This window comes from Cricetulus griseus, chromosome X (genome assembly GCF_003668045.3).
Source record: "Cricetulus griseus strain 17A/GY chromosome X, alternate assembly CriGri-PICRH-1.0, whole genome shotgun sequence".
In the NCBI taxonomy this organism is placed as follows: Eukaryota; Metazoa; Chordata; class Mammalia; order Rodentia; family Cricetidae; genus Cricetulus; species Cricetulus griseus.
Window position 1 is genome coordinate 55,550,831 of NC_048604.1, and position 144,179 is coordinate 55,695,009.

At 37.7% G+C, this 144,179-nt stretch overlaps 2 protein-coding genes and 1 pseudogene across 2 annotated transcripts; 1 reads left to right on the forward strand and 2 right to left on the reverse strand.

Annotated features, from left to right (window-relative positions):
* Positions 1–26,568: 26,568 nt before the first annotated feature.
* LOC113837701 (MLV-related proviral Env polyprotein-like) lies at positions 26,569–28,579 on the reverse strand. Its single transcript, XM_027432991.2, is given in 2 exon segments — positions 26,569–27,739; positions 27,741–28,579. Coding segments are annotated over 2 exon segments (1,980 nt in total). The 5' UTR covers positions 28,565–28,579; the 3' UTR covers positions 26,569–26,583.
* LOC113837702 lies at positions 28,264–33,717 on the reverse strand. The gene is made up of 2 exons (XM_027432992.2): positions 32,724–33,717; positions 28,264–29,296 (listed from the first exon to the last, which is right to left on the reverse strand). The coding sequence occupies exons 1-2, from the start codon at positions 33,715–33,717 to the stop codon at positions 28,638–28,640; spliced, it is 1,653 nt and encodes a 550-aa protein (XP_027288793.1). The 3' UTR covers positions 28,264–28,637.
* Positions 33,718–35,364: 1,647 nt separating this feature from the next.
* On the forward strand, positions 35,365–92,497 carry LOC113837693 (annotated as a pseudogene).
* The last annotated feature ends 51,682 nt before the right edge of the window (positions 92,498–144,179 follow it).

Sequence of the window (144,179 nt, forward strand, 5' to 3'; positions counted from 1 at the left end):
ACAAAGCAAGATGGCACTTTAATCCCAGCATTCTGCAGGCAGATCTGAGAGGGTATCTGTTGCTTTAAGACCAGGCTGATCTACAGAGCAAGCTTTAGGAGAGCCAGGGTTACATAGACAGATCATTGTTTGCAAACAAGCAAACAAACAAATTAGAGAAATGAATAGCAAGTAGCAGTTAGATACTATCAACAATTGAGGCTTTTATACCACCAATACAATGCATCTAGGGAGATCTTGGTAAGGCAATCTGTAGGATTGTCAAATTGAGAGCACTAGTTGAAAAAGACATCCCCTAAGGTGAGGCTTCCAAGTGGCAGATAGAAAGCAAAACATTATAAAATGAGAATATTTAACCTATTCAAGAGAAATCAGCTGGAGTGTACGTGCTAAAACAGCACACTAGGAGTTCCAGATTGGGAATTTGGGGCAGAGAATTTTCTCTCTGTTAATGACTTCCTGACTTTTTGTACCTAACATAAATGCTTTTCTAACATGGGAAATGCAACATCAACCTTGCTAGAAAATATTTCACCTTCTAGCAGTTCTCAAGGGCAAAATATTTTTAATAACATTATCCACTTACTTTTCCTCTTCCCCACTAACCAAACAGGGGTTACTATCTAAATCAGGACATGGAGATTTGGGGAAATTTGAAAAAAAAAGTGCTTGACTGAGTCTTGGAGCTAGAGGCCTCCTTGTTCCAGAGTGAGCTCTCAAAAAACACTAACATTACCTATTAATTTACCAAAAGAACCTTCTATTACATTTGTCTATTAAATTATTTATGTCTTGTTATAGGATATCCTTGGATTTATTAAGCTGTTTTGTAAAGAATAACAATGGAATGCAGTTTGTTTCAACACAAGAAGCGGACTGATTTAACTAAAATGTGGTAATAGTAAAAGCTTTATGGTTTTGTAGAGCTATGTCTTTTTTTCTTATTTGGTAACCTTGGTTAGCACATATCCTTCTGCAAAGTATTTTATTTGCCATTCTAATATTTTTGACCTCATGGTTTTAACGGACATTTTTGCATGTTTTCCCCCCATGGTCTACCAAATGTTTGAAAATTACCAGACATTACACTCCAGAAAGAGCTGGCCAAGATATAAATTTCCTTGAAGAGCAAATACTCTCTAAACAAGAAAAAAGCAGAAATGCAAAGATTCTTACATGCTAATTCCATAAATGTGTTTTGAATTCAAAATACACTTGTTCCCCTGTTGTTCTATGACCCATGAAAAGCTGGGTTTGGGGAGATTAGATTTGGTATTTTTTTCTGTTGTTATTGTTGTTGCTTATATGTTTTCATTGTCATATTCCATCCATCACTGGTTGTATTGTTATTTCTGTCTCCCTATCCAACATGTCAGAGACTCAATTGGTCATTCCGTGGAAATAGACAATATAGTATTTGTCTATTCATTCCCCATTTTTACTTTCAAAAAACTGTCATTTCTTTGAAATAGAAACAATTTCTCAGAGATCCTAATGACAATGCAAATTTTTCGATCTACATTAGACCCACTATTTCATTTAAAAATAAAATATTACAGGGCATGAGAGATTGAACAGTGGTTAAAAGAAATTTAGCCTCTTCCAATCTTCCAAAAGACACAAGTTATTTCCCAGCAGTCATGTTTGGAAAATCCACAGTGACCCAAAACTCATGTTCCAGATGTTTCATTGCCTTCTATGGGCACCCATATCTGTGTGGTATGACAAACACACACAGACACAAAGGCAGACACAAGAATGCATTATTAATTTAATTCATTTGATAGTAAAAAATCAAGTAATAAGAGACAATATTGTCAACTTGAGTGCTGACAAAATCCCACAAAAGAAATTGGGGAAGCACTGGTAAGGTTGATAGCTGGAGTTTCCAAAAGAGAACCCAGAGTGGATCAATTCTCCAGGACTCAATGGTTTTATTAACTTTAGCTTTCTGCTGTTATTCTTTCTTTCTGTTATAAGCCCAGTTGAAATTTAAAGGACACTGAAATAAACATACTTGAATCTGGGAAAAGTAGGCCATCCCTGGTCACAGACTCCACTCTCAACAAGCACAGAATCCAACAATTCCACTCTTAGGCATATACCCAAAAGATGCACATTCATACAACAAAGGCATCTTTTCAATGACATTCATAGCATCATTATTTGTAATATCCAGAATCTGGAAGCATCCTAGATGCCCCACAACTGAAGAATGGATATAGAAAATTTGGTACCTTTACACGATGGACTACTACTCAGCAGAAGAAAGCAATGGAATCTTGAAAATTGCAGGCTAATGCATGTAACTAGAAGAAACCATTCTGAGTGAGATAATCTAATCACAAAAAGACAAACAGGGTATGTACTCACTAATATATGGATCTTAGGCATAGAGCAAAGGGTTGCCAGCACAATCCACACCACCAGAGAATCTAGGAAACAAGGAGGACACTAAGAGAGACATAACATGGTCCCCTGCAGAAGGGGAAATGGCCAAGATCTCCTGAGCAAATTGGGAGCTCGGGGGTGGTGGAAGGGAGCTAGGAGAATGAGAAGGGGATAAGAGGGATGCAGAGGACATGAAGGAGCAGACAGGTTGAGTCAGGGGAAGAATAGAAGATAACAAGTATTGAGATACCATAATAGAGGGAGACATTTTAGGTTTACAGAGAAATCAGGCACTAGGGAAATATCTAGAGATCTAAAAAGATAACACCAGGTAATAATCTAAGCAACAGAGGAGAGGCTACCTTAAATGTCATCCCCTGATAATGAGATTGATGACTGACTTAATATGCCATCCCATAGCCTTCATCCAGCAGCTGGTGGAAGTTAAAGCAGACACCCAAACCAATCACTTAACTGACCTGGAATCCAGTTGCAAAGAGTGAGCATTGATGAGGGAAGGTGTCCAGACCAGGTTGATGAAACACACAGAAACAGGTTACCTGAATAATATGGTGCTCTTGGCCCCCTGACTGATCACTGGGAAACCAGCATGGGACTGATCCAGACCCCAGGAATGTGGATGTCAGTGAGGAGACCTTGGAAAACTATGGGGCCTTCTGTAGTAGATGAGTAGTTATCCCTAGCATAAGGTGGAGTTTGGGAGTCCATTCCACATGGAGGGATAGTCCCTGAGCCAAGACACATGGGGGTGGGCCTAGGCCCTATCCCAAAGGATATGATAGACTCTGATGACCCCCTATGGAAGCACTCACCCTGGGGAGCAGAAAAGGTATGGAAAGTGCTTTGTTTGGGGGGTGATAGGGGAGGAGGGGCTAGAGAGGGTTCTGGGATTGACATGTAAAACAATCTTGTTTCTAATTCAAATAAAAAAATAGAAGAGGCCAGGCGTTGGTGGCACATGCCTTTAATCCCAGCACTCAGGAGGCAGAGGCAGGCAGATCTCTGTGAGTTCAAGGCCAGCCTGGTTTCCAGAGTGAGTGACAGGATAGGCTGCAAAGCTACACAGAGAAACTCTGTCTCAAAAAACCAAAAAAAAAAAAAAAGAAAGAAAGTGAAACACTGTGTTAGGTCTCTATATGATTAAATTATATATTATTTAAAAATGAAACAATTAAATGAAGAGATTATCAAATTAACCAGTATTGACATACTGTTATCATTTTGATAAATTTTGTTGTTAGTTTGATAATATTTTTTTATCTCTAAAAGTGTTGGTTTATATGAGTGCCAAGATGAAGGCCTAAAAGTTATTAAACCAATTAATGGAGGTATTTAAACTAAGATGGAAGAATTTATAGGAGAGCCAAGTTTACCATTGCATTGTGAGTTTAGATAGGAATAGCCAAACTATTACAACAACAAACCTTAATGTATTAAGTAGCCTCACAAGAATTGCCATATGATAGATATTCCATAAGAGGTAATTTGACTCCTGTGCCAATGATATATTCAAAGAGATTCAACAAAGCAGTAGTCTCACATGCCATGCATTGCAAATATGGTTCATGTAGATCAATAGCTTAACTGTATTCTAGCCATATTATCATCTCAGGTTTCCTCTACAATAATTTTAATGTAGAGGGAAGATATGGTCTTAGAATGGAACTTGTTACCACATAAACAGAGCAAAATATTAAAAATTTATGTAGAAAATTTCTCTGAGTTAATTCTAGAAGGAAACTTGGCAGTGCATCAATTAGCAGGAATGGATCCAGCAGAAATTGTAGTTCCTTTTAATAAAGATGAAATTAACAAATTATGGCCAAAAAGTAAACCTTGGGAATGAGCTTGTAATAATTTTGGGGGAGATATTAACAAAAATAATCCCCCAAATAAGAGAATTCAACTTGTAAAGAGAACTAAGTAAATCCTTCCTCACATATTATTGTAATGACCAATATGTGGAGGCCCTACATTTTATACTGATGGAAATTAATCAGGAAAGGCAGCTTGCAAATCAGAAAATTTAAGTAAAGTGCATCAAAGTCCTAATGATTCTATCTAAAAGTCAGAAATACATACTACTTTTATTGTATTAATGCATTTTATAGAAACTCTTAATATAATTGCTGATTCACAATATGCATAAGGGTTGTTTTATGTATTAAAACTTCTGACTTTATACAAGATGACACATAATTGACTTTATTGTTTATTCAGTTGTAAGACATAATCAGGAATAGGTATCATCCTGTACATATAAAACACACATCTGATCCCATATGGGTCTGTCAGGCCCTCTAGAGCAGATTAATGATGAAATTGATCAACTATTTAAAGGAAATGTGCTATAGGCATCATAATTTCATAAAGAAAAATGCTCCAGGTTTGAAAAAAATACATTTCCATCATGTGGAAACAAGGCAAGGAACTTACAAGGGAATGTTACACTTGTTCTTAATACAGCCATACTCCACTACTTGCAGTAAGCAACCCAAAGTGTACTCAAAGAAATGAAATCTGCAGATGGATGTGTTACATTTTGTAGAATATGGAAAACTAAAATATGCAAATCACATTCATACCTTTTGGGTTTTCATTTTTGTATTATATTTTTTATTTAAATTAGAAACAAGCTTCTGTTACATGTCAATCTCAGTTCCCTCTCCCTCCCCTCCTCCTCTGTCCCTTACTCAATTCCATTAGTCTACCTGTCTGATTTTGTGCCAATACCAAGCTGTTTTCAGAACTATAGCTCTGTAATAGACCTTGAAGTCTGGGATGGTGATGCCTACAGAAGTTTCTTTTGTTGCACAGGTTGGTTTTAGCTATCCTACACCTTTTGTTTTTCCATATAAAATTGAAAATTGTTCTTTCAAGATCTGTGAAGACTTCTGCTGAGATTTTGGTGGGGATTTCATTGAATCTGTAGATTGCCTTTGGCAAGATTGCCATTTTTACTATTTTGATCCTACCTATCCCAAAACATGGGAGATCCTTCCATTTTAGGATATCTTCTTTAATTTCTTTCTTTAAAAACTCAAAATTTTTACAGTACAGGTCTTTCACTTTTTTGTTTAGCATTGCTCAAAGGTATTTTATGTTGTTTGTGGCAATTGTGAAGTGTGATGTTTCTATGCTTTCTCAGCACAATTATCATCTGTATATACTAGGGCTATTGATTTTTTGAGTTAATCTTGTATCTTGCCACTTCCCTGAAGGTGTTTAGCAGCTTTAAGAGCTCCCTGGTAGAGTTTCTCATGTCACTTATGTAGACTATCATATCATCTGCAAGTTTGACCTCTTTCTTTCTAGTTTATATCACCTTGATCTCCTTTTGGTTTCTTATTGCTCTAGCTAGAACTTCAATGACAATATTTAAGAAGTATGGAGAGAGTGGACAGCCTTCTCTTGTCCCAGATTTTAGGGGGATTGCATTGAGATTGTCTCCATTTAATTTGATGTTGGCTGTTGACTTGCTGTATATTGCTTTTATTATGTTAATGTATGTTCCTGTTATCCATGATCTCTTATAGACCTTTATCATGAAGCAGTGTTAGATTTTGCCAAAGGCTTTTTCACCATCTAGTGAGATGATCTTTTTTTTCTCAGTATGTTTATATGGTAGACTACATTGATAGATTTTTGTATGTTTAACCATCCTTGCATCCCTGGGATGAAGCCTAATTTATCATGGTGGATGATTTCTTTGATGTGACCCTTCTGCTTCTATTATCTGGAATACTTTGAGGAGAATTAGTAGTAGCTGTTCCTTGACTTTCTGGTAGAATTTCGCACTGAAGCCATCTGGTCCTGGGCTTTTTTGGTTGGGAGACTTTTGATGACTGATTCTATTTCCTTAGGGGTTGTAGATCTATTTATGTTGCTTATCTGTTCTGGATTTAATTTTGGTAAGTTAAATCTATCCAGAAAACTGCCTATTTACTTTAGATTTTTGAATTTTTATGAATAAAGATTTTCAAATATGACCTGATTATTCTCTGGATTTCCTCTGTGTTTGTTGCTATGTCCCCCTTTTCATTCCTGATTTAATTAATTTGCATGTTCACTCTCTGCCATTTGGTATGTTTGGATAAAGCTTTGTCTATCTTGTTGATCTTCTCCAAGAATCAATATAATGAAGATATAAAGAATCAACTCTTCGTTATATTGATTTTTTGTATTGCTCTCCTAGTTTCCACTTTATTGTTTTCAGCCCTCAAGTTGATTATTCCTTGCATCTACTCCTCTCTGTATTGGCTTCTTTGTGTTCTAAAGCTTTCAGTTGTGCTGTTAATTCTCTAGTGTGTTTATTCTCCTGTTTCTTCATGTGGGAACTTACCACCTAACACTGTTATCAAAGTGTCCCATAAGTTTGGGTATGTTGTGTCCATATTCTCATTGAATTCTAGGAAATTTTTAATTTATTTTTTTATTTCTTCCTTGACAAAGGAATTGTGCATTATTTAATTCCCCTGAGTTTGTTGGTTTTCTGCAATTTGTGATGTTTAATTCTATCTTTAAGCATGGTGGTCTGATAAGATACAGGGAGTTATTTTCACTTTTTATACCTGTTTAGGTTTGCTATGTTGCTAAGTTTGGGTTGATTTTAGACAAGGTTCCATGTGGGGCTGAGAAAAAGTTATATGTTTTTGTATTTGGATGGAATTTCTGTTAAACTCAATTTGGCCATAAATTCTATTAGTTCCTTTGTTTCTTTGTTAATTTTCAGTCAGGTGTTCCTGTATAGTGGTGAGAGTGGATGTGTTGAAGTCTCCTACCATAAGTGTGTGAGGTTTTATGTGTGATTTGAGTTTTAGTAATGTTTCCTTTATGAACATGGACGTCTTTGTATTTGGGGCATAAATGTTCAGAATTAAGACTTCATCCTAATGGATTTCTCCTGTGATAAGTATAAACATACTTCCTTCATCTCTTTTGATTGATTTTAGTTTAAAGTCCAATTTGTTGGATATTAGTATTGCTACCACCACTCGTTTCTTGGGTCCATTTTTTCTAATTTTTAATGTCAGAAAATCTTTTTCTTTCAACTAGTTTCTTCCTTTAAGAATTCCCAATTTTGTTACCAAATTCTGCTGTCATAGTCAGTGAACTTTGAAGCATAGCTGAGATGGCAGCCTGAGGGAAGCCTGTAGAGAAAGTGCCCATGGGGGAAGAAAAGATAGAAAGGAGAGGGAGGGATGACTATCTGAAAACTGAATGTGGCATTGTGTGTAAACAAACAAGTATGGTAGGTGTGGCCTGAATGCAAAGCCAGCTGTCATAGGCTGTATAAGTCCTACTGTGTTTGGAGCCAAGATGCTTTTGGAATTTGGGTGTAACCTGAAGACTGTTTAGAGAGGCTACGATAGGACAATCCAAAATTCACTCAAAGACTTAGGGACAAATCAAAAGAAATCTTAATGTCCAGCTTCAATCTAGGCTGGTGACTTCACAGACATGGACAAGCAGCTTTTTCATGAATTCTTGCCATTACAATGTACATTGATTTGTAGTGTGAATAATAAACACTCAGAGAAAGATATTATGGTTCAAGCTGAAGATCAGAAAAGCAAAGAAGCCCAGCCACCAGAGAGTTCTTACCTCTACCAAGGCTGGAGCAATTCTGTCCTCAATGTGGCTGGAGACTAATTGCCTCAAAATTGCTGAAGACAAATTGCCATGTCTGAATTCCTATTCCTGTCTTATATCCCTCTCTAGTGATGGGATTAAAGTCATGTACCACTGCTGCCCAGCTCCTATGGCTAACTAATATGGCTGTTGGAATTAAAGATGCATACCACCACTGCCTGGCCTCTAAGGCTGTGGCTAGCTTTGCATTCTGATCTCCAGTCAAGCTTTATTAGATCATAAAAAATATATCACCATATTATTTTTGTAACCCCCCCCCAAATATTAAGGTTTTCAACAATACCTGAGTGGAGTGCCTTCAATCCCAGGAATGTTGACACCATTTTATGTTATGTACCCAAATATAAGTGTGGGGGACATTACTTTGAAATTCATAGAGAAATACATCATCCATGAAATGAAATATAATAACAATGCATATTAGAGTGTATACCAGAAAAGAATGTTGGGGAAAGTAAATGAAAGTATTTATCCACACTTCTTTGAAGAATTACTGAATCCCTCAATAGTTATTTGAAATATACCATTATGATGCATATCTATGGTGCATATCTATAAGTCTATAACAAGCATGGCAGGCAATACAGGTGACTACAAGGCCACTTGTAACAACCTTGAAACTTTGTTTCCTTTTCTTTTTTATTTTAGAAATAGCATCAGTTATTTAATCCTAGTATTTGCATTTTACTAATTAAAACAGTACTATTTAACTACCTGTGAGAAAGTATGATCTTTAGCCTTCAAATTGTCAAAATTGTTCAGTAGTTGGAACCAACCATCATTTATTTTCTATATACACAATGCAATTATAATGTGAGTTTTTGCAGAAGAATCAATTAATGTTCCTTTGAGCAAAAGTGAACACTGGCACTTATTAATCCATATCTTTTGTATATTGAGTTAGCAATATTAAAATCATGTTTCAGTGCCATAATAATAATAATAACAAGGTTATAATTCTCATTTATTTAATATTTACTTGTTATTAGGTACTGTGATAAATTCATACTCAAAAATTCCTATGCATAGTAACCATATAGAGATTCATTTGTTGAAGTCAAATAACAAAATAAGGGAAGTGTTCTGTTTCTCCTGTTTGCCTTATTAATAAACATTGTGTTACAACACTTGCAATAGTGACTCTAATTTTCCACACCATCCTTGAGTCCATTCCTACAGCAATGTAACACAGACATAATATTAGTCAGGGTTTCCTAGAGGAAAAGAAACCAAAAAAATATATGTCAAAAGGGAACATATTAGATTGGATAAAACACTTTGGTCTGGGCAGTTCAAAAATAGCTAGAATACACACTAGAGAACATGACCTGGTAGTTCTTTAGGTCACAAAGCTGGAAGTTTCTGTGGTGTTAATCTGGCAATGGAAGAATAAAAGTTTCCTGGAAAGTCCCTGTCCTACAGCCATTGTTGGAAGCCTAAAGGTAGGAACTGATTAAATTGAAGAGATGAAGAATGAGAAATATGTGGATCCAGTTGCTAGTAAGACTGAAAAATTTTACTTCTTTCATGTTTTGTCTGTGCTGTCCCTGAAAGTTGAAGTTCTTTGTTGAGTCTTTCCATTTTATTAAAGCCACTCACAGGGGTTACCAGAAGCTTTGTTTATATTTTATTTAAGAACCAGTTAAGTTGATAATGCAGGTTAACCATCAGAGTCAGTAACATATATCTGATTCAAGCCATTTCCATATGACATGCTAGTAGGATATCTGTTTATATAAAATTTTGTCAGAGTTTTGAAAATATTTGTCCCATGGTTCTTGGTTACACTTTGCCTTAGAGTAATACTATGGGAACTTCCCAGTTTACTTTGATGAATAATTGCAGTCATTTAACTGAAAGATTTGTAATAAGTCATTTTTCTTCAGGTCATCCTTGATTCATGAACATATAGGTGATCCCCAGGCATGTGCACAACCTCAGTAACCATCAGCTGAATTTCAAACACTTACCGTACCTGGCATCATATCTTTGAGAAAGTACTGAGAATATTAACCAAACCCAGTTTCATATTACTAAAGCCTGTAAGGTTGTGAGTTAGATATTGCCTGTTTTCTATGCTTCTAAGAATTTGCAAACACAAAATATACAATAATATTGAAGCAATAGATAATTGATAGACACTTTAAAAATTACTATCAGTTAATGAGACATGACAATAAGCTGCAATAGCAAACCGATTCTGTCTATGTCCAAGAATGATCTATTACAGCAAAGGAAACAAAATGTAGTATTAATTTCATGGATATGGCTGTGCGGAATTGTTTATGGTAGTATGAAATTTTTGAATAATAAAACTAGCAACTATTTTTTCATATAAGTAGCTAAAGATATTATGCTGATCTTTTTCATCAGTATTAAGAAAATATCTCTAACAACGATCTGGAATGCTATGGAACACATATTTAGAATGATTTAAAGTTGAAATGGTAATATTAATACACTATTAAGATATATTTATTAAGTGCTGTAAAATATTTAAATTATTATTAAAGTTATATCAATAAAGTTTCATATACACAAAAAAAGTAAGTTGAGATTAGTGCAAATTACTATGTGAGGTATTCACAGTAGGTAATATAATGATATTTCTGTGTAATGAAAAGGAAACACTTTTCTTTTATAATTAAAATAGTTTACAGCTGATGACACTGATTATTACAAAGATAAAGTTCACCTGGATTTTAAAGTTAAACATGGACTCTTGGTTCCCCCTCTGCCCTCTGACCTCTGTTTGAGGTGAGTCTGGACTTTCTTCCAGCTCCAATTCCCCCTATCATCCCCTACTTGCTTCTTCCTGAGCCTGCCCCTCCAGTATAGTGAACCTCCCCAGACAGGACGGACCACCCTGAGTCTGGCCAAAACTCACACTTGGCCTCTCTCTGCCCTCTGTCTGCTGCTTGAAGTCAGTCTGGGCACTGCCCCGACCCACTCCTCTGATCTTTCTGGGCATGCCCCTTGACTAGAGTGGACCCTCCCAGGCAGGAAGGGCCACTCTGTGTCTGCATACCTCATTCTTGTTTCCCCCTCTGCCCTCTGCCTGCCACTCAACTTGAGGTGAGTCTGGGTGCTGCTCTGGCTCCAACTACCCCCATCACTGCCTACACAAGTCTTCCGGGACCTGCCCCTCCTGTAGAATGGACCGGCCCAGACAGAGAGGCCCACCCTGAGACTTGCCACACCTCACCCTTGGCCCCACTCTGCCCTCTGCCTGTTGCTTGAGGTGAGTCTGGCCCTACTCCACCAATCATCCCCTGATGGCTTCTTCCTGGACCTGCTCCTCCCACAGAGTGGACCCACCCAGGCATGGAGGACCACCCTGAGTCCTGAAACACCTCAATCTTGGTCCCCATCTGCCTTCTGCTTGAGGTGAGTCTAGGCTTTCCTCTGGCCCCAACTCCCCCCATCATCCCCTCCTTGCTTTTTCCTGAGCCTGCCCCTCCAGTAGAGTGGACCTGCATAGACAGGAAGGCACACCCTGAGTCTGGCCACACCTCACCCATGGCCCCCTCTGCCCTCTGCCGTCTTCCCTCCACCTGTTGCTTGAGGTAAGTCTGGGCACTGCCCTGACCCAAGTCCCACATCACCCACTCCTTGGATCTTTCTGGGCCTGCCCCTGGAGTACAGTGGACCCACCCAGGCAGGGAGGCCCACCCTGAGTCCCCACACATCACTCTTGGTTCCCCCTCTTCCCTATGCCTGCCACTCTACTTGAGTGGAGTCTGGATGCTGCTATGGCCATAATTCACCCCATCACCCCATCCTCGAAGCTTCCTGGGCCTGCCCCTTGTGCAGAGTGGACGTGCCCAAGCAGGGAGACAAACCCTGAGTTAGTACACACCTCTCTTGGTAACTCCTTCACTCACAGCCCTTTGCTTGAGGAGACTAGAGTAGAGGTAGGGACCCCACCTGCACCCACTGGAAGATAGGATGGGAAGGCTACAGTATAAGAACACACTCAACAACAGAAAGACCAATATGACACCAACAGAACCTAGGGGTGCCACACATGCAAGACCTGAAAAGTCCAACACAGAAGAAGAAGAAGAAATGGACTTAAAAACTATCTTATGAAGATGATAAAGACCCTTCAAGATGAATTGAGAAAATCCCATAAAGAAATAGAAGAAAAACCAATAAATGAAATGGAGGAAAAGACAAACCAAAAATTCAAGAAATAAACAAATATCTTTAAAGAATCTAAAGAAAGCCAAGAGAAAACAACCAAACAAGTGAAGGAAACAATTCAAACACTTCAATGCTTGAAAGCAGAAATAGAAAAAAAAATAGAAAACACAGAATGAGGGGATGCTGGAAATAGAAAAGCTGGGAAATCAATTAGGAACCACAAATGTAAGCATAACCAACAGAATACAAGAGAAGGAAGAGAGAATCTCAGGTGTTGAAGACTCACTAGAGGGTATACAGTCATCGACAAAAGAAAAATTCAAGTCCAACAAATCTCTAACACAAAATATCCAGGAAATATGGGATACTATAAAAAGACCAAATCTAAGAATAATAGGTATAGAAGAAGGTGCCACAACCTCAGAAGGATATGCCTATGAAAGTACAAGAGGCTTACAGAACACCAAATAAATTGGACCACAAAAGAAGTCCCCTCACTACATAATAATCAAAGCACCAAACTTACCAAATAAAGAAGAAATATTAAGAGCAACAAAAGAAAAAGGCCAAGTAACACATAAAGGCAGGCCTATTTGAATTACACCCGATTTCTCAATTGAAAATTGAAAGCCAGAAGGTCCTGGATAGGTGTTCTACAAACAATAAGGGACTATGGATGCCAGCCCAGACTACTGTACCCAACAAAGATTTCAATCACTATAGATGGAGAAAACAAGATATTCCATGACAACTCCAGATTTAAACGATACATGTACACAAACCCAGCACTGTAGAAAATGCTAGAAGGAAAACTTCAACCCAACAAAGATAACTACACTCAAAAAACAATAAGCAAAAGATAATTCCACTTTACCAAACACCAAAAGAAAAAAAGGGGAAAATCTACACATAACACAACCAAAGACAAATCCAAAACAAACAACAATCAGCAATCAATGGTCATTAATATCCCTCAATGTCAATGGTCTTAACATGCCTATAAAAAGATACATGCTAATATTATGGATACGAAGACAGATCAGATCCTGCTGCATAGAAGAAACACATGTCAATGTCCAAAACAGACATTTCCTCAGAATAAAGTGTGGGGAAAAAACATTCCAATCAAATGGACCCAAGGAAAAAGCTGGTGTAGCAATCCTAATATGTAACAAAATAGACTTCAAATTAAAATCAATCAGAAGAGATGAAGAAGGGCATTTCATACTCATCACAGGAAAGTCCATCAAGATGAAGTCTCAATCCTGAACATCTGTGCTCCAAATACAAAGGCATTCACGTTCATAAAAGAAACATTACTGAATCTCAAATCACACATAAAACCTCACACACTTATATTAGGAGACTTCGACACCTGCTGTCACCACGAGACAGGATCACAAGACAGAAACGTAATAAAGAAACAAAAGAACTAACAGAAATTATGACCCAATTTAGTTTAACAGACATCTATAGAACATTCCATCCAAACACAAAAGAATATACCTTCTTCTCAATACCACATGGAACATTCTCTAAAACTGGCCACATAACATGACAACCTAGGAAACCTACACAGATACAAAAAATGGAATAAACCCTGTATCTTATCAGAACACCATGCTGTAAAGTTAGTATTCAACAAGAATACAAATTACACAAACCCTACTAAGTCATGGAAATTGAGTAATGCACAATTGCATCATTCCTGAGTCAAGGAAGAAATAAAAAATGAAATTAAAGACTACCTAGAATTTAATGAGAATGAAGGTACAACATAAAAAAACTTATGGGATGCTTTGTAAGCTTTGATAAGAGGAAAGTTTATTGCACTAAGGGCCCACATGAAGAAGCTGGAGAATAGTCACACTGGAGAATTAACAGTGCAACTGAAACCTCTAGACAAAATGGAAGCAAAATCACCCCGGAGGAGTAGACTCCAGGAAATATTCAAACTGAGGGGTGAAGTCATTAAAGTAAAAAGTAGGAAAATATTAAAAGACTCAATGAAACAAAGAGTTGGTTCATCAAGAAAATCAACAAGATAAACAAACCTCCATTCAAACTAAGCAGAAGGCAGAGAGAGAGCATACTAATTAACAAAATCAGAACTGAAAAGGGGGATATAACAACAAACACTGAGGAAATCCAGGGAATCATCAGATAATACTTTGAAAACCTGTACTCCACAAAATTTGAATATCTAAAGGAAATGGACAATTTTCTGGATAGATATCACTTGCCAAAATTATATCAAGAACAGATAAGCAATTTAAATCGACCCATAACCCCCAATGAAATAGAAGCAGTCATCAAAGTCTCCCAACCAAAAGAAGCCCAGGGCCAGATGGTTTTAAAGCAGATTTCTATCAGAAATTCCAAAAACAGCTAATACCATTACTCCTCAAATGTTTACACACAATAGCAGCAGAAGGGACATTGCCAAACATTTTTTATGAGGCTACAATTACCTTGGTACCCAAGCCACACAAAGACACAACTAAAAACGAGAATGACAGACCAATACCCTGCATGATCATCTATGCAAAATTATTAAACAAAATACTGTCAAATTAAATCCAAAAAACACATCAGAGAAACTATCCATCATGATCAAGTAGGCTTCATCCCCAGGAAGCAGGGTTGGTTCAACATTCAAAAATCTATCAGTGCAATCCACCATATAAACAAACTGAAAAAGATAAAACACATCATCATCATCTCAGTATATGCTGACAAAGCCATTGACAAAATCCAACATCCCTTCAGAATAAAGGTCTTGGAGAGATCAGGAATATGAGGAACATACCTAAACATAATAAAAGCAATATACAGCAAAACGACAGCCAACATCAAAATAATTGGAGAGAAACTCAATGTGATTCCTCTAAAATCAGGAACAAGACAAGGCTGACAACTCTCTTCATATCCCTTAAATACTGTATTTGAAGTTCTAGCTAGAGCAATAAGAAAACAAACGGAGATCAAAGATATACAGATTGGAAAGGAAGAACTCATAGTCTCACTACTTGCAGATGATATGATAGTTTCCATAATGCACCAGAAAAACTCTACCAGAGAATGCCTACAGCTGATAAACACCTTCAGCAAAGTGGCAGGATACAAGATTAACTCAAAAGAAATCAGTAGCCCTACTATATACAGATGATAATTGTGCTGAGAAAGAAGTCAGAGAAACATCACCCTTTATAGTAGCAACAAAAAAAACATAAAACATCTTGGGGTAACACTAAACAAATACGTTAAAGACCTGTATGGTAAGAACTTGGTTGGGTATAAAAAAAGAAATTAAAGAAGATAACAGAAAATGGAAAGATCTCCCATGCTCTTTGATAGGTAGGATCAACATAGTAACAACGGCAAACTTGCCAAAAGCTATCTACAGATTAAAGGCAATTTCCATCAACATCCCAACACAATTCTTCACACAACATGAAAGAACAATACTCAATTTCTTTTGGAAAAACAAAAAAACCTAGGATACACAAAACACCCCTGTACAATAAAGGAATTTCCAGAGGCATCAGCATCCCTGACTTCAAGCTCTATAATATAACCATACTCCTGAAAACAGCCTGGTATTGGCACAAAAGTAGACAGATATGGTGCCAGGTACCACAAGAGTAACAGAACTGTGCTGTTTTCTGGGATTTTGTTTTTTACTTTTTTGTTGTTTTTTTTAATGGAGTGTGCTGGATGTCTCTACAATTTTGTTCAAATGACTGCAGAACCTGGAAAGGTTGTTGCTACTATTGAGGCATAACATACTGCTATTATTGGTCTTTTATATAATATATATATATATATATACATATATAATTTGAATTTTTGGAAACTTTAGCTGTGCTGTCAACTTTGGAAAAAATTATCCTAGTTTACCGTGTTGAGTTGGCTTTGTACAGAAATCAACAACCATATTGGTCTAGAAATGTTGAACTTAATTTTTTCCATTTGTACAGGGGTAACACACTGTATTATATATGTAAGGTCTTATCCACGTGGGTTTGATTACAAAAACTAATAATATATTCTCTAAATAAAATAAAAGAATGTGTTCTATCCCATGTTAAAAATCTCTCAGGATCTATGTCATGATATGGATTTCTTTTTCTTTTTTTTGCAGATTTTTTTTATTTGAATTAGAAACAAGATTGTTTACATGACAATCCCAGTTCCCTTCTCCCTCCTGTCCTCCCCTACCACCCCCCCAGCTAAAACCCTACCTATCACATATCCTTTCTGCTCCCCCTGGATGGTGAGGCCTTCCATAGAGTGCCATTAGAGTCTATCATATCATTTGGGATAGGAGCTAGGCCCACCCCCATGTGTCATGATATGGATTTCTTAAAGCATTATAAGTACTCTATATCACAAATTAAGCACAGAGCCATCTCTCTAATTCTAGCAAATGAGGGCTCTTTGCTTTGCTAATCATTTATGGAGTAGATATATATAATATATATATATATATATATATATATATCCTGTACTCTTCCATGTGGTTTGGTACAGATTTTTACTTTTGGTTTTATTTTCTGCCTTTGAATTCAAAATGAAATATGGGAAGTAGGTAGCCTAACTGGGGACCTTTGCCTCTCATTCTGCACCTTCATATTAAAATCCCATTCTCATTCAGTTCTCCATAAAAGACCATGTGCTGCAGCCTTGCTTATTTCTCCTACCTTGGTTTCCAGTGGGTGCAACAGATCTTCCCACCCAACCCCCTCCCAGAACTTCCTGCTTTATTCCAGTGCCACCTCAAGCAGGTACTCCTCCAGAACACACAGATTATATAGTCTATTAGCAGATATAACTTCTTCCTTCATTCCTCCAAATCCAACACCTCATTCTCATCCACAACTGTATTGCTAGTTTTCTGATTATGCCCCCTCTCATTCATTTCTTCTATTCTTAGGGGACTACCTAAGCTGATCCTAGTGGAGCATCCTGAATTTTACAAACTTGTAAAGCATTCACCAAGTTAGTTCACCCCCATGCCCAAGTCACAGGTCCTAACACCCAGAAATTCATTTTGCCATCAAACTACTGTCCACATCTACCATGACCACAGAAAAATTCCCTAACATTCAACACAGAAACACTAGATTTAGCTATGAACCCTAAAGGAAGCAGAAACAAAAGTGTAATAAAAGGCCTACCAAACAAAGACAAGACAGATATAAGAATATTGAATGAAAATTATCAAACACATTTGGAGGACACTGCAGAGCCCCCGTTGAGGGCCCTACCCTGCCTGAGGAGTGGTGGGTGGATGGGGTGGGGGGTAATTTGGGGATGGGAGAGGAGGAATGGGGTGAGGGGAGGGAGAGGGAGAAGGGACTTACATGTGAAACAAGCTAGTTCCCTAACTTGAACTAATAAATAAATTTTAAAAAATGTTTTGCTTTGGTATCTGGAAAAGAAAATAAAAAATTATCAAACACATTCAATAACAATCAGGACAATGTGTCTCCAATAAAGCCTAGAATCCTGCCATGATAGGCAACATATATACTAATATAGATGAAGAACTTGTTAAAGAACCTAAAAACAGTCTTTCTGAAAATGACTGATGTCCTTAAAGAAGAAATAAATACTTACTGTAAGGAAATGTTTAAAAACACAGAAGAAAATTAGTAAAACCATCCAAGACAGGGAAGCACAAATAGAACCAATACAGATAACTTACATTAAAAAAATCTGGAAGTGAAAATTTAGAAATGTGAACCAGAAACACAGAGATAAGCCACATGTGTCAGTTCCTGGTGCACTGGAGGCTCAATCATGCAGGCAGCTGCCAGGAGATATGTCTCTGTATTGTGGCCAGCAGGAAAAACACAAATATAAGAAACCACAATTGGCTCTGTTATAATTGTTTCTGTGTGATTATAACCCTCTTTGAAGTCTTCTCAGGTCTTAGGTGGATTTACATGGCTGGAATTTGGGTGCCATTTGAAGGTAGATTTTTCTGTCCCAACAGCCAGCTCCCAAATATACATATATAGAGAGAGACTTCTTATTAATAAGAAACACTTCACCAGTAGCTTATGCTTGTTACTAACTAGCACTTACATTTTAAATTAACCCATATTTCTTATATAATGTCTACCACATGGCTTGGTACCTTTTCTCAACACAATATATTCATGTTGTTTCCCTGAAGTTTCTTGGTGATTCCACCCTACATTTTTCAGGGGTTTCATCTTATACCATTCAGCATGACTAAGATCAACAACAAAATGATAGCTCATACTGATGAGAATGTGGAGCACAGGGAACTGTCATCCATTGGTGGGATTTAAAATGCATACAGTTTCTTATGAAAAACAGTGTGTTGGTTCATCAAGAAGATGGGTATCAATATACTCCAAGATTGAAATCTACCACTCTTGAGTATACACCCAAGGGGTTTTTCATCCTATCATTGGAAACATTTGTTCATCCATGATTATTCCTGCTCTATCATTCATAATAGACAGAAATTGGAAACCACCTATATGTCCCTAAATAGAAGAATGGATAAAGAACATTTCATACATTTACACAACTGAGTATTATTCCACTGTAAAATAAATGACATAATGAAATTTTTAGGTAAATTAATGGAACTAGAACAAAATCATTCTGAATAAAGCATCCTAGAGCCAAAAAGAAAATACTGTGTGCTGTTCCTCTTATGTGGGTATTACCTGTTCAGTAAATGATAACAAAGGAACAATGTATAGTACCATGGAGAGTAGGTATAGCATAAGTAACTAGAGGGAATAGACACATCTCATTAAGAATTGGTTATATAGAGAAAATGTTTTACATTTACACAATGGAGCACTACTGAGCATAAATTCACAGGAAATGGATGGAAGTAGAAGAAACAATTCTTAGCGAGGTAGCCCAGTCACAAAAAGACAAGTCACAAAAAGACAAACATGGCATGTACTCACACAAATATGGTTTTTAGACATAGAGCAAAGGATTACCAGCCTACAACCCACACTGCCAGAGAAACTAGAAAATGAGGTGGACTGTAAGAAAGACATATATGGTCTTGCAGAGAAGGGGAAAGGGACAAGATCTCCTGAGTAAATTGGGAACATGGAGGGAGGGGACAGGGGGCTAGAAGAATGAGAATGGGAGAAGCAGAGGGGAAAGGAAGACATGAGGGAGCAGGATGGTTGAATCAGTGGAAGAATAGAGGAGAGCAAGATAAGAAACACCATAATAGAGGGAGCCATTATACGTTTAAAGAAAAATCAGGCACCACGGAACTGTCCAGGAATCTACAAGGATGACACCAACTAACAATCTAAGCAACACAATAAAGGCTAATTTAAATGCTGATTCCTCCCCCCAGTGATAATGAGAATGAGACTGATGACTAACTTATATGCCACCATAGAGCCTTCATCAAGCAGCTGATGGAAGACACCCACAGCTAAACACTGAAATGAACTGGAATCCAGTTGCACAGAGGGAGGAGTGATGAGCAATGTGGTCAAGACCAGGTTGGTGAAACCCACAGAAACAGCTGACCTGAACAAGGGGGAGCTCATGGTCCCCAGAATAATAGCCTGGAATCCAGCATGGGACTGATCTAGACCCTAGGAATGTGGGTGTAAATGAGGAGGCCTCGAAATTCTATGGGGCCTCTTTTAGTAGATCAGTACTTATCCCTAGCATAGGAATGGACTTTGGGAACACATTCAACATAGAGGGATACTCCCTCAGCCTAGACACATGGGGAAGGTCCTAGGCCCTATCCCAAAGGATATGATAGACTCTGAAGACCCCCGATGAAAGGCCTCACTCTCCCTGGGCAGCAAAAAGTGTATGAAATAGGTAGGGTGTTAGTGGAGGGCCAGGGGAGGAAGGTAGGGAGAGGGAACTAGGATTGACATGTAAAACAATCTTGCTTCTAATTTTACATTGTTATATTTTAATTAATTAATGCCTAGCTACTAGGGGGAAAGTTAACAAATGAAATGTCAATTCTACTTCATATGAAAGGAAATCAGTTTTCTCCAATAGAGTGATATTGGGTATATCCACCACTCCAGGACAGACTTCATGATCCATAGAAATTAACTAGCATATAATAGATTACAGTTTTCTGTGTGCTTTGACTTGGTTCGAATTTAGTTATTTTGTTGTTGTTTGTATTTGTTCATGTTTTATTTTAGCATATTGTTTTATTGGTTTGGAGAGGTATTATTTTGTGTTTGTTAGTTTTGAAAGAGAACTTAAATTTGGGTGTCTAAGGAAGAGGAGAATATTTTGGAAGACTTGGTAGAGAGGAAGAATATGTTCAAATTATACTTAAATTTAAAATTGTTTTAAATATTATAGCATAAAATAAAAATTGAAATACGAAATATAGACATTCCTCAGATCTTGAAACTGAAATCTTTAATAGTGAACATTAACCATTGGCCCCTGGATTTTAAACAAAATTGCTAACTGTAGGACTAAGTTCTTGGGACTACTCAGCTTGCATTAGTGTGTAGGGAAATCAAAATAAACTTTTCCCTCAAATGTCTTCCTTCACCACTACCTCTCTCATCCTAATAGCATAAACCATTTCCCTCAAATGAATTTTCCTTCAACCCATGTATATCTATCTCTTTCTCTTATTCCTCTATTTATAAATTCACATAATATAAATGTGGGTTTTGCTTCTCTGGAGAACAGTGAGTACTCATTACTTTAAAATGCACTGATATTTTATGTGCTGCCAAGAACTACAAAAATTCTCACAACTAGTACTATGTGACATATGAGTTGATCATAATATTTTTCCATTGCTTTGAAATGAATTTCTTTCTTCCCATCACTCAAAAAATGTCCCCCATGTAACGTGTTTTACTTTGCTTATGATAGGTTGCAATGTCTTTGGAACCAAGAAAGAAAAATATGTTACTGGGGTCTTAAGAATCTGAGGAACCATTTTACATTTTGTTTCTTAATTTCTTAAAAAATCCATATGGTGTTTAGGACCAGCCAAGCCCAAATTCTCAATGGATCAAAACACTTTGATTTCCTACATGGTAAATGTTAGATAGCCTTAATTTCAACTTCTGTTATTTGTCTGACCATCCTTATACTCAGAGCATTAAATTACTAAAATGTAATAATGTGGACAAATCCTATCATTTCAAAATATGTAAAACCATGTGGCCAATCTCAGATATCAGGAAAGCATCTGGGCTGCAAATAGATAATCTTTTCTGGAGTGGTATTTATTTTAAGGTATTGGATGTGACATGACTTTGTATTTTATTGTCATTTCACACAGTATTATTTTTTGAAAACAACTAATTTTTCAGGTAGGGTGCAATTAATTTATGCAGCAATGTGAACAATAACATAAAATAATCAACTAAAATAATATTAGGAAATTCTAGAAGAGTGATTACTCTCCTACCTAAGTGAAACCATACTTCCAACATTGGAGTAATTCAGAGATCTACTGTCGGAATAATTTTCTATCACATTTGGGCTTCAGATACATTGTCTCTATCTCCTCCTTTCTCCTGTCATAAGGTTCAGAGTAGAAGAATTATGTTCAGAAAGGATAAAGGCGATAGCTTCTGCTGTCAGATTTTGTGACAGCACCTTGCCATTACCACAGACAGGTCTTGGACAAAGCATGCATTATCCCTCTAAGCAAGACTATGTTTATCTAGCTGAAAGTCATTAAATTATTTGATTTGTTTTGTCAACATGTCCTCTTTATTAATGTCTTCTTGTGTCATGGTAAATAAGATATACTCTGCTAGATCTGTTTTAATCCACCTAGGAGGAAGAGTGAAAGTCAGAAAGGATTATAGTCATCATTAAAATAGGTAAAATTCCAGATATACAATGACTGTTACCCAGTAAATGGAATAATAAAAGGATGGAAAATAAATTCAGCATTTTTGTATAAAATTCTAGATAGTGAACTTCATAACACTAGAAGAGGAAGTATCATTCATATTTACCAGAATACTCTTTTGAATAAGGTATGCATTTATAATACCCATAGACTTAGCATAGAAATTTTTTGAGAGAAATATTGAAAACCATCACTTATAGCTATTATAATTTATTGATGAGGTATAAAGAATAATTATTTTAAAAGGTATTAAACAGAAAATATTACCAAATGAGAATCATGTATGTGACATTTTTCAATAAAAGCAGATAAAGAAATTTCATGGAATAATGAGTAATAACAAACTTCCTAATTGTTGTGAGAGGATATGGAATTTTACAGGGACTATACATTAAAATTTTGAGCTCAACAATGTTCATAGCAGCATTATTCATAATAGCAAAAAATCTCGAAACAACTTAGATGACCCTAAACTGAAGAATGAATAAAGAAGAGGTGGTACATCTAAACAATGTAATACTACTCAGCTGTAAAGAAAATAAAATGATGACTTGGTGAAATTTGCAAACAAATGGATTGAAATAGAGTAAACCATCCTGAGTGTGGAAATCCAAACTCAAAAAGATGTATGTGTTCACTCATAAGTGGATGTTAGATGTAAAGCAAAGGATAACCAAGCTACAATCCACAGCTCCAGAAAAGCCAGGTAACAAGGAGGACCCTAAGAGGAACACATGGATTGCCATGAGAAGGAAAATTAGATGAGATATATAGAATAAACTGTGGGTGAGGAGGTGTTGAAAAGGGAGTGGAAGGGAATGATAGCAGGAGGGAAAGAGATGGCCAGATAGAGAGGGGTGCAGTGGAAGAGCAATGTAAGATATATCATAATAGATAGAGCCACTTTGTCCTTAGAGAGAAACCCAGTGCTAGGTAACTCCCAAGAATCAACAAGGATGACCCCACCTAGATCCTAGCAATAGTGGAGAGGATGTTCCACTGGCCTTACATGTAATCAGATTGGTGAATATCCCAACCTCCAGGCTCCATAAAAATGACTCTACTTCATCTTGGCTTGAGGTCAGAGAACTCAAAACTATACTAATGTTTCAAGGTTAAAATAATAAGACCTAAAAGTCTAAGGTGTTGCTACTATAGGAGTCTTGCAAGTCTCTTGTTTTTTAGATAAGACATCCATGACTAATACTTGCTCAGAGGTGTGGTTACTCTTAACTCTCAAGGCTAGATAATGAGTGACTTTGTCTAAGGTGTGGTTACTAAATGTTTGGAGAATTAAGGAAGAGCATCTGTTTCTTTCTTGTATCATGATAAAAAAGTCTTTTCCCATTTTCTCCTTTTTGGTTGAGGGATATAAGAATGTTGAAAAATAACCTTGGTATATTCAATATTCACTGTATTGCCCTTCTGTCTCTATTCTGCCTCTCTGTCTTTTCCTTAATATCTTTACCTCACATTTTTCAATCCTCAATCCCCCTCTTCAGCACGAACTGGGCAAGTCAGCTGGATCTACCTGAAGTACCACAAAGACTGGTTACTACAGCAAGTCATGAAAAGCAGGTCAGTAAGCAACACTTTCCCATGGTACTCTTTTATTTCCCGTCTCTGGGTTTCTGCCTCATCATCCTCCAATGACAAATTGTGGCCTCCAAGCCAAGTAAAACTTTTCCTCACCACATTGCATTTGGTCACTGGTTTACCACAGAAATAGAAAGCAAATGCAGTATGACAGTAAAAAAAAATCTGACAACTGAAAAGGAAATCAGGCAATTGACTTTAAAATTGAGACAGATTATCCCAAAACTAAGAGACTTAGACAAGAGGGGAAGGCATGCTTAATAAGAATATTTATGGCAAACAAAGAAAGAAACAAAAAGTAAAGAAGAAATGATAGATTAAATATAGAACACCAATTATTATATATACCAAAATATTTACTACTGAACAGAAAATCTTACTGTGAGTGTTATCACAGTATTTTGGTGCTTATTATTTAAAGTTATAAACAGGTAATCACATTGGGTTGCAAAAGAAATTAATCAATTCTTGTGGCAAAGAATAATTGAGTTTGAACATTTCATACTATCAAATCCCATAAATAACTATCTGGAATAAGAAAAAATTCAGAATATGAAGCTTTGTAAATAACTCATCAACTTAGTTGCAACAAAAACTACTCAATTCAATTGCATTCTATATTTTATAAAATACTGACTTTAGTGGGGAGGGAGCTAGGGGAATGAGAAGGGGAGAAGAAGAGGGATGCCGAGGACATGAGGGAGCAGAAAGTATGAGTCAAGAATGGAGATATCATAATAGAGTGGACATTTTTGGTTTACAGAGAAACCAGGCACTAGGGAAATGTCTGGAGATCTACAAAGATGACACCAGCTAACTATCTCAGTAACGGAGGAGAGGCTACATTAAATGCCCTCCCCTGATTATGAGATTAATGACTGACTTATATGCCTTCATCCAGCAGCTAGTGAAAGTAGAATCAGACATCCATAACTAATCACCAATCTGAACTGGTAACCAGAAGCAGAGAAGGACCAGAGAAGAGCACAGAGACATGATGGTGAAAGACAGAGAAACAGCTGACCTGAAAATCCAGGAAATCTTGCTCCCCAGTCTGATAGCTGGAATACCAGCATGGAACTGATCCTGACCCCAGGAAGATGGGTTTCTGTGAGGAAACCTCAGAAATATACGGGACCTCCTGTTGAAGCCCAGTATTTATCCCTAGCATAGGTGTGGACTTTGGGAGCCCATTCCATATAGAGGAATACTCCCTGATTCAAGACACATGGGGGTGGGCCTAGGCCCTATCCCAAAGGATACAATAGACTCTGATGACACACTATGGAAAGCCTCACCATCCAGGGGGAGCAGAAATGATATGTGACAGATAAGGTTTTAGTTGGGGGGTAGGGGAGGACAGATGGGAGAATGGAACTGAGATTGTCATGTAAAACAATCCTGTTTCTAATTCAAATAAAAAAGTTGGAAAAAATATACTGACTTTACAAAGTTAGTTTTGAATAGAGTTGTATGCAAATACTCTCAAAAGAAAATAATCAGCTAACAAAAGTCAATAATAAAGTCATTTGTGATATGTGAAATAAATCAAGAAAGTTGCTTGTGGAAGGAAGGTACATTATTACAGAAAATAATAATTTTACTGTACATCTGTTCAGCTATCACTTAGCCAAGAATAGGAGGAAACTGGATATCTACAACATTTCAAGAGGTAACAGGCTACATTTTCATCTGAAGAAAAATATAACATTTAGATAGAAATCAATTTTTCTCAAAGAAAACATGAATAAATTTCACCAAAGATGTATTCATAGAAACGGTAAATATTTACACATGATTTCAACAATTTTATTTAGATTATCCACAAAATTACTTAAGACATTCAATAAAGCTAAACGTTATGTGTTTCTCTGTTAACCAATTTTCTACCACATTCATTTTAGACAAGTTTTATGAAAATTATTAGAAAAAAACCTAAGAGCTAAGAAAGATGAAATACATTGGGACTTTAGTGTCATAAAAATGATATAACAACTGGAAGCAATTCATAATTGCCGTCTTTACATTTATTGTTTTATGAATTTATACTATTTTGCTGAATAATATGTATATATGGGATTGTGATGAAAGACCCCCGAAGAGGTACTTTCGTAGAAGGAGACCCGCACCCAGGAATCAGCGAGGCCACGAACTTGGATGCAAAAGCAAGAGGCTTTATTGGAGACGCGGGTACCCGGGGCGACTTAGCTTCTGTGTGGCTAAGCGCCCCGAGCCAAGGGAAAGGGGTCCTTATATAGGGAAAAAGGCGCAAGCTAGGAGCAGGGATTCTATTGGATAATTCTAATGAGGCATTGTACAGAGCTATTCCCATTGGTCAATGTATATGAGGCGCTATACAGGGTTATTCAAATGAGGCAAAGTACAGAGTTATTCAAATGAGGTGAAACATAGAGTCTCTCAAATGAGGCGAAATACAGAATCATTTCTATTGGATGGTTCAAATGAGACACAGAGCCATTCCAGATCAGCATATTCTCAAGGTCTGGTGTCTGGTACAACAGACTCAATTCCCCCTCCCTCCGCGTCCAGATGGCTGACCTTGGGGGCGGAGACCTTGGGACAGAGTGTTTCTCATCGGGCAGGGGCCCAGGGGCAGGGCTCCAGGCCGGCTCACTCGGTGTTTGTTCTCGTGCCGACCCACCTGGTGCTTGTTCTCGGGCCGGCCCACCTGGTGCTCGTTCTCGGGCCGGCCCACCTGGTGCTTGTTCTCGGGCCGGGCGTGCGGCGGGTGGCGGGGAAGGCCGCCGGGGGTGGGGATCGGGGAAGCCGCCGACAGGAGGAAGAGGAGACAAACTTGAGAAAGAAAGGGCTAAGGGGCAGGGGTCTTTCATTCCCCCATTTCTCTTGTAACTGAATGGAATCTTTCATTCAGAGGTCTCTGGATACTCTGGATCTATTTGCTTTAGCTGATGGTATTGTTGAGTTAAGACTAAGGCCTGTACAACAGATAGTCGTTCTCTGATGAATTGAGTCAGTTTGTTCAGAATGCAGGGACCAAATATGAGGATCAAAAATAGAATAACCAGAGGTCCCATGAGCGTGGATATAAGGGTAGTCAACCAGGGGGACTTAGCGAACCATCCTTCGAACCATCCTTGTTGAGACTCAAATAGCTGTTGCCTCTGTTTTAGCCTTTCCCTAAGTTTGGCCATGCTGTCCCTAACTATTCCTGTATGATCTGCATAAAAACAGCATTCTTCCTTGAGGGCAGCACATAGCCCCCCTTCCTGTAAAAATAATAAATCTAATCCTCATCTGTTCTGCAGGACCACCTCAGAGAGTGATGTTAAGGATTTCTCGAGTGCACTGACTGACTCTTCTAGGACCTGGATATCCGTGTGCATGGCTTGTTGTAGAAGCTTAAAATGATTAATTCCCTGTAGGGCAATGGTTCCGGTCCCTATGCCGGCTGCTATGCCCCCCACTGTTATCCCTCCTAATAATAGGGCCACGGTAAAGGATATTGGCTCCCTCTTATATCGGGTTGATTTCCCTAGTACGCTGTAAACATATTCAGGTTGGTGGTATGTGACTTTGGGCCAAAGTTCTATCAATATACAAAAGTCAATGGTGGTGTTGAGAACAGTGGTAGAGACACAGGGAGTCAACCCAGTACTGCAAGCCCAATAAGTTCCATAAGGGGCAACAAGGTATCGGCTGTCCTGAGATAATGGCTCTACTTGGTTACATAATTCTTGATGTGAGGGAGGAATCCTGCCTATGCATAGCCCCTTTCCTGAGACCTCAGATATTGTGAGCTTGTGCTGCATAGCAGCTCCACAACTGGTAGCTGCTGAGGTCTGGTTGGAGTAGTTGCCCAGTATTGCCACGCCTTCATAATATGGGGGCCGGGAAACTAGGCATAACCAGCATTCCTGAGTCTTGTTGGGGTCTGAAAAATTTAAGGCTTGGTAAACTCCTTGGATTAATTGTAATAATCTATCTCCGGTACCTGGAGGGTCTCTGGTTATCTCGATGTTTAGGGCGTCTGGGGTTGGGGAGAAGATGACAGCACCTGGGTGTAGGAGTGATAGCTTTAGGAACGGTAGGGGGTTCAGGGACTTGGAATTGGGTTGGGGCTCTCTGGTCTGCTATTACTGTGTTTGGCCCGACTGATTGTTGGCTTAGGGGAGTAATTTGTCTGTACAGGGAGAATAAGGTCACCGGATCTTTCCCTGCTCGGTACAGCCGGAGTCCCCAGACTTTAGGACTATCCCAAGTAGTCCTTTTTCCAGCATCTGTGAACCTTAGGATGAGAGGGTTGCATTTTCCTCCGGGGGTGGCGCCTTGAAAACCTCCCCCTCCGGCACTATCATAACAGGGTCCGCAGGCTCTTTGCCCACATCTCCATGGTCCTTTCCCTGCGTACCCTGGGATCTCCCTCCGTTTGAGAGTGATGAAATCCCAAGAGGAAGAGGGTTTCCAGTAAGCCTCCCCTGTGGTTTCACATCCCCATCTTGCACAGTACCCTTCCTGTGGCCCCCCGCAGCCATGAGTTGGTTTATGGCCGGGGCAAACATAAAAATCCTTGCTTCTTGTTCCTATCCTTCCCCCAGGGTGGTGGCATCCGTACCCTGGGAATGGTTCCTGGTCAGAGGGATCCCAATCAGACCCTACTAAGTCACATAGGTCGACATAGAGAGGAGGGAACCCATCATGTAGAGTCCCTATATAAGTGCTGAGGTTGGCTATTTCCCCGGTCCCTAGATTGGCTATTTTCCAGGTGATATTATAAACCCTGTGGGGGTTAGTTGCTACATGGGGGGTAAACAGACAACCAATCAACAGGAGGGTGTATGAGAGAGTCTTATCTTTAAAGGATTTTGAGTGCGGTGTGCAGTCCATTCTGATGCAGTGGCTGAATCGGTGGGTCGGGCTGGCTTTACATGTGAAGCATGTATCCAAGCTGCAATGCCGTCTACCTTGAGTGTGGTGGGAGTGGTAAGCAAAACGATGTAGGGTCCCTTCCAGCGGGGTTCAAGGTTCTTGGCTGGTGACGCCGGACCCAAACGGTGTCCCCGATCTGGTAGGAATGGGGGATGGTGGGATGGTCCCTCTGGTCTTTATAAGCTTGAGCAAGGGGTTTCCAGACCTCCCGTTGTACTAGTTGGAGGGCCTGTAAATGAGCTTGGAGAGAAGGGGAGTTAGCAAAATCTGAGACATCTTGATCAAGAAAGTTAATGATAGGAGTAGGTACTCCATGCAGGATCTCAAAGGGTGTGAGCCCATGTGGTCCAGGGGTATTACGAGCACGGTAGAGTGCTAGGGGGAGTAGGAGGACCCAGTCTCTAGTGCCAGTTGCAAGCGACAATTTTGTTAAAGTCTCCTTGATTGTTCTATTCATCCTTTCTACCTGTCCTGAACTTTGGGGTCTATAAGCACAATGTAATTTCCAATCAATCCCCAACAAGGTGGCCACTGACTGACTTACCTGGGAGACGAAGGCGGGCCCATTGTCTGTTCCCAGTACCTGAGGCATCCCATAATGGGGAAAGATTTCTTCAAGCAATTTCTTAGTAACGATCTTGGCTGTTTCATGTTTAGTAGGGAAGGCTTCAACCCATCCTGAAAAGGTGTCTACAAAAATTAATAGATACTTGTATCCATATTTACCTGGTTTAATCTCAGTGAAATCTATCTCCCAATGTGTTCCGGGCCGGTAGCCTCTGACCCGGTTCCCAGGAGGAAGCTTCAGTCTGGATGCGTTGACTCGGGCGCACGCATCACATTGCTCAGTTACCTGTTTTAGAATATCATTCTTCCCCAAAAGGAAATTGAATTCCTCTTCTCGTTCGAGGAGCTCCCGCATCTTCTTGGAGCTCAGATGTGTCATTTTATGTAAAAATGGTTACCCGGTAGGGGATGACAGTCTTTCCTTCATAAGTCCAATCCCCGTTTGGTTCCTTTGTGGCTCCCAATTTCTCTAGGGTTTGGATGTCTCTTTGTTCATAGTCCCATGAGGGGGAGGGATGGTTGTTGGTGGGCTCTAGAGCCAGGAGGTTAGTGGTGTCTGTGGTCAGGGCCGCCTCTCGGGCAGCCAAGTCTGCCCTTCGATTGCCCCTTGCTTCAAAAGAATCCCCTTTTTGGTGTCCAGGGCAATGTATGATACTTAAGGCGGCGGGCAGATGAAGAGCCCTTAAGAGAGCGAGGATTTCCTCCTTATTTTTAATGTCTTTCCCTTCGGAGGTAAGCAGCCCCCTCCGTCTGTAAATTTCTCCATGTATATGGGCAGTGGCGAAGGCATAACGACTGTCTGTATACACGGTGAGCCTCTTACCTTCTGCCAATTTTAGAGCCTGCGTGAGTGCTATGAGTTCTGCCCTCTGCGCGGAAGTTCCAGGGGGGAGTGCCTGGGCCCAGACTACCTGATTCTCTGTGGTGACTGCCGCGCCCGCCCTTCGTTCTCCTTGATGCAAAAAGCTGCTTCCATCCGTGAACCAGATGTGGTCCGGACTGGGTAGAGGCTGGTCAGTCAGGTCGGATCTCGCCCCATGGGCCTCGGCCAATACCTGTAAGCAATCATGAGCCTCGGGCTCCCCAGGGAGGGGGAGCAGGGTGGCTGGGTTCAGAGTCACCAAAGGCCCGAAGTGGACCCGGTCTTTGTCTAACAGCATAGTCTGGTAATGAGTCATTCGGGCATTAGTAAGCCATCTGTCTGGAGGCTGTCTGATGACTGCCTCAACTGCATGAGGGGCATGTATGGTCAAAGGCTGCCCCAAGGTTAGCTTGTGAGAATCTTTTACCAGCAGGGCTATAGCGGCAATCATTCGAAGGCAGGGTGGCCATCCCGATGCCACAGGATCCAATTTCTTGGAGAGGTATGCAGTGGGCCTTCTCCAAGGCCCCAGTTTTTGGGTGAGGACTCCTTAGCATAGCCCTCTTTCTCATCTATAAAATGTTCAAATGGCTTAACTAAGTCAGGTAGACCCAGGGCTGGTGATTCAAGGAGAGCCTTTTTGATGTCTGTGAAGGCTTTCTTTTGGGGCTCTTCCCATTTAAAAGCAACCCCTGGCCGAATGAGGGGGTAGAGGGGAGCCGCCATTTCGGCAAACCCGGGGAATCCATAGGCGGCAGAAGCCTGCCGTTCCCAAGAACTCTCTCAGTTGGCGGGGATTTTGTGGGGTGGGAATGTCTAAGATGGCTCCCATACAGGCTTCCGTTAGCCATCGCCATCCATCCTTTATCTTGTATCCTAAATAGGTCACCTGTTTCTGACATATCTGGGCCTTCTTGGCAGATGCCCGGTACCCTAGGCTCCCAAGAGTCTGGAGGAGGGCTTGAGTGCCTTCCTTGCATTCCCCTTTGGTTTTGGCTGCCAGGAGAATGTCATCTACATATTGTAAGAGGATTAGAGCAGGGTACCTAACCCGGAATTCTGCCAGGTCCTGATGTAACGCTTCATCAAAAAGGGTAGGGCTATTCTTAAACCCTTGAGGTAGCCTAGTCCAAGTCAGCTGCCCAGAGATTCCAAGGGCCGCGTCCTGCCATTCAAAGGCAAATATAGGCTGGCTGGTGGGATGCAGGCGGAGGCAGAAGAAAGCGTCTTTAAGATCTAAGACTGTGTACCAGGTATAGTTAGGTGGCAATCCACTCAGCAAATTGTAAGGGTTGGGGACAGTAGGGTGTATGTCCTCTATCCTTTTATTGACTTCTCTCAGATCCTGCACTGGCCTGTAGTCATTAGTTCCTGGCTTCCTAACGGGTAACAAGGGTGTATTCCAAGGAGATTTACAGGGCACCAGAATCCCTTGTTCAAGTAGCCTTTTAATATGTGGCCGAATTCCTTTGCAGGCTTCTTTAGGCATTGGATACTGTCTGACGGATGCAGGAAGGATGGCAGCTTTTAAGGTTACTATAATTGGGGCCTGGTTAATGGCAAGGCCCATTCCTCCTGTTTCAGCCCAGGCTTGGGGAAATTCTGCAAGCCAGTGGTCAAGGGTTTCCTGATTGTTCGAGTTAGTCCTCTTTTCATGGAGTCTATATTCATCTTCTATGGACATTGTCAAGATGGTAAGGGGAATTCCCTCTGGCCCTGTGACTTTGACTTCTGACCTCTCAAAGTGTATTTGAGCTTTTAATTTGGTCAATAGGTCCCGTCCTAGTAAGGGGTAGGGGCAATCTGGCACATGGAGGAAAGAATGCATAACCTTACCGGTCGCGAGCTGGAGCTGCCGATTTGTAGTCCAATGGTACTGCTTTCCGCCTGTAGCTCCCTCTACCCATGCAGTCCGGTGACTCAGGGGTCCGGGTGACCGATTCAGAACAGAATGTTGTGCCCCTGTATCGACTAAGAAGGTGACCGGATGCCCCCCGACTTGCAGTGTTATCCTGGGCTCAGGGGGGGGCTCCTGGCCCTGACTCCTCTAGTCTTCTAGGTTCAGGAGGTCAGAAGCCCTTGGCCGTGGAAGCTTGGCCCGGGGGTTCTTAGGGCATTCTCTTGCCCAATGTCCTTTTTCTTTACAGTAAGCACATTGGTCCCTGTCCAGGTGGGGCCCCCTTCTGTCATCCCTCTGTCTATTCTGTCTGTGGCCTGTCACTACTGTGGCCAATAGCCTGCTCATTTCTTTATTCCGCTTACGGTCTCTCGCAACCTCTTTTTCCTCTGCTTCCTGTCTTAGTCTTTCCTCTCTCTCCTGGGTTTCCTTCCTCCAACATTCTTCTCTTTCTGTCTGTGTTTCCCTCTTATTAAAAATACGTTCTGCTTCCTTCAACAAATCTTGGAGTGTATATCCCTGTAAATTTTCTAGCCTTTGAAGCTTGTTTCTTATGTCCGGGGCTGATTGCCAAATAAAGGACATAGAAACGTTGGTGGCCTGACCTGGATCTTCCGGATTATAGGGAGTATACATCCTGTACGCTTCTTTCAATCTCTCTAGAAAAGCGGCAGGTGATTCCTCCGCACCCTGTATTATCTGCTTCACCTGGGCCAAATTAGTGGGTCGGCGTCCTGCCCCCCGGAGACCCGCTACAAGCAACTGGTGATAGAGACGTAGATGGTTCCTACCTGCTTCGGTGGTAAAATCCCATTCAGGTCTTTCAAGAGGGCAAGCCGCATCAATTTCATTGGGCAGCTGGGTGGGCTGCCCGTTTGCTCCTGGGACATTCTTTCGTGCTTCTAGTAGCACGCGCTGTTTCTCCTCCGAGGTTAAGAGGACCTGCAACAGCTGCTGACAATCATCCCAGGTGGGTTGGTGAGTCGTGAGGACCGACTCTATGAGAGATGTCAGCCTCACGGGGTCTGCAGAAAAAGAAGGATTATTATTTTTCCAGTTATAGAGGTCCGATGCTGAGAATGGCCAATACTGAGGTTGGCCGTTCAGTCCAGTTCGGAGGGGCAAAGTGGTTGAATCTGGAACGGGCTGCTCCCTGCGACCTCTTAGTCGATAAGCCATTGGTGAAGGGTCAGGGGCCGCTTCCGCCAAGGCGGCGGAGTCCGCTTCTGCCTCTGGTGGGGGCGGCAGTGGCGGATATGGCGGGGGCTCCTCCGTTAATAGATCAACCAACAGGTCTTCTCCCGGGGGGAGTACCTTAGGTGTCTTCTTTTCTTTAGCCTTAGTGTCTTTCACCGCGGTAGGGTAAAGGTTGGAAAGGGAAGGGGGGTTGGGAGGAATCAAAGGAGTGGGAGGTGTAGGGGCCGAAGGAATGGGTCGGTCGGAGCGGTTAGAGGGGGGAAGGAGAGAGGGGCCCTTGGGATGTAAGAAAGGACGTACCCAGGGAGGGGGGTCCTGAACCAAAGCCTCCCAAGTGATGATATAAGCCACTTGATCGGGATGCCCGTGTGGTCCAGGATCCATAATCTTCTCTTTTACCTGGAATATAGTCTGGGGGTTAAAGGTACCATCTCGCGGCCAGCCTACGTCAAAGGTCGGCCATTCTGAAGAACAAAGAGTAATCCATTTGCGTTTACGCACATCAACAGATTGGTTATGAGCATATTCCTGTACATCTCTCCAGTGCGAGAGTGTTAGGGACAAAGGAGTGGTGACAGTTTGCCCCATAGTTTCTAGACTTAGGAGGACACAAATGATACCTACAAGACAAAGACCGAATAACACAGAACAGACTTTCGCAGCGCGGTTTCGACAGAGAGTCGACAGTAAGAATTGAGAGGGGGTCGAAAAAGGGGGCCCTCCTTCTTCGTCCCCAGTAAAGATTGCAAATCCCTCAAGCCGAGGGCCTTCTCCAAAGAGACTAGGAAAATGTCCAGTCATAGATCTAAGTTCAAAGTACAAATTCCTCACGCCGAGGGCTTCCCAAGTTCAAAGTACAAATCCTTCACGCCGAGGGCTTCAAACGCTACCAGGACGTCTCCTGGAGCCGCGGTCGGGAGTCCGAACTCGTCAGTTCCTCTCGGAGCCGCCAAATACAAATGTACACAGCTGTATACTACAAACGCAAGCGCAATTCACAAGACGGACTCAGACCAGACAAGACAAAACAGCGGATCCGCACAACACTTACCTCCCAAACGTGGGTCGGTGGTCCCTGAGTGGGGGTCTCTAATCCCGGACGAGCCCCCAAATGAAAGACCCCCGAAGAGGTACTTTCGTAGAAGGAGACCCGCACCCAGGAATCAGCGAGGCCACGAACTTGGATGCAAAAGCAAGAGGCTTTATTGGAGACGCGGGTACCCGGGGCGACTTAGCTTCTGTGTGGCTAAGCGCCCCGAGCCAAGGGAAAGGGGTCCTTATATAGGGAAAAAGGCGCAAGCTAGGAGCAGGGATTCTATTGGATAATTCTAATGAGGCATTGTACAGAGCTATTCCCATTGGTCAATGTATATGAGGCGCTATACAGGGTTATTCAAATGAGGCAAAGTACAGAGTTATTCAAATGAGGTGAAACATAGAGTCTCTCAAATGAGGCGAAATACAGAATCATTTCTATTGGATGGTTCAAATGAGACACAGAGCCATTCCAGATCAGCATATTCTCAAGGTCTGGTGTCTGGTACAACAGACTCAATTCCCCCTCCCTCCGCGTCCAGATGGCTGACCTTGGGGGCGGAGACCTTGGGACGGAGTGTTTCTCATCGGGCAGGGGCCCAGGGGCAGGGCTCCAGGCCGGCTCACTCGGTGTTTGTTCTCATGCCGACCCACCTGGTGCTCGCCCTTGTGCTGGCCCACCTGGTGCTCGTTCTCGGGCCGGCCCACCTGGTGCTTGTTCTCGTGCCGGGTGTGCGGCAGGTGGCGGGGGAAGGCCACTGGGGGTGGGGATCGGGGAAGCCGCCGACAGGAGGAAGAGGAGACAAACTTGAGAAAGAAAGGGCTAAGGGGCAGGGGTCTTTCAGTGAGAGTGTGCGCTCAGGGCAGGGGTGTGTGTAGTAGTGGTGAGGGTATGTGCACATGAATGCAGGTATGAGATGAAACCAAAGGATTTCAATTCCTATAGCTTGAGCTACAGGTGATTGTGAGCTTCATCCTGTGTTCTCAGAATTGACTCTGTGAGAACATGACTCACTGTTAGCCACCAACTTATCTCTCTATGTATACATTTCTACCAAAGTTGCTTAAAACCTGTAAATATAAGCTCTCATGAGTTATTCTCATGTGAATTTCTCTTCAATGCACTCTATGCTTGGCTTGTAAGACAATAGCAGTCTGACATTACCCCACTCTGCACTATTATTTGGCTTTCTTGTCAAGATGCATAAGGAAATGCACCATGTAGAGGAAGAGGCAGAAATCACTCAACATATAAAACTTAGCATCAATACCATCTATTCGAACCAATAAATTTTCCTTATGGAGTTAATCTGTAATGTTTCTGGTGCCTGGAATAAGATTCACTATGAAAGCCTGACAGAACATTCCAAGTGTGACAGCGTTAAAGGACTGAAAAAATGACATCATCCTGAGTCCTCAGGAGTGAACCCTGACATTGTTGGGCAAAGGCATTGTCCTGACCAAGGCTGATATCTGACATATAATGTGAGAACTATTTCTAATTCTGGAATAAAAGCATTCATAGAGGTTCTCCAGGCTGGTGCAGACATCTCTATGATTTGGCAGTTTGGTGTCTAATTGTACTTGGACAATCTAATGGCAGAGAATGTGGTTATGATCACAAAGCACAATCGTGATGAGTAGTATGCCTAGGAGTATTCTTCTTATGGAATCTTCAGTTGGGTCAGACCATTATGAGCCCATTGGCTGGGGTACCAAACTCATCCTTCACCTCAAACAAGAGAAGACAGAATACTTAGAGGACAGGCAGTTAAGGAATTAGGAAATAGTCACAGTTCATAGGCTATCCTTTCACCTTAAATTTGGATAACAAAGCCGAGAAGGAAATCAATGATGATGAGGCAGAATAAGAGAGAGGTGAAAATAGGAAGGATAAGAATGATGAAGAGAAGCCTACGATTGAAGATGGGGGAATCCAACGTAGAGGACAAAGAAGATTAATAAGAAGCACATTGATCAGGAAGAACTGAATAAGACTAAACCTCTTTGGACCATAAATCCTGATAACATCACTCAAGAAGAATATGCTGAATTCTAGAAGACCTTCACCAATAATTAGGAAGACCATCTGGCAGTTAAGCACTTCTCCACAGTTGGAATTCATGGCATTGTGTTTCCTTCCTTGATGAATTCTATTTGACCTTTTTGAGAACAAGAACAACATCAAATTGTTTGTCTGCCATGTGTTCATCATGGACAGCTATGATCAGATGATAACTAACTACCTCATTTTTTTGTAATTTTAAAGTTCTTAAATTCTATTTATCTGTTTAGTTTATATGGATATTTTGTATGCATATGTACCTATACACCATATAGTAAATTTTACTTACAGAAGCTAGAAGAGTGTATCATATGCCCAGAGACTGGGATTATGGACAGTTTTTATTTGCCTTTTGGATGTTGGGAATTGAACCTAGATCCTGTAGAAGAACAGCAAAAGTTCTTAATGACTTAGCCATCTCACCAGTCCAGAAGTTCTTTAATATTCAGCTATATTAATACTTGGCCTGTACCTTAGTATCTGACAACACTTAACTTAGTATTATAGTGTTTTGCAGACAACTTCTTAACAATGGTCAATTTATTGAAACTTTTTAAAATATAAAGTTTTTAAACAAGGGGTTTCTTTATTTGTGTATATGGATGTTTTGTCTGTATGTATGCACACCAGAAAGGGCATGGAATACCATGGGCTACAGTCTTCAACAGTTGTTAGCCCCCATGTTGGTATGGAGAATTTAACTCAGGACCTCTAGAACAGCCGCCAGATCTCTTAACTGCAGAGCCATGTATCCAACCCTCATTTAATATATTTTACACTATTTTACATAATTTTCTTTATTCCTAAAATGGGAATACAGTGATTGCTGATCCATATAGATTGTATTGAGGAAGATGTGGGTCACTAACCATCAAAATATCATATGTGGTTGACATTTTTCTTGTTAGAAATGTTATAGCTATGGTTAGTATAGTTTTATATAGATAAAATCATAATACAGGATATATTTCTTTTTTCCTCATAGAATATTTTAAAATTCATTTATTTTACATTCTGTCACCAGTTTTCCCTCCCTACTATCCTCCTTTTTCTTCCTCCTATGCTTCTCCCCAAACACAACTAATATTCTATTTCCAATCTGAAAGGTGCAGGACTCCCATAGGTATCAACAATGCATGCCATATCTAGTGTGGTAGGGCTAATCACCTTTCTTTGTATGTAGTCTGCTGAAGGAAAATTTTATAAATAGGTTTTCAAGAGCCAGCCAAACATTAGCAACAGCAAGACCTAGCAATTCCACTCTCAGACATATGCTAAAAGAATACTTAATCATACCACAAGGACACTTACTCAACAATGTTTCTAGAAGCCTTATTTGTAGCCAGAAACTGAAAACAACCTAGATGCCCCTCAAAGAATGGATAATGAAAGTGTGGTACCTTTATTCAATGGAGTATAACCAGCTGTTAAAACAATGACATCAAGAAATTTGAAATCAAATGGATGGAACTAGAAAAAATCATCCTGAGTAATCTGACCCAGACGCAGAAGACAAAAATTGTATGTACTTACTCATAAGTAGATATTAACTGTAAAGTAAAGGATATCCATGCTATAATCCACAGAAATCTTAGAGGCTCAATGAATTTGATGCAAATAGCCCAGTCTTGGTGAATTCAGAAGGCCTGGAGCTACCAGAAAATGAGGAAGAGGAGAAAATGGAGGAGACTAAGGAAAAGTTTGGCAATCGATACAAACTCATGGGGAAGATCTTGTTTAAGAAGGATGAGAAGGTGACAATCGATCATGGGCTTGTGTCTTCCTTCTGCTGCAGTGTGACACGCACCAGTAGCTGTACCGACATCAAGGAGCAGATCATGAAGGCCTGGAACTTGGACAAAATTCTACAAAGGGATAATTTATGGACAAAAGTAACCAAGAGATCAATACTAACCAACCCTTTGTGGAGACACTGTAGCAGAAGGCTGAGGCAGGCAAAAATGGCAAAAGTGTCAAGGACCTGGTGGTGCTGCTCTTTGAAACTGCTCTGATTTCCTCTGGTTTCTCAATTGAGGATGCCGCAGACCCACTTCAACCACATGTACAGCATAATCAAACTAGGCTTGGGCACTAAAGAAGAAGAGGTGACAGCACAGGAGCCGAGTGCTGTTGTTCCTGATGAGATCTCCCATTCTAGGGTGATTAGGATGCTTCTTGAATGGAATAAGTAGACCCCTGGGAAGACCCTGCCCTCTGTTATAGTTTCTCTGTGTACCCCCACTGACTTCACTGGCTATGACCCACCTAATTCTATATTCATATCCAGAGGGACTTTCCTTTTTTTCCAACTTTTTTTATTTGAATTAGAAACAGGATTGTTTTACATGAAAATCCCAGTTCCCTTCTCCCACCCGTCCTTCCCTACCAACCCCCCAACTAAAACCCTATCTATCACATATCATTTCTGCTCCCCCTGGATGGTGAGGTCTTCCATAGGGTGTCATCAGAGTCTATCATATCCTTTGGGATAGGGCCTAGGGCCACCATGTGTCTTGGCTCAGGGTGTATTCCTCTATATAGAATAGGCTCCCAAAGTCCACACCTATGATAGGGATAAATACTGAAATTCTGCATGAGGTCCCGTAGAATTCTGAGGTTTCGTCACAGAAACCCATGTTCCTGGGTTCTGGATCAGTCCCATGCTGGTGTTCCAGATATCAGTCTGGGGAGCAAGAATTCCCTGATGTTCAGGTCAGCTGTTTCTGTGTGTTTCACCAGCGTGGTCTGGACCCCTTTGCTCTTCACTTGTCCTTCTCTGCAGCTGGGTTCCAGTTCAGTTCGGTGATTAGTTGTGGGTGTCTGCTTCTACTTCCCCCAGCTGCTGGATGAAGGCTATAGGATGGCATATAAATCAGTCATCAATCTCATAATCAGGGGAGGGCATTTAAGGTAGCCTCTCCTATATTGATTAGATTGTTATCTGGTGTCATCTTTGTGGATCTCCAGACATTTCCCTAGTGCCTGATTTCTCTGTAAATGAAAAATGTCTCCCTCTATTATGATATCTCCATTCTTGTTATCATCTATTCTTCCCCTGACTCAAACTTTCTGCTCCCTCATTTCCTCTGCATCCCTCTTCTTCTCCCTTTCTCATTCTCCTAGCTCCCTCCCCCCCTTCCTGTGCTTCCAATTTGCTCATCAGATCTTGACCCTCGCCCCTTCTCTTAGGGTCCTCCTTTTACATTAACTTATTTGGCCGTGTGAATTGTAGGCTGCTAATCCTTACTCTATGTCTAAAATCCACCTATGTGTGAGTAAATGTTTGTCTTTTTGCGATTGGGTTACCTCTCTCAGAATGGTTTCTTCTAGATCCCTCCATTTTCCTGCAAATTTCAAGATTCCATTGTTTTTTTTCCACTAAGTAGTACTCCATTGTGTAAATGTACCACATTTTCTCTATCCAGTCATCAGTTGAGGGGCATCTACGCTGCTTTCAGCTTCTGGCTATTACAAATAGTGCTGCTATGAACATCATTGAACAGATGCCCTTGTATGGATGTGCTTCTTTTGGGTATATGCCTAAAAGTGGAATTGCTGGACCTTATGGTAGACTGATCCCCATTTTTTTAGGAGTTGCCATACAGATTTCCAAAGTGGCTGTACAAATTGGCACTCCCACCAAGAGTGGCGAAGTGTTCCCCTTTCTCCACATTCTCTCCAACATGAACTGTCATTGGTGTTTTTGATTTGGGCCATTCTGAGAGGAGTAAGATGGTATGTCAGAGCTGTTTTGATTTGCATTTCCCTGATGGTTAAGGATTTTGAACACTCTCTTGTGTGTCTTTCAGCCATTTTAGATTCCTCTATTGAGAATTGTCTATTTAGTTCTGTACCCCACTATTTAATTGGGTTGTTTGGTATTAGAGGGACTTTTCTAACCTGTCTTTGTGCCTCAAGGCAAAAAACTCCCACTGAATAGCAACTTTGCATATTATCTTTGTTGGATTTTTTTCTCAGAAATTAAAAGCATGCAAAATTAAAAATGTCAATATAAATAAGTGTAAACGATATAAACCCTACGTGATTTAACTAATCATGGAATGTGAACTATCCCTCCCCTTATCCAGAGGAAGCTGAGTAACTGGTTTACCAAAACGAATACTTACAGAGCTGTATTCAAAGTTAGAAACACTAAGATGTGCTAGTGTATAAAACCATGATTTTTGCCATGTGATATCTATGACATACAGTTTTGTAAGTGTTCTAAGCCTTCAGAGTACCCACTACTAGATCTGAGACTGAAAGCAGTTATCTCTTCTTGTTTCTAATCAAGACAAAACAGTATGTAGGCCAGATTTTTCCTTAGAAAAGGAAATAGATTTAACATCATTCCTGTAAAGTCATAAGGTACCACAAGTACTTTGCCAAACATAACCAACCTGCGGAAGAACTGAATATCCATCTTCAGGTGGCTGAAGTTTGAGCAAGTGAAAATGCTGAGGTCAGCATTGGCATCATGCACATGTGCAGGTTGGCTTTGTGATGTCACTGGGGATAGCTATTATTAGGCAAAAATTTTCAGAAGCTCTTGGAAAAACAACCCGTGTTTTGGCTCTCTTAAACTGGGTTGTGTTGTTCAATTACCAGTGGGCAAGAAGAAGATTCAAGACAAAGCAGTGTGCCTACGGGCAGTGGGAGTGCCAACCTCCACATAACCACAGCTGCATTGCATATGGATGATCTGTCACTCATGACTGCTACCCGTAGCTATGGTGGCTTTGGCCCCATACTGACCCGCTCAATGCTTCTGTTCTTCAGGCTGGCCTGGCAGCTGCACATCAACTTCCCTTCTCTCTACGTCATGGCTTCTGTGATGCTCAATATATGCATGCAAGTTCAGATTGAACTGCTCTGAAGGCAGACCCAGAACCGAAGGAATCACCCCAGGCTCACCACGTTAAAGACCTTAAAACTTGCCTGGTAAAAAGACCTTGAACCTCAGCCATGTAAGAGTAAAAAGGTCCGAAGGAGATGAACTTAACAAGCTATTATTCAGCCTTAAGGAAATAACACCGAAGAGAAGTCGTTGCCCAGCAGAATTGCCTCTCTGGATGAATCGGCCTTCACTTGAAGAAGGAAAATTAAGACTATCTGTATTTTCTGTTCTTTGGACGATCTTCATGCTGAGGAGTCCCTTGACTTTGGTGATATTTTAGAGAGAAACTATCCAGGGAAAGGCTGCACAAAGCTAGACAGATACAGCAGACAGAACCTCAAGGGTGAACCTGAGTGTCAGAATGACCAGACTAAACAAGATCTTAAGAAATGTGAAGATTTAAGTGTGAGCCTAAGTGCTTTTTTCTTGATGGGCCACATGCTGAATTAGAACCACCTTGCCTGCTTTCTGAGATGTTTACAATGTCCTATGATGATCTTAAAGTTCTAAAAGATGAGACAACATGTGATATTTTTATTTGTGATCATTTGATGTTCATGATTTGAAGGCAAGCAACAGAATATTATGAACTACGGATAGTACTAAGGTTTCTGAATGTTTTGACTTTTCATGTTAACAATCTCTTCTGTGTAATTGAGGGACCAGATAAAGAATAAAAATTGGGTTATTGTAAAACATTGTCTTAGTTTTTTTTTTCTTTCATGGACATTCAGTTCCCGAGTACATTTTTATGACTAGACAAACCTTAATCCTTGGTGAGTTAAGACATTTTGATTGTGCTGTATTTTATTTGGGAGAAAGGGTTTATATGGTTCTGTGAAAGCCAGTGTTTGATGTTGGGCATTTTTCTTCCACTTCTAGTTTTCAGTTTGAGACAAGATCTCTCGATGAACCTGGAGCTCACTAATTTGTCAAGGCTGTATATTTGATCAGTCAGATACAATTATCTACCAATCTCAGTCTCCACTTTCACTAGTATTAAACGCATTCACTACTGCATCCAACAATGTCCCTAGCTGCTGAGAATGCAGACAATTCCTCAAGCTATCATAGCAAGTACTTTACTGAATAAGCTGTAGCCACAGGCCCACTGAACATATTTTAAATTGTGCAGGAAAAAAACTCAGACTTGGGAAAATCTTTTAGGAATATAATAATTTTGAGAATATGATAGTTTATCACAATTTTTATGTATCTCATATATCCATTCTAAAGGTCTATTGTCCCAAATAGAGTTTGTTTCTGCTTCTCTGTGATCAGCCGATGGAAGGGCTAGTTCTATTTTTATTAAGCAATGCTAAGCTCTAACTCTATTTCATAGAATAGTTTTTAATTAGAAAGCTACATTTATCTTTCCTAATTAAAAAAATAAAACAGTGCAAGATAGAAAGACACCACACAACAGAGCTTGGGTGGAGGGGAAAGTAAATGTGAAACTGGATGGGAGATGAAATATCTTTTATAGCAACATTATTTTTTTAAAGTTAGTCTCTTTGCTGTTTGTTAGTAAATTTAATTAAAAAAGACATGCAGTAGTCTGTTTCCAGGGAAATTTAAAATAAAATCTATTTATTAGCATAAAATTCAGTATTCCATTATTGGCTACTTCAAGATGAAAACAGCTCCCTAATTTGAACAGATACTACTCATTTAATTGTTAAAAAACCTGGAAAATTTATCAAAACTCAAATAGAAATTTGTCATGTCTTAAAAACTGCATAAGGCAGCGTGTATGGCAAAGTTATAAAGTATGAAGTTTAGAATGAGATAAACAAAAGTTAAAAGTCTGTTACATTTCCCCTCCTATTGCCTCTACTCTGTCTCTTTGGGTGACTGATGTTCACAATGGCAAATTGTTTTTTCTTCAGTAATTCTATTATTCATGTGCTGTCTCTGTATGACTCTTAATTTAATGTCAAGTTCACAATTATGTGATCAAATACTGTTCTTTTTGAAAGAGAGAAGTGTTTCTCTAGGAATGTATGATATTTGCGGAGATGTAGTAGGTACACTAATTAAGATACATTATACCATTCATTTTCCACAGAGAGAAAATACATTGGGTACTATGGTCAACTCAAATACAGAAATTATCTATAGATAATGTGATACAGGAAATTAATAACTGCTGAGCATGAGTAAACCAGTTTTCTTCAGGAATCAGCCCATTATTAAGTTATTCAGTGTTGCTTGGAGTTAGTGCTCACAGAATCAAGTTAAATCTCCTTGACCTACATGGTGGAATGAGAGCAATTATTCCAGGATTCCAGAGCAAGTTATCCTCTGACTTCCGCATATATGCCATGGCAGATGTGTACACACACACACACACACACACACACACACACACACACACACACACACACATCAAACTACAAAATCTTTAAATCTCTGAAGCTTAATCCTAATGTCTTTGAAAAAAGGATTTTGCAGCACTTTCTCTACTGTATATATTTCCATACAACCCTGTAACTGAAATGAGCCAGCTTATTGTTAATATATGACAACTGTATTTTCACTCAAGCAGAAATATCTTTGTGATACCCTAATGACCTAGCAATCTAGACTATTTAAATTATATCTCTTAAGTGAATTATCCCAATTTTCTTATTTGAATTTAATTTCTCTTTTAGCTTATTTACTTTATAAGAAGGAACAGTCATTTCTATTTGTTATCACTTTTACATGAGTTTTTTCTCTATCATTGTGCTATGAAACCTGGTGGTAGTAGGCATTATGCGGAAACACCTCCACACAGCACTGTCAGGAACAGATGACTAAAGGGTTATTTCCAGACAACTCTACTCAGTAAGAGCTGAGATTAAAGGTTTAAATAAAAAAGAAAAGAATCTGAGATTGAGCCAGTGTGAGAAAGAATTTAGTTTAATGAAAGAAGAAAACACACCCAAAAGCATAGGTGTGGGCTTGTGATGTAATTCAAGGATAATGTGGACACTCACTAGAAATAAACAAAAGGTAATGAGACAACTTAGTTTGTTAAGAATGATTTGACACACTGGTTCTTATAAAAAAATCTATCCCTCTATGTTCTAGTTTTCTTGCTGTTGTTGTGATAAACATCATGATCAAAAGGCAGTTGGAAATAAGAGGTGTATTTGATACAATTCACCAAAGAAGGAAGTCAGAACATGGACCCAAGCAAAAACAGGGCAAGAACCATGGACGAATGCTACTTACTGGTTTTCCCATGCCCAGATTCTGTTAAGCTTTTCTTACAAAGACCGAACCCACTTTTCCAGGGATAGAATTGCTCACTCTGGGCCCTCCTAAAACAATATGCAAAGAAGAAAGTATTCCCTAGACATGCCAGTGGTGGCAATTTCTTAAAAGAGTTTTTCTATTCCTAGTTGATTCTAGTTTGATTCAATTTTATAATTAAAATTAACTAGTTCACTGTTAAATAACAATGAAGCAATCACAACAAAAACTACTGTCTTCTACAAATGTGTCTCTGACTTGATAGCTGCATATCAGTCATTTCTGTGATCTCAAGTCTTAAAGAGAATAAGGATGACATCAGTTGTTGTAAAAGAGTAGCATTCAAGAATTTCCAACAAATAAAGTACACTTTAAGAAGACAGTGATTCTTATACTATATAAAATAGCTGTTATTGCTTAAAACCTATATTTATTATAATATATCAACTTGATAACTTCCACAAATAGTATATTGAAAAGAAATATGTCCTATGTTATTCATTTGAATATCAATGTTTATCATATTAAATTCAACAGACAGTCTCTAATGCTCCTAAATTTGTCCAAACAATTATAACTTTCAACTTCTTTAACTATGGAGATAAGAAATAGCATGTAGGTACTGAACTTAATTTTACCAAGATTTTTTAAGTCAGAAATGTTATTTAAATATACCCAGACTGTGATAATTTAAATTCACAAAAATGTAGCATATTTGTATATTCTAAGCAGTAGTTGAAGAGATACATGCAAAAAATAAGTAATACCCAAAATGAGACCTAGCATGAATAAATCTTCTAGGCTTTGTCTGAAATGTCATTGCTTCTAAGAGAGTGTTTTTGATATTTTTAAATGGATTATTTGAAAATAGTTATGTAAAGCATGATTAAAATGACTGTAGTGATTTATATTAAATAGAGGATTAATACACATTTTCATGCAATTTCTAATAGAAATATGTTATCCATAAATTAGCAGAATGTTGAGTTTGTCACCTTTCTTTGTGCTCTGAACAAAGCTAAGAAAATGAAATATTCTCAGTAGACAAATTATTAATTCAGCCTAAAGAACTCAATTTTATTAAGGTATATAGCTATTTAATTTCTTACTTTACACATACTGTTGTCATTTCATGAAAGTGACACAAGGGGAAGACATATACATTGGTTAATATCATTTATCGTGAGTAGAGAATCTTTAATGCAAAGATAAAATTACAATTCCTTTACATTCTGAAAGATGTTGCACTAAAACATATCACAATTAAAACATTCTAAACTGACTTCATTTGATACTCGTACTTTAAGTATTCTTAAACTTCTATTATTTAAATGTATCTTCACCATATACTTTTATAATATGTACGAGAAACATGAAGAAACATTGTCATGAAACTTGGGTCCCATCTCCATGGTATCTCATGATAATGTCTAAAATTCAAAATACATTGGTCAAAAGCATTTCAGATCTCAGTTACTCAGCCTGTAAGTTCCTACATCATTTAAAGAAAGCTGATTTTCTTTAATTCTGAGTTAGTCTTTGGCATAGATCATATAACTTATCAAGATTGTTGTTCTCAAAAGATACAAATGCTGTGCAATTTATATGCCAATTAAGCAATTAGAGTTAAAAAATGTAAGTACCACCACAATTTTCCAAATTGATAAGAAGGGTCAGAATATATCCAACTATTTGTATGCAAAGCTCATGGTTTAAAATGGCTACTTTACCTCCTCTGCTTATGGATTCTAGGGACAGCTGAAACACTATTGAATCTTCTAATTTTCTTAGCATAATTAAAATTCAGCTCTGAACTTGCCATCTTCAATTATAGCACAAGAATACTATGAACAGTTGCCATGAAATCATTTATCCTCAAGTTTGATTGTCTTGGGCAGCTGCCCTGGGTTATTTGCCACAGGACTTATTTGCTTCTGGCAATGGCACAATTGCATGATTTAAGGACATGTTAAATTGCTTGCAAAGTAAATATAGGGAAAGACAGTGTTGGAACAAGTGCATATTTAGATTTAACAACTGAGAATTTTGATTCTAAATTTATGAAGCAAAATCATAACTTATAATTTGTAATATGGAGAGAGAGTTCACATTCTCCCATTTTCTGTTTATGCTGTATTCTAATCTCACCCTCAAAAACTGTAGAAGCACTGAAGTAAACTTTATTAAACAAATTGAACAACACATGGGGTCATTAAGCAAATACCCATGCTACGTAGTAGTCATTGAAAACTTTTTTTGTGGCCTTTTAGACAATTGTTACTACCTCATGTTTTAAACACAACCAAAAGCAATTTCATTAACAAAGTAAAGTAAAAACAAAACAAACAAAAAACTGAAGATTTAACACATGAGGAGCATCTCTGAGGATTTAACTTGACTTCCCCCCAAATTCTCCATTTTAAAATGCAAAATAATTCTTTTGTAAGAAACATAGTTGAATTCATTGCTGGAGTGGACTATTACCTCATTAGTTTGAAGTGAGATTGAGTACTTAGCATAAAATTCAAATTCACAAGCCATTCATATTAAAATGTGAACTGTATAAGCTATTAAATTAAATTGTTTAAATATGCTAATAATGAAGACAGAACTAAATAAACTTTCCACATGAGTAACAGTGGTAAGAAATTTGGAATGAAACCCTCCCACTTGAGTACTCCCATCTGGGCATTTATGATTTTAAATCAATCTGTCTTCTATATTATTTTCAGCAAATAAAATATTATTTACATATTATTTCCAAAGTTACTTTCTACTCTCTTCATGCAAGTATCCAAATATGTTGTCTCATATGTCTGAGACTGATTTGAGAAAAGACAAAATGCATTAACAAAGACTGAGAAGATATAAAATATTTTCTATACTTTAGGTAGTACAATTATCCCAATACATTTTCCCCTATAGCTAAAGAAGATAGACTGAAAGGGGATGATATACATTAACAAAGATACAGAAATGATATATACCAGTTTTCCTTACATTTTTATAAAGTAACAAATTTCTAGCTGGCCATAAATAGCCTTCACCTATGTAACTCTTCCTTGTAATATCAAGTCAACCTTTATCATATGTTTAACATACAGAGGATATTTGTGAGATACTTGTTCAATTGAATCTAGATGTATTGGTGAGATGGATGTCTTTGAGGTCCCAACGAAGAACTGTAGGCATGAAGACTTCCTGAAGAACTGCTGATTTTCAGTCTATTTTTAAAACTCAAAGAATCTGGTTCTAATATTAGTGAAGAGATAACACAACAACAGGATGGAAGTGCATGAGGACAAGCAATAAAAAACAATGCTTTCATTTTCTATTTTGATTTATCTGAGCTTCCACTAGAATGCTCCAACCACATTTACGGTATATCTTCTGCTTTGATAATATAATCAAGAAAATCCCTTGCAGAAATATCTGGGGAGTTTTGTTTCAGCAGAGTGCAGGTAGAGACAAAACAACTACTGAGGTTGAGAGTTTAGGTACAACTTTAGGATAACGATGCTGTAATGTATAAAAAAATACTCATCTAATGTATCACATACTTTTCAAGACTACTTAGGTTGAACGTCTGAGTGGATGTATTTAGAAATATTTTAAAAGGTGTATATCCTTCTTTTGATGCTAAAAATTTTAATTACTATCATCTAGCAATTAATGCTCCAGTCAAAATTCACAAATGACACTTCATTTAGCCCTAGCTGAATGTTTATATATTCAGAAGTTCAGCCTATTGTTAGATAAATCTTCAAATAAAAATAGCATTTTGGAGCATATAGAACTAACATAAGCTTATTGTGGGAATAAGGCAGAGAGAAGCAGAATTGTCAATTCGAATTCCTGGGTGGAATAAGTTTAGAGATATCAATTAAGGAGACAGGGCCTGGAAAAACCGACTGTATCAGAGATAAATAGAAATGAGTAAGGAGACTATATAGGGGAAGGTTAAACATTATTTATCTTACAGGACATAAAAAGATTTCTGATTTTACTTTTACATATATAAATATATATCATTGAGTATTTTCTAATTGCTCCATTTTGTCAAATGTGAGGCTTAAATTTTATCAGAAACATGAAAAAACTAATTTGAGTTTCAAGAGAAAAATGACCAGCACTTTACAGTAAATTTAGAATCATGGAGTAATATAATTGAAATTATTTAATTTGCAACAATTAAATGAGAGTGGAAAGAAACTAGATCTTATGTCATCTATTTATCTAAGGGGTACAAGACACTAAGCAAGGCAAGCAAAATTGTTTAGTTGACACTCAAGTAATCTTATCAGAATAAAGTTTTATGTGTTATGATAGCTAACACTAATGAGTTAATGAATTTTTGAAGTAGTATTATAAGTGAATATTACTCCTTTCATTATATATTATATCTGGAATACAATCAAATTAAACCAAAATTAGAATTGCACAGTTGTTCTAATATTTTAAATAGGAGCCAGGCGTTGGTGGCACATGCCATTAATACCAGCACTGGGGAGGCAAAGGCAAGCGGTTCTCTGTGAGTTCGAGGCCAGCCTGGTCTACAAAGCAAGTTCCAGGGCAACATCCAAAGCAATACAGAGAAACTTTGTCTCAAAAAACATAAAACATTTACAATGGGAAAAAACAAAACAATATCAAATAGAAATAACAGTGAGCTTTTAATTTATTGATAAGTTCAGAATTTCAAATTCCTTGTTGTTGCTACCATTCACCTTCCATGAAGTACAGAAAAAATAAATACAAGAAAGGACAAAGTATTCAAAGATTCTGATTCATTTATGATAATTAAAAAAACAAGCCAATCTCTTTCTGCATTGCATCTTGCACCCTGGGGCTCTATATGGTGTGAAGAAATTTCTAATTATAAATTGTAAACATTGGCAACATCTCTGAGAATCTAAAATTCTAGTTATTAAAAGTCCTTTCTTAAAATATCAACAATGTTAGCCTTACTTTGGCATCCTTTGAGCAATGAAGTTTTACCAGTCACTGCTATAATCCTACCCTGTTCAGAAAATGAAACTAGCTGGCTTAGTGAAATTTGCCCAAACTGGAAGAAACCAGTTTTCATAGGGTGAGGGGAATTAAATTTTGAAAAACCCGGTGGCACACAATCATAGGAGTCACAACTGGATCATGATAGCAACCAGAGATGTCAAAAACAACTACTGAAAGAATGCAAAGACATAGAGGGAAATTTATTTTAAGTATGTAAATGTCAAATGAGAACACCTGATTATTTCGGAGACAAAAAGATTTTTCCATAGTAAAAGTCATATTGGTACATTTGTTCAAAAATATAGTAGAATAGTAATTATACATCAAAACTAGTTATAAACACTGTTGATTCTTAATAAAATATTCAAGTTTATATATATGCATATATATGTATGTATGTATTATTTTTCTAATGGTTAGTAGACCAATTTTAAATTAGAAACAAGATTCATTTACATGTCAATCGCAGTTTCCATTCCCTCCCCTCCACCCTGCCTTCCTCACTCTCTATCCCAAACCCTATCTGCTCCCCAGGGAGGGTGAGGCATTCCATTGGGGAATCTTCAAAGCCTGTCATGTCATTTGGAGCAGGACCTAGACCCTCTCCCTTGTGTCTAGATTGAGAGAGTGTCCCTCTATGTGTAGTGGGCCCCTAAAGTCCATTTGTATACTAGGGATAAATACTGTTTCACTACCAGTGGCTCCAAAGATTGCCCAGACCTCCAAACTGACATCCTCTTTAAGGGGGTCTGGAAAGTCCTATGCTGGTTTCCCAGCTTTCAGACTGGGGTCCATGAGCTCCCCCTTGTTCAGGTCGGCTGTTTCTGTGGGTTTCTCCAGGCTGGTATTGATCCAATTGCTCATCATTCCTCCATCTCTGCAACTGGATTCAAGAGTTCAGTTCAGTGTTTACATGTGGGTGTCTGCTTCTGCTTCCATCAGCTACTGGATGAAGTCTCTAGGAATCTCATTCCTAGACTATTCAAGATAGCCTCTCAACTATTGCTTAGATTGTTAGTAGGGGTCAAGTTTGTAGATCCCTGGAAATTTCCTAGTGCCAGATTTCTTTTTAAGCCTATAATGGCTCGCCCTATTATGAAATCTCTTTTCTTGCTCTCATCAAATATTCCCCTGACTAAATCTTCCTGCTCTGTTATGTCCTCCACTCCACTCCTCTTGTCCCCTTCATTTTCTTCTAGCTCCCTCTCCCCTCCCACATACTCCCAATTAGCTCAGGAGATCTTGTCCATTTCCACTTCTCTGGGGGCAGGCATGTATATCTTTTAGGGTCCTCTTTGTTACCTAGTATCTCTGACTATGTGGATTGTAGGCAGGGACTCCTTTGCTCTATCTCTGAAATACAGATATGAGTGAGTACATATCAATTTTGTCATTTTGTGACTGGGTTACCTCACTCAGGATGGTTTCTTCTAGTTACATCCATTTGCCTAAGAATTTCAAGATTCTATTGTTTTTTTCTCTGCTGAGTGATACTCCATTTTGTAAATGTAGCACATTTTCTCCATCTGTTCTTCAGTTGAGGGGCATCTACGTTGCTTCGAGGTTCTATTACAAATAATGCTGCTATGAATACAGTTGAACAGATGTCCTTGTTGTATGAATGAGCATCTTTTGGGTACATGCCTAATAGTGGAATTGCTGGATCTTGTGGTAGACTGATTCCCATTTTCCTGAGGAATCACCATACTGATTCACAAAGTGACTGAACAAGTTTGCACTCCCACTAGCAGTGGAGGAGTGTTCCCTTTCTCCACATCCTCTCCAGCATAAGCTATCATTGGTGTTTTTGATTTTAGCCATTCTGACAGGAGTAAGATGGTATCTCAGAGTTGTTTTGAGTTGCATTTCCCTGGTGGCTAAGGATGTTGAGCACTTTCTTATATGTCTTTCAGCCAGTTTAGATTCCTCTATTGAAAATTGTCTATTTAGTTGGGTATCCCACTTTTTAATTGGATTATTGGGTGTTTTGGAAACTATCTTCTTGAGTTCTTTGTATATTTTGGAGATCAACCCTCTGTCAGATATGGGGTTGGTGAATATCTTTTTCCATTTTGTGGCCTGCCATTTTGTTTTGTTTGCTGTGTCCTTTGCCTTACAAACTAGGAAGCTTTTGTCCCATTTATGAATTGTTGATCTCAGTGTCTGTGCTGCTGGTGTTCAGAAAGCTGTTTCCTGTACCAATTCGTTCCACGGTACCACCTATTTTCTCTTCAAATAGGTTCAGTTTGGCTGGATTTATGTTGAGGTCTTTGTTCCATTTGGACTTAAGTTTGGGGTATGGTTATAGATATGGATCTATCTGCAGTCTTCTACATGCCAGCATCCAGTTATGCCAGCACCATTTGTTGAAGATACTCTCTTTTTTCCACTGTATAATTTTAGCTTCTTTGTCAAAATCAGATGTTTGTATGTATGTTGGCTAATATCAGGGTTGTCAGTTCAATTCAATTTTGGCATTGAGGAAGGCATATTCTTTTGTGTTTGGACTGATCTATAGATGTCTGTCAAACCCAATCGGATCATAACTTCTATTAGTTCCTTTGTTTCTTGTGTTAAGATTCTGTCTGATGTTCTTGGCTATTGGTGAAAGTGGCTCATTGCAGTCTACCACTATAAGTGTGTGTGTGTGTGTGTGTGTGTGTGTGTGTGTGTGTGTGTGTGTTTGTGTGTGATTTATGTATGATTTGAGTACTAGTAATGTTTCTTTTAGTAATGTGGGTGCCCTTCTATTTGGGGCATAAATGTTCAGAATTGAGACTTCATGTTGATTGATTATTCCTGTGATGAATTTAGTTTAAAGTCTAATGTGTCAGATATTAGGATTGTTATCCCCACTTGTTTCTTGGGACCATTTGAATGGAAAATCTTTTCTCAACCCTTACCTCTGAGGTACCATCTCTCTTTGAAGTTGAGGTGTGTTTCTTTTATGCAGCAGAATGATGGATTCTGTCTACGTATCCATTCTGTTAGCCTGTATCTTTTAATAGGCAAGTTAAGACTTTTAATATGGAGGGAAATTAATGACCATTGATTTTTCATTCTTGTTTGTTTTGGATTTGTTGGTGGTGGTGGAACTGTGTGTGGATTTCCTCCTGCTTTTTCTTTTGGCGGTTAGTAAACTGGGGTTATCTATTGCCTATGTTTTTCTGGTTGTAGTTAACTTCCTTGGGTTGGAGTTTTCCTTCCAGAACTTTCTGCAGGGCTGGAATATTGCACATGTATTGTTTAAATCTGATTTGCAATGGAATATCTTGTTTTCTCCTTCTATAGTGATTGAAAGCTTTGCTGGGAATAGCAGTCTACATTTGCATTTGTGGTCTCTTAGTATTGGTAGAATTTCTATCCAGTATCTCCTGGATTTCAGAATTTCCATGGAGAAGTCAGGTGTCATTCTGATAGGTTTGCCTTTATATGTTACTTGGCCTTTTTTTCTTTGCTGCTCTCAATATTCTTTTTTTATTCTGTATGTTTGGGGGTTTGATTTTTATGTCTCCAAGGGACTTTTTGTGGTCCACTCTATTTGTTGTTCTGTAAGCTTCTTGTACTTTCATTGACATGTCTTTTTTTTTTTTTTTTTGGTTGGGAATGTTTTCTTCTATGATATTGTCGAATATGTTTTCTGCACTTTTGAGGTGGGTTCCTTCATCTTCTTCGATACCTATTATTCTTAGGTTTAGTCTTTTCATGTTGTCCCATATTTTCTGGATACTTTGTGTTAGAGATTTGTAGGATTTATGATTTTCTTTGGTCAATGAATCTATTTCTTCCAGTGTATCTTCAATGCCAGAGATTTTCTGTTACATCTCTTTTATTTTGTTGATTATGCTTGCATCTGTAGTTCCTGATTGTTTATCCAGCTTTTCTATTTCCAGTATTCCCTTAGGTTGTGTTTTCTTTATTGTCTCTATTCCAGTTTTCATGTCTTGAAGTGTTTGAATTGTTTTCTTTATCTGTTTGATTGTTTTTTCTTGAATTTACTTGATTTCTTTAAGAGATTTTTTGATTTCTTGTATTTTTGTTTGTTTATTTTCTCTTCCATTTCTGTAAGGTATTTTTTCATATCCTCCTTGAGGGCCTCTTTCATTTTTTTGAATGTGCTTTTATGGTCATTCCCTTCTGCTTAATCTGCATTGTGATGTTCAGGACTTGCTGGTGTGGAATCCTTAGACTCTGGTGGTATCATATTGGTTTTTCTGTTGTTGAATGTGTTTTTATATTTTCTTCTTCCCTTCCCTTCTTCCAGTGGTTGCAGGAAGAGTCTATTCCTCTCCTCTTGGGTCCAGGTACAATGTTCACTTCTGTTTGATGCAAGCAGGTCCAATAATCTGATGGCTCTCCTTTTCCAGTGTGGGGTGGTGGGATTAGTACTGGGTCCTTGGCAATCTCTGGGTGGGCTGGATTGCCAGATATATATCCCCAGTGCATAGTCCCCAGGCCTCAGATGGCTCTGAGCAGGGCACTGGAAAGCAGGTCATATTCTTGTAGTGTGCTGACCTCTCTGGCTACTCTGATTCTTCTTCCCCATACTCCACAGCACTCACTGAGCTCCATCTACTGTTTGGTTTGTGTGTCTGCATCTGCTCCCACCAGTTGTTGCATGAAGTCTTTGGGGACTCTTTAATGAGAATTCTGCAAGGTTGCAGTCCCAGAATATTCTGCAGGCAAAACAAAATGTTGACCAAAGATTTTGGGATTGTGTTGGTGTCCCTATTAATCCACATGAGGCCTCGCCTTGTTATAGATGTCCTGGCTAAATTTCTCCTATTGCCAGGAGTCTTTGCCAGGGTTACTTGTGTAAATTACATGATGTTTTCCTAACAAAACTAGGCTTTTACCTTACCCCCCAAATAACTGGAATTGTGGCATTCACTTTTATTCTTCCTTATTTCTTTCATTTTCCCTTATATTCAAATTTTTCTTATGTTCATAGTAAGTTCTTTAGACTCATTTCATCTTTGTACTTGTCTCAGTTCCGTTTTTCTACTGTAATAGAATATCTTGACAAAAGAATCTTTTACATGAAAGAGGTTGTTTGGGCTTAGGATCTTCGAGGGTTGAGTTTATCATGACAGGGATTTGCTGCATCAGGTATCAATCATGGTGGAAAAACACTCTCAAATTGCAAGTAGCAAACAGAGACAGTGAACTGGGCATCTGAATTGTCAAAGCCTACCTCCAGGGAATACTTCCTCCCCTGAGGCCTCCTAAACCTACCCATCAGCACTACATACAAGAGGCCAAGTAATCAAATGCCATAGCCTACCTGGGAGCACTCTTATTAAAACCAGCATACTCAGTAAAAAACATTTTAAAATGTGTTTTGTTACTCTCATGCTCTTAATCCTGCTATTGCGCCAGTGAGCATGTTTTTGACAAGTCTTAGGTTCCAGGGGTTTTATGAAATGGAATATGTGTTTAGCTATGCAAAGATGTGCTACATTAGATTATGCTGTATTTGTTTTACTATGTAATGATGGCTTGCATTTGTTTTGCTTTGCCTGCCTAAGGCACCTGATTGGTCTAATAAAAAGCTGAATGGCCAATAGCTAGGCAGATGATAGATAGGTTGGACTAGCCAGTGAAGGGAATAAATAAGAGGAGGAATACTGGCTCCAGAGAAAATGGGGGAGAAAGAGAGGAAGAAGACATAGGGCAGCCAACTTGGAAGCTACCAGGCAGCCAGACATAAAGGAATCAGGAAAGTAGGACACACAGACTTAAAGAAAGGTATAAAGACCCAAGGCAAAACATAGATGAAGAGAAACAGGTGAAAATAAGTATTAGCATGGTAAGTATTAGTATGGTAAGCCTAAACTAAGGGTTAGCATTCATAACTTGTAATAAGTCTTTTTGTCATGATTTGGGGGCTGTCAGTCCAAGAAAGCCTGCTACACAGGGGGAAACCTATCTGTTAAATAGTATTAAGCAAACTTCTAATAAATTATCATTATATCTACAGATTAGTGCAGCTCTAAATATAGAGAAACTTCTTTTTAAGAACATGGCAGTTTACACAGAGAATCACAGCTGGCCAAAATCTACTTATAAGATTTTGTGGAAGGATCTACCCATATATATATCTCATACCATATCCATCCAAGGCTCTGTATCATATTGTAGAAAAGACAGAGGATGAATATAAGTGGGAGAGGTGGTGAATAACTACAAGGAAACAGGGTCTTCTGGACACAAGTAACCTGAATGCATGGATACACAGTGGTTGTGAAAACATCTAAAAGACTTGTACAACCTCAAATTGTGAAAAAATCAGCACATTGAGAACTGAGTTGGGAACAAAATAACGTACTTAGCATAGGAGGTTTTGGTTATTCTTAGTCACTGAGAGAGAAAAGATCAGGTTTCTTTAATTATGGAGCTCCTAAAAAGTCTGCATTGTTACAGTGAAAGGCAACAGATCCAAGAACATTTGGGTGGCACAAATTGGTGATGATGGGAAAAAAGAATTCAAATTAAGGTGGCTAGGGGAGGAAGCATTGTCAGGGCAACAGGAGTAATGTGATAAAAACATATTGTGAGAATCTCCTAATGAACTAATAAACTATGAAGGAATTATTATATGTATCAAATGAAAATATCTTTATTGTTGTTATTTCATGTAAACAATATTCACTGTTTTTATTACTTTAAATCATATTCCTAATTCATCACTAGAGGAGTAAATTCACAGTAGCTTAATAACATTGAAGAAGGTAAAAATAGTTGACATAACTTAAATAGTGTAATTTACTTCATCTAATATAATCAAATTTCATTTAGCATGTAATTGTATAAATTCAGTAATGTGCATTTTACTTATTTTACATTAAAAATTTATAGTTCTCAGAACATTTTACATTTAAAGTACATCTCAGTTAGGACTAGCTACTTTTTTTCTTGGTTTTTTGAGACAGGCTTTCTCTGTGGCTTTGGAGGCTGTCCTGGAACTCGCTCTGTAGACCAGGCTGGTCTTGAACTCACAGAGATCCATCTGCCTCTGTTTGCCGAGTGCTGGGAATAAAGGAGTGTGCCACCACCGCCTGGCTGGACTAGCTACATTTTTAATGCTTAAATGATACCTGTGTCTGGGAAAGTCTTCCAGTTCCATGAGGGAATTTTCTTTTAACTTTAAACTCATAAGCTTCTCTTTAGTAAATATGAGTGTTAAATAAGAACATTTTTAGTCACTCTTGAATGTAATATTATTATTTTGGCAGTTTTTAGTCATTCCCACTTTCCTTAAAAGATAATATTTAGTAATTTACCTCAGGCTTACCATTTTCTTTCCTTTCTCTTATAATTTGTATTTATTTTAACATGAACTCTCTCACACACACATTTGAACATAAATTGTTTAGCAGGAAATCTCAAAAACATGTATTTTATTAGTTTCATTTCTGTTGTGTTGGCAAACTGCCAGGCCCAAGGCAACTTAAGGAGGAAAGGGTTTATTTTGGCACATGGTTCAAGACGTACAAGTACACCTTGGGAGAACAATAGCATTACAGCGAGAGACATGTATGGTGAGATGAGCAGAAATAAGAGTGCTCACTTGTTATACTGTAAACTCTAAGCAGAGAGAGAAAACTAGAAATAGGGGAAGGAAAACACTCCATATTGATGCTCTTCTTCCAGCAAGGCTGTAACACATAAACTTCCTTCCAAAGTGCCATCAAATTATGGACCACATGTTCACATGTGAGTGACTAAGGGAGATATATAGACAGATATCTATATAAAAAACCCTCAGTAAGTTTGTCTGTAGGCTACACAGTGGCAGGAATCATTACTGCCGGCCACCTGTGGAAAACAATTTTAACTGCAAACCTTTCCTTTTCTTTTTTGATCATATTAGATTTTTTCCTGGATCCTCTGACCTCCTAGCAAGGGAACACGGTTTTCAGACAACTGCTGTATCACACCTTTGTCAGAAGACACACAATAAATCTAAACCCTGGGAAGTGTTTTTCACTAGACATTTGTAGCTCAATATCCCCTCACTTTCAACAAAAAAGTGTATCTACTGATTTAAAAGACCTCAAATAATACTGACTGGAAAATTTTTTTCTGGGTCAAACACAAACCAAGCAGAACTCACAGCAACAAAAAGTTTTCTACCAGTATATGGTTTATTTTATAATCCTCTAAAATTTATTTTGTGTCTGTCTCTATAGCCATGTATTTTTTTTTAATTTGGGGGGAACAGGATTAACCTTTAAGACAAAACTTAAATGTTTTTATAAAGACTTAAAGTTTTGCAATACAGGACTTTCACTTGTTTGCTTATCATAACCCCAAGGTATTTTATGTTGTTTGTGGCAATTGTAAAGGGTGATGTTTCTCTGATTTCTTTCTCAGGCCAATTATCTTCTGTATATAGTAGAGCTACTGATTTTTTTTAGTTAATCTTGTATCTGCCACTTTGCTGAAGGTGTTTATCTGCTGTAGAAGTTCCCTGGTAGTGTTTTTCTTGTCACTTATGTAAACTATGATATCATCTGCAAATAGTGAAAGTTTGTCTTCTTCTTTTCCAATTTTTATCTTTGTGATCTCCTTTTGTTGTCTAATTGATCTAGCTAGAACTTCAAACACAATATTGAACACATATGGAGAGAGTGGACTGTCTTGTCTGGTTCCTGATTTTAGAGCAATCGCCTTGAGAAGATACCAGAAAGTGAAAAGATCTCTCATGCTCTTGAATAGGTAGGATCAACATGGTAAATCTTTCCAAAAGCAATCTACAGATTCAATGAAATCCCCATCAAAATCTCAGCATAATTCACTTTATATGGAAAAACAAAAACCCAGGATAGTCAACACAACCCTGTACAATAAATGAACTTCTGGAGTCATCACCATCCTTGACTTTAAGCAATATTGTAGATGTATAATCCTGAAAACACCTTGGTATTGGCACAAAAATAGACAAGTAGACCACAGGAATCGAATTGAAAACCCTATTATTAACCCACATACCTACAAATACCTGATTTTTGACAAAGAAGCTAAAATTATACAATGAAAAAAAGAAAGCATCTTCAACAAATGGTGCTGGCATAACTGGATGCTGGCATGTAGAAGACTGCAGACAGATCCATATCTACTTCATTGCACAAAACTTAACTCCAAATGGATCAAAGACCTCAACATAAATCTAGCCAAACTTAAATTCTTAGAAGAGAAAGTGGGCTGGGAAACTAGCATGGAACTGATCCAGATGCCATGAATGTGGGTGTCAGTGAGGAGACCACGAAAATCTATGGGGGCCTATTGTAGTAGATCAGTATTTATCCCTAGCATAGCAATGGACTTTGGGAGACCATTCCATATAGAGAAATACTCCCTCAGGGTAGACACATGCGGGGGAGGCTTAGGCCCTATCCCAAAGAATATGAGAGATTCTGAAGAGCCCCCTTGGAAGGCTTCACCCTACCTGGGGAGCAGAAATGGAATGGGATAAGTAGGATGTTAGTGGGGGGCAGGGAAGAAGGGGAGGGAGAGGGAACTGGGATTGACATGTAAAACAATCTTGTTTCTAATTTGATAAAAATAGAGAAAAATGGAAAAAAAGAAAGAAAGAATAAAAAAAGAGAAAGTGGGAAGTACCCTTGAACAAATTGGTACATGAGACAGGTTCCTGAACATGACACCAGTAGCACAGACACTGAGATCAACAATTAATTAATGGACCTCCTGAAAATAAGGAGCTTCTGTAAGGCAAAGGACACAGTTAAGAAGACAAACTGGCAGCACACAGAATGAGAAAAGGTATTCACCAACCCTACATTTGACAGAGGGCTGCATTCCAAAATACACAAAGAACTCAGGAAGCTAGTCACAGAAACATGGAATAATCCAATTAAATAGAGAATTCTCAACAGAGGAATCTGAAATGGCTGAAAGGCACCTAAGATAGTGCTCAAAACCCTTAGCCATCAGGGAAATGCAAATCAAAATAACTTTGAGATACCATCTTTATTGTGAAAATTACCAATATGGAGCCAGGTAAAAATACAAAGGAATTTATTAGGGGAAAGCCTTACTTACAGAGAGACCTAGCCATCTGGAGGGGTAGCAGTAAGTACAGCAAGCCAAAGATGAATTGGAAGAAGGGACAGCCACATAAGCGCCCCTCACTCTTAAAACTTCCCCATGTCACCCATGCATGGTCAGGCACACCTGTAGCCAGCCCTTAGCAAGAATGGCTACAGTGTCCCTTATACATCTTACTCCAGTCAGAATGGCTAAAATCAGAAACACCAATGACAGTTTATGCTGGAGAGGATGTGGAGAAAGGAGAACACTCCTCCACTGCTGGTGGGAGTGCAAACTTCTACAGCCACTTTGGAAATCATTATGGTGGTTTCTCACTAAAATGGGAATCAATGTAGTATAAGATCCCTCAATTCTAGTCTTAGGCAAATATCCAAAAGTTACACATTCATATACAACAAGGACATCTGTTCAACCATTTTCATAGCAGCGTTATGTATAATAGACAGAACCTGGAGGCATCCTAGATGCCCCTTAACTGAAGAATGGATGGAGAAAATGTGGTACATTTACATAATGGAGTACTACTCAGTGGAAAAATAAAATGGAATCTTGATATTCACAGGCAAATATATGGAACTACAAGAAACCATTCTGAGTGAGGTTAACCAGTCACAAAAACAAAAATGATATGTACTCACTCATATATGAATTTTAGACATAGAGCAAAGATATAACAGTCTACAATCTACACCACCAGAGAAGCTAGGAAACAGGGAGGATCCTAAGAGAGACATAAATGTTCCGCTTGAGAAGGTGAAAGGGACAAGATCTCCTGAGCTAATTGAGAGCATGGGGGAGGGGAAAGGGAGTTAGGAGAAAGAGAAGGGGACAAGAGGAGGGGAGAGGAAGTCATGAGAGAGCAGGAAGATCTAATTAGTGGAAGAATAGAGGGGAGCAATAAAAGAGATACCATAGTAGATGGAGCCATTATAGGCTTAAAGAGAATTCTAGCACTGGGGAAAGGTCCAGAGATCCACAAGTTTGACCCCAAATAACAATCTAAGCAATAGTATCGAGGCTACTTTAAAGCCTTTCTCTGATAATGAGATTGATGACTACCTTATATGCCATTCTAGAGACTTCATCCAGTAGTTGAAGGAAGCAGAAGATATCCACAGCTAAATACTGAGCTGAACTCTGGAATCCAGTTGGCGAGAGGGAGGAGTGATGAACAAAAGGGTCAAGACCAGGTTGGAGAAACCCACAGACTCAGCTGACCTGGACATGTCGGTTACTCATGGACCCTAAACTGATATCTGGGAAACCAGCATAGGACTCTTCCAGACCTCCTAAACCACAATGTGAGTTGGGAAGTCTGAGAAATCTGTGAAGGCTCTGGTTTATTCCTTGTACATGAATGGACTTTGGATAACACTCCACATAGAAGGATACTCTCTCAGCCTAGAAGCACAAGGGGAGACCTAGCCCCTGCTCCAAATAATAGGACAGATTTTTAAGATCCCCATGGAAGGCCTCACCAGAGGCATAAATGGTTTGGGATAGGGGGGCTTTAGGGTGCAGGGTAGGATGGGAGGTAGAGGGAACTAGGATTGACATGTAAAAGAAGCTTGATTCCCATTTAAATTTTAAAGAAAATTTTAAAAAAGGAATGACTCCATAAGATCAGTCTGTAAAGCATTGTATTAGTGATTGATGGGGAAAGACCCAGTCCTTTATGGGTGGTGCCATCTCTCAAATTGTGGTCCTGGGTTCTATAAGAAAGAAGGCTGAGAAAGCCATGATGAGCCAGCCAATAAGCAGCACTTTTCCAGGGCCTCTGTATAAGCTCTTGCCTCCAGGTTCTTACCCTGTTTGAGTCTCTGTCCTTACTTGTTTTGATGATGAAAAGTGTTGTGGAAGTAGAAGTAAAATAAACTCTTTCCTCCTCACAAAAAAGAAAGAAACTAAGGATGACAATGACTAGAATATGACACAGTTCTGAATCTTAGTTTTTAAATATTTATTTTTAATATTTTATTTTTTAATTTTACATGTGGGAGTTATGCATGGGTTCTTCTGGAAATAGTTTTACAAAAGGTTGTTCTCTGTCATAGATGGAGGCTGGCAAATGAACTCATGTACTCTGCAAGCACTGGAAGAACTCTTGACTGTCAAGACATTACCCCCACTGATTTATTCCTTTTTTAACTAGAAAAAAATCACTCCCAGTGAAGGAGTCTATCCATCCCCACCTAAAATAATTGATTCTATATTGCCAGCATAATTGTTTTATTCCTGCCTAGAGATAGTTGTTTTGTTTTTCTCCATAAAACACACCAATATCATTGGGCATTGGTGGTGCACACTTTTAATCCCACCACTTGTGGGGCAAAGGCAGACAGATCTCTGTGAGTTTGAAGCCAGTCTGGTCTACAGAGAGACTTCCAGGATATACTGCAAAGCAATACAGAGAATCCCTGTCTTAAAAAAAACATATATACACATATGCTTCTAGAACTAGAACTAGAGTCAAGTTGTGGAAATCTAACAATGATTATGTACATTGTATGATACAGGAGGTGGTGTGATACATACAAATTAAAATATGAATTTTATAATTTGTATACACAGTAGTGCATGTGGAATCTGTGATCATGGTGGCACAAGGTTGGATTCCCAGAAGGGGAATGACATGCAGAATACTGGGGTCACTGTTCAGATAGCTAAGAAGCCCTAGATTACAATGACAGATTACAATGTCAGGGGGAACATATGTATGGTTCATGAATAGTGACACCCAAAGTTGAACCATTGATTTCACATAAATCTGCATAGAGGTATGCTTAAAAAACCAAACATGCACACAATCAGAGAGCACATATTTCTGTTAGATTTCCACAACTTGACTCTAGTTCTAGTTCTAGAAGCATATGTGTATATATGTTTTTTTTTTAAGACAGGGATTACTCTCCCTTGGCAAAACCATCTGGGTGCTTGGTTAGTAACTGCCTATGATACATTTCAGAAACTTGAAGAGCACTTTTACTAATGCTTTGGCAAATCAATAGAGCATACAGATTGTTCATGGATGATAAAAATGAGATCAAATTTTGGCACCTTTGTCTTCATATTATGTCTGTCTCCTTTGTTACCTTATTAAAAGGCATTAGGAATACATAGATAAGTAGTTATGGGCTAATAATTAAGAGAGAAGTAGCCAATAAGAAGCCTAAGCCCTAGGCCAAACAGTTTATAATTAATATAATTCTCTGTGTGTTTATTTAGTGCTAACCAACTGTGGGATCAGGTGGAATAGAAACACAGACTAAACCCTTCACTTTGCATGTGCTGATCTCTTTTTTTATTATCCCCATTCATAATAACCTCTCGCTTTGTGTCAGGTTTAGTCTGGTTTGGGTTTAAACCCAACAGCCTTGTCCTCTGTATAAGCTATTACCAACAACAGTGGAAGGTGGCATGATACAGTGGTGGTCCAGGAGGTCAAGTCTGAGAAAATCATCCTAGATTTCCAGGACATGCAAGCATGCCTTGTGCTGAGATTTACATGGACAAATCTAGGGCTAAGGTTTATTGCACTGTCTATTGTTCATTTCCTTCCTTTTCCAAACACAGTGTTTATCTCTGCATTGTGTGCTCTGGAAGAAGAGCACTGACAGGTAAGATAAAATGATCCTCTCTGTCCTTTTCAATGTGTCCTTCCTTAGATCTGTATTGCACAAAGGCACTAAAATCTCCTATCTAGGTCCCACAGGTGTTGTGAAGGTGTTTTTATGCATGGATAGTTGTTCAAATTGATGTTTCTATGGGGAGGAGCCCTAGAATGTTCTATTCCACTTTCCTGTAACTGCATTTAATATATGCTGCAGCTGTAGGTGTGTCAATTTTCTCTATTGTCCTTGCTTTTGTCTCCCTGGTGCCTTGGGTTTCCCTAGACACTCTTAAAGTACAGCATTCATCTTGAAATTTTTTTCTGTCATAATTGACTGTTACATCTGAGCTCTGTTTATAGAGTGCTAAGGCATTACGGAAGGCAAGCAATGTGTAATCTTATGATTAAATCAATCTCCTTCTCCCTCACTCTCTCATTGACCTCATTTACTCCTCTGTGCTGAAGAAGAGCTTTGCCCTTTGCTTCTACCCTCTTGTGAGTCAGAAATGTTACAGCAGATTTCAGTTCTCTAGTTTCCCTTCCTCTAAGTCATGTATGTCTGTAGTAACGCACGTTTCCCCCAGGGAAGGACTTGGTTACGGAGAATATAATGTTCTGGGTATATTTCAAAATGATTACTTTTTCTTTCAACTTGCCTGAAGCATGAATGGGTTTTCCACAGATCTCCGCCATAAAAAGCTGTTAAAGGGTCTGGTGCTAAAACTCAGAAAAAATGTGAGAGGTCCTATGACTAAGACCTTACAATTTTCAAATGTCAAATTTGTCCACATCTAGCCTCTGATGATTTCAAAAGTATTCCATTAGTTACTTATTTCAGCAGTTTATGTTCTTAAGAAACTGGGAGTCTCCGAATACATTCTTTTACATATTCTGAAGAATATGCCATCTTCCTAGTTTTACTAAGTATTACTAGTATTTTAATATAAGTTTAAATTATTTTGAGTTCATATTATGTGGTGTGTCTTGTGACAATTTCAATTCTTCATTTATAAGAATAGAAGCCAAAGTTTTTCATTCCATGTTGAATATTATTTTTTCTACATATAGTTGTATAGTGTATTTACTTTAAACTATAAATAATTAAATTTACCTTCTCCTTGCTTATATAGTTTGTGATGTTTCCAGTTTGATTCTTACATTCTTCCATAGAGAATATGCATTTTTTTTATTCTCTACATTATTTCTACTCTACGTTAGTCTTCTTCAGATGCAATGTCTCTTTAGACTGTATTTCCTGGGTTCAGTGATTAAAAGCACTTGCTAATCCAGTAGGTAATCTGGGTTTTAGTCCCAGATTCTATGTCGCAGCTCAAAATCATCTATAACTCTACTTTTAGCAAGTCTGCCTTGCTCTTCTTGGCCTCCATGGCCCACTACATGCATGTGGTACAATACATGCATGAAGGCAAAATCCTTATAAACATAAAATAACTGTAAATAATATATTAAAATAATGCCTTTTTATTTTTGCTGAAAGCTGGATATATTATATTGATTAATAAAATCTGAAGAAAATTGGTCTCTGTTGGATAGATTTTTTTCTCAATTTTTTTTGCATGTTTGAGTTTACCCCCAAATTAGAATTCCACCATTCTTGTTTCTGGTTCTGTTTTTAAATTTGGTTAGCTCTAAACAGTTTTGTTCATTCAGACTCTTGCATATCATTTGTTGTGTGTTATGTTTAAAATGATCACTGATGTGCAAATAAATCATTAGTGGTATTATTCAATGATCTACAAACTTCAAATCAAATAGAAGTCTTTAGGTATTCTAGGTATTCTAGTTTGTGATGCTCAAGATTATTTCCTGATATATATATATATATATATATATATATATATTATATATATATATATTCCTATTTTACATACCAATCCAAGTTCTCTTTCCCTCCCATCCTCCCACCTCCCACCATCTCCCCATCCCACCCTCCATCTACTTTAGAGATCATAAAAGTCTGTCACATCATTTGGGGCAGGACCAAGACTATCCTTCCTGTATCTAGGCTGAGAAAGTTTCCCTCCATAGGGAATGGACTCCAAAAGGACAGTTCATGCACCAGGGATAAATGTTGGTACCACTGCCAGAGGCCTCATAGACTACCCACACCACATTTGACACCCATGTTCAAGGGGCCTAGTTCGGTTACCAACTCTCAGTCAGATAGAGTCCATGTCAACTGTTTTGTGGGTTTGTCCAGCATGGTCTTGACCCTTTGCTCATCACTCCTCCCTTTCTAAAACTGATTTCCAGGAGTTTGGCTCAGTGTTTAGCTATGAGTGTCTGCTTCTGCCTCCATGAGCTACTAGATGAAGGCTCTATGAGGGCATTTAAGGTAGTCATCAATCTCATTATAGAGGAAGGGTATGTATTTCAGGTAGCCTTGCCACTATTACTTAGATTCTTAGTTGGGGTCATTCTTGTGGATTCCTGGGAATTTCCCTAGTTCCAGGTGTCTCATTAAGCCCATAATGACTTCTTCTATCAAGGTATTTCCATGTTCTCCTGTGTTCTTTCCCCAACTCAACCTTCCTGACCCTTCATATTCTCCTCCCCTTCCTCCTCCTCTTTCTCCTACCTCCCTTCCCCCCATGTCCTTTCCCCCTTCTGTGGGGTCCATGTTTGTTTCTCTTAAGGTTTCCTTGTTTTCTAGCTTTTCTGGGGTTGTGGATCATAGGCTGGTTATCCTTTTTCTCTATGTCTAAAATCCATATATGAGTGAGTGCATATCTTTTTTTATTTCTGTGTCTGGGTTACCTCACTTAGGATGGTTTCTTCTAGTTCTATCCATTTGACTGCAAATATCAAGATGCCAGTTTTTTTACCACTGAGTAATACTTACTGCATTGTGTACATGCATTCACACCAGCAATGGCGTTCTCCTTTCTCCACAGCATTTCCAGGATAAAGTGTCATCGGTGTTTGTGATTTTGGACATTCTGACAAATATAAAATTGTATCTCAGTGCTGTTTTGATTTGTGTTTTCCTGATGACTAAGGATATTGAGTAATTCTTTAACTGACTTTTAGCCATTTGAGATTCCATGTTGAGAATTCTCTATTTAGAGCTATAGTCCATTTTTAATTGGAGTATTTGGTATTTTGGTGACTAGTTTCATGAGCTCTTTATAGATTTTGGAAATCAGCCCTCTGTCAGATGTAGGGTTGGTGAAAATCTTTTCCATTTTTGATGACTTTGTCCTTTGCCTCACAGAAGCTTCTCAGTTTCAACAGGTCCCAATTATTAATGGTTAATCTCAGTGTCTATGCTACTATGCTATGTTCAAGAAGTGGTCTATATTTATTTAAGGTACATAAATTTTAATGACTATGTACTGATTGTTTACATTAGTCATAAGCATTGTGCTATTTCAACATTTATATATACCATGTACTTATCAAATCAAGATAGTTAGCATTTTCCTCTCCTCATCATTTCTATATGTACAGTGTTTCTTTCTTCCAGATCTTCAAACTTTTAGTGTTTTTAAAAGTTTGTCTGTGTCATTTGCTGCTTTAGAATTAGTGATATTGTATTAAATAATTAGAATGGTTTCAGTTCTGTTTTTTTACTGTTCACCAATGTGTAGAAAATACATATTGTATTAATTTAGGCCTACGTATGTTAGATAGACTTAAATAGTAAAATACACATTATATGGCTATAGTTACATTGAGATAATAGATTATCTTGTGTAAAGGGGCAATTTTGATTATACTTATAGGTAGAAATGAAATGTACTGAAATATTTTAGATATAAATTTATCTCTTAACTATGACATGCAACTTTAAAAATGGATCTTTTCTGTGTAGTGGCTAATCTTGACTGTCAACTTAATATATCTGAAAAGAGAAACATCAACTGATGGGTTAATTAAATCAGTTTGCCATCTGTGTGGGCCTTTCTTTAAGGCCACTTTGGATGATGCCATTCCCTGTAAGGTGGCCTGAACTGTATAAGAAAGTTAAAGAAAGCAGGAAAAGCAGCACTGTGACTGTCATTCCTTTACAGCCTCTGCTTCAGTTGTTATCTCCATGTTCTTGCCTTAAGTTGTTGCTTTGGTTTACCTGCATGAAAAACTAACATACCAGCCAAATAAGCACTTTCCTCTCAAGTCGCTTCGGCTCATGGTATTTTATCAAAGGGGCAGTTGTCAGAATAGAACATAGAACCAATGAAGTCTTCCAACACTGAATATTTTTGTATGTTTCATCAGTATATGTTTATTTTTATTTTCTTGTTAATTTTCATTTAAATTAGAAACACACTTCTTTTACATGTCAATACCAGTTCCCTCTTCCTCCCCTCATTCCTTGGCCCCCTACCAACCCCCTATCTCAACTCCTTTCTGCTCCCCAGGTAGGTCGAGGCCTTCCTTGGGGGATCTTTTAAGTCTGTCATATTTGGAGCAGGGCCTAGACCCTCTCCCATTTGTCTAGGCTGAGAGAGTATCCCTCTATGTGGAGTGGGATCCCAAAGTTCATTTGTGTAGTAGGGGCAAATATCAGTATATGTTTATAACATGTCATTAAAAGTTTGAGGAATCACATTACATTTTATGAGCAACACCAGATGACCCAAATAGCACAGACCATGTAGTAACATGGAAAATAAATGACACAGAAACAGATATTGTGGTTCAAGTTTCAAGCTGAAAATCAGGAAAGCAAAGCAGCTGGCCACTAGCTCTGACTTCTAGCTCAGGCTGAAAGGGATGACCCAAGCACAAGGACTTCACCAAGTTTCAAACTGCTTCCTCTCCTCAGAACAAACCTGTACTGAATACTTGCTCCTGTCTTTTATGCCCCTCTAGTGTTGGGATTAAAGATGTGAATTATAATTCTCTTTTAGACTGATTCAATCTTGTGTAGATCTGGTTGACCTTCTATTCACAGAGATCCAACTAACTCTTAATCCTGACTCCTAGGATTAAAGGATTGTACCACCACCTCCTATCTTCTGGCTGCTGGAATTAAAGGTATGCACCTGGCTTCTAAGCTGACTTTGCTTTCTGAATCCTCAGGCAATCTTTAATAAATCATAAATAATATATCTTTACACCCTGTGTTATGTGAAGTCTTCACGGTAAAGCTGGCTGGTTTCATCCTATTATTTTATTTCCACAATATTGAAAGAGTGTCCATATGGCACAAAGAAAGACTAGAGGCTGCAGAAAGATATTATCTGAAAGCCACATATGTATCTTGAAGTGTTTCTCTGTAGAATTCCCAGCCGAGTGTGCAGCTCCATAAACATCCTCAGCAAATTTGTCAGGAGAAACACTTACCCTATTAACTTTTACCCTGTCTTAATAAATTCAGTTACAAGATTTTCTTATAGAGAGGCTCTTATTATTTCTACTTTTTAAAATTAGAGACAAATTAAAATACAACAAATTCCAAATAATTATAATGATAAAGGTGAAAAAAGCAGAGTAAAATCTCACAATGATAAGAAATCATCAATAGTAAAATATCATTTTAATCATGACTCAAAGAGTTAAGTCATGTCATATTGATTAATGAGGGGATATTGGCATGTGTTCTGTTTTTCACATTGGTTTTTACTTTCCCTTCTTCAAGTTAATATTTTTTAAATGAGGTTACAAATTAGAAGGTTACTTTATGGCATTTTGATAATTCTTAATTTTAATTGACTCTCCCTTGAATTTTTCCTGTTCTCCATCTCACTAATTAAACTCCATTAAATTCTTCCTCTCTAAATAGCCTCCTTAATTTTCAAATCATATGTGTTCTACTACTCCCCATACTTTTTTCTCTTGAGACTTTCTGTTTTCTTTTCTCATGTGCCACCTCTCTACTTTCCTAATTTGTTTAAACACTAATTCATAAATAAAATACTACATATTTTAAAAATAGAAAGTAAAAGCTAGGTTCCACAATGAGGCAGAGTATGTAGTATTTTATCTTCTTCGACCAGAGTGCCTCATTCAGTGTAATTCCAGTTCCATCCATTTTCCTGCATTTTTCACAAATCTTCTTATGATTTAAAAAGTTAATTATATACACGTAGCACATTTTCTTTGTCATTTTATTTGGTCTTAGACAACCAGGCTCATTCCATTTCTCTGCATACTATAATGAATATAACTTATTTGTTGTTCTCATGTTGTCTTTTCCTTTAATATTGAGAAACATCCACTTATGTAGATTGATTTCATAATCATGAACTGCTTCCCTTATACTGAGATTACTGATGTATTCTACTGCATGAAAGAATAATTATGAGAACCATAAGTAATAAATGTTGCAAATATACTTCCCATTTACCATAAATAAGGCTCTCTTTTCCTAATGATATTATTATAATAAAGTGAAAAATGTTATAATTGTAGATACTTTGAATTTGTAACAAAATTTTTTATGTAATTAATTTTGAACTTGTCACAAAAGGTTTTATGTGTTAAACTTTTCTTTTATTTAGCATTATTGTGATAGTGGACACTTTAAAAGATGTGGTCTAGTAGGAAAAGTTTAAGTCTTTGGATTCTATGCTTTACGGAAGCTCTCATGAATATCTTGTAGGACTTAGGTAATGACTTGTTAAAGCAAGCTGTTATTAGACCTACCCTGGAATTAGAATGTTTCTCATTTCTCTTTTATCTATTTTCAGTGCTGTGATGGCATCTACTTTGAGGCTCTTCCCACAATTAAAATTTTAACAAGACCCAAATTTGTAAATTTTGCTGACAAAACTAGATGCTAAATTAAAAATTATTTTATATAAAAAATGCTGTGTTTTTTAATATTCTATTTTAGGTACAGAATATATGAATGGAAAATATATTAAGAAGATAAAATCTGTAATTGAAAATTTTGACTGTATACTTGGTGAGTGAGAAATAGATAACATTTAAGAAGCTATGAATAGAGGAACATAATAATATTATATTAAAAATTTTCAGAAAACTTTGGAATTTATTTGGGAAAGATGTCTCCATGGTAAAGAGTACTGGCTTCTCTACCAGAAACCCAAGTTTGATTCATGACACCCAAATGGCATCTCACAACAGTTAGTAGTTGCAGTTCTAGATTATCTTAATATGTCCAATTCTCAGCTCCTTAGGCACCAGGCATACTCATGGTGGCCAGACATGAGTGCAAGAAAATGATCCAGACACATAAGCATACACATTTTAATAATTAAAAAATTATGGCTGGGCATTGGTGATGCATGCCTGTAATCCCAGCACTCGGGAGGTAGAGACAGATGGATCTCTGTGAGTTCAAGGCCAGCCTGGTCTACAGAGTGAAAGCCAGGATAGGCTCCAAAGCTACACAGAGAAACCATGTCTCAAAAGACAAAAAATAATAATTTAAAAATATGAAGAAAAATTCAGAATGGAGGATGTTAGTCAGAGCTTTTGTGATTTTCATATTGATATCATCAAAGCTATGAAAACAAATCATAATATTCACTAAGCCATACTTGCTCGCTATAACATTTTTTATGCCAGTGATTATTATTCATCTGTATTCTATCAATAACTGCTTGGAATTTTTAACTATAAAATGACCAGAGCACTTTAGAATGTTAATGTACTGTGATTAAAATGCCATTTGTGCCTTACAACAAGCCAAAATGCTCCATTGTCATAGTATATGGTGACTGCTGAAAGGGGAGAGTCAACAAATTTTCTTCTTGAATATGATAGACCTTTTAAAACTCACCAAGTATAATTATAGAGGTCTGAATTAAGTTCATGCTAAAACTCACTTCAGTTTCAAGACACAACACTCACACTGGGATTGTATCCAGGAAAAGTCATCTAATTTCTGTAAACAGTAGTACTTTAGAACAGCTTATCCAGACAACAGTGTCATAGTTATCTGCCACACTGAGAAAGATAAACCCAAAGACACTAGTTGTTGATAAACATATATGTAATTAATTGAATATTGCTTCTATTCCTAGTCTCAATATTTCATTTCTTTCTATCAGTATGTAAGAACATGTAGGTTACATGGAGTTTATTTTAACTAAGAACTATGGTTTTGAATTAATCAATTTTATGCTATTTAACTTGTAATTTTTTAAAACTCCTCTAAGACTTAGTCCATATATAGCAATCATTCTTTATTTAAAACAGTGCAGTCTTTGGATGTCAGGTGGGAGTCAGTTGGTGTCAGTGGGTGTCAGTTGGGAGGCCTGGGCAGTCTATGGGGCCTCTGGCAGTGGAACTAATATTTATCCCTAGTGCAAAAATTGGCTTTGGGAGCCCATTCCCTATGCAAGGATACTCTCTCAGCCTAGATACTCAGGGGATGGCCTAGGTCCTGCCCAAAATGATGTGTCCCTCATGGGAGGCTTTACCCTCCCTGGGGAGTGGGTTGGGGGCTGTTGGGGAGTATGAGAGGATGGGAAGGAGACCTGGGATTGGTATGTAAAATAAGATTGTTTTAATTTAAGTAAAAATTTATTTAAAATATGAAAAGTAATTGATAAACAGTGTTTATAGTACTGTTTATTATAAGGGTGTGTCAGATTCAGTTATAGTCACTGATGTGAAACTTGTAAAACTGTTAAAAATTTCTATAAGTATCCATCTATCCTTCCCCATGTGATACTTTCTATGCTTTCTAATAAATAGAGAGCGAATCCTTTTGTTAGGGATGGACACATTCAAACATACAGACATAGGGACAGGACCAGGAACAGATTCTTAAAACAGAACACAGAAAGTTACAAATATAGGTATATACAACAAACAGAAAGGGATGAAAGACACTGGAAGAATGAAGTAGAGGACTTAAATCTGGGATTGATCTTGGTCAAATGAAATCAAGAGGAAGTACTTTTATTTGTGTTCATAATGCAACACTGACATAATGCTACATCAACACATTGGTAACTCTCAGTTCATTAGTTACGCATTCTGATATATAGACACATGTGTATGCAATCACATACACACACATAAACAAACAAAACATCTTACTAGATTACTGGGGCGATTTAGCTTTGCTCATATGAACATGTGTATTTGGCTGAACACATGAGATTAGACAATTTATGTGGGAGCCTATTCCTGGAGGAAAATGAGTATCCTCTCAAAGCCATTGGTTACCCATTAGCTCATTATTTAGGAGTAGTCACAGGTATAATTTTAACTGTCCCCATTGATATGCCAACTGGTTGTATCTGCATACTTGCCTTTTTGAGGCTACCATATTGTTGGAAGTTCATAGGTATATTCTCCAAGTGTGTGTGTGTGTGTGTGTGTGTGTGTGTGTGTGTGTGTGTATGTGTATGCATACACATACCCATGTGTATCTTTCAACACAATATGCATGTGGGTGCTTGCATAGCCAAAAGAGGTTTGAAAGCTCCCTGGAGTTATAGCTACTGATGAGTTTGAGCTGCTTGAAATTGTGTCATATTCTAAATGTCTTATTTTAAAACATTAATCCAGTATTTAACTTGTGGTATTGGAAATTTAAAGATTTTTAGTTTAAATAAGGATAATTTTAGGAGGGTTTATAAACTTAAATGTGCTTTCTAGGTATAAAAATTCTGATTGTTTTTCATTGAAATTGTTACAACTTCAGTATTGCTGTGACCCCTTGAACAGGCCTGATTTAATTCTTTGAGGCCATATCAGGAGACCTTGACCAGGTATGTAAGCCTAGGCACTGACAGTTAATTTACAGTTAAGAGCATTTGTTAATCTTGGAGACAGTCTGAGTTTGGTTACCAGCATCCACATTGGGAGGTCACAATCACATTTAATTCTATCTTATGTGTATCCAACTCCTTCTGACATTTGTACCTGCATTCATATACACAACACCCACCGTATACACAAAAAAACAAATTTGGTATAAAATTCATTGTGTATATGTTATGGAAAAGTATATCTATATTGGTATGTATTATAATGAAATAATATAGAATAAAATACTCAATATTTAACCATCCTTAATTTAGAATCAATACCTATGACAAATTTGTGCTCAAGGTTGTGTCCATATAAGCATTATTTAGATTTATGTCAGCAGTAGGTTTACTATATATATATATATATATATATATATATATTATATATATATATTGATTTTTCTCTATAAAAGTGTTTATTACATTTCATGCATTCTGAAGACTATTGTTAAGATATTAATAATATGTAGACACCAGAAGACTATAGAGTATTATATATTGTAAGTTTCACAACACTTATTTTATTAAACAGGGACTGTAGAAATAAACCATTTTAATAAAATATCAGTGTGTGTTATAAGCAAAACTTGTTTCTTACTTTTCTTTCATTGTCCCTTTTCATATTCCTTTCTACATAGCTTTCACTTGGGAATCTACCTTCATTTAAATTATTTCTAAGGAGACTTATTTTATTGAAGGTAACAGTCATAAAGTTGCAGTAATAGTTATAAAGATGAGTCTTTCAGCTAAATGTGTGTTTCTGAAACATGGTATTCATTGCTTTGGCAACTGACTTCAAATTCAGTGCAATGTTGGTAAATATTTACATAAAAGTTTTAAAGAAAAATATACACTAAGTTTAATATACATTGTAGAGATAATTATAACACCCTGTGTTTTTAAGAAAACTGCAATAATGAAATTTTAACATTTTATCATGTGAAATGGTAAATAGCTTAGAATTTTGATGCTAAACAATCTTCCTTGTGTCAAAACACCACATGGTAGCACATGTGGGAAATTGTTCCATGACAGCAATTTTAAAATTGCAAAGTAAAGTAAATCTTCAAGGTTAATGAAGTTACAGAATCCATTATTAATTTTTAATTTTAATTAGAAAGAAGTTTATTTTACATGTCAATCCCAGGTCCATCTCCCTCCCCTCCACCCCTTCCCCCCCACAACTAACACCTTACCTATCCTATACCCTTTCTGCTCCCCAGGGAGTGGGAGGCCTTCCATAGGGGGTCTTCAGAGTCTGTCATATCCTTTAGGATACGGCTTAGGTCCACCCATTGTGTCTAGGCTCAGAGAGTATCCCTCTATGTGGATTGGGCTACCAAATTCCTATGCTTGGGATAAGTACTGATCTTCTATAAGAGGCCCCATAGCTTTCCGAGGTCTCCTGACAGACACATACATTCAGGGGGTCTGGACCAGTCCATTGCTGGTTTCCCAGCTATCAGTCTGGGAACCAAGAGCTCTCCCTTGTTCAGGTCAGCTGTCAGAATCCATTCTAATTGATTAGAATTTTACTTATCTAAGTCTCTAGTTCAACAAGATCTAATAGTTTGTAAAGAAAAAAAAAGTTTGTCTTTCAAATAGTTACACCATACCATAGAGTGGTGGCAACTAATAACAAAGGACAGTGTTTCTTTTTTTAATCTAGAAAGTCAAATTAGTTGCCCAAATATTCCTGGATATATGGTCTTCCACTGTAGCATGATCACCCTACTAAGGACCATACACCAATTAAAAAATGATTGTCTTTTCAGAATCTGTCACTTCCCTAAAGCTTCTTAGCAAGGCATTAGACTTCAGGCCCACCTCATGTTTCCATCCTGAATTATTTTTATATGTAGAACTTGCTGAAGTCTCATGTATGATATTGCAACTTCTGGGTGTGTTGTATAAGCAACAAATAAAGTATTGATTTGTAACTCTGGCTAGCTTGGGACTGTCCATCTTTCTTTCTGAGCAATAACCCCCCATATACTCAGACCACAATTCCTGGGATTACAGGCCTGTGCCACCACCACACCTGACATATCATAAGATATGCACATATGTATTTTGGTATTCATTTGATTATGATGTTATTAAATCCTTTTCCTCTTTAATTAATATGTAATTAAAATTTAAATAATAATAGTCACATATAAAATGAAATAATATATTAAAATCATGAATCCTGCAGCATTATTCCTTACATATTAAATTCATGACACCAAAAATAATTTCCAGCCATAATGCAGTAGTAAAAATAGAATAGACATTTTCACAACCCAACTACAAAGGTAAAAGGGGAAAATAATTACAAATTTAAATTAAAGCCAAACCTACCTGTTCCATCTACTATCAAGGCTTTTAGAACAATCTTCTTCAGATCAAACTTCGGCCTTTTAATTTGAATGTCATGAATGGAAGCAACAACCTACAACCTGACATTTTGGCTGTAGGCCTTGAACTCTACACAGACCAGCTCAATTTTGTCAAGTGGCTTTCAATGGTTTGGTGATTATTTTCCTTCAAAACCAGGAGATTAATTTCTAACCTTTAAAATAAATTGAAAACAAACAACAAAATATCTCTTTTGCACTATAGTGGTTATCTGTTACTTTGAAGTTCTTTCATCTTTTAAGAAAACACCCATTTTCAAGCTTTATACAGTCTGGGCCAAATTCTTCTTTCTTTTGTTTTTATTACATCCATAGATGTAAGTATGTAGGAGTGGCTGGTTGTATATATAACACAGAGTCCTTGTGAAATCCAGAGCCCAACTTGCAGAATAGGTTCTTTCTTTCTAATATGTGGGCCATGGGAGTCAAATTAAGGTCCTCAGGTTTGGTGAGGGTGGTAAGAATTTTTACTTACTGAGCCATCATGATAGCCCTATCTCACATTTCTTTTTAACAAAGCTGCCAGTGTTTCTGTTGGTAGACTCCTAATCCTGGTTTCTGTTGAGACACCTTATAATGACTTGTTTCATAACTAGTATTATTTTGTAGTTGCTTTCAGTGTTGTCTTCAGAATATAGTTTCTGAAATTTTACAATGTTAGAAGGCTGAGAACATTCTCGCCTTAAATTTTGGCATCTTGTTCATTAATTACATTTTACATTCACTTTACTATAGCATATGTTATTATAAGAAGTCAAGAAGACCAAAGATGCTACTTCCATATATTGCTTGGAAACACATTCACTTTTGCTTAGAAAGAAATATTAGTAATTAAGAACACTAGCTGTTCAATCATATTTTACCAGACTTCAGACAGTACTCACATCACTTGCCAGGAGGCTCATGTATGATTTTAATCCCAGCTCTGTGGAATTCAGAGACATGGGGAATTGCTGGGACTTGCCGATTTCTAGAATAAGAAAGAGCAACCTCTTGGTTCAGGAACAGAGCTCCCACCTTCTAAAGGAATACTCAGACAAGGGTAGATGAGGACACTTGGTGCAGTTTCATGACCTAGACACAAAGACTTATGCACATCAACACATATATGTTCAGCAGAGTGGTTTAAATATGATGATTAATTATGTAAATAATGGAAATATCCTCATTGAAATATTCAGATTTTAATTATGTAAAATATGACACCAACATCATTCAGCCAAAATTTTGCTTCTTTAGCACAATGATCACTTCCCTCCCATGCTGAACATTATGTTTTTTTCCTCCTAACACATGCATCATTTATTTGGTCATTTCCTTCATTTTCTAGCAACACCTTTTCTATGAAATGTTACCATGAATTATGCAGCAAAAGGACAGACACTTTCTGTAAAACATTCTCTTTTATTCTGAATCCTCATAAAGTTTCCTTTATAGGTGTTTTTGAAGGGTTGACTTTTTTCCTACTATGAACCCGAAAACTGTTTGGGGTTGTTCAAAAATGTTTTACATTTATAGTAGTACTTGTTAGAACAACAAATCAGGTTTCAGAACAACTTTTTTCAAAATCTACATGAAATGCTATAGTATAGGTTCACAAGCCAAAAATATTGCTTACTTTTTTGTTTACTTTTAAAATTTAAATTAGAAACAAGTTTCTTTTACATGTCAATCTCAGTTCCCTCTCCCTCCCCTCCCCCCTCTCCCACCAACACCCTATCCTAACCCCTTTATGCTCCCCAGGGAGGGTGAGGCCTTCCATGGGGGAATCTTATATCATTTGGAACAGGGCCTAGATCCTTCCCAGTGTGCCTAGACTGAGAGAGTATTCCTCTATGAGGAGAGGGTGACCAAAGTTCCTTTGTGTACCAGGGGTAAACAGTGATCCACTACCAGTGGCCCCATAGATTGCCCAAACCTCCAAACTGACTTCCTCCTACAGGGGTTCTGGAACAGCACTATGCTGTTTTCCAGCTATCAGTCTGGGGTCCATGAGCAACCCCTTGTTCAGGTCAGCTATTCTGTGTGTTTCCTCAGCCTGTTCTTGACCTGTTTTCTCATCACTCCTCCCTCGCTGCAACTGAACTCAAGCATTCAGCTCAGAGTTTAGTTGTGGGTGTCTGCATCTGCTTCCCTCAGCTACTGGTGAAGGCACTAGGATGGCATATAAGGTAGTCATCAATCTCATTATCAGAGAAAGGTATGTAAGGTAGCCTCTTGACTATTGCTTATATTGTTAGTTGAGGTCAACCTTGTAGATCTCTGCATATTTCCCTAGTGCCAGAATTCTCTTTAAACCTATAATGGGTCCCTCTATGATGGTATCTCTTTTCATGCTCTCCTCTATTCTTCCCCTGACTAGATCTTCCTGTTGCCTCATGTCCTCCTCTCACCTCCTCTTTTTGACTTCTCTTTCTTCTCACTCCCTCTCCCCTCCCCACATGCTCCAATTATGATATCTCGACCCTTTCCCCTTCTCCGGGGACCATGTATGTCTCGCTTAGGGACCTTCTTGTTTCCTAGCTTCTCTGGTGTTGTGGATTGTAGGCTGCTACTTCTTTGCTCTAGATCTAAAATACATATATGAGTGAGTACATACCATTTTTGTCTTTTTGCAAATGGGTTACTAAAGTGGGAAATTACCAATACTGAGCCAAGTAGAAATATAAGGGTATTTAATAGGGAAAAGCCTTACTTACAGAGTGACCTAACCAGCCGGCATGGCAGCAGTCTGTACAGCAAGCCAAAAAGGAAAAAATGAAAGTGAAAAACAGCCCTGAACCTCTCACTTCACGTCACCCTGACCATGCCCTCACAGGCATGCTTAGGCAGACCTCTAGCCAGCCCCTAAGCAGGTGTGGCTACAGGTTCCCTCACAAAGGGAGGGTTCTTCTAGTTCCATCCCTTTGCCTGCGAATTTCAAGATTCAATTGTTTTGTTTGTTTGTTTGTTTCCGATGAGTAGTATTCCATTGTGTAAATATACCATATTTTCTCCATCCATTCTTCAGTTGAGGGGCACGGAATCAATCCACCACAAGATCCACAAATTCCACTCTTAGGCATATATGCAAAAGATGCACATTCATACAATAAGGACATCTGCAGCATTATTTGTAACAGCCAGAAACTGAAAATCATTGCTTTCATTCAGGCTCATAGTTTTAAAATGAGGAAATGGAAGATACAATATCTAATAATGGCAATTTACCTAGTTTTCAGATGCCATACTCTCATCATATACTTATATATGCAAGAGAGAAGCCATAATTTTCATGTATGTTCTTTAAAACTCAATTAGAGAAGATTTCATTTTCATATCCAAATTAATGCCCAATGATCTTTTTTCTTAAGAAAATAGATATTTTCTTTCATATTAATGAATAATTTGCCTGCACTCAAGAATGTATATGCATTAGTTCACACCTATACTAATATTTGTGTTTATATGTATAATGTGTGTATCTAAAGAGGCCAGAAAATAGACTATGAGCCACTGGAACTGAAATTACTTATGGTTGTGAAATGGGCATGTACATGCTAGGAATATAAAACATATCCACTATAAGAGCTTAATCACTGGGCCATCTCTCTAGCTCCAAGTCTTGTCCTCTAATACTATCAAATTGGGCTTTAAGTTTTCAACATAAGAATTTAGGGCAAGAAAAAGATTTAGTGCATTAAATGAACTTACTGGTTTTTGAAAGATTACTGTTTTACTTTTTCTACCATGAAAGTTTTCATCTTAAATATTTGTGCCAAGTGAACTATAAAAAGAGAATGTTTTGTTGGTATATAGGATTATGTTCATTGTTTTCAATAGTCTAGAATATATACACATGTGTATGTGTGTTGTGAGGTTGGTGTGTTTGTGTGTGTGTTATCTAATTTACAGTGATTTACTAAACATTTTAGCAGCCACCCTAATGATACTTGCAGCAAAGTATCCTAATGAAATTTTCAGTGTCACTGAGGGATGAAATAAGAATTTCAATTCCCTGAAAATGTATACATATGAAATCCATAGTTTTGTACACAGAATGGAAATATGTATGAATGAATATGTGTGTGCATATAATATATATATATATATATATATATATAATTACATATACATGTTTTATGTGTATTTCCACTTTAAATTTACATGTGTATGTATTATATGTATACCTAGTGTCCATGAAAGTTATAAGAAGCTATTGAGTTCCAAGAAACTGTAGTTACAAATACTCTGAGGCACCCTGTGCATGCTGGAAACAAAACTCTGCTCCTCCAAAAGAACAAGAGATACCATTAAAAATCGAGCCATCTCTGTGGTCCTACATACATATATTCTCAAATGAATTTTGTTGTTAAAGCCATAATTGAAGGGAAATGAAAACATGCTTTATGAAAACAAAGGCAAAATAATTCATGTTCACCAAATCAGCAATGCAGAAAACAATGAACCAGTACTTTGGACAAAAGAAAAGAAAAAAATAGAGCCAATAAACAAGAGAATGGAAAAATTCGGCTATAATTACTGACATACAAAATAGGACTATGAATAAAAATAGAAGAAATGGAATAAATTAAAAGTAATAACACACCAATTAGTGACAACTTTAGGTATTAGTGAGACACCATCTTTTTTATATTACTGTACTCTTTATTTGGGAGAAATTTAAAACAATTTCAGTAGCAAACTTGATCAAAAATCAACTGAATAAACACTAAGGCAGGTTGTTCATAATAAAAACTCGAGAAAAGAACAAAGCTGGACTGAGAGCTAGGATAAAACTCAGTGATTGAAAGACTATTGGTGCAGCTCTGTGAAGAGCTGATTTTAATACTCAACACTTCAATTGGAATAACAGAAGCAAGGTCCATGTTTGTGAGCAAACTGAGTAAAGACTAAGTGAAAAATAAAATTTTGAGAATCTTTTTACATGGGTGTGCATTCATTATAAAACACCTACTCCCACCTAGATCTACAAATCAGTTCAGAAAACAGCAGAAATGTACAGTTTCATAGGCTTAGGGTAAAACTTTGTTTAAAACTGGAACCTTAATATCAAGAGGTATGATATCTGCACCTTAATGTCGAATGGAATTAAGGATATGAAATACTGGGAAACAAAATTCCAGTAGAATATTCAAAAATTAACTCATTGACATGAGCTAATATTAGATGGAAAATATGAGTAATGAAAGCATGCAAAGTATGAAAAGTTTAAGACAGAGATTACTACGTTTGAGCAGATGTTATATAAAATGATTAAATTTCTTTTGAATGAATGCATTTTATCATAACATGTTATATGTGGCTGGGAAATATTTTCTCTTTCATCTCTCAATAATAGCAGGATGTGAGATATTTAAATAAATCCTTCAAACAAGTTTAATTAGACATGCTAAAGGAGGACCAACTATATTGTTCCCAAGAAAATAGGTATAGCACAGAACCTTGCATGGTGATTTGTAAGGAAGTTTGAGGCATGAGGCTAGTATGTGACTCTTAGGTAAAGTTTCAGGGAGCTTATACAATATAAACTGTATTTAGGAATTTATTGCCAGCCTTCTATGAAACATTAACTGGCATTACCATTTGGATTGAGAAATTTAGAATAATACTTATGTCAGAAACATCTATAATATTTTTGATTGTTTAAAAAAATTGACGGGAGTAGGTTAATGCTAAAACTTTCATAATATAATTTAAATATTTTTTGCTTAAACATGCTCTTGAGAAAACTGCAAAGTGGTGTTTATGATAATGTAGGTAGATTATCTTCTAGAACTGAGGTTTGAATGTTCTATGAAGCTTCTTGAGTCTCACAAACCTTAGAAACCTTTGAATAGCTGTTGATTGACTTACAGTACCTAACATGGTTAGTATATTATAGTTCTAAGATGCATGAATGTCATTTCCTTTGTTAGAATAGCATCAGAAACACCTGTCTTTGAGATGAAAGATGAGTTGGTGTTTATCTTTATTTGCTTGAGTGAAGAAGCAACCTTATATACATGAACTGAATTTGAATGTATTTCCTTTTCCCTCTCTGAGACACAAAATGACTTTAAGAGTCCTTAATTACTCTGTCTAGTAAGGACATATATTGTTTCTACCATTTTCCCTCTGCATAAATCATTTAGCTTGAACAAATGGTATACTCTTGCAGGGCAGAAGGAAAAATGAATTTTTGAGAGACAATTATATCCCATTTAAGAGTGTGGGGCCATTGTAGTGGAATTATTTCTTAAGGTTATTCTTTGAATTGATGCACTGAGAATTAGATGTCAACTTGAGTTTGCTTATGAGGGGTATATTTTGGTTATAGTGATGGAACTATTTGTGATATACTTGGTTTTTTACTACTAGATATTCTTTTTTATTACCCTGTAGATTTGCATATAATTTTATTAAATAAGTGTGCCTACCTTATTGTGTTTTGCTTGTTAAATATATTAAATTTCTATATGTAATAGTTTAAATAAAAATTAAGACAAAAAGAAAAATAAGCATACACACTATTCTATAATTGTATTATAACCTCTATTGTATTATATTTTATTAGTGTGTATATGTATATATGTGCAGCATTTGTACCTATGCCCCTAAACAAGTAACTAGAGAATAGGTATCTCAATAGATATCCTAAGATGAAGCAAAAGCACAACTACTTTAAGTACAAGATGAGAATTGTTAGATGCACCTCAAGAAACTGTCACTTTAATTTTTAATGTATCTTTGTCCTTTTGCTGATGTTGTTTTCACTTTGACTGTAAAAGTATTTGGAAACATTGGGCTGGAAATGCCATTGAGGTCTTATCAATTAACATGGAACCTTGGAAGTTAACAATGCTTTGAAAATGCAGAGTGTGAGGGCCTGATGTATAAGTTTCAGAAAGAAGTTTGAGATAACCTTAAGTATTCTGTCAGAGGTATTCATGTGATACTTTGAATTAAGCAAGTGAGGTTTTTGGCCATGTGGGGTAAAAGGGACCAATAGTATAAACCCCTGGCCCTGAGACCAGAGCCAAAGAAACACACCCAGTCATTAACCTATTCAGCAATGGAAAATCAACCAACCACAGAACATGAAAACCAATCAATCCCCGAGTACAAAATGAACCTATTTCTGAGGATGAATTCCAACCAATCTTTGAGCTTGCCACAATCTCAGTAATTGAAATCCTACCTATCCCCACACTGAAAATCTCCACTTTGGAAATTCCCTCCCCTAAGATACACTATGTAAGCCCTGTACCAGTTCAGTTTGGGCCTGCCCCTTTCCACCCTGTCAGAGTCAGCCAATCTTCTGGATTCCTTCATCCCAATAAATGTCTTGTGTGAGGTTTGTGGTAATAGTTTTATTTCCCAGGAGCAGAGAAGAGATGTAAAAACTTTTTAGAGAGCAGAGCAGAACTATTACATTTCTGTGGAGGAAACTCCCTTAGCAGAGCAGAGCTGTAGTTGCTCTTACCAGAGAAGAGTGGAGCAGGAGAAGAACAGATCTCTAACAGTCTCGCTTTCCCTTGCTGGAGCAAATTGTTTACACTCTGGGGAAGCTGAGCAGAGCTGAAACACTTCTCTAGAGCAGAGCTGTGACAAACTTGCTGGGATCCTTCCCTGCAGAAGCAGAATTGTTACATTTACATTACAGAAACCTTTCCCAGAGCAAGGACTGTGACACTTAGCTAGGTAAAAGGACCTCCACCTCCACAAACTGTAACAATGAAAGTTAATCCATTGTCTCCAACTGCCAGAATACTTTCCCCCTCAGAACTGCAACACTTACAGGTAGGTTAGGCCTGAAGAACATGGTGTGCATACCAAGATACCAGCACCCCTTAAATGAAACCTCTGTTTTACTGGGATACTGGTTTACTAGAGCTGAAACAATGGTTATCAATAAGAGCCCAGGATCATGTAGGTAACATCTTCTGGAAATATTTTCTTCAGAGTACAGAATCACTGTGAATAAAAGTTCCAGTTCTGCATCCCAAGATTGTAGCAAAACACCCTATGATATACAAGTTTCTCATGTGGGCCTGGTAAGTAGCATGGGTTTATGGAGATAAGTTCCAATTCACCACTGCAAGAAACCAGGAGATGCCATTGACAAAGGCACAACCTCAGTGGCAGTATAAAACCCACGATGAAGGGGTCATGTAGTAAAGCTGAGGCTTGGCACTTAGGCATGGATAAACTCCATGAAGTCATGAGGAGATGTCATTGATGCAGTCTTGGTTGCAGTTGAAAACTCAGGATGGAAGGGTTCATGGAGAAAGGCTTGGGCTTTAACTACAAGAGGCGAGAAGAAAACACTGGGGAAAGTAGAGCCTCAGTTGAAGCAGAAATCTCCAACATATTAGAGATGCCAGGATATGGGATATCCAGCAAGGACAGCAGAAGATTTGGAATGGAGCCAGAATAGGCCCAAGGGACAAGATGCATGTACTATGGAAGGTAAAGCCAGAATGTTGTGGACATCCAAATCCTTTGGCACATAGGAGGCCAAAGTAGAGTCCCAGACATCAGACATCAGACATCAGACACTGAGCTTCTGACGGATAGAAATTTGTTTGCTTTGACATGCTATTTACTATTCCCTTGACATGATAGGTATCCAAATTTTGGTTTTTTGTCTTATTTTATTGTACAGGTTCTCCACAGTTAAGACACTTTAGGATTTGTAAGAGAACTTGGGATTTTGAAGTGTGAAATTCATAAAGAATATGGGAATTTTAAAATGATGGTATGTTTATACTATTATATGAATATGAAATATTTGAGACTTGTAGGAAAGTGTTGTGTTTTACTAGTGTGTATTTGTGTCAAATTGATGTCAGGGTACTGGTTACTTTCTATCAACTTTACACAAAATAAGTTCTCTAAAAAGAGAAAACACCAATCAAGGAATAGCCCATCAAATGGGTCTGAAGGACAAGTCTGTGAGGGCAAATTATTGATTAATAATAGCTGTGGGAGAATCTAATCCATTGTGAGTGATACTAATCATTTGCAGAGCATCCTCAGTGGTATAAGAAAAGAATAAAGGCAAGAATGGTGAGGCAATACAGTAAAATGCATTCCTTCATTTACTCTGCTTCAGTTCCTGCCTCCCTTCAATGATCTACTGTGAACTTTTCCCAAGATGTTTTGGTTACTGTTATATCATAGCTACAGAGAATCAAGCTATATCACTGTTATTAAGTTACTGACATTATACACAAAGTTGTGATGGCAGTTTCAAAGTAACATTTTTGTCAGTTTCTGATACAAGAGAAATTTGCATTGACAGTTTGTGAATTTCATTTGTGTGAGTCAAATTAATTTTGTACATTCTGCCTTAAGTTGCTTGAGAAAAAAAAAGATACTGGAACAAAAAATGATGTAATTTTACATTATAATTTAATTTTACTTTTTCAGAGTGTATAATTATCATAAAAGTATACAACAACAGATTTTGGAATTTTTAAAACTATTTAACTTGTGCTACTAAAATGGTGTTTTGTGTCAAACTATTTTTATAAACCTGGGCACAACTATCAAGGAACCATAAAGAAGTTGAGAAATAAACAAATTTATTATCATCACAAATCCCCTAATTGGATCAAGTTTTCCCCAAACTTCCTTATGGACTATCTATAACACGAACTGAACTTTTGATTAATCAGTCAAGTATATAATCTTTATATAGTGGCTACTGAATGATCAACTTTTTTCTCTTGAAATCTACCAATATTGTATTCTATCGGAATGTATCAGGATTACGGAAAGTTTCAAATTTTCCAACAAAATACCGTAATATTGATTATTTTTATAGATATTTACTTCCATTGCACATAACAGAATCATGAGAATTTCTAAGTCCTTTGAAGAAAAAAATGATTTCAGTGTTTTAGATCTGTAAAACATTGAAAATAGTATTCTGTATGTTCATAAAGTATTCTTGTTTTATCTTTAAAATTCCAGAAGTACATGTGGATTGAGAGACATAGAATATGCGAAATTCTTCTGTTTCCCTGCTGTTTCTTTAAAATGAAAGAAAAATAGAACTTTTTTCCACAAACTGGCTTATATTCTATAGACATAGACTTTCATGTAATTATTCTGAGTTTGTATGTAAATTTTGTGTAGATATATAAATATGACAATGAAAGCTGATGAGTTTACAAAATTAATTTTTTGATTCCAAGTAATAGAACATATTTTTAAAATGCCATTATAGAATAAGAATGAAAAAGTACTTTGACCATTCCGCAATGAGGTGAGTGACCCCCTGCTCTTACCCAACTCCCCTCCAAAGCGTAATTCACCCAGATATCCCTGGGCTTGTGCCTGCTTGGAGTAGACACGCCCAGGCAGGGAGGAGCTCCCTGAATATGGGAACAGGCCATTCTTCCTTCCCTTTCTGCCGACCGATCCACAAAGGGGTGAGTTAGCCCCTGCTTTTACCCAACTCCCCTACAAAGCCCCATCCACCACGATCTCCCCGGCCCTGCTCCTGCTTGGGGTAGACCTGCCCAGGCAGTGAGGAACTCCCTGAGCCTGGAAACACCCCACTCTTCCTTCCCATACCCCCCCACACACCTGACCCCCTACCAAGGCCAAACTCCTTCAGAGTGAGGAGACTATCAGGAGAGGCAAGAGGATCCAGAGCGGCGCACATTGAATTCCTGACACACACACACCACTGGTTAACAAGAGGAGATAGAGAGACCCCTCCTACACTCACTGGAAGAAGATATGGGAAGAAGACAGAATAAGAACTCACTCAACAACAGAAAGACCAGTATAACACCACCAGAATCTAGGTACTCCACTCCAGCAAGATCTGAAAAGCCCAAAACAGTGCATGAAGAAGAGATGGACCTGAAAAATTATCTCAGCAAGATGATAGAGACCTTTAAAGAGGAAACACGAAAATCCCTTAAAGAAATAGAAAAAAAAGCAAGTAAAAAATTACACAAAATGGAGGAACAGACACAACAAAAAATTCAAGAAATAAACAAATCTCTTAAAGAATCTAAAGAAACCCAAGAAAAAACAACCAAACAAGTGAAGGAAGCTCTTGAAACAGTTCAAAGAATGAAAGCTGAAATAGACACAATAAAGAAAACACAGAATGAGGTGATACTGGAAATGGAAAGACTGGACAAATGATCAGGAACTAAAGACTTGAGTATAACTAAAAGAATCCATGAGATGCAAGAGAGAATCTCAGCTATTGAAGACTCACTAGAGGATATACATCCATCAACCAAAGAAAACCTCAAGTCACAACAAATCCCTAACACAAAATATCCAGGAAGTATGGGACACCGTGAAAAGACCAAACCTAAGAATAATAGGTATGGAAGAAGGTAAAGAAACACTGCTCAAAGGTACAGAAAGAATATTCAACAAAATCATAGAAGAAAACTTCCACAACCTACAGAAGGATATGCCCATGAAGTACAAGAAGCTTACAGAACACCAAACAGACTGGAGCACAAAAAGAAGTCCCCTCCAGACATATTAATCAAAACACCAAACCTACATAAAAAAGAGAAAATATTAAGAGCAGCAAAGGAAAAAGGCCAAGTAACATATAAACGCAAACCAATCAGAATCACACCCAAATTCTCAATGGAAAATCTGAAAGCCAGAAGGTCTTGGATAGATACCATACAAGCACTAAGGGAGCATGGATGTCAACCCAGACTACTGCACCCAGCAAAACTTTCAATCACTATAGATGGAGAAAACAAGATATTCCATGACAAAAACAGATTTAAACAATACATATCCACAAATCCAGCACTACAGAAGGTTCTGGAAGGAAAACTCCAAACCAACGAACATAACTATACTCACAAAAACACAGGTAATAGGTAATCTGATTTTACCAAACACAAAAAAAGCAGGAGGGCGAAATCCACACACAATGTCACCACCAACAATAAATCCAAAACAAACAAGAACCAATGAACAATGGACATAAATATCCCTAAATATCAATGGTCTTAACTTACCCATAAAAAGATATAGGCTAACAGAATGGATACGAAGAAAGAATCCATTCTTCTGCTGTTTACAAGAAACACACCTCAACTTCAAAGACAGGAGATACCTCAGAGTAAAAGGATGGGAAAAGTTTTTCCAATCAAATGGGCTCAAGAAACAAGCTGGTGTAGCAATCCTAATATCTAACAAATTAGACTTTAAACTAAAATCAATCCAAAGAGATGAAGAAGGGCACTTCATACTCATCACAGGAAAAGTCCATCAAGCTGAAGTCACAATCCTGTACCATCTATGCCCCAAATACAGAGGCACTCACATTTGTAAAAGAAACATTACTAAAGCTCAAACCACACAGAAAACCACACACACTTATAGTAGGAGACTTTTGCCACTAGACAGGACCACCAGACAGAAACTTAACAAAGAAACAAAGGATCTGAAAGAAGTTATGACCCAACTGGTGTTAACGGATATCTATAAAATATTCCATCCAAACTCAAAAGAATATACCTTCTTCTCAGCACCACATGGCACCTTCTCTAAAATTGACCACATAGTAGGCAGCAAAGCAAACCTCCATAGTTATAAAAGAATAGAAATAACCCCCTGTATCTTATCAGATCACCATGCATTAAAGCTAGAATTCAGCAGCAATACGAATGGCAGAAAACCTACAAACTCTTGGAAAATGAATAACACCCAATTGCACCATTTCTGGGTTGATGAAGAAATAAAAAAAGGAAATTAAAGACTTCCTAGAATTTAATGAGAATATAGACACAACATACCCAAACTTATGGGACTCTCTGAAAGCAGTGCTAAGAGGAAAGTTCATAGCACTTTGTGCCCACATGAAGACACTGGAGGAAAGTCACATTAGAGAATTGACAAAAAAACTGAAAGCATTAAAGCAAACAGAAGCAAACTCACCAAGGAGGACTAGACTCCAGGAAATAATCAACCTGAGAGCTGCAATCAATAAAGTAGAAACTAGGAAAACATTACATAGAATCAATGAACCAAAGAGTTGATTCTTTGAGAAGATCAACAAGATAGACAAACCTCTAGCCAAACTAACCAAAAGGCAGAAAGAGAGAATGCTACTTAACAAAATCAGAAACGAAAAGGGGGATATAACAATGGACACTGAAGAAATCCAGAGAATCTTCAGGTCATACTTTGGAAACCTGTTCTCCACAGGTGCATTTCCAGCTTCCAGAACACTCTACTAATTTTTTTTAGATTTTATCTTAATTTTTAAAAACACCACATGTATGTATGTGGGTAATGTGTCAGAAAATTCAGAGACATTGGATCCCCTGGAGCTAGAGTTACAGGTGGTAGTGAGTCACCTAATGGGGGTGCTGGGACCCAAATGTCTTTGCAAGAGCAGTATGAGCCATCTCTCCAGCCCATGAACACACTATTGTTAATATGTGAAGGCTGCTAGAACCCAAGATAAAGCCAATTAACACCTTACCCTAATGTGCTGTCATTCTGTCCTTGGAAACCAGATCAGTGGCTCCCCCTACTCAGCACTGTCAGAAGTCTTCCCCGACAATCCTCCCCAAACCTGCTGATTGGCTTCCTCCATCTTCCATCTCCCACCTAGCTTTCACTTTCTTCATGGTGCTTCTTGGTGGAAACACCCTATGTTGTCACCTGGGAGAGCCTGAGCCATGATCCTCCTACCTGGGTGACAACATAGGGTGATTCTGCCCCTTCCTCCCATGCCCTCCTTCAGCCCCCGCCTGACACCTCTGCCTTGGCCTGTTCCACTCATCCCTACTCCTGCCCCCCCTTCGATTTCTTCCCTGTTCCCCTTGACAGAGCCCCGATCTCCCAACCCTAGGCCCAAGCCCCCGCCATCTTGCCTAATATACAGGATGATCTCCTCCTCCTGCACCCCCTTCTACTTACCCTAATGCTGAGCAGGCAGCACCCCAGCTCCCAGCACCTGACCAGAGGCCCTCACGGCCGAGCTCTACTACGGGAAGCCCCGGGGAACCATCACCACTGTCCACCCTACTGTGATCTTGCAGAGACAGGACACTGGAGGGGCCTGACAGCTCCGGGATCTCCCAGGCCTTTCCCCTCTGGTCAATGGGGGAGGGGTACTACCAATACTGACCCTTCTCAGTGGACCTTTATAATTGGAAGACACATAACCCCCCTTTTTCGCAGGACCCCAGGCCTTGACAGGTCTTATTGAATCTAGCCTCATCACCCAACAGCCCACATGGGATGACTTCCAGCAGCTCCTGCAGACCCTCCTCACAACCGAGGAGAGACAACGGGTACTCCTAGAGGCCCGGAAGAACGTCCAGGGGCCAGATGGCAGACCCACCCAGCTCTCCAATGAAATAGATGAAGTCTTTCCCTTGATCAGACCAACAGATTTGGGACATCAACATGGCAGCCTACGGTAACAGGGTCTGATAACAGACCTACCTTTGTCTCCCAGGTAAGTCAGCTGGTGGCCACAACATGGGGATCAATTGGAAATTACATTGTGCATACAGACCCCAAAGTTCAGGTCAGGTAGAACAGGCAAACAGAACAATTAAAGAGACCCTGACCAAATTAGCCCTAGAAACTGGTGCTAAAGACTGGGTGCAGTTCCTGCCCATGGCCCTGTTTCGGGTTCGAAATACCCCCTTGGTGCATGGGCTTACATCTTATGAGATTTTGTCCAAAGGAAGCCCACCCATTATGGATGTGCTCCCCACGGATCCTAACCATTCCATTGACTCCCTGTCCCTCCAGGCCTGAATACATGCACTCCAGATTATTCAAAACCAGATCTGGAAACTATTGGCTGCAGGGTACCAGTCCAGAAACCCATTACCCATTACCTTACCCATTCCAGATTGGAGACTCTGTATACATCAGATGCCACCAGTCTAAGACCCTTGAGCCTCGCTGGAAGGGCCCCTATACTGTATTTCTGATCACCCCCACGGCACTCAAGGTGAATGGCATTGCAGCTTGGGTCCACGCCTCGCATGCCAAGAAGGCTAACACCAGCGAGAATTGGGCAACGAATGAGACCCCGGAATGGTAGCTACAGAGCATTCAAAACCCGCTCAAGATAAGACTTTTACTCAATGTTTGATTATTTCACTATGCTCAATGCTTTTCCATTTCTCTGCTCTAGTTAAAGGAGCCCCACATGCCCCCCAGAAGCTAACCTGGCAGTTGATTTCCCAGACGGAGGAAGTCGTATGGTCAGTCACTAGCCTCCAGCCACCTAATGAAGGAACTGGCTTCCCTTTTGGCAGCCATAATGGTCGAACATGTGCTTCTATGACCTTGACCTAGACACTAGAAAGTCAGATGCCTGTCTTGTGACAGGGAGTCAATCAGAAGTTACCTGGTGGCACTATGCTTTACGACCCTGGGTGTGCTTTACGGACAAGCGCACGACAATGACGTAAGAGCATAGCAACCACCCTGGGAGGGCCTATGGGCCATAACAACCAGTTGACCAATCAACACAGGGCAAGCCCTTCAAGCTTGGAAGCACACCAATCGTGAGCCTGTGCATAAGCCTGTGCGTAAACCTGTGCATACCCCTAGACACTCCCCTTACGCTGCCCTATAAGATCTTTTGGGAGACCCAAGGAGCCGTCTTTTCTAGCTATCCACCATGGCGGGTGGGTGAAAGACCCGAGCTAACATGGGGTTAGCTCGTTAAATTACAATAAAGCCTCGTGCAGTTTGCAGCAAGCTCTCGAATCCACCTGGTGATTGGGGTGACCGCGAACCTGGCCTGAGACCCCGGATACTTGAGTTTTCGGTGGTCTAACACTAGTGGCCTACAATCACCCCGATTTTTGACACCTAGCCTCAGGTCTAGAAACCTGGGATATCCCGACTATAGGGGCAGATGAGATGACAGCCAGCATGGGTAGAGGAAACGGCCAATTTGGCTGCAGCAATAAGATGACTCAGTTCGAGCTGGCCAGATTTGATTTCTATGTGTGTCCCTGGGAGGGGCATCCCCGGGGCTCAGGGTGTGGAGGTAATAATGAATATTTCTGTGCTAAATGGGGTTTCAAAACTACCTTGGATGCTTATTGGAAACTCAGCTCCTCCTGGGATCTGATAACTGTGAAGCGGAACTACTTGCAACTCCCCCCAATGTAGTCCCCACAGTTTTGGGGATTGGGAGCAGACTTGCAAAGTAGCCCTTTGCCTCCCTCTGAAAATGAGCTTCACTGACTGAGGGGACATAGCCTATGTGGCCTGGCTAACCGGGAAAACTTGGGGTTTAAGATGGCACATGAAAGGAGCAGAGAGAGGAGTCATATTCAAGGTCCAGTTGCTGATAAAGAGCCCTACCCACGACGGGCGATAGAGCCCAACCCAGTCCTTAGAAACCTGGGAACTCCAAAGCTCCCCCAACCCAGAGCTCCTGCTCCAGTCATTATCCCCGTTCCAACTGCCACCAGACCCTCTCTCGACACTGCCTACCAGGAAGAAAATATTCCATCTACTGGGCAGCAAATTTTTAATCTGGTCAGGGGAGCCTTCTCTGCCCTTAACCAAACCAGGCCAGATATGACTAACCCTTGCTGGCTATGCCTTGTTTCTGCATCCCCCATTATGAGGGCATAGCCACCCTAGGGACATTTAATAGCACCACTGATTCATCTCAATGTGATTGGGGAGCACACCATAAACTAACCCCTACTCAAGTCTCAGGAATGGGTACCTGCCTAGGACCTGTTCCCCAGTCTCACCAAGACCTTTGTAACCACACCATCCTGCAGCCTACAAAACCCACCTACCTGATACCTAGTCCAGGCCTATGGTGGGCCTGCAATACTGGGATCACCCCATGTATATATATACAGGAGCCCTCAACCAAACCAAAGATTTCTGTGTGCTGGTCCAACTGATGCCCCGTGTATTGTACCAGTGGGATATCTGGAGGACATTTACGGTTCTCATCAGACCCGATATCAACGGGAACAAGTGTCCATAACCTTAGCTGTCCTGTTAGGGATTGGGGTCACTGCCGGGGTTGGTACAGGGACTGCGGCCCTGGTCCAAGGACCACAACAGTACAGTGAGCTCAAAAATGGCATGATGGCAGATTTAAAGGAATTAGAAAAGTCAGTAACCAGGCTGGAAGAATCACTGGCCTCCGTGGCAGAGGTGGCCCTCCAAAACCGGAGAGGGCTAGACCTACTGTTTCTAAAAGAAGGAGGAGTCTGTGTTGCACTCAGAGAGGAATGCTGCTTCTTTGTAAACCACTCAGGAGTAATTAGGGACTCCATGGCAAAACTCAGAGAAAGATTAGCTAAAAGACAGAGGGAGGCCGAGGCTCAATAAGGATGGGTCAATAGGACTCCATGGTTGACTACCCTAATTTCCACCCTGGTAGGACTCCTGTTCATATTCCTCTTACTCCTGACATTCAGCCCTTGTCTCCTCAGTAGGCTCCTACAGTTTAGACGTGGAAGGTTATCCATCACTCAAGCCCTCGTCCTAACTCAGCAGTACCATGCTGTGCCAAGCACTGAGGTCCCCTAAGGTTTCTTCTAACCCAAATCTGTAAGTTTTTTTCTAGGACTCAAGGTCACATCTGAGTATCAGCTGCTGACTACACCCTGCTCCTAAGGACCGTGAGCCCCAGACATGCTGAGAATATAAACCAGTCCTGCTGATGCAGACACCCATTTCTCTTCAACAGTCTGCCAATCAGTTGCTTCTCCACTGCCTAAATCCCCTTTTCTTTTGACTAACATTTCAGTTTTATTTAGACCCCTAACGATGCCCCAAAGTCAGCAGGAAGTAGAATGAGAAAAAATACGTTGCCCATTTTCCCTGGTCGAAATGATAAATCAAAAGAACTCCCTTAAATGGGGGACAAGATAAAATTGTCCACTAGTAACCCAAGAATGGGTTACCTAAAAGAAAAAAAAAAGGGGGGGGGGAGATGAAGGACTTAAAAATTAACAAAAAATAAAATAAGGAGACTTAGAAAAACCTCCCACACTAAAAACAGGGTGACCTGATTTAGAAATCTAACCAAGGTCACAATGACCCCAGTCCCTGCAATTTCATAGCCGGCAGCAATAGCTCCCTTACAAGGCCACAAGACAACTAACTAAATACCAAGAATTCCCAGATGGCCACCCTGCCCTGGGGTCAGGAAGATAAGAACAGACTATCCCACTGAGTCTAGAGACCATCCAGCCCCAAAGATAAGAGACCTCCAAAGGACTTGTGACTCTAGTTGTTATTGTTTTGTTTAAAAAGAAGAAAAGAGAAATTGCTGAGACAGACATATTGACTATAAGTTTATTATAAGGCAGAATGGGTAGACTAAGAAGAGGAACAGGGTAATGGCTGACCGCCATGGCCGGTCGCCATAGAGAGACAGAGCAGGGAAACAGAGACGGGAGAGCACAGAGAGAGAGAGAGAGAGAGAGAGAGAGAGAGAGAGAGAGAGTAAAGGGGCAGAGAGAGTGTAAAGGTGCAGGGGCCTATCTTTTAAAGGGGTCCTCTGCACCAGCATGCAGACTTCTTTCCCATGGAACCTTGGGCTGACCAGGGTATTGCCTGAGTGGATTCCACCAGGTAACAGGGGCAGGCCGATCAGCATAATGCCTGAACCTTTCACTAGTCACCACCCTAACTCCTAAAAGCCTATGGTTTTCTCCTATAAAAGAACCCTGCTTTGGAGGCACAGGGCTTTCCTTTGCCTGTCGGACTAGGAGGCCCGTTTGCGCAAACGTCCCACAATAAACTTACCTCTTGCTTTTACATAAAAAAAAATAGTACTTTGATATAGCTAACATAATTATTAAGGAGAAAAGCTTCAATGAATTGTATTTTATATATAAAAAATGCAAAGATTAATTTAAATGTATAATATGCTCTAATAAAATTAAGATATTAGATATGAGAGTAGGAGATAATTATAGTATAGTTAGATAACTTACTACATTGAAATTGATGTAGTTTTCATGAATAATTTCAATGCTGGAAAGCATATTATATTATAATCATGGAATAGACACATATACACACATACATACATATGTACATAGATTTGTATGTATGAAGTCAATAATATACCCATAAATGAAAGGTTAACTAACTTTAGTATTTTTTCCTTAAATTGACTACACTTTGTCAGCTTTGATAACATGTCATTGACTGACAACCAACTTAATTTTTTTCTAAATAAAAAGAGCAGCTTGCATATTTGGAAGCTCAAATTTTATTTTCAAAGGAAAATACAAGTTTTATTTTGTAGTACTCATTCCCCATAATTTCATATTAACATCACAAATGTGAAAAAAATGAGACATCTAATTCTGTTTTTTTAATCTAATGGGACATAGAAATAACTATATGAAGAGAAACATCTAATAAATAACAACTTTACACATCCTTTTGAATATTTTTATTTACATGATGAAATTCTACACAAATATTTTTTAATTTTAATGGTGCTGTGGGTGTAAATGAGTTGTGATGACATTAGCTTAACATGTAAATAAGATTGGATTCAATTCTAGCAAACAAACTACAATACATTTAAATTCATTAGTTTCAACTTGCAGTCAGGAGGTCAGGAGGATAAAGGGTATAAGTCCATCTTAAGGTATAAGAGGAGTTAGGGGTCAAGCTTGTGTATAATGATACCATGTCTGGAAAAGAAAGGAAGAAATAAAGAAAGAAAGAGAGGAGGAGAGGGAAGGAGAGAGAGAGAAAGGAAGGAAGGAAAGAAAAAGAATTTACAAATTAAATACAAACTTGTCTTTATTGTTAAATGCAGCAAAGTTACATTACTATCATGACTTTCAAACAATATTCAAGTTTTGGACATTTAAGTTTTAAATTTCATACCAATGTTAAATATATGAAGGAAGCACTCGAAACAGATCAAGGGATGAAAACTGAAATACAAACAATAAGGAAACACAGAATGAGGAGATGCTGGAAATAGAAAGCCTGGATAAAAGAACAGGAACTAAAGATGTGAGTATAATCAATAGAATACAAGAGATGGAAGAAAGAATCTCAGTTGTTGAAGACTTGCTAGAGGATATACAGTGATAGACCAAAGAAAATCTCAAGCCCAAAAAATTCCTGACACAAAATATCCAGGAAATATGGGACACCGTGAAAACGCCGAACCTAACAATAATAGGTATAGAAGGTGAGGAAATACAGCTCAAAGGTACAGAAAATATGTTCAACAAAATCATAGAAGAAAACTTCCCCAACCTACAGAAGGATATGCCTATAAAAGTACAAGAAGCTTACAGAACACCAAACAGACTGGAGCACAAAAAGAAGTCCCCTCCAGACATAATAATCAAAACACCAAACCTACAGAAAAAAGAGAAAATATTAAGAGCAGCAAAGGAAAAAGGCCAAGTAACATATAAAGGCAGACCTATCAGAATCACACCCGAATTCTCAATGGAAAGGTTGAAAGTCAGAAGATCCTGGATAGATATGCTACAAACACTAAGGGAGCATGGATGTCAACCCAGACTACTGTACCCAGCAAAACTTTCAATCACCATGGATGTAGAAAACAAGATATTCCATGACAAAACCAGACTTAAAAATTACATAGCCAGAAATCCAGCACTACAGAAAGTTCTGGAAGAAAACTAAAACCCATTGAAGATAACTATACTTGCAAAAACATAAGCAATAGATAATCCAATTTTACCAAACATGAAAAGGAACAGGAGGGCAAAATCCACACACAATGACACCACCACCACTAAATACAAAACAAACAAGAACCAACAATCAATGGCCATTAATATCCCTCAATGTCAATGGTCTTAACCTGCCTATAAAAATATACAGGCTAACACAGTGGATAAGAAGACAGAATCCATCCTTCTGCTGTATAAAAGAAACACACCTCAATTTCAAAGACAGGTGTTACCTCAGAGTAAAGGGTTGGGAAAAGATTTTCCAATCAAATGGGCCCAAGAATCAAGATGGTGTAGCAATCCTAATATCTAACAAATTAGACTTCAAAGTAAAATCAACCAAAAGAGATGAAAAAGGGCATTTCATACTCATCACAGGAAAAGCCATTAAGTTGAAGTCTCAATCCTGAACATCTATGCCCCAAACACAAAGCCACCCACATTTGTAAAAGAAACATTGATAAAGCTCAAACTACAAATGAAACCACACACACTTATAGTAGGAGACTTCAACACCCCGCTTTCACCACTAGAAAAGACCACCATTCAGAAACATAAGAAAGAAAGAAAGAAAGAAAGAAAGAAAGAAAGAAAGAAAGAAAGAAGGAAAGGATCTAACAGAAGTTATGAACCAACTGGGTTAAACAGATATCTATAAAACATTCTATCCAAACACAAAAGAACACACCTTCTTCTCAGCACCACATGGAACCTTCTATAAAATTGACCACATAGGTGGCAACAAAGCAAACCTCCACAGATACAAAAATGGAAATAACCTCCTGTATCTTATCAGATCACCATGCTTTAAAGCTAGAATTCAACAGCAATACAAATTGCAAAAAAACCTACAAACTCGTGAAAATTGAATAACACCCAATTGCACCATTCCTGGGTTGAGGAAGAAATAAAAAAGAAATTAAAAACTTCCTAGAATTTAATGAGAATGTAGACACAACACACTCTGAAAGCAGTGCTAAGAGGAAAGTTCATAGCACTAAGAAACTGGAGAATAGTCACACTAGAGAATTGACAGAACAACTGAAAGCCTTAGAGCAAAAAGAAACCAACACACCACAAAGGAGTAGATGCCAGGAAATAATCAAACTGAGGGCTGAAACCAATAAAGTAGAAACTAGGAAAACATTACAAACAATCAATGAACCAAAGAATTGGTTCTTTGATAAGATTAACAAGATAGACAAACCTCTATCAAACTGACTAAAAGGCAGAGAGAGAAAGAGAGAGCTTGCTAATAAAAAACTCAGAAACAAAAAGGGGATATAACAACAGACACTCAGGAAATCCAGAGAATTATCAGGTCATAATTTGAAAACCTGTATTCCACAAAATTCATAAATCTAAAGGAAATGGACAATTTCTATGTAGATTTCACTTACCAAAATTAAACCCAGAACAGATAAGCAGTTTAAATCGACCTATACCCCCTAGTGAAATACAAGCAGTCATCAAAAGCCTCCCAAACAAAAAAAGGTACAGGGCCACATGGCTTCATCTCAGAATTTTACCAGAAATTCAAACAAGAGGCAAGACCAATAATCCTCAAATTGTTCCACACAATAGTAGCAAGAGGGACATTGCCAAATTATTTTATGAGACTACAATCACTATGATACACAAGCCACACAAAGATACAACTAAAAAAGAGAACTACAGACCAATATCCCACATGAACATGAATGCAAAATTGTTCAAAATAATAATGGTGAATCAACTACAAGAACATATCAGAAAAATCATCCACCATGGTCAAGTAGACTTCATCACAGGGATGGAAGGATGGTTCAACATATGAAAATCCATCAATGCAATCCACCATATAAACAAACTGAAAAAGTAAAATCACATGATCATCTCACTAGATGCTGGAAAAGCCTTTGACAAAATCCAACATCCCTTCATGATAAAGATCTTGCAGAGAACAGGAATAATAGGAACATATCTAAACATGATAAAAGCAATAAACACCAAACCAACAGCCAACATCAAGCTAAATGGAGAGAAACTAAAGCGATTCCTCTAAAATCAGGAACAAGACAAGGCTGCCCATTCTCTCTATACCTCTTCAATATTGTATGAGAAATTCTAGCTGTATCAATAAGACAAGAAAAGGAGATCAAAGGGATAAAAATTTGAAAGGAAGAAGTAAAACTTTCACTATATGCAGATTATGAGATAGTTTACATAAGTGGACTAAAAAACTCTACAAGGAACACCTACAGGTGATAAACACATTCAGCAATGTAGCAAGATACAAAGTTAACTCAAAAAATCAGTAGCCCTACTGTATACAGATGATAAATGCAATGAGAAAGAAATCAGAGTAACATCACCCTTCCCAATATCCACAAGCATCATAAAATATCTTGGGGTAATGCTAACCAAAAGAGTGAAAGTCCTGTACAGTAAGAACTTTGAGTTTTAAAGAAAGAAATTAAGAAGATACCAGAAAATGGAAAGATCTCCCATGCTCTTGGATAGGTAGAATCAACATGTTAAAAATGGCAATCTTGCCAAAAGCAATCCAAAGATTCAATGCAATCCCTATCAAAATCCCAACACAGTTCTTCACAGACCTTGGAAGAATAATACTCAACTCTATATAGAAAAATAAAAAACCCAGGATAGCTAAAACAACTTTGTACAATAAAGGGTCTTCTGGAGGCATCACCATCCCTGACTTCAAGCTCTATTATAGAGCCATAATTCTGGAAACAGCATGGTATTAGCACAAAAATAGACAGACAGACCAATAGAATCGAATTGAAAACCCTGATATTAACCCACACATGTATGAACACCTGATTTTTTTTCAAAGAATCTAAATCTATACAATGGAAAAAAGAAAGCATCTTCAACAAATGGTGCTGGTGGAACTGGATTCAGAGACACAGAAATATTCAGCTAGATCCATATCTGTCATCATGCACAAAACTTAAGTCCAAATGGATCAAAGATCTCAACATATATCCAGCCACACTGAATCTTCTAGAAGAGAAAGTGAGAGATACCCTTGAACGAATTGACACAGGAGATCGCTTCATGAACAACAGTAGCACAGATATTGAGACCTACAATGAATAAATGGGACCTCCTGAAACCAAGAAGCTTCTGTAAGGCAAATGACACATTCAGCAAGACAAAAGGACAGCCCACAGAATGGGAAAAGATATTCACCAACCCAAATGTGACAGAGGGCTGATTCCCAAAATATACAATGAACTCAAGAAACTAGCCAACAAAACACCAAACAATGATATTAAAAGGGGGGGCTGCAGAACTAAATAGAGAATTCTCAACAGAGGAAGCTGAAATGGCTGAAAGACACTTAAATTGCTCAAAATCCTTGGCCATTAGAGAAATGCAACTCAAAACAATTCTGAGATACTATATTACACCAGTCAGAATGGCTAAAATTAAAAACACCAATGACAATCTATGCTGGGGAGGATGTGGAGAAAAATAAACACTCCTCCATTGCTGGTGGGAGTTCAAGCTTGTACGACCACTTTGGAAATCAGTATGGCAGTTGCTCAGAAAAATAGGAATCAGTCTAAATCAATATCCAGCAATTCCTCTTTTGGGCATATACCCAAATAATCCATGTTTATACTACAAAGACATGTTCTACCATGTTCATAGCAGCATTTTTTGTAATAGCCCAAACCTGGAAGCAACCTACATGACACTTAACTGAAGAATGGATAGAGACAATGTGGTACATTTATATAATGGAGTACTACTCAGCAGAAAAAAAGCAATGGAAATTTGAAATTCGAAGACAAATGGATGGAACTACAAGAAACCATCCTGAGTGAGGTAACCCAGTCACAAAAAGGCAAACATAGTATATAATCACTCATATATGAATTTTAGACATAGAGCAAATGATTATCAGCCTACAATCCTCTTCACCAAAGAAACTAGGAAATAAGAAATACTCTAAGAAAAAAATGCATGGATCCCAGAGAATGGGAAGGACCAGTATCTCCTGACCTAACTGGGAGCATGAGGGTAGGGGAGAGAGAGCTGGCAGAATGAAAGGGGGAGAAGAGGAGGGGAAAGGAGGAAATGGAACAGCAGAAATGTTGAATGGGGGGAAGAATAGAGGAGAGCAGGATGAGAGATATCATAACAGAGGTAACCATTTTAGGTCCTGGGAGAAATCTAGCACCAGGGAGTTTTCCAGAGATCTACAAGAATGGCACAAACTGACAATCTAGGCAATGGTGGAGAGGTTAGCCTAAATGCCCTTCTCCTATGATGAGACTGATGACTACTTTACATTCCATCCAAGAGCCCTCATCCAGTGGCTGATGGAAAGCATTGGCAGTCACCCACAGCTACACACTGAGCTGAACTCTGGAGCCTAGTTGCTGAGAGGGAGCAATTAAGATCAAAGGGCTCAGCTCCAGGCTTGTGAATCCCACAGATGCAGATGGACTGAACATGTGGGAGCACATTGACCCCAGATTGATGTCTGGGAGGCCAGCACGGGGGACTGATCCAGACCCCTGAACATGGATGTCAATGAGAAGGCCTTTGCACTCCATGGGGCCCCTCGTAGTGGATCAGTATTTTCCCTGGTTTAATAAGGGATTTTTTGAGCCCATCCCACGTGAAGGGATGCACTCTAGGCCTGGACACATGGGGGAGGGGCTATGCCCGGGCCAGGATGATGTGTTGGCTCCCCATTGAGGGCCCTACCCTCCCTGGGGAGTGGAGGGGGCATGGGATGGTGTCAGGTGAGGGGTTTGGGGGTAGCTGGGGGCAGGGGAGGGAGAGGGAGACTGGATAGACATGTAAAGCAAGCTTGGTCCTAATTTGAACAAATAAAAAATAAATTAATTAAAAATGATCTTAACGTGAAAACAAGTACCCAGAACTTTATGTCCTAGGAGACATCTGTATTAGATTGTGTTTCAATTATATCTTATGTGCAATTATTTTACTAAATAGTTCATTCAGATTTTTGCTGTAGCTATTGTTAAGAAGCACAGGTTAAATATCAAAATATCTACTTGTAGCCTATAATGAATAGTGTTGCAAGAAACATAGGAGGGATGCTGACTCTTTGCTATAATTTTACAAATAAGTTCTTGGTTACAAACAAAGAGGAAACCACTCCAATTGAAGTGTCTTCATAAGGCAAAATGTTCCTCTTGATCAAGAAGATGCAATGTTTATCAAAGTTGAAGAATAATCATAGTTGGGCAGTAATAGTACTGGTTTTTTTCTGATGAAGGTGGTGATTTTGTCTTTTCCCCTGGGATGTGTTTCTACTTCAGAGTTTTAAAAGAATCCAATGACATGAAATGAAGGCTTCAGATGTCATCCGCTTTAATTCAATAATGTAGTAAGTCTTTTGCTTAAACAATACTTTATCTAGGTGTAGGTGGAATAAAATGTTTGCATAAAATCCTGCAAAGTGAGGACAATAAAATACTTGATTTATAAAATAAATACATTTTATAGTATGCAATAGAAAACACTCATATTTAATGTTTCTTACAATTTTGACTTGTTTCATTTGAATATTTACCAGGACTGTGGTTGACAAATTACATACATTTCCATTTTTAGTTTCTTAGGATCTTCCAAGCTGTTATAGATATGGCTGTAGTAATTTACATTCCAACAGACTGTGTATTAGAATTTTGTGCTGGCTACTCTTGATTATCAAGTTAATTACATATGGGGTCAATTAAAACTAAGCTGCTTGGGTTCCTGTAAGGGATTTTCTTATTAAGAGTGTTTAAGAAAGGAAGATCCACCCTAAGTCAGTTATTTTGCCAGTTTTCTATTATTCTTACTTACAAGTTCATTTACCCTAATGCTGCAAGTTCATATTCAAAATAACTGCTTCAGTATTGCAACATAAACTGAAGATCAGCAGCTCTCCAGGAGTACTCCAGTACTCTGCCATCACATTGGGCCTGCACAGAGACATCCAACCTTATGGACTGAATAACTACCAGATTTTCAGCTTTCCATTTTAAGACAATCATTGTTGGAAAAACCTATATGACATTATGTAAGCCAGTCAATAAATACCCTTAAAATATATTTTATCAAATGAGCTAATTTAGAAAACCCTGACTAATACCATTTTGTTTTTCTACACATCCTTGCTAGTGTTCATTATCTTTGGGTATCTCATGCCCAGTGATATTTTATTTTTTCTTTATTATTTATTACATGATGATTATTAATTATTGAAATTACTTTCATGCAAGTGTAAACTATTTTTGCATCCTCTTTAAAGTAATACCCATTCAAAATTATGAAAATTGAAAATAATTCAATAGAGGCTGTTGCATAATTTATGCCTATTGGAATACTATATTATTTCCTTACTATGAGGAAATAAAGTTCTGGTCAGGTAAAATGGTGGGTAAAGAAGATTGTTGCTAACCCTGATGATTAGATCAATCCCTGAAGCAATATGATAGAAAGAGAGAACTGCCTTTCACAAATTTCCCTCTTACCTCCACACATTTTTCTGGATACACATAAGTCTGCATATGCACACACACACACACACAATAAATAAATCTAAAACAAATTAAAGAATGAAGTCATGCCATTTACAACAAGATGAATAGAAAAAGAAAAATCATGCAAATGTGAAAGTTAGACACAGAAGCTCAGGTGCTGGATAATCTGAATCATATTTGGAATAGGAAAACATCAGTATTAGGAAAGTTAAGTACAGAATGCTGGTAAGCTACAGAACAAAGGGCAATCAGGTAATGAAAGGATAATCAAGAGATACTAAGCTTCAATTTTATAGCAATAATCCTGATGTATTATTGTAGTTAGCTGATTATACATAATGAAAATGTACTATGTTATTCTTAACAGGTACAAAAAAATTCTAATATTTTCACCATAAAGAAATGATACATATTTGTGGAAAATAGGCCCATTTGAACATATTTAAATAATAAACTACTGCATAGTAACCCACTTTCTGTCTGCCAGCTTAGATAAATAAATACGAAATAATGAAGTGTCCCTCCATACCCCATGTTCTGCACAAAAATTAATCAAGATATATGAAATGTCAATTCTGAGCGATTGAAATGTTAGGATAAAGTGTATTTCCATTGTTCTATGTCAAATTGACAAAATCTGAAGACACATATCTTTGCGGAAAAAAACTGTTTATATTCTTACAAAACTTGAAAAATGATAGTAAGTTATACCCCTGAAAATTTTATTTTGCAATGCTTACTCTATAATCGCATAGAATCCTGTATATGAAAATAATGTATAGAAAAAAATGAAAAGAATGTAAAGGATATTTGGTTTATCTTTTCTTGTTGGAGTACATCGAGAATTCATAAATCAAACTGCATCTCAAAAGAAAAGTTTAATATACAGAGAACACTGCAGTCTTGTTGAATTTACTATGAGAGCTATAAATTTTAATTCCTTTGATATGCATCTAGAAGGTGATGTACTTTGAAAAAGATTTATAATTTCAATTTAAAATTCAAAGGTTGTTTCTTGTTTTATAGTCAATGAATATATTACCACATAGCTTGGTTAAATATATCACGTAGTAAGGCTGTACCAAAGTTATGCAATTATATTATCTTTTAGGTATAGAATTTATAAATATATAGTTTATAACTCCATTATTGGATCTAAGGTGAAGCAGTAATTATTTTATTTTATTTTATTTTGGTTTTCAAGACAAGGTTTCTCTGTGTAGCTTTCGAGCCTATCCTGGCACTCGCTCTGGAGAACAGGCTGGCTTCGAACTCACAGAGATCCACCTGCTTCTGCCTCTCGAGTTCTGGGATTAAAGGAGTGTGCCACCAACACCCGGCTCAAGATAACATTTTAAAGTGTTCTAATTATAATCATATTGCTTTGCTGATTTGGGACTCAATATATTAATCTTTCTATTAGAAATATATATTGAACTCATGCACATCACTGTAAACAAACTAAATATATTTCAACTAAATTGAATTCAATTTCAATGTTTTATAAAAAAAATCTCCAAATATGTTGTATAATACTACATGGAGTTACATATATCCGACATCTTATGATGTCTAAAATCTATGTTATTCTAGAATCTGCTTTATGGTTAACTATACCTATCTATATTACAAACATTCTTTCTTTTTTCACAGAGAATAAGTGAGGGATGGTGAGATAAATCAGTGTTTAAGAACGCTGTCAGGTTGTCTGAAGGACCTCCATTAGGTTCTGAGCACTCATACAAAGCACCTCATAACTGTAACACAACCTCCAGGGGAACTGATAATATCTCTTGGTGTCTCTAAGCACCTTCATGCATGTAATATGTAATTACATAGATACACAGTTGATAATTTAATAATATAAATATATATAATTCTTATAACTTTTAAATATCAGTGTTTGTGCTCATATTTCTCTTGTCTTACCTAATGTGGTTTATAAGTGCCATTTACAGTGTCATCATGATTAAATGTATATATATATATATATATATATATATATATATCACATATACATGAATATATATACAAATTGGAAAAGAAATATATTTAGTCATTTTTATGTACACTTCTCCATTCAGTACACCTTGTATCTTTAGATATTTTCTAGTTTCTTAGTTAAATAATCAGCCATATTTTAGTGATGTATCAGTTTCAAGAATTTTGGCTTTGTTCTCTCTGTATTATTCTTCTATTCATTCTAAATGTAAAATTTATTTTTATTAATATTTTGCTTTTTGTTGATTCTCATTTTTGTGATTAACTTTGCTAGGAGTTTTAGTTAGGGTCACCCTCATATATTCCCGGAAGTTTCCATTGCACTAGATATCTTGCTCAACCTAGAGATGCCCTTTGATTCCAGCTGACTTTCCTAGTTCTCTCTCTGTTCATTTTCTTCCTACCTGTTCCCTACTGTTCCCATGCCCACACTTCACTGAGACCCCCCCTGCCCAACTGTGATATCTAATTTTTAATCCTTCACACTGAGATTCATTCGTCCCCTGATCCTGGGCCTTCCTTGTTGACTAGATTCCTTGAGTCTGTATAGTGTAGCATAGTTATACCTTACTTCACAGGTGATATTCAATTATGAGTTTTGTCTTTCTGAGTCTGCTTTACCTCACTCATGATTATTTTTTCTTCTTCTATTCATTTGTGGGCAAATTTCATGATGTCATTGATTTAATAGCTGAACAATACTGCATATATAAGTGAAGTGAATGTTTGTATTTATTGGTGCTTCCTAAATTAGTAGTTCAATTTCTTCTTACAAGTTTACACAGACTGCCTGTTTCTTCTTAAGTTCATTTTATTTTCCTGCTGTTTCTTTCCAGGGATTTTGCCATTACCTTGATTCTATCAAATCTGTTGAGACAAAGGTGTTCATTTCACATCTGTATTTTCATTTTTAAATGTGTAATATCAGTATTGATTTCAGTAAGTTATCCTGCTGACCATGAAAGCATGCACTTTTCCTGTTATTGTAGCTAAAGGTTTGCTACAGGTTTCTTTGGTGATATTTTAATGAATAAGTTTTGAGTTTTATAATTGGAATATTTTTACTTCCATTATTTAAATACTTGCACCTAAATTTTTAAGATTTTCATCCCCTCGATGGTTTAGTTTGCTTCTTTTCTTTCATTAAATCACAATAAAAGTTTATACTATTTGATTTGAAGTTTTCATATTTATTTTAGGTAATAGGAGCTATTTAAATGAGGTTATTGGAGGTTCATTCATTTATGAACAGTTTGAGTCATTTGCATTATTCTCCTTGCTGAGAAGACTCTAATAGTTTTATTTTAGAATCACTCTTATTGAAAAGGTAATCCCCCCATACCCTCACCCTTCCATCATCCCATGCTCCCCACCAACAGCTCAACCCAACACCCACCCACTTCCCCAAGGTTAGTGAGGGCCTCCATGTGGGACCATCAATGTCCATCACATCATTTCACGGAGGACCTAGACCATCTCTCTTGTATCTGGGCGGCAGTAGTTTCCCTTCATAGGAAATGGGCACCCAAAGTCCATTTGTGCTCTAGGGATAAACACTGTCTCCACTGTTAGAGGTCCCATAGACTGTGTTGGCCTCCTAGCTGGCACCCACATTCTGAGGGCTTGGTTAGGTCCAATGCTGGTTCCCCAGCTTTATGACTAGGGTCTCCATGCTTTCACTAGTTCAGGTCAGCTGTTTCTGCAGGTTTCTCCAGCACCATCTTGGTTCCTTTGTTCATTCCTCCTCCCTCTCTACAACTGGATTCCAGGAGTATGACTCAGTGTTTAGCTGGGTGTGCCTGTTTCTGCTTTGGTCAGCTACTGGAAGAAGGCTCTAAGAATAGCAACCAAGGCAGTCATCAATCTCATTATAGTGGAAGAGCATCAAAGGTAGCCTCACCACCATGGCCTAGATTCTTAGGTGAGGTCATACCTGTGGATCCCCTAAATTTTTCCTCTGTGCCAGACCTGTCTCCAAACCTATACTGGATCCCTCTATCAAGGCATCTCCTTTTTTGCTCTCCTCTATTTCTCTACTGTTCTGTCCTCATGTTTCCCTTCCCCCTCCCATTTTACCCCTCTCCACTTAGCACCTTTTTATTCTTCTTTCCATGGAGCTCTCAATATCCTCCAGGATTCTTCTCCCCTCCATTTCTCCCAGGGACCATGCTTTCTTCTCTTTTCCTAGTTTCTCTGGCGGGGTGGATTATAGGCTGGTAATCCTTTGCTTTATGTCTAATATCCATATATGAGTGAGTGCATACCATGCTTGTCTTTCTGTGATTGAGATACCTCACTCAAAGTTTTCTTCCAGTTCCACTGACTTGTCTGCTAATTTCAAAATTTCTTTGATTTTTCCCTCTGAGTAATACTCCATTGTTTAAATATACCACATTTTCTCCATCCATTCTTCAGCTGAGAGTTATCTAGGTTGCTACCAGGTTCTGGCTATTAAAAGCAACTCTGCTATGATTGTAGTTGAACATTTGTCCTTGTTGTATGAATGTGCTTTATTTGTGTATATGCCCAAGAGAGAAATTGTTGGATCTTGAGCTAGACAGATACCCATTTTTCTGAGAAATTGTCATACTGATTTCAAGAGTGTTCCTACATGTTTGCCCTCCCACTAGCAATGGAGGAGGATTACTCTTTCTCCACATCCTCTCCAGCATTGAAGGTCATTGGTGTTTTTGATTTTAGCCATTCTGGAAGGTGTAAGATGGTATCTTAGTTTTGTTTTGAGTTGCATTTCCCTGATGGTTAAGGATGCCAAGCAATGTTTTAAGTGTCTTTCAGTCTTTTTAGATTCCTATATTGAGAATTCTCTATTTAGTTACTTACACCAATTTTTAATTGGATTACTTCGTGTTTTTTTTAATAGCTTCTTGAGTTCTTTTTATATTTTTTGGAAGTAGACCCTCTGTCAGATGTGAAGGTCTTTTTCTAGTCTGTAGGCTGCTGTTGTGCCTGATAGACTGTGTCCTTTGATTACAGAAGCTTCTCAGTTTCAGGAGGTCCCATTTATTTATTGTCAATCTCTATGTCTGTGCTACTGGTTTTATGTTCAGGAAGCAGGCTCATGTAACAATTCCTTCAAGGTTACCTCTCACTTTCTCTTCTAAGAGGTTCAGTGTGGCTGGAACAATGTTGAGTTGTTTGATCCATTTGAACTTAAGTTTTGTGCATGGCAATAGATATGGATGTGTCTGAAATCTTCTATGTGTTCACATCCAGTTATGCCAGCACCATTTGTTCAAGATGTTTTTTGTTTTTCCATTGTATAACCTGAACTTCTTTGTCAAGTGTTGGTATGCATGTGGATTAATATCAGGGTTTTTCAATTCAATTCCATTGGGCTACCTATATACTTTTGATAATACCAAGCTGTTTACAGGACTATGGTTCTATAATAGAGCTTGAAGTATGGGATTGTTGATACCTCCAGAAGTTGCTTTATTGTAAAGGGTTGTTTTGGCTATCCTGTTTTTTTTTTTAATCCTATATAATGTTAAGTATTTTCTTTCAAAGTCTATGAAGAATTGTGTTGGGATTTTGATGGGGATTGCATTGAATCTGTATACTTCTTTTAGCAAGATTGCCATTTTTACTATGTTGATCCTATCTATACAAGATCATGGGAAGATACCATTTTCTGGTATTTTCTTGTAATGATAACTCTTAGATTAGTTACAATATTGCTGGCCAATGACAAGGATTTGTTATTTGCTATCTCTGTCTTAAATATCAACCATAACAATTAATCTGTATTTTTTATGAGGACTTATCTTATCGAGTATGCCAGCAGCATGTATCCTCCCTTCCCAGGATCACATGACGACTCCCCTATTAACTACATTTCCCAGAATCCTCCTTCTACCATAGTCCCACCTAACTTGCTTCCCTATTGGCCAACAATGCTTTATTTCTCAACCAACGAGACAAATATACACAGAAGGACCTCCCCATCATCTTCTTTAATTTCTTTCATTTAGACCAAAAGTTCTTACTATAAAGATCTTTCGTTTGTTGGGTTAGTATTAACCCAAGATATTTTATGTTGTTTGTAGCAATTGTAAAGGGTGATGGTTCTGTGATTTCTCCCTTAGCCCAGTTATTATCTGTATATAGTAGGGCTACTGATTTTTTTTCAGTTAATTTTGCAACCTGCCACTTTGCTGAACATGTTTATCAGTTTTGGGAGATTCATGGTAGAATTTTTGTGGTCACTTTTGTAAACTATCATATCATCTGCAAATAGTGAGAGTTTGTCCTCTTCCTTTCCTATTTGTATTCCTTTTAACTCCTTTTGTTTTCTTTTGCTATAGCTACAACTTCCAGTAAAATATTGAAGAGGTATGGAGAGAGTGGACAGCCTTGTCTTGTTCCTGATTTTAGAGGAATCCCCTTGAGTTTTTTTCCATTTAGTTTGATGCTGGCTGTTGGTTTGCTGTATATTGCTTTTATTATGTTTAGGTATGTTCCTGTTATCCCTGACCTTCACAAGACCTTTATCATGAAGGGGTATTGGATTTTTTCAAAGGCTTTTTCAGCATCTAGTAAGATGATCATGTGTTTTTTCTTTTCAGTTTCTTTATATGGTGGATTACATGGATGGATTTTCATGTGTTGAACCATCCCTTCATCACTGGGATGAAGCCTAGTTGTTCATGGTGGATACTTTTTCAGACATGTACTTGGATTTGATTAGCCAGTAATTTCTTGAGTGTATTTGTTTCAATATTGAAGAGGGATATTGATTTGTAGTTTTCTTTCATAGTTGTGTCTTTGTGTGATTTGGGTGCCAAGGTTATTGAAACCTAATAAAAAAGAGTTTGGCAATGTCCCTTCTGCTTCTATTGTGTGGTACAATTTGAAGAGTATTGACATTAGCCCTTCTTTGAATTTCTGATTGAATTCTGCACTGAAACAATCTGGTCCTGGGCTTTTATTGGTTGGGAGACTTTGATGACTACTTCTATTTCATTATAGGTTATAGGTCTATTTACCCCTTCTTAACTGTTCCTGATTTAATTTTGATAAGTTATATATATCCAGAAAATTGCCCATTTCCTTTAGATTTTCACATTTTATGGAGTACAGGATTTCAACATATGCTCTGATAATTCTCTGAATTTCCTCAATGTCTGTTGTTATATCCCCCCTTTCCATTTCTAATTTCATTAAGTTCAATGCTTTCTCTTTCTGTCTTTTGCTTTGTTTGGATAAAAATTTGTCTATCCACACAGGGGTGGGGCTAGGCCCTATCCCAAAGGATATAACAAACTCTGATGACCCCCTATGAAAGGCATCACCCTCCCTGGGGAGCAGAAAGGGTAAGCAATAGGTAGGTTTTTTGTTTTGGTGTGGTAGGGAAGTAGGGGTGGGAGAGGGAACCGGGATTGTCATGTAAAACAATCTTGTTTATAATTCAAATGAAAAAATTGTCTATCTTGTTGAATTTTCTGAAGAACCAACTCGTTGTTTCATTGATTCTTTGTCTTATTTTCTTTTGTTTATACTTTATAGATTTCTGCTCTCAATTTGAGTATTCCTTGGTGTCTACCCCTGCTTGTTGAGTTTGCTTCTTTTTGTTATAGAGATTTTAGTTGTGGTTTCTATTCTCTAGTGTGACTCTTCTCCAGGTTTTTATGTGGGAAACTATTGCTATGAACTTTCCTCTTAGTACTGCTTTCAAAGTGTCCCATAAGTTTGTGTATATTGTGTCTACAACTCTCATTGAAACAGGAAATGTGCAGTTGAACATTGTTCAATTTCCATGAGTTTGTAGGTTTCTTCAATTTGTGTTGTTGTTGAATTCTAACTTTAATCCATGGTGATCCAATAGGATACATGGGGCTATTCCATTTTTTTTGTGTGTGTTGAGGTTTGCTATGTTGCTGAGTATGTGGTTGATTTTATAGAAGTTCCCATGTGGCACTGAGAAGAAAGTATATTCTTTTGTGTTTTAATGGAATGTTCTATAGGTGACTGTTAATCTCAATTGGTAATAACTTCTGTAGTTCCTTTGTTTCTGTGTTAAGTTTTTCTCTTGTGGTCATGTCCTTTTCCCTACCCTTTACTCTGAGGTAATATCTGTCTTTGACATTGAGATGTGTTTCTTGCATGCAGCAGAAGGATGGATTCTGTCTTTGTATCCACTCAGTCAACCTGTGTCTTTTTATGCGGAGGTTAAGACCATTGACACTGAGGGACATGAATGACCATTGATGGTTGATTCTTGTTTGTTTTGGATTTGGTGATGGTGGTGTTATTTCTCCACCTTTTTTCTTTTGGTGTTTGGTTAAGTGGGATTATTTATTGCCTATATTTTTGTGAGTAGTTGTCTCCCTTGGGTTGATGTTTTCCTTCCAATACATTCTATAGGGCTGGATTTGTGGACATGTATGGTTTAAATCTGGTTTTGTCATGGAATATCTTGATTTATTCACTTATTTTGATTGAAAGCTTTGTTGCGTACAGTAGTTTGGGCTGGCATCCATGCCCCCTTACCGTTTGTAGAACATCTATCCAGGACCTTCTGCCTTTCAATTTTCCATTGAGAAATCGGGTGTAAATCAGATATGTCTGTATCCATATGTTACTTGGCCTTTTTCTTTTGCTGCTTTTAATATTTTTCATTATTTGGTAAGTTTAATATTTTGATTATTATATGGCCAGGAGATTTCTTTTTGTTTTCCAGTCTATTGGGTGTTCTGAAAGCTTATTGTACTTTCCTAATCATATTCTTCTTTAGTTTGGGGAAGTTATTTTCTATGATTTTATTGAATAAGTTTTCCATACCTTTGAGCTGTATTTAATCACCTTCTTCTATAGGTATTAGTCTTATGTTTTGCCTTTTCATGGCGTTCCACATTTCCTGGATATTTTGTGTTAGGGATTTGTTGGACTTTAGATTTTCTTTGGTTGATGAATGTATATCCTCTAGTGGGTCTTCAACACCTGAGATTCTCTGTTCCGTCTCTTGTATTCTATTCGTTATACTAACATTTGTTGTTCCTTATCATTTACCAAGCTTTTCTATTTCCAGTATCCCCTCATTCTGTATTTTCTTTATTGTTTCCATTTCAGCTTTCAAACCTTGAACTGTTTGAATTTTTCCCTCTCTTGTTTGCCTGCTTTTTTTGGCTTTCTTTATTTTCTTTAAGAGATTTGTTTATTTCTTGAATTTTTTTGGTTTGTCTTTTACTCTGTTCATGTATTATTTGTTTGCTGTTTCTTCAATATCTTTAAAGAATTTTCTCGTTTCTAGGCTTTCTATCATCTTCATAAAGTAGTTTTTAAGGTCCTTCTCTTCTTCATCTGCATTGGGATTTTCAGGTCTTGCCGGTGTGGAGTCCCTAGATTCTGTTGATGTCATATTGGTCTTTCAGGTGTTGAGTATGTTTTTATACTGTAGCTTCCCATCCCTTCTTTGAATGGGTACAGTTGGGATCTCTCCCTCTCCTCTAGTCTCCTGATGGCATAGGTGGGCCAAGACTTCAGTGTCTGCAATTCTGGATGGTCCCGCCCCTCCTGGTGTTCTCATCACACAAGTGGAGGGTGTAATGGGTCAAGAGTCAAGTGGAGGGCAGAGGACAGAGGGTGGGGGCAGAGGGCATATGGAGGCCATGAGTGAGGTGTGGCAAAACTTAGGGTGCTCTCTCCTGACAGGTGGGTCCACTCTATTGGAGGAACTGAAATGAAATTCAGTTTGTCAGTCACTTTTTCCAGACTCTGAATGCAGAGGTTTAACATTTTGACCACATATTTATTTGCATGTTTATGTGCCACATAGTAGAATGTAATGTTTACATATCTGAAATGCTAATTGTGGCTAACTGATTCTGTACTAAATCTAATGTTATGGTGTGTATCATGTAAAATAAATTGTATATCTGTAATTTAATAATGTGTAGCAATGCTCTGCTAGAAATATGAACAAACAGCTACTCACCCCACAAAGGGGACTTTTAACAAACAATATAAGGATAAAATTGAAATCCACTTTTGTGATCCAATGAGAAATGCTACAAATGATGACAGGACTATGCTTAAGTTTGTACTTAAAGAGCAGAAATGACTCAAATACAGCTGTATCACCAAATCCCACCCTACTATGATTGACAGGTCTTAAAAGCTGGAAATCACAAAAGTGCTTTGTGTAAACTACCTGGCATTCAGCTGGACAGAGTTCCCTTTTGAAACAGCTCAATTGTTTTTAGCCTCTTTCAGGCCTTTCCACTTATTCTCAGATTTTTAAGTTATCTCTGTGTTAATCTCTTATAATTGAATATATATATATATATATATATATATATATATATATATATATATGATCAGCAACATATGAATAATGAATATCCAGAAATTCTGCAGTATATAATGTGTCATTTATTTTCTGGAGACTGACAGATAGATGTACTGTTCTTATAACATTAGTGTGTGCTACAATCACTGCTATAGCCCACCATAAAATATCCTGGTGAATGTATTTCCACTCTAAACACACTTGCTCACTTGATTATATGTAGTCCCTACAGAAGAATAGAGGAGTAGAGTAATCACTGTGTGGGAGTTAGAATGTGAGAAATTGGGCAAGTCACAGTGACAAAGAATAGTATTATCCTGTTTGGGAGAGAAAGGAAATAAACTATATTTGGACTTCCATTTCTGCCTCGCTATCTAATTTTGATTCCATATTGTGCTTCTCACAATTTTGTCTTAAACCTCCGCAGGTAAAGGCAGGACCTTCCATACAAGACAAATACACAATTCACCATAATTTTACCTGAGTGAATATGGATTTTTTTTTCTCCTTTTAAAATTTCAATTTGGCATCAATATTTTACTTTATTATCAGTATTTTAGTAGGCTACTCATTGATCTCATGTCAAGTTTATAAAAATAAATAATTTCTTTTATTTCAATAATGGTTAGCTTCTAGCCGGGCATTGGTGGTGCACGCCTTTAATCCCAGCAGTCAGGAGGCAGAGGCAGGTGGATCTCTGTGATTTTGAGGCCAATCTGGTCTCCAGATCGAGTACCAGGATAGGCTCCAAAGCTACACAGAGAAACCCTGTCTCAAAAACCAAAATAATAATAATAATAATAATAATAATAATAATAATAATAATAATAAAATGGTTAGCTTCAAATTACCCTTTGGTTTTATATACTGCCTCTTACTCTAAGGGCAACCATAAATACCAATAAATTCATGCATTGTGTTTTGATATTTACAACAGGGATGGAGTCAGATTTGGTAGGTTGATTCAGGAAATAAATAAGCTGACATAAAATTACTCTTCAGAAAAAGATTTATTAAGACAGAAAATCTTACAAACATGCTGGGAACAGGCTTGAAATGAGAAAGCAGCCGGGCAGTGGTGGCGCATGCCTTTAATCCCAGCACTCAGGAGGTAGAGGCAGGCAGATATCTGTGAGTTCGAGACCAACCTGGTCTACAAGAGCTAGTTCCAGGACAGCCTCCAAAGCCACAGGGAAACCCTGTCTCGAAAAACCAAGAGAGAGAGAGAGAGAGAGAGAGAGAGAGAGAGAGAGAGAGAGAGAAAGCAATTAGGAAAGTTAGAGTAGGGAAAGTTGACACAGGTTCCCCCCAGTAACCAAGAAGCTATATGCAATTGACACCTGCTTGTCAAGAAAAAATTAGTTTCATCCAGTGGAGCCTCAGTGGGTATTTGAACAACACTTAAGTTCAAACCTTATGGTCAACATGTAATGAACTCAAAAATGCTTTGCAGTTTATATATATATATATATATATATATATATATATATATATTATATTGCTTTCTTTGGGCATATTTTTTGATTTACTGGTAATTTACTTGTATGTCCTGTTTGTAAACCTTTTGTTTTTTTGTGTGTGTATGTTACATTTATCTTCCTATTCAATTTTAAAGAGAGATAGAAAGGGTTTGTGGAGTTTGGAGGGGTGGGAAAATGGGGCAGATATGGAAATGTTGAAGTAAGGGAAACTGTGATGAGAAAATATTTTATGAAAAACATCTTAAAATTAAAACAAACAAAAAAGAAATTACCATATCTTATTGAATGGCTTTAGAAAAATCTTCTCTAATAAATACATTTAATGAAAAGAGAATGTAAATATAAATGCATTGAATTCAATGCACACCAGTGTGATATATGTATTTTTTAAATATGTTAAAGAAAGAACTTTGCCACATAAACAGTCTATATATTGAGACCTAATGACCAATTACTTATGTTTTTAGAATATTTTCAGGTTTATTTAAATGAAAATGTCATTACCCTTAAGTACATATACACTGAAATAATTGGAAACAGCTGAAGGTAGTTTTAAAATCCCAGCTCACTACCTACATGACCCTGAACAAAATGACATTAGACAGTTCATTTGATTCTCTACTGCTTAGTTAATCAACTGTAACATGGTGATAATTACCTCATAGGTACAATGAATATTTATATGTGATAAAATATAGAGAGAACAGTGTGGTTGTTATAAAATGGAGGCTACAGAAATTGTTTTCTTTTATTATATCCAAGATCACCTAAAGTTTCAAAGAAATATAGTAAAGTGATATAAGTTTGGTTACCAAGAACCATTTAATAATCAAATAAGGTCATTTGTTGAAAATAACAAAATTCAATTAAATTTGGTTCAAGACAAAAGCTTCATGAATTTGAAAACTATGTTAATGCCTTAATAACAATAATATAAATTATGTTATTTGTGCAGGCAATTTGAGTTGGATAAATATTCTTACAGTGTACTCTTATCTTCTTTTTCCATTACTCACCCACCCATAATACAGTGGAGATTTAGCATAATACTTATATCAATACTTCAAAGATATTTTACCATATACACAGTGGAAAGGAATTTACACAAAACAGCATTTACAACTGAAACTGCTTTAGAAGTTTTCTTATATTAAAAGAAAAAGAAAAGAAAGATTTTGAGACTTAATAAAAGAATTTGAGACATATCACAGATGCTTACTTTTATCTTATTCTTTATTTATAATTGCCAAGAAGAAAACATGCACATTTCAAGTATTTTGCCGTTTGGAGGTACCATAGAATTTGTTTTTTTCTGAGATTAAAAGACTAATCATGCACTATTTTGGGGTTGAATCATTGATGATATAACTCTTAGCTTTTCAAACTTGCCTGAGGAATATAAAAAAGAACCGAATATGACAGTGAAAATATTTTTAGTATGAATTTTTTGAAATACTAAAAAACAAAAGCACTCCCCATCAACAAGATTTACTTCTTGACCATATTGCATATTTCACAAGAGTTGAAATGGTCTTTGCTCCACTCAAGGACTCATGGTGAAGACAGTTTATGACACTTGTACTGCTAATATTTTGTGAAAACTGATTACAGTAACATGAACAAAAGTAGCATAAGAAACAAATGATTTTTAATTATTTATTTTAATTAGAAAGAAGATTATCACACATGTCAATTCAAGGTCCCTCTCCTTGCCCTCCTACCCTGCCCCCGCAAGTAACACCCTACCTATCCCATATACTTTCTGCTCCCCAGGGAAGGTGAGGCCTTCTCTAGGGGGTCTTCAGTGTCTGTTGTATATTTTCGGATAGGGCTAGGGCCTACCTCCTTGTGTCTAGACTCAGGGAGTATTCACCATGTGAGATGGGCTTCCAAAATCCTTTCTCATGCTAGGGATAAGTACTGATCTACCGCAATGGGCCCCATAGATTTCTGAGGTCTCCGCAATGACACCCACATTCTGGGGGTCTGGATCAGTCCCATGCTGGTTTCCCAGCTATCAGTCTGGGGACCAAGAATTCTCCCTTGTTCAGGTCAGCTATTTCTGTTGGTTTCACTTTTTTGGTTAGTGTTACCCCAAGGTATTTTATGTTGTTTTTGGCAATTGTAAAGGGTGATGTTTCCCTGATTTCTTTCTCTATGAATGTATCATCTGTATCTAGTGGGGCTGCAGATTTTTTTTGAGTTAATTTTGTATCCTGCCCATTTGCTGAAGGTGTTTATCAGCTGTAGGAGTTCCCTCAAAGAGTTTTTCAGGTCACTTATGTAGACTATCATATAATATGCAAATAGTGGAAATTTCACTTCTTCCTTTCTGATTTGTATGCTCTTGGTATCCTTTTGTTGTTTTATTACTCTAGTTAGAACTTCAAGGACAATATTGAAGAGCTATGGAGAGAGTTAACAGCCTTGTCTTGTCCCTGATTTAAGAGGAATTTCATTGAGTTTCTCTCATTTAATTTGATGTTGGCTGTCGGCTTGCTGCATATTGCTTTTATTGTGTGAAGGTATGTTCCTGTTATTCTTAATAACTCCAAGACCTTTATCATGAATGGTGTTGAATTTTGTCAAAGGCTTTTTTGGCATCTAGTGTGAAGATCATATGTTTTTTCTTCTTCAGTTGGTTTATATGGAAAAGTACATTGATAGATTTTTCAAATGTTGAACAAACCCTGCATCCTGGGGTTGAAACTACTTGATCATGGTGGGTTATTTTTCTGACATGTTCTTGAATTCGGTTTGCCAGTATTTTATTGAATATTTTTGCGTCAAAGTTCATTAGTGATATTGGTCTGTAGTTCTCTTTCTTAGTTGTGTCTTTGTGTGACTTCAGCACCAACATAATTGTAGCCTCATAAAAAGAGTGTGACAATGACCCTTCTGCTTCTATTTTTTGAAACTATTTGAGGAGTATTGGTATTAGATCTTCTATGAATTTCTGGTAGAATTCTGCACTTAAGCCATATTACCCTGGACTTTTTTTTAGTTGGGAGACTTTTGATGACTGCTTCTATTTCCTTAGAGCTTATAGGTATGTTTAAGTCAGTTATCTGTTCTTGATTCAATTTTGGTAAGGGATATCTGTCTTGAAAATTGTCTATTTCCTTCAAATTTTTGAATTTTGTGGTGTACAGGTTTTCAAAGTATGACCTGAAGATTCTCTGGATTTTCTCAGTGTCTGTTGTTATGTCCCCCTTTTCATTCCTGATTTTGTTAATTTGCATGTTCTCTCTATGCCTTTTGGTTAGTTTGGATAAAGGTTTGTCTATCTTGTTGATTTTCTCGAAGAACCAACTCTTTATTACATTGATTCTTTGAATTGCTTTCTTTGTTTAGACTTTATTGGTTTCTGTCCTCAGTTTGATTATTTCCTGGTATGTACTCCTCTGTGGATAATTTGCTTCAATTTGTTCTATTGCTTTCAGCTGTGATATCAACTCTCTGGTGTGACTATTCTCTAGTTTTTTCATGTGAATATTTAGAGCTATGAACTTTACTCTTAGTACTGTTTTAAAGTATCCCATAAGTTTAGATATGTTGTGTCTTCATTTTCATTGAATTCTGGGAAGTCTTTAATTTTTTTTTTATTTCTTCATTGACTCTCTGGGGCCAGGAAATATCCTTAAGAAATATCTCGGGGCACAAAACTCCAGTTCAGCTCCAGCCTAAAATTGTACTGCAAGATTCGAGCTAATTGGTTATTGAATGACATGACATCAGTGGAGAATGTCCCATGGTTTGCATCTATACAGCACTGAGCATTTGAATAGTTCTGCACCTGGGTCATGGGGGAGGCATGTAAGTAACAACTGAGGACAAAAAGTCAGGAGCCATCTGACAGAAGGGTGTCAGGAGAAGAGAAATGACATTGTGGCCTTGGAAGAATGGTTAGGAAACAGCCAGGAAGATGATGAATAAAGAACAGACTCCAGTTTTGCACCATAGAACTGAGAGCTCTCTAAAGATAACAAGATGCTTATGTTCAGTCTTTGTCACCATTTGGTTGCTAGGAGTTTCCAATTCCATGCTCCCACACTCAGGCCGAACATTATGACTGCCATTGCTTGCAGCTGAGAGATGCCAGGCTATGACAGTTGACCAAGGAGTGGTGTAACTGCTCCTTGTTTAATTTCTACGAGTTGGTAGGTTTTCTGCAATTTGTGTTGTTTTTGAATTCTAACTTTAAAGCATAGTGGTCTGATAAGACACAGGGGGTTATTCCAATTTTTTTGTACCTGTTGAGGTTTGCTATGTTGCTGAGTATGTAGCAATTTTAGAGAAGGTTCCATGTGATGCTGAAAAGAAGGTAATTATTTTGTGGTTGGATGGAATGTTCTATAGATGTCTGTTAATCCCAATTGGGGCAAAACTTTTGTTAGTTCCTTTGTCTCTTTGTTAAGTTTCTGTCTGTAGGTCCTGTCCAGTGGTGAGAGTGGGGTGTTGAGGTCTACCACTCTCCTACTACGACTCTATGAGGTCTTATTTGTGATTTGAGTTTTAATAATATTTCTTTTACAAACGGTGCCTTTGTATGTGAGGCATTTATGTTTAGAAGTGAGACTTCTTACTGACAGATTTTTCCTGTGAAGAGTGTGAAATTACCTTCTTCATCTCTTTTGATTGATTTTAGTTTGAAGTCTAATTTGTTAGATACTAGCATAGCTACCCAAGCTTGTTTCTTTGGTCCATTTGATTGGAATATCTTATCCCAACCCTTTACTCTGAGGGGTTTGAATTTGAATTTGTGGTGTGTTACTTTTTTTCAGATTTTTTTATTTGAATTAGAAACAAGATTGCTTTACATGTCAATTCCATTTCCTCTTTACTCCCCTCCTCCACTGCCCCATAACTAACACCCTACATATCCTGTATCCTTTTTGCTCAGCAGGGAGCCTGGGGCCTTCAATAGAGAGACTTCAAAGTATGTCATATCTTTTAGGATTGGGCCTAATCCAATCCCCATGTGTCTTAGTTCAGGGAATATCCCTCTATGTGGAATGTGTTCCTAAATACCACACCTATGCTAGGGATAATTACTGAACTACTACAGGAGGTCCCGTAGATTTCCGAGGTCTCCTCACTGAATCCCACCTTCCTAGGGTCTGGATCAGACCCATGCTGGTATGCCAGCTATCAGTCTGGGGACCAAGAGCTCCCCGTTGTTCAGGTCAGCTATTTCTGTGGGTTTCACCAGACTGGTCTGGACCCCTTTGCTCTTCACTTGTTCTTCTCTGTAACTGGATTCCAGTTCAGTTCAGTGATTTTTTGTGGCTGTCTGCTTCTACATCAACCAGCTGCTGGATGAAGGCTATAGGATGGAATATAAGACAGTCAGCAATCTCATTATCAGGGGAGGGCATTTAAGGTAGCCTCTCCTCTGTTGCTTAGATTGTCAACTGGTGTCATCTTTGTAGATCTCCAGACATTTCCCTAGTGCCTGTTTTCTCTGTAAACCTAAAAGGTCTCCCTCTATTATGGCATTGAAGGAACCAGCTCCCCATTTCAGAAGCCATAACAGCCTCGCATGTGCTTGCCTGACACTGCCTTGTTCACTAGGTTGTCAGATGCCTGCCTCGTGGCAAGGAACCAATCAGAAGTTAGATGGTGGTGCTATGCTTTACGGCTCTGGTTGTGATTTATGGACAAGTGCAAAGCAATGATGCACAGAGCATAGCAATCACCCTGGCAGGGCCTATGGGCCATAACTACCAGTTGACCAATCAACACAGGGAAGGCCCTCCAAGCCTGGAGGGACACTAATCATGAGCCTGTGCTCACAACTAGACACTCCCCTTATGCTGCCCTATAAGATTTCTATGCAGTGGCTTCTCACCATCTTTCTTAGCCATGTACTATGGTGGATGTATGAAAGGCCCGAGCTAACATGGGGTTAGCTCATTAAACAATTGCAATAAAGCCTCCTGCTGTTTGAATCAAGTTTTTGCCTCTGCATGGTGATTGGGGTGGCTGTCATCCTGGGCTGAGATTCTGGGGCCCTGAGCCTCCAGGAGTCTTTCTGTATCTCCTTTCTTGTTTCTTGTATGCAGCGGAAGGATGGATTCTGTCTTTGTATCCCATCTGTTAGACTGTGTCTTTTTATAGATGAGTTAAGACCACTAATATTGAGGGAAATTAAGGACCATTGCATGCTTATTCTTGATTGTTTTTGATTTGTTGTTTGTAGTTGTTTCACATGTGGATTTTCCTTGCTTTTTCCTTTGGGTTTTGGTAAAATGGGATTCTCTATTGTCTAAGGTTTTGTGACTGTAGTTAATTTCCTTAGGTTGAAGTTTTCCTTCCAGTACTTTATGTAGGGCTGGATTAGTGATTACATTTTGTTTAAATCTGGTTTTGACTTGGAATATCTGTTTTTCTCCATTTATAGTGATTGAGAGTTTTGCTGGGTATAGTTGTTTTGGCTGGCATCTGTGCTGTCTTAGAGTTGATAGAACATCTATCCAGGACATTCTGGCTTTCAGAATTTCCATGGAGAAGTCAGGAGTAATTCTGATAGGTTTGCATTTATATGTTACTTGGCCTTTTTCCTCTGCTGCTCTTAATATTCTTTCTTTATTCTGTATGTTTGGTGTTTTAATTATTATGTGACGAGGGGACTTTCTTTTGTGTCCACTCTATTTTGTGTTCTGTAGGCTTCTTGTACTTTCATTGGCATGTCTTTCTTTAGCTTGGAATAGTTTTCTTCTATGATTTGGTTGAATATGTTTTCTGCACCTTTGAGTTTGGTTTCTTCACCTTCTACTATACCTATTATCCTTAGATTTGGTCTTTTCTTGATGTCCCAAATTTCCTGGATATTTTGTGTTAAGGATTTGATGGACTTAGGATTTTCTTTGCTTGATGAATTTATTTCCTCTAGTTATCTTCAATGTCTTAGATTCAGTCTTCTATCTCTTGTGTTCTGTTGGTTGTGCTTGCATCATCTGTGGTTCCTGATTGTTTACTCAGCTTTTCTACTTCCAGCATTCCCTCAGTATGTGTTTTCTTTATTGTCTCTATTTATGTTCTCAGGTCCTGAACTGTTTCCCTCAATTGTTTAATTGTATTTCCTTGGCTTTCCTTGATTTCTTGCATCCTTTTGTTTGTCTTTACTTCCATTTCTCTGAAGGATTTTCTCATTTCCTCCCTTAGGGTCTCTATCATCTGCATGAAGTTGTTTTTAAGGTTGCGCTCTTCTGATTCATCTGTGTTGGGATATTCAGTTCTTGCTGGTGTAAACTCCTAGGCTCTGGAGGTGTCATATTGGTTTTCACTGTTGTTTGTTGGATGTGTTCTCATGTTGTTGTCTTCCCATCTCTTCTTCCAGTTGGTGCAGGTGGTGTCTCTTCCTTTCCTGGTGTGTATGGGTACAAAGTTCTCTTCCAGTGGGTGCAAGAGGGTCCGATAATCTGATCATCTCAGGGTAGGTGCAAGAGGGTCTGAGGCACTCCCTCTCTAGGTGAGTGGGAGCCAGACTAGCACAGAGATGTCAACAGACTCCGGTTGGTTGGTCCTTAGGGACCAAGTCAATCTGCATGCATACCCCAAGATGGGAGTTCCCAGAGTGTGCTGCTGGAACTAGGGCCCAAGACAGTGGCTAAAGCAGCTCACCTCTGCTCTGAGTGGGAGCAGGGGTAGCCCAGTGATCTCAACAGACTCAGAGTTGCTTGGTCCTCAGGGGCCGAATGGATCTGCTTCAGGAGTGGTTGGGCAGGCAGAAGGAGAAAGAAAATCTCAACAATTTTTAAAAATAAGTTCTTATAAGCTTAATAGGCAAAAAAATAAATCCAATGTCATCTTCTATATAAACTATTCCTGGCATATACTTCAAAATTTCCAACAGTTTATGTATCAAAGTAATTTTTATATTTCATATACTATCTATATTTATAATGCTAAGAAATTATGTGATCAATACATCCCTGTATAACTCCACTGCTCCCAAAAGCTTTGATCAATAATCATAGAATGCTTTTGGGGAATGGAATTCATCTTGTAGCCACCAAAGGAGTAACATGCTGGAGTATTATGTGTAAGCCACAGCTGAATGGCCATATATAGTTTAATAGAAATGGGTTAATATTTAGGAGAATGCTGGCCAATAAGAAGCCTGATTCATGGGCCAAACAGTTTATAATTAATACAAGCCTCAGTGTGTTTGTTTGCGACTAAAGTGCTGTGTGACCTGGCTAGAAAGAAACTTTCATCTACATATGGGGTCCAATGTATGGCAAGAATTTCCACATAAAATGGAACCTCTGTAGGCTTGCTAGTCTGCAGTATCATGCAGGACACAGTGCAGAGATGCTGTGTCAGTTGGGCTTGAACACAGCATGGCATATTCTCACTTCTTTACATAGAGGCTGCATCTCAGTTTGACACAGTGTGCTGCATGGCAGATTTAGCTTTTACTCTTACAGACAAAAAAAATGTTTATGGGCAGTGTGATTCAAGTTGCTTGATGGCAGCAGACCAAAGTCGAGGATGTGAGCACAGTTCCCAGAGCTGGTGCTAACCATAACCCTGCTATATTGGAACCTAACTGGGTGGAGCCAGTTAGCCAAAAATCTATTTAATTTTAGCTACGTTACTTAGCACATTAAAGATTCATGTGGTCATATAAAGAGAGTGATTCAGATGAAGAAAAACCACTAAAAGGTTTACATGTGTTTAAAAATTTATGTAGGCTTGGGAGAAAAGAAAAATGATAGATAAAATCCTTAACAGAGAGCTATTATAGCTGGTTGTGGTAGAACATGCCTTTAATCCAAGCACCAGGGATGCAGAAGCAGGCAGATCTCTGTGATTTCAAGGCCAGCCTGGTTTACAGAATGAGTTCTGGGACAGACAAAAATACACAGAGAAGTCCTGTCTCAAAAATAACAAATATAAAGTAAAAGAAATAGTGTAACAAAAAGTGCATGTAAAGATGAAAAATTCACAGAAAGTGTGGATACTATATGTTATTGCATTGACTTTGAATTGCTCGACTCCTGAAAATATAGCAACAGCTGTTAAAAGACATATGATTACAAATGCTGCTGGATTAATCCAACCTATGCATTTTGAAAATGCCTTGAATTCTAAATTTAAGACTAATGACATTACTTTGTAAAAGAGGTTTGGCTTTGTTTCCACAGAAGATGAAAAGCTGGGAATTCTCTCAGGACTAATATAGTTGGATCAAGCAAGACCCCATGAAGCAGTGGCCTAGGTGATCCAACATCAAAGACATCTGGGATGATGCAACCTTTTGATGCAGCCTTGCATACTACTACAGCCAGCATTTGGGCAAGGTTCTGAGTTTTCTTAAGATCCCTATGGGATTGACAGAACCCCACAAACAGCAGGAAGCAGTTTAGAGAGAACAATTCCCAAATTCACAAATATTGTTTATGTTTGTTTTTATTTAAATTGGGTTGGTTATAACCCAATTTATAATGATCACATTCAATCTCTTTCTAAAAAAATGGGGATATGATATAGAAATAAATGCTTTGAAATGATATGGATTTTGGTTTATTGATACAAATTAAGGTCAATGTTGATATATGTACATTTCTACTGTTGTTTAGGTATTGTGTTGATACATCTCTTTTAAAATGTAATATATATTTAAATACAGATTATATATAGTCACCTATAATAATCTAACCTTATGTTAGTTAGGTTTTCTAGATATACAGAAATTTATTTCAAATGGATATGCCTTCTTCAAAACCCTTCAAAGAACTATAGAATATGTTATTTACAATGGTTTATTAGGGTTTTGCATGACAGTGAGACACAACTGCTTCTGCCAACACAAATTAAGTCAGAGAGGAAGATGGGCATCAAAGAAACTCTTTTTTGGAGAAATAGCCATTTTGGCAAGAAATTGCTCTTAACTGCACTGTATGACTGCATGCTGTATAATTTGGAGAAGCAGGACACAGGAAAAGTGACTTCTGACAGTCCTTCAGAGTTCCTGCTCTATGGAAGAGTCTGACCAACATTATGTAGGACACAGAGAAAAAATGACTGACAAACTGATAATGCAGGCAGGAGAATTTCAAATTTACTGCTTTGTTGAGAAGTCTGCCAGACAATCTAGGCCTATAGGCTAAAGATGCATGCCCCAACATTACAAAGGAGCTTTGGGTGACTGTCCAGGCATGGAGATGTCTCTGTCATTTCTAGATTCTACATATTATCTCTCTGTGGTCTTTGATGGAGTTGAAGAAAGACCATTATGATAATGGTTTTCTTTAGTTATGACAAAAGATAAATTTCACACAAAACTTTCGACTCACAAAGACAGGTAGATGATTGAATATTTTCTTTGAATTTTGCCAAATGTTAACTACTAAATATGTTTATCTATAGATCTTGTTTGATAATTATTTTGTTATATATAATTTTACTCTGTTAAAGTTGAAACCCTCCTTTATATTTAGACAGAAAAGAGGGATGTCCTTCTATATGATGTGAATATATGTTTCTCTTAATGCTTGATGAATAGATGCTGATTGCCCAGTAGCCAGGCAGGATGTGTAGGTAGGGTTACTAGACTAGGATAATTCGGGGAAGAGGAAAGTCTGAGTGAGTTGCCAGAGAGAAGCCATGTTGCTGCTGAAGGAGTAACATGCTTGAGCATTATGGGTAAGTACAGCATCATGGCAATACATGGTTTAATAGAAGTGGGTTAATAATTAAGAGAGAGCTAGCCAATATGAAGTTTGAGCCATTGGACAAACAGTTTATAATTAATATATGCCTAAGTGTGTTTGTTTGGGTCTAAAGTGCTGCAGGACCTGGCTGGAAATAAACTCCATTTTCACATCTAATGCTTCTGAATAACAAAGAAATGGATGCCTTGACTTTTTATTTTTTGTTTGTTTGTTTGTTTGTTTGTTTTTGTTTTTTGTTTCTTGACACAGGGTTTCTCTGTGTAATAGTACTTGCAGTCCTGGAATTTGATCTGTTGAGCAGGCTGGCCTTGAGCTTTCAGAGATCTACCTGCCTCTACTTCCCTAGTTCTGTGATCAAAAGTGTTCACCACTAATAATAACTGGAACAGATGAAATTATTAATAATTATTAATAACCTATTTTGCTGCATTTGTATATGAGTATAAGAAAAAGTTCGGGCCAAAGAAGAAAATCTACTAATAATGAAAGTTCTAACTCAAGTGCAAGAATCCCAATATATTTATATGGTGGTATCCACAAAATGACATATTAACTGTTCTTTTAAGAATGTTATTTTTTTGCAAGAAGCTATTGTTTGAATAAATCAAACTGCTGATTAACACAGCACTTGAAATATTTTTCACATATTGAACTCCTATTTTGCATTTATTTTATAGGAACTATTTAAGATTGCTCTCACTTAATCCAAGCCCAGAAACTATATAGTGACAGGATACAATAAATCAGTTTTATGTGGCTGTCATAACCTTTTTTTCATACCTGCTCATAAGAAATATTTAAATGACACAGATTTTTCAAACAAAATGTCTGCACTTTCTTATATACTCTAATCATAAATTTTCTACTTTTTTCTAAAGTCCATGTGTCAATGAAGAAAAGAAGATGAAGATCAGATGGGAAAGTTGCCAAAGTTTTAAAGAAGGCATCCAATATTTTTTTGATATTACATCAAAATTAGAATAATGTGTGATGGGATATGTCAAAAAGTACACATATAAAATGAAATATTATTTAGGCCAAGAGTTATGTTATAATCAAGCCTCAGCATATTTCAAGATTTTCTATGTTGGTTAGTTTCTTTGAAGATTGATTCTTTTGTCATGGACATACTTCTTTCATGATGTAATACCAGCAACTTTTTATCACAGAGGATATTTTTACACTAGGGAACTAAGGAAATGGCTCAGTCAGTAGAGTGCGTGTTTCACATGCATAAGGTAATTTGTTAAGATCCCTGATATGTCCTTTAAAATATACAAAACAAAATGTGGTTGTAGTAGACAATATCTGTAATTTCAAAACCGTAGCAGTGGAGACAGAAGGATCCTAGGGTAGAATTAGTGAATATCAATTTCAGTGTTAGATCCCATTCAAGAAAATAAGGTAATAAAGCAGTTGAAGAAGGCATACTATGTATATTTCTCTCCTGCACACTACACACACACACACACACACACACACACACACACACTCACAGACACACACACTCACACACACTCTCTCTCTCTCTCTCTCTCTCTCTCTCTCTCTCTCTCTCACACACACACACACACACACACACAGATCCATATGCATTCACTTAAATATGGGCATATATAGTAACACTTACATGGACATAGAAGACACACATATACTCCCAACAAATTTTCTAACAGACTAGTTTGCTAGCTTTTGGTATCATCTGTTTTCATAATATCTAAGTTTAGTGGACCACTTGTGACCACTCAAAACCAAAGTGGAAAGTAAATGAAGAAAAGGAGCAGGAGAAATTGATGTAAGAAAGACAAAATAAACAGAAAATCCAGATGTTTTAATTTATTTGTGCTTTTCCTATTGCTAGTGCCTTATGTGTGTGTACAATGGGGAAGATGTGTATTAAGAATATGATTATAAAAAAATTAATTTTCTAATCATGAATGACATGCTTGCTTCCTATTTGCTCATTCTCATTAAGTGACTCACAGTAACTGTAAGATTGCTTTAAAAGTACAATACTAGAAAAGAACTAATAAAACATTAAATAATAAAATATGACACTAAGTTAAGCATGTATGAATATTTAATGTACCAGATAAATGCACAAATAATAGTTTGAAGTTTTGCATGGAGAAAGTAAAATTATAATAATTAAATTCCAACTTTTCAGTCAATCATCTACAGAAATTTTGATGTTCTGTTTAATTAGATTTATTTGTGGCTGTCTTTCATTATGCTAGAAATCCTTGGTGAATACTTTGGTAGTTATTGGTTGATTAATACACAATGCTCATATATTATATGATAATTTCCATTTACACAAAGTTAATTATAAATCTCTAATAATTTATGATATCTGTGGTTTGTAAGATTATTAATTTCCAGGACAATTTAAATAAACGTGGATGAAATTGTCACAGGCAAAACTCCTTTCCATACTGAATAAGTAAGATGTATTTTTATTTATCCAGATGCAAATAAATATGATTTCCATAAGATAAAAATTCACTAGTAAAATAAGATGTTTCAGATGACATACTCTTTTGGCACATTAGCAATTATCTTATATCTTAATTGATCCTGTTGTCCTTGTAAACTAAAGAACTCATCAAAGAAGATGAAGGGACATGTTTATTTTCTTTCATTAATAAACATACATTTCCTGTTTGAGACATGAAAGTATGCATATTATATACGATAATAAAAAACTCTTGTTCTCTGAAATTTATCTATGTGTTGGTGATTTCTGCATCATTGAATTGAAAACATCACTTTTCTGTCATGCATATTAATACTGTCTTCTCTGTTTACAATGTCCTGAGCAGTAAGCTGCCTACAAATACTTTGTTTAGAATGGAAAGGAATATCATTGGGAATTATGATAATGAGTAATTATATTTGTCAAAAATGTTTGCCTTAATAAAATTTACCTTGTGTGGGTGTTGGTGGTACAAGTCTTTAATCCCAGCACTCTGTAGGCAGAGGCAGAAGGATCTCTGTGAGTTCGAGGCCAGCCTGGTCTCCAGAGCGAGTGCCAGGAGAAGCTCCATAACTACACAGAGAAACCCTGTCTCGAAAAACCAAAATAAATAAATAAATACATAAATAAATATATTATACCTCAAAATATCTTCATGCTCATCTGGGCATTTAGAATACATTTTAGTGCTTTTTTGTTTGTTTGTTTGTTTTTTGGTTTTTCGAGACAGGGTTTCTCTGTGGCTTTGGAGGCTGTCCTAGAACTAGCTCTTTTAGGCCAGGCTGATCTCAAACTCATAGCGATCTGCCTGTCTCTGCTTCCAGAGTGCTAGGATTAAAGGCCTGTGCCACCACTACCCGAATCATTTTAGTGCTATTAAATCACAAACATGAGGAAATATAAACATTACTTTTTGGTTGTTGTTATAAGTATATATACCTTTATAACTGTGGCCAATGGTGTGTGTGTGTGTGTGTGTGTGTGTGTGTGTGTGTGTGTGTGTGTGTGTGTGTGTCACAGTGCTGGGAATTAAACTCAGGACCTCTGAGATGTATTTTCAGCCCTGTTTGTGATTCTTAAACAACAAGCATAAAATATCCTTTCCTAGTGGGTTTGTTCTAATGGGCAGAAACATAGAATCAAAACATCACTTAAAAGAGTAGTTGTAGGAACTTTCTGCAAGCCTATGTCATATGAAAGAGTTCAGAATATATTACAAAATGAAATACACAAGGACTTTTATAGCACTTCATATGTATTTTAAATTGGTATTTATGCATTAATCAAGGTAATTCTCTTAATTAAATCATGACTAACTGGGCACTAGGTATTTTCACAAATGAAAAGAATAAATTTAGCAGGGATATATTTTTAGTTAATGAAACTGTTACTATTACAATCCAGGCACTGTAGGTCAAAAGTACCAAAGTCTACTTTTAGAAACTGCCTAATTGACAGATTTAATTGCTATTTTTGAGCATATGTGTAGGACAATATGCAAGATTTTAAATGGCATATTGTTTGTGACACAAAATGGCAATTTTCATTTCTTAGCTAAGTAATCCTATAACTTGGAAGTTTTTATCTTCACAAAAAATACTTTTTAAAACCCTGAAGTTACTGTAGACCATATATCCAAAATAGAAATGGTCTTGAATCTACTCAGAATTTCAAGTATTAGCAAGAAAAATTTCCCATGTTCCCTACATGGATTTGGTAAAGTCAATAATCAGTAATAATCACAGTTCATTGTTTTATATCACTAGGGTGCTATATGAAATTCTCAGATTTGATTATAAGCTAAAAACAGTATTGCATCTTCCAAAATATTTTCTGGTTTTAAGTTCTATGTATGGTGGCATTAGCAAACAAATACTAACTAATTATCATTAAATATCTTCTGATAACCTATGAATATTAGTACACAATCTTGAAATTGACCAGTAATGACACTTTTGAAAATTCCATAATTTAAAATACATAATGTACTTCATGCCATATTACATGAATGTCCCCTGTGCTTTTACTAAGACAGCAAGTACATGTATCCATTGGTACTGCTTTGACAGGGTCCCTAAATTCTCCTCCATTTCCAGGTACAAGGAAAGTGTCAGAAAATAGAAGATTAAGACATTCTAATTGTCTGGGTATCATCATTCCAATCATTTTAAATGATATCTTAAAATAACATTTTGTCTATAAATTACATAAGAGAAATTTCTTTCTTCCTTGCTCACTCGCTCTCTTTCCTTCCTTACTTCTTTCTTTCTTTCATTTTATTTTCTTTCTTTGGATTTTTGAGACAGGGTTTCTCTGTGTAACAGTCCCATCTGTCCTAGATTGCACTTCGTAGACCTGACTGGCCTTGTACTTGTAAAGATCTGCTGGCCTCTGACTCACAAGTGCTGGAATCAAAGGACTGCAGCACAAATATCTGGGTAAGAAATCTTTTCTATCACCAAAATTTTCTTGTAGCTAATAAGAAAAATGATAGTTTTTTTCCACACTGAGTTTGCACTACAGTTTTCAAACAAAGCCCTGAAATTTTGAAAAAGGAAAAGTATTTTACAATGTCTAGTTGCTTTAATATAGCAGGCTCCATGATTGTGCTTTAACAAAGAACATGGTATGAGGAAATTCTTTTGAATATAGTTTAGCATGACTTTCAGGTAATCATGGTAGATTTGGAACATACTTGTCATAATGATCCATATGTTCACTCCATTGACATTATACTACAGCCAAGGCATGTTCAAAGTATTCTCTTACAGATACCCAGAACTGTGTAAAAGCTGGATGCTGAAGGGTATGTGACTGTAATTGTAGCTTACCCTGACCAGAAGGTACAAAGCATAAACAGTTGAATTAACTTTAGGGCCAGTTAACCTGGTTTACATACAGCAGTGAACAAGAAACCCCTTACCAGACACATTGGAAGTCATCCAAATATCAAAACTATGATGAAAGTGCAATCTCTCTCCTCTCTTTCTCTCTCTCTCTCTCTCTCTCTCTCTCTCTCTCTCTCTCTCTCTCTCTGTTTCTCTCTCTCCTCTCTAATATATATTGTTTTCTAGGAAATCAGTGTTCCCTTTGCATGTTCTTCACCTTATTAATCAAAGAATGTACAACTGTTTCAGAAGTAAGCTTGAGGACACCTCTATTAGTATGTGATAGGTAAACACCAGGTCAGGAAAGCTATTAATAACAGTCTCTGGGAGGAGAAGGATGAAGAAGAGGAATAGAGATAACCATGTCTGATGAGTTAAGTTTCATTAAAAAACAGAGGTTCAGCAAAGTATATCAGAAAGTAAATACATAAGTAAGGATATATAGGGGGGTATCTGAGAAACAGAGAAAAAGCTCAGTGTGTCAAGGAATAGTTGCTTAATCTTTCACATAGTATCTAAAAAGAGATAGAAAAAGGAAAAAGGAAGCATTAAAATTTCAGTGTTTGAATTCAGAAATGGAAGCAGGCTAAGCAGTAAAACAACACTTTAGTCAGTGTCAGGCCATACTTCCTAATCCTTCTTAATATTGGTACTCACATTCCACATTCCACTCCCCAGCCCTACAATGTGTATGCTCATGCAATAACACAGAAATTCATTCTGTCCAACTTCAAAAGACCCCATAGTCTATCACTTTTTAAACACTGTTTATAAATTCAAAGTTCAAAAACTCCTCTGAGACTCATGGAACTCTTAACTATAACACCTGTAAAATGAAAATAAAAAAAAATCTGATCACAGACTTCCAACAAACAATGGGACATAATATACATTATTACCCTAAAAGGGAGGAAAGGAATCATAGTTAGGAAATATTGGAAGAAAGCAAGACCTAAAACTAGTAGGGCAAACTCCAGACTCTACATCTCCATCTCTGATGTCAAGCTCTCTTCACATCTCCAATTCCATTCATTGTTGTTGACTTCAACATACTTCTTTCTCTTGGTCTCATTTCAACTTTGGGCTGAAGCTCTCTATGGCAGGTATCCTACTACTCTGGCACATCCAACATCTTGAGTTCTCCAGTACAATCTAGGATTCATTCTTCAAATCTTCACACACTGGCCTCTCTGGGATTTCCATGCATGGACATCCCTAACACACACCTGAACTCAATGGATTTCTTTAGCTGCAGAGGGAGATTCTAAAACTCCTTTGTTAGGGGAGGAAGAGGGAGAGGGAGAAGGGACTTGCATGTGAAACAAGCTTGTTCCCTAACTTGCACTAATATATATATATATATATATATATATATATATATATATATATATATATCCTTTATTTGATTCTAAAGCCTCATGATCTGGGATGGCTGAAGGCATACACAGGCCTTCCAGGTGCTTTTCAAAGCTTGCTACATAGATGCCATCAATATGAGCAAATACATAGTAGAGAAATGGAAGAGAAATAGAAGCAGAATGATTGATGAGCTGTGAAAAGAGACAGATTTAAAAAAGCAAATACATGAGGAAAGACCTTACATTCTTATTTAACTGCTTTTCATAATTTGGAAGGTTATCTGGGTGGATTATTGCCCCCATGTCACCACTCACTTTAATCCACTTAATCAAGTTTTCTAAAGAAAAACCCAAAACGATTTATCTCCATGAGTAGTGGATTTATCTCAATTACACTTACTGTGTTCCTTTTCTCCCCAAACATATTTTACTCGCCAAGATTGCTCTATTCCATTATATATCTGCTTAAGAGTGACCATTAGAAACCACATGACAAAGTCAATACTAGTCTGTCTTGAAATCTCCTCTGCAAATGCCCTTAAGACAAAGCTTTTACAGGACATACAAAGGTCATAGTGTCTCTTCATAGCAATAGTTAACTCTAGTGAATATACTGACCATGGAAACTCTTATAAAAGAGACCATTTAATTGCAACTTGCTTACAATTTCAGAGGTTAATCCATCTTCATCATGGTGAGGAACATTGCAGTAGGTAAGCAAGCCAATATGGTGCAATAGAAGTACCTGAACATTTTACATCTGTATCCACAGGGATCAGGAAGAAAGAAAGTCACTGGGCCATGCTTGGGCTTCTGAAACCTCAAAACCCGCTTTGCGTGACAAACGTCCTACAGTAAGGCCATGCATACCCCAGCAAGGTCATACCTCCTAATCCTTCCAAGAAATGATCTTCCCTGATGAGTAAGCAATCAAATATATGAGCCTATGAGTACTATATTTACTCAAACTAGAACACAGTATAAGCAACTTCAAAGAGAAAGGGCTTTTGAATGTTTAAGTGCATAATTATCCATTTGTCTCCTTAGCGTATTTTCATGCAAATAACCTTCCCTTATGTGTAGGACAGGTTATTGACAAGCTCAGTTGGGTTTCCTATTAACAGAGCAGAAAAAACTTAATGCCCTAACATTGGGGGCAGAATAGAATGTTATTTCTACATCAACGGCCAGAGATGTAACTTGTGTTCTATTTTTTTGAAAATGATGAATTAACTTTCTCTTAATTGACCTCAACAAACCCTGATGACATCACTTTTTCACATTTTATTTACGTCAAAACATAATAGAGAGACAATGGTGATGCATCTTTCTCTAAGGTTATGAAGGAGAAAGGAGGTTGTGACTTAATATCCCAGTTCAATGTAGTAATCCCCCAGACCATTTCTTAGGAACAGCAATTCGCTGTAAGCTATGTTAAAGACCTAAGGTGGGGGAATTATCCTTTTCAAGAGATAATGTAGTTTTCTTCCATAGATATACAATCCTTAGTGCAGTCACTGTAGAGAAGCCATAAGATACTGTTAGGTCTGCTTGCCTTTCTAAAAGGTATATTTTTTTCTGTTTCTTCTTTTCTGCCCTTTTCTTTTGGATGCTGGTGGGAGAATAAGTATACTTTTGTTGGTTATTTGAGATTTTTCTTTATTTCTCTAAAGCCCCCTCCCAACCATGAGGCTTCCTGACCCATGGCTACTTATAAACATCATGTTATTTCCACCTCTTTATCTCCTTCCTCTCAGCAGCCACTGATGTGACAAGCTTGCCTGCCCTGAGGTTTTTCTTTTGAAATATAACAGCATTTTCAAACTTCATTTTGAGTATATCCTTAGAGTCCTTTATTAAGAAGACTAAGGATCCCAGTATGGGCCTCCAATTCATATTTGATGATTCTAAATGAACTCTTCACATATTTCTGGTAGCAATCTATTAGACATTATATTTTCAACAGCAGTTATGCTCACATAAATGAATATATACACACAGAGGATTAAGTAGGTCACTTTCTTTCACTGTTCACAAAATTCAATTTAAATATGATTTGATCAATAAGCCACAAGCATGACCTCAAAGTTTAAACTACTGCAAAAAAGTCATAGGGAGATACAATTCAAAATATTGATGAAATTATTTTCCTGAATGTGATGCTTCAGGATTCAAAGGAAAAATTGACTAGTATAATTTATTCAAAAATAGTTTTCCCCGAAGAATAGAAAAGAAAATCAATAGCACCTAAAAATACAGAATTGAAGAAAATATTTGCTAAATATTTATCTGATTGAGAACTGATATGTTGTATATAAAGAGATGAAGGAGAAGCGAGAACAAAAACACTTAGCAAAAATATCCAAAGAATTCAGTCAATAACCTGGTAAATAATCACAAAATTTCTTCAAATATGCAAAGGCCTTAAATATTCTAATTTAGTATGTATAATCATCAGGAAATTGGAAATAAAAACTATATAGTGATTGTCTCACTAACAATTAGATAACATTAGCTAGATGTATGTACAAAAAGAGACCTTTTTTACTGTTAGTAAGAATGGAAACAGTATAATTTAGAGGTGTCTCAAAAACTAAGTGTAGAATTACCACATGATTAATTATCCCATGCCCGTGTATAAACTAGAATGGAAGATGAAATCTTATAAAATATCATCTTATTTTAAAACATTTTTATTTTAAAACAATCTTTTCTCATTTTACATAAAAATCCTAGTCCTCACTCCCTCCCTCCTCCTGCTCCTGCCACCTTCTCTCACTCCATCCCCTTCTACTACTATGAGATGGTAAGGCTTCCATGGGGAGTCAGAAAAATCAGGAACATCACTTTGAGGCAGGATCAAGGACCTCCCCTCTATATATAGGCTGAGCAATGTACCCCTCCAAAGAGAATGGGCTCCAAAAAGTCAGTTGAAGCACTAGGGATACAGCCTGCTTCTACTGTTGGTGACCCCACAGACTGTCCAAGGCACACAACTGTCACCCTCATTCAGAGGACATAATTTCGTCCTAGATCATGCCATCTGTTTCCGTGGATATCCCCAACATGATCTTGCCGCTTTTGCTCATATTATCATTCCTCCATCTCTTCAACTGGACTTCTTGATCTCAGCCCAGTGCATAGCTGTGGATCTCTGCATCTGCTTCTTTCAGGGTATTTATATAGTTGATTACAGTGACAGATTTTCATATGTTGAGTCATCTCTGTATCTCTTGGATGAAAACTACTTGATCATGGTGGATGATTTTTTTTTCGAGACAGGGTTTCTCTGTGTAGCTTTGAAGCCTATCCTGGCACTCACTGTGGAGACCAGGCTGGCCTCAAACTCACAGAGATCTGCCTGCCTCTACCTTCTGAGTGCTGGGATTAAAGCTATGTGCAATCAGTGCCCAGCCGGTGGATGAATTTTTAATGTGTTCTTGGATTCTGTTTTTCCATTATTTTTGGTTGTGAGCCTAGCCTTTAATGTCTGAGCCATCTCTGCAGCACTATTTTATTGAGTAATTTGCATCAAACTTCAGGAGGGAGATTGTTCTGCAGTTCTCTTTCTTAGTTGAGTCTTTATGTGGTTTGGGTATCAGGGTGACTGTAGCCTAGTAAAAAGAATTTGGCAATGTCCCTTCTGTTTCTATTGTGTAGAATATTTAAGGAATATAGGTATTAGCTCTTCTTTAAAGCTCTGGTAGAATTCTACACTGTAACAATACAGCCCTGGACTCTTTTTGGTTGGGAGACTTTTGATGTCTCCTTCTATTTCCTTAGGGGTTATAGGTCTATTTAAAATGTTTATCTAGTGTTGATTTAATTTTTGTATGTGGTACTTATCCAGAAAATTATTTATTTTAGATTTTCCAATATTGTGAAGTACAGGTTTTCAAATTATGAACAAATGATACTCTGGATTTCCTTAGTGTCTGTTAAGTCCTGCTTTTCACTTCTGAATTTGTTAATTTGGATTAAGTCCTCTCTCTGACTTTTGGTTAGTTTACATAAAGCTTTGTCTATCTTGTTAATTTTCCTGAGGAATCAGATCTTTGCTGCATTGATTCTTTGCAATGTTTACATCATTTATATTTTATTGACTTCAACTTGTCATTTAATCTTCCTTGGTGAGTCTGCTTCTTTCTGTTTTCTAGCTTTTAGGTCTGCTGTGAAGTCTCTAGTGTGATATTTTTCCACTGTCTTTATGTATGCTCTGAGTGTTAAGAATTTTCCTCTTCGCACTTCTTTCATAGTGGCCCACAGGTTTTTATATGTTATTTATTCATTTTCCTTGAATTCTGGGAAGTCACTAATTTCTTTACTTTGTCCTTGACCCATGATTGATTCAAATTGAGCAATGTTCAATTTCCATGCATTTGTTGACTTTCTGTGACTAGTGTTTTGTTTTTAACTTTTTAACCATGGTGATCTGAGAAGATACACCAGTTGTTCCATTTTTTTTGTATTTGTTGTGGTTTGTTTTGTTACTGAGTATGTTGTCAACTTTTGAGAATGTTCCATGAGGTCCTGAAAAGAAGTTATACATTTTATATTTGGGTAACATGTTCTACAGCTGTCTGTTCAGTCATAGCATCTGCTAATTCCCGTATTTCTCTGTTTTGTTTCTGACAGACCTGTCCAGTGACAAGAGTGGGGTGTTGAAGTCTCCCGCAATTAGTGTATGGGGTGTGATATGTGATTTAAGCTTTAGTAATGTTTCTTTTACAAATGTGGTTGACAGTTGTGAAACTAGAACTATCAAAGGGGCCCCTGGCAGTAGGACCGTGATACAAACCTGTCACATGAGGTAGCTTGTTGGAAGCCAGTCCTTAGTGTGGTATGCCATGCTCAGTGCCAGTAGGACAATGATTATCTGGAACATGAACTAGATTTTTGGAGCCCACTTTCCAAAGTGGGATGCCATTCTCAACTTTAAATCATAAAAAAGGGTTTTGGCCTTGCCCTAACCTATTGTGCCATACTTTGTTGAATTCTCATGTGCGCCCTTACCCGTAAGGAGGAGTTGACTGTCGGTGGACTAGGAGGAAGGTGAGGGTGTGTGTGAGAAAGCATTGTGGATGGAATTTAAAATAAAATCAAAACTTAGAAAAAATGTAAAAAAGAGAAAAAGAAGACTATATGGGAATGTCACAATGAAATATACTCCTTTCCATACTAGGTAATATTATAAAGAATAAGTTTTAGGTCGGACAGTGGTGGCACACACTTTTAATCCCAGCACTCAGGAGGCAGAGGCAAGCAGATATCTGTGAGTTCAAGGACAGCTTGGTCTAGAAGCAAGTGCCGGGATAGGTTCCAAAGCTACACAGAGAAAACTTGTCTCAAAAAACAAACAAAAAAATACAAAACAAAACAAGAATAAAAGTTTTAGATAAATGAAAAGATTTAAATTTAGTTTAGGCTATGTTATTTTTGATTTCACTGAATTTCCTCGATTTTCTCTCATAACTAGTAAGACAGTAAAGGATCGCTGATAACATATGTCAATAAAACATTATTATTAAGCAAATACAAAAATGTGATTTTCTTGAATGGCTTCCAAATTAGCACTTAATCATTGAAACTTATCACAAGAGAGGTAATTGGTGCAAGGTTTTGTGTGAAACCATATTCCTTCATAATCAAGATTGATTCACAAAGTACTTTGTATTCTCTGTATAAAACCATGATCTCTATAAAACATAAATTCAGGATAATAGGCAGCCCATTCATTTAAGTCACATTTATCTATGATTTGACTATTAAAATTGAGTAATTTTTAAAAAGCAAGTATTAACTTATAATTTACTTCTCATACCATTTCTTTTTTTGAAGATTCTAAGAGACTTCATTTTTTAAAAAGAGGAAATATATGATAAATGATTGCTGTTGGTTGCTAGAACACAGATCCTAAGACTAAATAGTGAATTCTAGCTACATATTTAAGCCCTACAAAATTCATCTTTCATGACATATACTTCTGAATTAGAAAATAATGACACTCAAATAATAGGGCTGGAGAAGAAACTAAGTAACATGCTCCATGCTTAGCCTTTGCAAGTACCTAAGTTGAACCATAGGAAGTCTCATAGAAATAAACACAAGTCCTAGTTTCAACAGTGTTCACTATGCCAGAGAGTAAAAACTGATATACCTTGTATAACAGAGAAAGGATGAAGAAAAAGACAAAATAGAATAAAAGCCTAAAGATAGGGGTTAGTAATCATTAGGATGAAGCTACAACGTTGTTCAGAGATATGAAATAGCAATAATTTAAATACCTTAAAAAGTATTCAAAGTAATCAAGCATGTACACATAAGATAGGTAAGTTGGTCAGAAATTCAGAAATCTTGATTATTAGTCCTCAGTTTCCCTCATAATTATTTCAATGTAAATTTTTGAAAATTTTCAACAGGTATTTTCTCATGTTGGAAAGAAAATAAGCATAATATAATCAATGAAAATGTTTTCTCCTATAACTTTAGGAACATGTTTCAATTTTTTAATTTTTAACTATGTCAAGAGACGCATCCAAATAGAATAATTCCCATTAAGAGCTGTATGAAGATTTCATAAACTCTAGTTGGTATCGTTTTCTGTCAGAATAAAATTGTAGGTTTTTTCATTTTTAAAATTTGATTTAGAAACAAGATTGTTTTAAATGTCAATCCACATTCCCTCTCCCTCCCCTCCTCCCCTGTCCACCAGTAACACCCTACCTATCCCATACCATTCTGATCCCAGGGAGAATGAGGCCTTAAATGGGGGGGTTCTTCAGAGTCTGTCATATCCTTTGGGATAGGGCCTACACCCTCCCCCTTGTGTATAAGCTGAGGTAGTATACCTCTATATGAAATGGGCTCCCAAAGTCCATTCCTATGCTAGGGATAAGTACTGATCTACTATAAGAGGCCCCATAGATTTCTGAGGCCTCCTCACTTGCACCCACATTCATGGTATCTGGATCAGTTAATGCTGGTTTCCCAGTGATCAGTCTGGGGACCAAGAGCTCCCTCTTGTTGATGTCAGCTACTTCTGTGGGTTTCACCAACCTTGTCTTGACCCCTTTGCTTATCACTCCTTCTCTGCAACTGGATTTCAGTTCAGTTCAGTGTTTCGCTGTGGCTGTCTGCTTCTACTTCTATAAGCTGCTGAACGAAGGCTCTAGGATGTCATATAAGTTAGCCATCAATATCATTGTCAGGGGAGGGCATTTAAGGTAGCCTCTCCACTGTTGCTTAGATGGTTAGTTGGTGTCATCCTTGTAGCTCTCCAGACATTTCCCTGATTTCTCTTTGAACCTATAATGGCTCCCTCTCTGATGGTATCTCTTATTTTGCTCTCCTTTATTCTTCCCTCTACACAAACTTCCTGCTACCTTATGTCCTCCTCACCCCTCTTCTTTTCCCCTTCTCATTCTTCTTGCTCCCTCTCCCCTCCCACATGCTCCCAGTTTGATAAGGAGATCTTGTCACATTCCACAACTCCACTGGGGTGGGAGTGCAGCCTTGTACACCCACTTTGGAAAACAGTATGGTGATTCCTCAGCAAAATGAGAATCAGTCTACCACAAGATCCAGCAATTCAACTCTTAGGCATATACCCCAAATAAGCACATCCATACAACAAGGACCTCTGTTCAACTATGTTCATAGCAGCACTATTTGTAATAGCTAGGACCTAGAAACAACCTAGATGCCTCTCATCTGAGGAATGGATACAGAAAATGTGGTACATTCATACAATGGAGTACTACTCAGCAGAAAAAAAAAACAATGGAATCTTGAAATTTGAAAGCAAGTGGATGGAACAAGAAAAAGAGCATTATGAGTGAGGTAACCCAGTCACAAAAGAAAAACATGGTATGCTGGTATGCGCTCACTCATATATGGAATTTAGACAGAGAGCAAATAATTAGCAGTCTACAATCAACCACCAGAGAAGCTAGGCAACCAGGAGGACTCAAAGAGAAACATACATGTTCCCCCAAAATCATAGGTTTTTGTTTTTGGCTCTGGTAAGCCTTTTTACTCACTTTTATCATGAACACCATCTCATTAACAGAAAATACTATGACAGTTTTAATTAAATGTGTTCTGTAAAGGCAAAAGAATTCGAAGAATCACTGTCTCCATTATTATTTTCTTGAAAGTTGAAGTGTTTTTTCAAGAGCAAAATAAGGACCATTATGTCTGAAATAATTTGATGCATTTGTGCTTGTATTGATGCTCCTAATTACTACTTATCCATAGTGTATTTATAGAATTAGAACAATAAAATACAATTTAAACAAATGGAGATGTATGTGGATGCAGCCTACACACACACACACACACACACACACACACACACACACACACACCTCTGTATATATTTTATAAAAAGCAAACAAAAACTAAAATCCTTTTTTGCATAAAGCAAATAGTGGGTCTTCACTTAAAACATTAATTTTTACTTCACACTTTTCAGAATCTGAATGAACTTCTTTAGGTACTAAAGTTATGTAGATTATGAAGGGTTAATTCTCAGAGAAATAAAATAATAACTATTACTTTTTATCATTCATGTACACAAAAGAACCTTGAAGATTTCATTAAAATAAATTTCTGGAACTATCCTGGATACAAACTGAAGAGAACATGTACTAAACAAGCAACACCAAAATACTCTTCATATTAATCTTAATATTTTCATTTGTTAATAGAAATCATTTGAAATTTATTTTTTGAAAAGAACTATATGAAACTCCTTGAACAAATTATTAGTTTCAAAAAATAAGACTATATAATTTAGAAATTAACAATGTATTTATTTTGGATATGAAGTATTTCATCAGAGACATGAATATCAAGGCATGTACATTAAGCTGAAGTAATGTTCCCATGTTTGTATGATAATGAGGACAAATATGAATTGGTTAGAAATGGAGAATTTATGAACCTCACTTATATTTATGAATAAAATTCCAAGTTACTTGAATCTCCTCAGTTTTTTTAATAACATTTTTTTCCATCAATCAAAAGACATTACCTTCAGTAGTCATTTCTGAATATGGCAGGGCTTTCAAAGTTTATTTATTATTTTTTATTCATTTTATATACCAACCATAATTCCTCCTCCCTCCACTCTTCCACCTCCCCCACAACCATCATCCACTCCTCAAAAACAGTAAGGCCTCCCAATGGGGAGTCAACAAAGCCTGGCATATAAACTTGTATCAGTATCAAGTTTGAACATGGCATGCTATCATAGTGAATTGGCTCCAAAAAGCCAACTCACGTACCAGGCATAGGTCCTGGTCCTACTGCCAGGGGCCCCACAAATAGTCCAAGCCACACAATTGTTACCCACAAGCAGAGGTCCTAGTTTGGGCCCATGTAAGCTCCTGAACTGTTTGTCCAGAGTCTGTGAGGTTCCACAAGATAAGGTCGTCAGCTGTCTCTGTGGGTTTCCCAATCATGATCTTGACCCCATTGCTCAAGTAATCCCACCTCCATCTCATCTTTGAATGGACTCCTGGAGTTTTGCCCAGTGATTGGTTGTGGATCAATGTATCTGCTTCCATAAGGTACTGTATGATGTTTATATGAGAAATACTGGGGTAGTCACCAATTTGATTGCACTTCAGGCACCCTCTCCACTATTGCTAGAAGTATTAGCTGGGGACATCCTTGTGGATTCCATGGAGAACTTTATTTTCACAATTTTGAAGGCTTTCTGAGGCTTACTGGTCAAATGCTTTATTAGATGTTTTGTAGTATTCTCACAATAAACTATGACATACGAATTATTGAGAGGGAGGACACAGAGTCTAGTATCATGTACTTAATTTTCATCATATAACAAGGCACATATCATGAATGTACTTTATGACAATGGATTGACCATGAGATTGTGCAGATTGATGCCACAGCCTTGCAGATTTTTTTCAAGTACCCTGTTGATGTGCAGTATTCCAACTATTGCTTTTCAATGCTTGGCAAAGGTAACTTTTTTCAAATTTCTCTGCAAAAACTATATGCACACTTGCCCCACTGAAGGATGCCAAGTTGAGGATCCCATGTAATGGCTATTATGCATGCCTCTGTTTAGGACATTCATTAATTAAAATTTTTGCACTGGAGACTTGAAATCTCTGAATTGATCATTTTACGTAGTCATGTATTTTTATTACAACAGATTCACAGAAATATGTATTAAGCTTTAAATAGAATGTGTATTATTTTTAATTTAAATTAGAAACAAGGTTGTTTTACATGTCAATCCCAGTTCCCTCTTCCTCCCCTCCTTTCCTGCTCCCCAACGACCCCCTATCCCATCCCCTTTCTGCTCCCCAGGAAGGGTGTGACCTTCATTGGGTGATCTTCAAAGTCTGTCATTTCATTTGTAGCAGGGCCTAGACCCTCCCCCATGTGTCTAGGCTGAGAGACTATCCATCTATGTAGAGTGGGCTCCAAAAGTCCATTCCTATACTAGGGATAAATACTGATCCACTACCAGACCTCCAAACTTATGTCCATTTTCATAAAAATCATGACTTGTTCACATTTTGCTTTCTTTACAAGATCTCTCAAACACCTAAACTTTTATTTTGAGTGTGTGTAAATTAAGTGGCATATTTTAAGATTCTCTGGGTGTAGGAAAATATGTGATAAAATATGTGATAAAATTATGCATTTTATATCTAAGACTCCATGGTACAATGTCTGTTTTTTTTCTCAGAACCAAAGGATATCATGTATTCTTAAAACATCTACTTCAGGAATTTATATTTGTGATAGCTATTTTTCTTTTTATAATTTAAAAATATTTTTGTATTTTATAATTTAAATTTTATTTATTTTATTATTTATTTTACAGCTTGTCCACTGTTTCCCCTGGCTCCTGTCCTCTCTTTCCCTCCCCCATCTCCCCTAGGCCCCATCCCCCAATCCACTGTGCCTCCATGTGAAAGTTCCTTATGATCTTATATGAGGCAGTTCTATAGGGAGTGATTTTTTTCATGTTTGTGAATTTCTCATGGTTTATTTTCCAATAATATTCTTTGTTGATAGTTCAAGCTGTTTTTTGAATGATTTTACTTTCTATACCCAGAATGTGATATTTTAATGACCTTTCTTTTGTCATGTTATATCTTACAGATAAGTCATTTTCCCCTGGTTGATTTAAAATTTTCTTTTTTGGTTGCAATATTTTGTTATGAAATATCTAGGTAAAAATATATTCATATGTGCAGTACTTGGAGTTCTGATGACCCTGAACCACCTGATCTGAAGTTTATCATCAAATTTGACAATTATTCAGGCATTGTTTACATTCTTTTGTTTTTCCTTCTTCTTTTCTCTTTTCTAGCACTACACCTGTGAATCATACATTCATGTGCTTACAAGAAACTCTTATGAGAGAGAAATACCAATTCTTTATACTCTAACCCTGACTTTTTCTATGCTACATATTACATGATTTCTCAGGATTTACCTTGAAGTTTATTATTTCTACTGAGAGCTCAAATATTTCATGGAATATTGCCATCTTATATTTATTTTCTCTGATTTTTTTCACAATTTACTAACTTACTGTAATTTTGTATCCCTAGAAATTTGCTAATTTTTATTTTTCTCTTCTTCATCATCTTCTTTTGCTTTCCTTCTGTTCACTAGTCTCATTTTTATCATTTAATATATCTGTTCCTACTTAGATATTTGACATGATGTTCTTTACCTGAAATTGCTATATTATTAAATCATCCTCTTTCATATTAGTAAAAATGAGACAACCAGAGAAACAAGAAAATAAAGTTGTTTTCAATTTTATAGATTTTTGCTGTTAGCATATTTACACAGTAAATTTGATAAGATTATATACCAGAAGTCATATATTTATATTTTTATTATTATCCAGCATATTTCATATTTAAACTGTCTTCTTTTGATACTTTTTCACATGACCCATAAGAAGTTTTTGCCTGTGTGTGTTTGTGGTATACGTGTGTGTGTACTGAAAATTGCTATAACATTTCAAGGTTACATTTTTGTCTCATATTCTTCAGTGTGTATCATTTTAGAATCTTCAGCCATGAAGTTTCAGAGTACAGTGTGTCCTCAGCCAGGTGGCTATGTTATTGCTGTCTCACATGGTATACTAGGATTCTTCCCTCAGTCAAATCAGCTTTTCATTCAGTATTATATCTTAAATAGCTCTAAAGTTCCTGTGACAATACAGCTTGCTACATTTGTTTCCAAGTCTGTCTGAGCCTTGGGGGAACAATTTCAATTGCAAACCACATCTTACTCTGATTGCTTATCAGTGAGTACTGTCTATTTCTAATGTAGAGCTTTCTCAACACTGATAATTGACTCCGATCACAAGACTGATCTTGGGTCTCCCTTTTCCTGAATCTTTTCATTAAAGTTCAAGATGCTCTGACATGCTGTTATACGAGAAAGGTATCATCTTCCTTCAGATGTTTTCCATCAATGCCTGCATTATATAGGACCATATCTTAGGCATGTACTTCTCCAATTTCTTCCATATGTCTCCTCAACTATTACATCTAATTCTCTTTCTATTGGGAGAACATCTGAAACACTGTCTCACAGATGAG

Bases quoted from the DNA above. Each gene is read 5' to 3' on its own strand.
- LOC113837702 (XM_027432992.2), bottom strand. From the start codon at position 33,717: ATGGGGCAAACTGTCACCACTCCTTTGTCCCTAACACTCTCGCACTGG. The intron at 29,297-32,723 runs GTAGGAACCATC...TAATTTTTGTAG, and splicing joins GGATTTTACCACCGAAGCAG to ACACCTTTTCAGGATGGGTT.